This window comes from Manis pentadactyla, chromosome 16, assembly GCF_030020395.1.
Source record: "Manis pentadactyla isolate mManPen7 chromosome 16, mManPen7.hap1, whole genome shotgun sequence".
Lineage (NCBI taxonomy): Eukaryota > Metazoa > Chordata > Mammalia > Pholidota > Manidae > Manis > Manis pentadactyla.
This window is the reverse complement of record NC_080034.1, coordinates 60,922,910-61,067,088: the sequence shown is the minus strand read 5'-3', so window position 1 is coordinate 61,067,088 and position 144,179 is coordinate 60,922,910. Positions and strand designations below refer to the sequence as shown.

The 144,179-nt window shown below is 38.1% G+C and overlaps 2 protein-coding genes across 5 annotated transcripts; both read right to left on the bottom strand.

Annotated features, from left to right (window-relative positions):
• Positions 1–36,691: 36,691 nt before the first annotated feature.
• BLOC1S5 (biogenesis of lysosomal organelles complex 1 subunit 5) lies at positions 36,692–99,621 on the bottom strand. Of its 2 annotated transcripts, XM_057494035.1 has the most exons (5): positions 99,442–99,619; positions 92,980–93,062; positions 81,717–81,846; positions 53,782–53,840; positions 36,692–41,202 (listed from the first exon to the last, which is right to left on the bottom strand). In XM_057494035.1, exons 1-5 carry the CDS (start codon positions 99,554–99,556, stop codon positions 41,023–41,025), a joined length of 567 nt encoding a protein of 188 aa, XP_057350018.1. In that variant the 5' UTR covers positions 99,557–99,619; the 3' UTR covers positions 36,692–41,022. The 2 variants fall into 2 exon arrangements, with proteins under 2 accessions (XP_057350018.1, XP_057350019.1); XM_057494036.1 differs by lacking the exon at positions 92,980–93,062 and having other exon boundaries at positions 99,442–99,621.
• Positions 99,622–107,564: 7,943 nt separating this feature from the next.
• Positions 107,565–129,904, bottom strand: EEF1E1 (eukaryotic translation elongation factor 1 epsilon 1). 3 transcript variants are annotated; one of them, XR_005023041.2, is made up of 6 exons: positions 129,754–129,904; positions 121,946–122,146; positions 116,897–116,992; positions 111,506–111,721; positions 108,954–109,192; positions 107,565–108,608 (listed from the first exon to the last, which is right to left on the bottom strand). XR_005023041.2 is itself a non-coding variant. In XM_036877009.2 (4 exons), exons 1-4 carry the CDS (start codon positions 129,838–129,840, stop codon positions 111,581–111,583), a joined length of 525 nt encoding a protein of 174 aa, XP_036732904.1. In that variant the 5' UTR covers positions 129,841–129,904; the 3' UTR covers positions 111,084–111,580. The 3 variants fall into 3 exon arrangements, 1 of the variants encoding a protein (XP_036732904.1); XR_005023040.2 differs by lacking the exon at positions 108,954–109,192; XM_036877009.2 differs by lacking the exons at positions 107,565–108,608; positions 108,954–109,192 and having other exon boundaries at positions 111,084–111,721.
• Positions 129,905–144,179: the final 14,275 nt, after the last annotated feature.

The following is a 144,179-nucleotide window of genomic DNA, read 5'->3' as shown; positions in this document are numbered from 1 at the left end:
GATTAGAGGGAGGGAACTCTGTTCCCACCCAACCTCCAAGGAGGGGAAGGGACTGGAGACAGTTCATTCATGTCTGTGACGAATGATTTAATCAACCATCCTACTTAGTGAAACCTCAGTAAGAACTCTGGATACAGAGTCTCAGTGGAGCTTTATGGTTGTTCTAAGAGGGTAACGTGGCCAGATTCCACAGGGACCGGCATGGAGGTGCTGTGTCCAGGGCCCTCCCTGACCTTGCCCTGGGTGTCTCTTCTATTTGGCTGGTTGTGATTTATAGCCATTATAATAACACTGTAATTGTAAGAATAGTGCATTACTAAGTTCTATGAGTTATTCTAATGAGTGATCAAACCTGTGGGGGTCAAGGGAACCCTTAAATTTTAGCCAGTCAGCAAGAAGTGCTGGTGGCCCTAAGACTTTTGGCTGATGTCTGGATTGAGGGCAGCCCTGCAGGAGAGCCCTTGAACCTGTGAAGTGTGATGCTAACGCCAGGGGGTTGGTGGTAGAACTGTGTTGGAGAACACCCTCTTGGGGTGGAAATGGGGAATTTACACATTGCCTGCAGAAGGCACGCATGTATTACACAACAGTTGCTAAGGTATACAGTGACTTTTAGAGACCTAGCTCTAAACGGAAACATTACTGAATTTTATATTTTATTTTATTTCTCACTATTCTGAGTCACTAACCAGCAATAATTAAGGAATTCCAAATGTCCTAATGGGTGATGATTTTGTTGACACTTTATCCAAGGAACACGCAGGATGGTCACCCTTGCACTGGACACTCTTTTAAGGACAAGCATTTACTCCAAGAGGAAAACAGTCTTTAAGTTGAATATGCAAAATTATAGGCTGTGAGGAATATGGGAAAATTTATCACTGATGCCATTGATTTTTAAGACGGTGAGTGAATAGACTTCTGGGGAGGTGGGTAGGAAAGTAACACTACCACATTAAATACACACATCCAGTGTAAGACTCTCTCCATTTCAGAAATGGTAACATGAAAAAAAGGTCGTCTTTGCTTCTCTGTAACTTTCTGATGGTTTTCCCTAAATATGTTCATTGTAATCACTCTTTCCTTAGTGAATTCTCTGTTCTAAAATATTACTGTCTCAAAAATGTGTTTATAATAAAATATCCGGATTGGGGGTAAAATGGCCGAAATAAGACAAGGGCCTATTTCATTCTGTAATAAGCATTCTGAAAATCAAAAAACACTTAACTTTCCACATTAACTGAATTTTGGAAAACAATTCTTCAGTACTCACACATTAATTCATACCAGACTGACAGAAACCAGCTTCGTCTTATATAGGCATATAAACTGCAAGCTTTCTGTGGAGGGAGTGGGCATCATTTCCCCACTAGATACTGTTTTTCTATACAGAGAAGATGACTCAGGAGTCAACGCTGGGATCTAGATTGCTATGTCAGTTCCCACCTGCCTTCCAGATGGCCCACCCAAGGAAGGCAGGTTCACAAAATTCAGAATTCTAATTTTAGGGCTCTGTACATTAAAATCCCCTCATCACAAGTAAGTCAATTTTATGTCTTTCTGACCTTGAAAAATTTTTTGAGTTGTCTATATTAAATTAGTGAACTGCCCAGTATGAGAAACTGGCTATTATTGAGATCACATAGCTAATCACAATCTTCATTAGACCAAGAAACTAATGACAAAAATGCTACAGCCAAAGTGTGTGGTCCTCATTCAAGACCAAGGAACTAATAGCTGAGCCTCACCTTCCCTTGCCAAAATCTTACTGAGAATGTTGCATAATAGCCAGTAAACATGTTTTTTGTTGAGGTCAGATTCACACTCTGATGAGATCCCCCTCTTCAGGGGATTTAAATGACCAGCATATAAAACAAACTTATGTGCATATTAAAAAAAAAGTGCTATAAAACCTGGAGGGTTTTTTTTTTAGGTGACCTAGCATGATACACTGACAGATGCCTGATAAATATTTCTGGAGATCATGCTGATTAATTTCTAATAACTGTCAGGATGGAAGTGTTAGGTGAAGGGATAGAATATACTGCATTCACACACAGTGCAATTATGTTACTTAACATTGACATAGGAGCTTTCATGATGGAATCTTAAATTGATTATCTATCAGTATCAGTTATGTATCAGAATTCCAATAACTCAGCAGGCTATGACATTCGCTTGCAGTCACTGTGAAAGAACAAGTTCTCTGACTTTGAAAACTGAAGAAACAGAATTCAGATTCTTGGCTCTCCCCTGCCCTCAAATTAACAATGCTTTAGCACTAACTGATATAGGACTTCTGTAGCACTTTTTGTTTAAGTATGTATAGTACAGCATTGAACTTATGACAGAAGCAATGATTTGTTTATCTCTGTTTTCGTTATTACTTTAAAAAGTCCTATGAGACAATGAAGGGAATTTTCATCACAGATTTACTGCAGAAACTGTCAAGGGTGATGCCGACCTCATGCATCTGATGCCTTGAGTACAAGAGGTTTGCAAAGCAATGTGTAGCACCCTTATGTCGAAGGGCAAGTTTGGTGAGTAGAACAGTTAAAACTGTTTCATATGCTCTTGTGGCAGCTCAGAATAAGCAGTTCCAATCTTGGAGATCTATAGGTTATCAAAGCCATCTTTTGAGAAAGAAGGATGTATCAACCAGTGGGTGGCTGATTTACACAACAATCAAGCCCTCCCCTCACCTTGGAATTTACCCAAAGAATACAACTTCTCAGTTCAAAAAGACATATGCACCCTTATGTTTATTGCAGCACTTTTTACAATAGCCAAGATATGGGAGCAACCTAAGTGTCCATCAGTAGATGAATGGATGAAGAAAATGTGGTACATATACACAATGGAATACTATTCGGCCATAAGAAGGAAACAAATCCTACCATTTGCTACAACATGGTTGGAGCTGGAGGACATTATGCTTAGTGAAATAAGCCAGGCGGAGAAAGACAAATGCCAAATGATTTCCCTCATTTGTGGAGTATAACAATGAAGCAAAACTGAAGGAACAAAATGGCAGCAGACTCAGAGACTCCAAGAGTGAACTAGTGGTTACCAAAGGGGAGGGGTGTGGGAGGGCGGGTGGGGAGGCAGGGAGAAGGGGACTGAGGGGTATGATGTTTAGTACACATGGTGTGGGGGATCATGGGGAGAACAGTGTAGCACAGAGAAGGCACACAGTGACTCTGTGGCATCTTACTACACTGATGGACAGTGACTGCATTGGGGTATGGGTGGGGACTTGATAATATGGGTAAATGTAGTAACCACATTGCTTTTTCATGTGAAACCTTCATAAGAGTGTATATCAATCATACCTTAATAAAAGAAAAATTTTTTTAAATCACACGTGTGGCAATTCTTCCCTGCAGCATAAACCGTTAAGTGTTCTTTACACAACTCCGGAATAAACTCAGTCCTTTCGTCTAACTGGAGAGCATTTGCTTGTGTTGACAGCAGGGACGGGGCAACCAGGAAACCATGTGCTAATTGGCTGCTTCATCCCTTTTTCCTTTTCAGCGTCTGCCAGGTGCAGCCCTGCCTTCCAGAGGGAGTCTGGCTCTCTGTCGCATCCTGCCTGCTATCTCCGTCTGGCAAGCGACCACTCTCTGCTTCAGGGCACTGATGATAAGTTATTCTCAGCCCACTGTGCCAGAAGTTTTTTTGGCCGACAGACTGAGGAAGACTATTGTTGTCGCTGGCTGTTATCTCTCGCTTTGACTCCACTTGGCAGACGTGCAAGTCCATCTCTCAGTGTGGAAACAAGGGGCTTGATTCTAGATGAGTCAACACGTTAATAAACAAGAGTCACAGAGGAAATAGCAACCAGTCTTGAAAACAAAAAAGGAAACATTCTGAGGTTTATTGGATGCCGAGATGTTTGTCCTCCATAGTGTGCCCCTGCTTTATCTCACTTCACAGCCTTCCTATCAAAGAAATGGGGAAGTTAATAGTTTATCCAATGTTAATCGGCTGCAATGTTTATGTATTACTTACATAGCATGGAAAGTATTTTTTGGTGCTGGGAGTGCTGTTTTCTTTCACTGCAAATTTTTATTTTCATCATTCATCTTCCCGTTTGTCAGACTCCATATTCTAGGAAGTCCCCAGTCTACCAAGACATTTATTGTCTCTTGAACTTACCAAATGCCATCAGGGACGTCATCCCGACTGTGGATTTGGAAGTGCCTGAAGTGAGATAAAATCGGGGAGCTTTTCCCTGAAGTAGAGAAGCAGCACAGAACCCTTGCTCCGGGGAAGGTGGTCTGTGGCAGCAGCCAGGACAGAGTAAGAGCGTGTTGCACCTTGCACATCGTGTGTTCCCGGCAAACACAGCATGATGCTGAGAACTCAACAGTGGCCACAGGAACCAAGTAGCTCACAGCATGTGCCTGGGTCACATGTGGGCCACCAACAGGTTTCAGTGAGTCAGCAGGAACCCAGAGGGCCCACAAGGCAAGAGCTCAACCTTGAAAATGTGGGGTGTCATAACTGGGGTTCTCGAGGAGATGCAGGGGAGGAAGCCTCACCTAGTCCCAGGACCTTCTCCTCCCACAGATCTAGGGGGGGCAAGAGTGGTGTTGGGTAGACCAGACTCTCCAAGATCACGTGGAATTGGGACCGCAGGACACATGGGACTTCCTAGGGTGATTGGGGACAACTTGTAATAGTCCTCTGGTGACAGTCCTAAGAGGTTGACCACATCTCTGTTTCCTTCAGAAAATCTTAGGTTTACCGTGGCATATGTATTAATAACATCTTTTCACCCTCAAAAATGTTTCATTTGGATGATAAATGGTCTCCTTGTCAGTGCACACCCTAATGGGGCTAAAGATAAGCTCTCCTGATGCCATTATTAGGGCCATTTCCCACTTGGACTTTCATTTAATGTGGTTTCAGCAAACATTTATTCAGCACCCATGGGGTGCCAGGCACTGTGCTAGGCAGAGTGGACAACAACATGAGTATGAAAGACAGACTCATCAGCAGATGACTATAGTGCCCTGTGTTAAAAGAACAGCAGAGGCATGTACAAAATAGGACCTCAGTGCTTCTTCAAAACGCCAGTTTGGTGAAGAGCTGCCTTCCCAGTTGGAGAATCACCTACGGTAAGTGCTGGCTTGCAAGTGGGGATAGTAGTGGTGGCATGAGCAGTGTGAGTAGGCAGTAAACCATAAACAATCGAGGATGTGTTTCCTGCTGTGCTTCAGGTATCATTATCAAGATCTGGAGAGCAGAGTGTGAACAGGAGCACAGTAGCACTCCCATTTTCCCCCAAAGATACGCACACTTTTTAATTTCAGTATTTCCTTTTATTGGTGCTTGGCTTCTACCAAATATATAAAATAAATCCCCTCTAAAGAAGCTAAAATACAGGCATAAAGTTTAAGACTAACAAGGACAACTCCCCCAATTCTATTTTAACTCATACCTACTGGCTACAGACCATTCTCCTGGAAGTCTTAGTCTCAGTTTTCAGCACTAATGAAAAATTTAGTAAGTATTGGTTTTTCTCATTATGTTTTTACTGGTGGAGCAAATATGCCTGTACTTTTAAACTTTGCTACCTGGAACATTCTTAGCTGTCTGTTTCATTTGATGAAAGGCTGATCATACTTTGACCCAATTCACATGTCAGTACCTTAAGAAAAACCAATACTGATCCTATGAGGCATGAATAGTCCTAATCTTATTCTGTATATTGATCCTTGATAGCACTTGGCACATTATTATGTCATAGCAATTTCTGTTTAAGTCATCATTCTACAGCAAGGCTCCAAATTCTTGAAAGCCAGACCCTGTCTGATTCAACTTTCCAATTCTAGCATTCAGCCCAGAGTTCAGTGAGTGATTAAAAAAAAAACTATGCAGAAGGATTAAACAGGATGGTGGCATGAGAAGTGAGGCAGAAAACTCCTCCCCAAAACACATATAACACAAAACTACAGAAAATATAACTAATCCTGAAAGAGCAAAAGAAAAGAAGACTACAGTAGAAGGCCTACATTTGGGAGAGAAGACTTCAAGGAAAAGGGTAAAGGAGCAAAGCTGCAATCTGGAGGGACACAAGCCCTCCCCAAACTCCAGCTCACCAGTGGGAGGAAGAGAAATGGAGTGGGAAAGAGCAGAGGCCCAGGACTGATAAATATCCACCCTGAAGATCTACTCCACATTACATGGTGCTCTGGAGATTACAGGGGTTGGAAAGCAGAGACAGGTGGAATAGTTGGAGAGACTGAGATTCCAGCTGCTTGTGGAGAAGAGGTCCCACAACTGGCAACTCCAGGACAAAAGAAAAGGGGGGCACTTTGAAAGACTTACCAACAGTGAGAGGGCTGCTAAAGGGACAAGGGATACACAGAGCTCACTGCTCAGGAGAAAGGACAAGTGGACAAAATTGTCCCAGTGCACTCATCCCAGCAGGTTGGGAACTCCCAGGACCTTCAGATGCTCCATCCCCCTGTCTGGCAGCACAGCACTGAGGCCCCCCACTGCAACAAGGAGCCTGCCACTCCTTCCTCCCAATGGCACCGGTTTACAAACCTGTTGCCCCCACCATTGCGCCAGACCAGCTGGAGGGCAGCCCCACCTATGAGAGCTACAGGGGTGTAGCACAGAGGCTCCATCCTGCATGCTCGGCCCACTGGCCCTGGCAGGGGAGGCACGCACTGCATCCAGGAAGCAGGAAAGAGCACTTTCCTCCTACCAGGCACTGGTACTGCATGCTTGTGAAACCCACCATCACTGCAGGGCCTGGGCAGCTCCAGAGAGTAGAGCTTCTCATCACTAGAGGGTGTCACCTACACAAAGTTATTATTCCATAGTAATCATTACAAATATGAAATGGCAAAAGAACCTGGTACAAACCAAAATATGTCAAATACCACAAAGAGGGCTAAATGAAACTAAAATTACCAATCATCTTGATAAATATTCCAAAATAAAAATCATAACATACAAAGCTACAGAAAAATATTCAGGACCTCAGGGAGGAATTCAAGAAGGAGATGGAAACTTTGAAAAATACAGTATCTAAAATGAAACATACAATGCAGGGATTGAAAAGGAGATTAGATGAGGTAAAGGGAGATTGTAAATGAAACAGAAATGAGAGAACAGGAATACAAAGAGGCTGAGGCAGACAGAAAGAAGGATCTCTAGGAATGAAAGAGTATTGAGAGAACTGTCTGAAAAATCCAAATGAAAAAACATTCTTATTATAGAGGTACCAGAAGAAAAACAGAGAGAAAAAGGGCTAGAAAGTCTCTTTGAGGAAATAACTGCTGAAAAGTTTCCCAGTACGGGGAAGGAAATAGTCTCTCAGGTAACGGAAGTGCACAGATCTCTCAACACAAGGGACCCTAGGAAGACAACACCAGACATATAATAATGAAAATGGCAAAGATCAAGAATAAGGACAGAGTATTAAAAGCAGCCAGAGAGGGAAAAAGATCACATACAAAGGAAAGCCCATCAAGCTACCATCAGACTTCTCAGCAGAAACCTTACAGGCCAGAAAGGAGTGGCATGATATATTTAATGCAATGAAAAAGAAGGGCCTTGAACCAAGAATAATCTTCCTGGAAAGATTATCATTTAAATTTGAAACAGGGATTAAACAATTCCCAGATAAGCAGAAGTTGAGGGAATTTACCTCCCACAAACCATCGCTACAGTGTATTTTGGAGGGACTGCTACAGATAGAAGTGCTCATAAGGCTAAATAGCTGTCACCAGAGAAAATAAAACCACAGTAAAGGAAGTAGACCATTCAATTACTAAACAAATGCTAAATTAAACCAGCTACACACAAAGTCAGTCAAGGGATATACAAAGAACACAGAATAAGACACCTAATATATAAAGAGTGGAGGAGGAAGAAAAAGAAGGGAGAAAAAAACAAAGAAAACTTTAGATTTGGAATAGTATACTAAGCAAGTTAAGTTATACTGTTAGATAGTAAAGAAGCTGCCCTTGAACCTTTGGTAGCCTGCAATGGCAATAAGTACATATCTATCGATAATCATCCTAAATGTATATGGACTGAATGAACCATTCAAAAGACATAGAGTTACAGAATGGATAAAAAAGCAAGAACTATCTATATGTTCCCCACAAGAGACTCACTTCAAACCCAAACACACAGACAAAAAGTAAAGAGATGAAAAAGATATTTCATGCAAATAATAGGGAGAAAAAGCCAGAGTTGCAGTACTTGTATCAGATAAAATAGACTTCAAAACAAAGAAGATAACAAAAGACAAAAAAGGACACTATGTAATAATAAAGGGACCAGTCCAACAAAAGGATATAACTATTATAAATATTTATGCAGACAACAGAGGACCACCCATATAAGTGAAACAAATACTAACAGAATTAAAGGGGGAAATAGAATACAATGCATTCATTTTAGGAGACTTCAACACACCACTCACTCCAAAGGACAGATCAACCAGACAGAAAATAAATAAAGAAACAGAGTCACTGAACACCACATTAGAACAGATGGACCTAACAGACACCTACAGAACACTCCACCCAAAAGCAGCAGGATACACATTCTTCTCAAGTGCCCATGGAACATTCAAGAATAGATCATATACTAGGCCACAAAAAGAGCCTCAGTAAATTCAGAAGGATTGAAATTGTACCAACCAGCTTCTCAGACCAAAAAGGTATAAAAATAGAAATAAATTATGCAATGAATGTGAAAAAGCCCACAAACACATGGAGGCTTAATAACATGCTCCTAAATAATCAATGGATCAACGGCCAAATAAAAACAGAAATTAAGCAAGATATGGAGACAAATGTAAACAACAACTCAACACCCCAAAATCTATGGGATGTAGAGAAGGCAGTTAAAAGAGGAAAGTATATAGCAATACAGGCTTATCTCAAGAAAGAAGAGCAATCCCAAATGACAGTCTAAACTCACAATTAATGAAACTAGAAAAAGAAGAACAAATGAGGCCTAAAGTCAGTAGAAGGAGGGACATAATAAAGATCAGCACAGAAATAAATAAAATTGAGAAGAATAAAACAATAGAAAGAATCAGGTTCTTCATGAAAATAAACAAAATAGATAAACCCCCAGCCAGACTTATCAAGAAAAAAAGAATGTATGCTCATAAACAGAATCAGAAATGAGAAAGGAAAAGTCATGATGGACACCACAGAAATACAAAATATTATTAGAGAATACTATGAAAAATCATATGCTAACAAAATAGATAACCTAGAAGAAATGGACAACTTTCTGGAAAAATACAACCTTCCAAGACTGACCTGGGAAGAAACAGAAAATCTGGACAGACCAATTACCAGCAATGAAATCAAATTGGTAACAAAAAACTATGTAAGAACAAAAGAACTGGCCCAGATGCCTTCACCACTGAATTATATCAAGCATTTAGAGAAGACCTAATACCCATCCTCCTTAAAGTTTTTCAAAAAGAAGAGGGAATACTTTCAAACTTATTCTATGAGGCCAGCATCACTCTAATACCAAAACCAGACAAAGACACCACTAAAAAAGAAAATTACAGACCAAAATTCCTGATGAACATAGATGCAAAAATATTCAATAAAATATTAGCAAACAGAATTCAAATATATGTCAAAAAGATCATCCATCTTGATCATGTAGGATTTATTCCAGGGATGCAAAGATTGCACAATATTTGAAAATCCATCAACATCACACACCACATCAACAAAAAGGAGAAAAATCACACAATCATCTCAATAGATGTTGAGTTTGACAAAATACCACATCCATTCATGATAAAAACTCTCAACAAAATGGGTATACAGGGCAAGTACCTCAACAAAATGGGTATACAAGGCCATATATGACAAACCCACAGCCAAAATCTTTCTTAACAGTGAAAACCTGAAAACTTTTCCTCTGAGATTGGGAACAAGACAGGGATGTCCACTCTCCTCACTTTTATTCAACATAGTACTGGAGGTCCTAGCCATGGCAATCAGACAACATAAAGAAATAAAAGGCATCCAGACTGGTAGGGAGAAAGTCAAACTGTCACTGTATGAAGATGACATGATATTGTACATAAAAAACCCTAAAGAATCCACCCCAAAACTACTAGAACTAATAAGTGAATTCAGTAAAGTTTCAGGACACAAAATTAAGACACAGGATTCTGTGGCATTCTTATATACTAATGATGAACTAGCAGAAAGAGAAATCAGGAAAACAATTCCATTTAATCAAAAAGAACAAAAAACCTAGGAATAAACCTAACCAAGGAGGTGAAAGACCTATACCCTGAAAACTACAAGACACTCATGAGAGAAATTAAAGACATCAATAAATGGATAAACAACCCATGCTTATGCATAGGAAGAATTAATATTGTCAAAATGGTCGTCTTGCCTAAAGCAATCTACAGATTCAATGCAATCCCTATCAAGATACCAACAGCATTCTTCAACGAATTAGAACAAATAGTTCTAAAATTCATATAGAATGACAAAAGACCCCAAATAGCCAAAGCAATCTTGAGAAGGAAGAATAAAACTGAGGGATTACACTCCCCAACTTCAAGCTCTACTACAAAGCCACAGTAATCAAAATAATTTTGTACTGGCACAAGAACAGACCCATAGATCAATGGAACAGAACAGAGAGCCCAGATATAAACCCACATGTACATGGTCAATTAATATACATTAAAGAAGCCATGGATATACAATGGGGAAATTAGAGCCTCTTCAATAACTAGTGTTGACAAAACTGGAAAGCTACATGTATGAGAATGAAACTGGATTATTGTCTAACTCCATACACAAAAGTAAACTCAAAATGGATCAAAGATCTGAATGTAAGTCATGAAACCATAAAACTCTTAGAAGAAAACATAGGCAAAAATTTCTTGAATATAAACATGAGCACTTTATTCCTGAACACATCTCCTCGGGCAAGGGAAACAAACACAAAAATGAACAAACTATATCAGATGGGACCACATCAAACTAAAAAGCTTCTGTAGAGCAAAGGACACCATCAGTAGAACAAAAAGGCATCCTACAGTATGGGAGAATATATTTGTAAATGACATATCCAATAAGGGGTTAACATCCAAAATATATAAAGAACTCACACACCTCAATACCCAAAAAGCAAATAACCCAATTAAAAAATGGGCAGAGGATCCTCACAGACATTTCTCCAAAGAAGAAATTCAGATGGCCAACAGGCACATGAAAAGATGCTCCACATCACTAATCATCAGGGAAATGCAAATTAAAACCACAATGAGATATCACCTCACACCACTTAGGATGGCCAACATCCAAAAGACAAGGAACAACAAATGCTGGTGATGATGCAGAGAAAGGGGAACCATCCTACACTGTTGGTGGGAATGTAAATAAGTTCAACCATTGTGTAAAGCAGTATGGAGGTTCCCCAAAAAACTAAAAATAGAAATACCATTTGACCCAGGAATTCCACTCCTAAGAATTAAACTGAAGAAAACAAGATTCCAGATTCAAAAAGACATATGCACCCCTTTATCGCAGCACTATTTACAATAGTCAAGATATGGAAGTAATCTAAGTGTCCATCAGTAGATGGATGGATAAAGAAGATGTGGTACATATACACAATGGAATATTGTTCAGCCATAAGAAGAAAACAAATTGTACCATTTGCAACAACATGGATGGAGCTAGAGGGTATTATGCTCAGGGAAATAAGCCACCTGGAGAAAGACAAGCACCAAATGATTTCACTCATTTGTGGGGTATAACAACAAAGCTAAAATGGAAGGAACAAAACAGCAACAGACTCACAGAATCCAAGAATGGACTAGCGGTTCTAGCAGTATATAGCACAGAGAAGACATGTAGTGACTCTATAGCATCTTACCATGCTGACGGACAGTGACTGCAATGGAGTGTGGCAGAGGAACCTGATAATATGGATGAATGTAATAACCACAATGTTGTTCATGTGTAACCTTTATAAGATTGTATATCAATGATACCTTAATAAAAAATTTTTAAGAAATAACAGTATAAAAAATGGAAAAAACTGTACAACTCAATGAACCATCCAGAGAGAACATATAACTATCACCTTGGTCAATAATTAAATAATTACCAGCATACCAGAAGCCCACCTTAAGTCCCTTCCCCAATCCTACGTTCTCTGACTTCCCCTTGTTTCTCCTCCAAATATTAGTTTTACTGTTTTGAACATTATATAAATGGAATCATATAGTATATATAATTTTATATTTGGCTTGTTTCATTCAACATTGAATTTGTGAGATTCATCCATATTAGTGTGTGTAGCTGAGTCAGTTCATTTTGGAGGGCTAAGTAGCATTCCATTGTATGAACATACCACAATTTACTTATCCATTGTGCTACTGATGGGTATTTGGGTTCTTTCCAATTTGGGGTTCTTACAAATCATGCTCTTATAAATAGTCATATATATGACTTAGGGTATACATGGGCACCCATTTCTGATGGGAACTGACTTGCTACATCTTTGAGGAAACCTATGTTCAGCTTTAGTTGAGAATGACCAGTTTTTTTCAAAATGCGTAATTTATACTGCCACCTGCACTGTACCGATTTCCATTGCTTCACATCTTGACTAACACTTAGTGTTGTCAATCTTTTAAATTATAGCCATTCTGGTGTGTGTAATAGTAATCCATTGTGGTTTAATCTGCATTTCCCCATGAATAATGTGATTCAGCATCTTTTCGTATATCTACTGGCCATTTGGATATTCTCCTTTACGAGTTCTCATAAGATATTCTCCGTATGAGTTCAAATTTGTTGCCCATCTTTTCTGTTGGGCTTTATGACTTTTCTTACTAATTTGTTTGACTACAAGTCCTATATTATAGATATTATAAATACAGTTTTGCACTCTGTGGCTTGGCTTTTCACTTTCTTAATGTTATCACTGTTTGATAACAAATACTTCCAAACTTTAAGGAAGACCAAGATAGTTAAAGCTTTTTAGTGTCCTTAGCAAGCAATCCTTCCCTTTCCAAGCTCATGAAGTTATGCTAAATTGTCTTCTGAGAAGTTTATAATTTCACCTTTCATATTTAAATCTGCAGCCCACCTGGAATTTTTTTCCACGGTATGGAGGTAGGGGCTAAATTTTTTTTTCCATGTGGATATTCAACACACAGAACCAGTAACTGAAAAGACTACTTTCCCCACAGCTCTTTGATATCACCCTGGTCATAACCACTTGTCCATATACACATGTGCCTATTTCTATAATCTCTACCCTGTTACAATGATCTAATTGATTTTCAAATGCTAATCCAGCCTTGAATTCCTAGGATAAACTCAACTTGATTGTGATTATTCACTTAATATACTGCTCCATTCAATTTGTCAAAATTTGGTCAGATTTTGCATCTATGTTTACAATGAATGCCTATAATTCTCCTTCCAAGTAATCCTTGTCAGAATTTGGTGACAGACTTATGCTGGTCCTTAAAATACATTGGGATATGTTCCCTCTTTTGTTGACCTCTGGGAGAGTTCGTGCAAGGTCACTGTGGTAGGCAGCCTAGATTCTAAGATGGTTCCCAAAGGTTTTGGAATCCTGGCATCTCTGTTGTTGTGTAATTCCCTCCCCTTTAGTGTGGGCCAAACTTTACAACTCCTAAGAACAGAAGACAGCAGAGGTGATGCGATGTCACTTCTAAGATTAGGTAACAGAAAGACTATGGCTGTAGTCTTGGGTGCTAACTCTGAAGGAAGCCAGTCGCCATGCTGTGATGTCCTATGGAGAGGCCCACAGGGTGAAGAACTGAGTGAGGCTCTGACCAACAGCCACTGAGGAACCAAGGCCCTCAGCCAACAGCCCAGGAGGAACATTGTGTTTTGTCCTGATCAGTCTCACCAAGGGTTTATTAATTTATAAATTTTAATAGCCTTTTCAAATAAACAACTTTTGGCCTTAAAGGCCCTCTTGATCTATATTTTTCTACTTTATTAGTTCCTCTCATCTATTTATTCATTCTTTCTACTTTTTTTAGGTTTAATTTGCTGCTATATTTGAGCTATTTCTAGGAATATTTTTGTTATTAATTTTAAGCTCAATTCTAAGTTGTCAGAACATAGTCTGTATGATCTTAATATATTGAAATTTGTTGAAACTTGCTTTATGACCCAGCATGTGGTCACTTTTCATAAATATTTCTCTGTACTTAAAAATAATATGTATTCTGCATATTGTGTAACACTAAGTGCCCTGTCCTATTTATGCCAATTTGATCAAGTTTGTTAATTGTCTTGTTTAAATCTTCTATAATTTTATTGATTTTTAGTGTTTTTTCTATCAATTACTGAGGACACTGCTATTTATTGCAAATTTAAATTCCTATACTTTATTGGTAAATTAAATGTTTTATCATTGTGAATCATCTCTCTTTATCTCTTGGAATATCTTTTGCTAGGTGTGTTCTCTCTGTGGTATTAGTTTAGTTACTAGGTTTCTTTTGGTGGGTGTTTCTACAACATATCTTTTCCATTCATTTGCTTTCACTCTGTGTTCTCATAATCTAATGCATTTCTTATAAAAGCATAAGGCTTTTAAAATAAACTCAGCTATCAATATTTATATTTGAGTCAAAGAATTTTACTATACATTTAATGTATTTCTTAATATAATTTGTTTGAAAACCTACCATCTTCATATCAGCTTTATGCTCTCTTACCTGTTCTGGGTCTTTTTTCCCCTCATCTTTTTTGCCTTCTTTGAAAAAGACTCAGTATTTTAAAATAATTTTTTCCCATTCATTTGTCAGTTTCCAATCTTCTACTATTCTTTTAGTAGCACAGATTATTCTTTGAATATCATGTATTGTTGAATATCAAAAGCCAATATCATTAGCACTTTTACTTCTAAATGCAAGGGACCTTGGAACAATTTCATTAATACCCCACCTGACTGTTGCAGAGATTTTTAAAAACCTATATATTTTTAAATCCCCAAATATAGCATTAATATCACTCTATACAGAATAACATGTATTTGGATTTACTCATTTATTACCCATTTCTTTGCTCTTCTTCCTCCCTGTCTAAGCAATTAGGGTCATTTTTCTTTCGCCTAAAAAACGCTCCTTGGTGTTCTTTATTTCAGGTCTGCTTGTGATGAATTCTTTCAGTTATTTTTCACCTGGAACTTTCTTCATATTCTTATCATTTTTGAAAGTTATTTTTTGAGGTTTAGAATTACAAACTCCAAGGTTTTATTCTTCTGTCTTTTATTATTTTTGTGAAGAAGTTAGCTGTCAATCTTATTGTGGGTGCTTTGAGAATCATCTGTTTCCTTTGCTTTTAGTTGCCTTAAAGATTTTTTCTTTGTCTCTGCTTTTCAGTAAGATTTTACTATATTGTTTTCTTTATATTTATCTTGTTTGAAGTGCATATAATGATTTTGTAATCTATGGCTTTATGTCTTTCTTCAATTTTGAAAAATTCTCAGCCATCATCTCTTCAAATATTGCCTCTGTCTCCTTTTCTCTCTCCTTTCCTTCTGGGGCTCCCAGTACACATGCTATATTTTTCATTATATCGCCCTTTTTGCTCTTTTCTGTATTTTCTAAACTTTTATTTTCCATACTTCATCCTGGATATTTTCTTAAGACTTTTCTTTCACCCCCCTGGTTCTTGCTTCAGCTGTATCTAATCTGCTATAAATCCTATCTTATTTTCTTAAACATATTACTCGGTTATTTTAAAGTCTATATAATTATCTAGATCCCCTATGGGTCCATCTCTATCATTCATTGTTTCTCTTGGTATTTCATCACACTGTCGTAACTCCCATGTGCATGATTGTTTTTGAGTTATGGACATTATATATGAGAAATTATAGAGAGAATTTAAGTGTGATATTATGTTCCTAGGATGATGTTATAGTCCTCCAAAGAAGAATATAAGATTGTTCTCAGCAGGTACTTAGGGACACTAGCAACTTCAATCACATTAATTCAAACGGGGATTGAGGTGGTACATAGGTGAGGTGCAGTGTCTACGTGGATTGGTCTGTTTCCATCCACCCTTATTGCTATGGGGTAGCCATTCCAATCCTGAGTTTTTGTGGTATATCAGCCTGCTGCCATGACAGACCCCAAACTCAGTCTTTGGTTTTCTATGAGTTTGCCACAAACTCTGCTCAGCTTTGTAGTCTCTCAGTTACCACTTAAGGAACAGGCAGAGGTCTTTAAGGAAATGCTGGGCCCAGACACTCACTTCTCTGTAATTCTTCCTTTTCCTAGATCGTGGCACTATAATTATTCACAACCTGTTAGCACTCTATGTATTCAACCAGTTTTTTAAAAATAATTTGTTCAGGAGAGTTTATCTAAATTGACTACTCTGCCATCCACACTACATTTCCAGAAGTAAATTTCTACTATAAATGTTTTTATTACCATCACATATTAAACAATCATCCATTCTTGGTAGTGTGCTGACAGCATAGTAGTGCACATAATTCAGTTCATATAAATTAAGTATAAAATTATATCTAATCCATTACAGAATATATGTGCAGCACTATTTGACAGAGAATGTATCATTATCACGGGCTTTGACAGTATGGTAGGGAGCAAATGGCATGCCTCAATCCTTCACATTTTAGTGTGGAGGGATTGTTTGGGCCCCCTAGACTCCTCCCTTCCCATTTTACAGAAGCAGTAAACGACCCCAGGCAAGTCAAGTAATTTATCCAAGGGCATAAAGCCAACTAGTGGCTCAAGTAAAATTTTAAAATCAGTTATCACACTTCCTGGACCTCTGAGTTATTTCTTCGACAACACACTGGTTTTGCTATTTGAAAAAGCTTCTACATATGAGTTGGGATTTCAAGTCTGTTTTGATACTAAGGAGGAAATGAGGTTAGAGTTCTTGACATACTCGGACACTCAAGTCATTAGGTACAACTTGCAAGAGAGGCTTACTGGCAGGAATGGGCTGATCAGGTGAAAATACTGATGGGTCACTTTAATGAGAAAAACGAAGAAAGCAGGTGATCTAGGAAAAGCTGAGGTTATCCTGTGAAAGCATCTTCCAGCAGAAGAGTGAGGCTCTTGTTTTGTTATCTGCAAAAGGAATGGGCCTGTGCTTTAGTGTCAAAGTAATTTCATACATTTGACTATGATAATGGTAAAACTGGGCAGGAGTAGTGGAAGGGAGGCCGCTGCCCATGCCATGCCTCTCAACACAGAGAGGGAAGCAGATGAAGGTGAAAAGGAAAGGCCAGGAAAGGATGAAAACAACATTGTAAGAAAAACCAAATTCAAAGAAAAGTAAAAATGTGGAAAATGGAAATTTGTTTCTAGACTCGTAAATTTTATAAATGTAGGATACCATCTATTCTGTACAGTACTCAAACTAGTCATAGATGAGTTTGTAATTTTGAGTTTTTATATCAGTTGTTCCCTAAGCCCAAAACATTACTACTTGCATGTGCATTTCCATAACATCTGCCAGTAGAGACCTGCTGGTGCTTTAAAGAAGATCTCTTCAATGTTAGGTTGCTAGCATCAATTCTGAGCCGTATTAATTTGTCCACTCACACACTAACTCATCGTTTGAGAAGCACTAGTTATTCTGGGAACTAAACTAAGGAAACAGGGAAAAGACATGGCCCCTGCTGCCAAGAAGTTGCTTGGCTTAGTGATAGAATCTCTCAGAACCCCATGGTGCTCTTGGTTATGCAAACATTAGATTTTTACTATTTAGAAAAAGAGGCCTCACTACTGTTGTTCATGGAAGTCACCATTCAGGTACGAGAGCAGGTCCCATGACAGGATCTGAGGGGCAAGTGCAGCCTTTGCAGAGACAGGACTGCATGATCTTTCCTAAAACTGTGGGAACACAGCAAAATGACATTTTAGTATTGCTTTTTAGTCTTAATGACAAAAAAGAGAGCCAGTGCTCTACCCAGGAAAGAAGAAAATGGCTATGTCACTTTTATATAATTGCTGGGATGCTAATGTTTAATGGGCTGGGAATGTAAAGAATGTGCTAAAGCTCAGGTGGCATTGCTGTTTACAAGTTAGTTAACCTCCAATCACATTAAACATTCAGTTCCTCAGTCACACTGGCCACATTCTAGGTGCTCAGTAGTTACATGTGGCTATGGTTCCCTGACTGGACAGCACAGATACAGAACATCGCCGTCGCCACAGAAAGTTCTATTGAATGAGGCTGGAAATGGAATGGGTCCCCTAGAAAGGTTGAAGGTACCAGTAGGTTTGGATAGCAAAAAAAGAAATTATAATCAAATTTAATGAGAGACTTTTCTAGAAGTTCAGTTGGAATTTTCTAGCATGTAATTAAATCAATAACAATGGAAACAAACTTGCTCTTGGCTTTGGGTGTTTGGATGACCAACTGTTTTGAATCTTGTCTGTGGGATATGCAAGATGCTGTGCCCCTCCGTCCAGCCACCAAATGGGCAGGAATCACTAACTGCTGTCTCCATGTCATCCAGCTGTCTGCCAAGAGAAAAGGCCCCACAAAGCAAAACACTGGAAAAGGGAAGCACATTTATCCTGCACACATGACAAATACCCTGTCTACCTGCTACTGGAGCCCATAATATGGGAGAGAGAGAGATCCCTTTTAAAAAGAGGGTCCTCTTAGTCATGTAATTAGGCACTTATAGGTTTGCCTTGACCTGATCACACGGATGAGACAGAATGGTCATTCTGTGGTAAACTTTGTTAAATGCAACTTCTCTTGCTCACATTGACATATTATGCTATTCTACACTCCATTTACTTGCTCAATTCAATACATTCTACTCTTGATCTTAAAACACAAGACAGCGGCAAATGGGTGCACAATTTCTAGTCCTGTGGATAAATGAGACCAGTAACAAGGTCAAACCCGCAACAGCTTAGGTCTTCTGTCTACTCCCTTGTGGAGGGATTCATTACTAGGTGGGGCCCAAGAAGGAAAGAGAAAGAGAAAGAAGCATGAATTATTTCCTGAATATCTGTTCTGTCCCTCCCTTCATAATCTAGGGTTTGTTGTTTATACGAGATCGCCAGCTCTGCAGGAGAAGAACTGAAACCCATTATTTCCCTTTGAATTTGCTCTTTCTGAGAATGGCAGGAGTGCGCAGCAGCAGGAGGGTTGTCCTGCCAAAGCGCTTAACTCTGAACTGAGGGGGCCATCGCTCTGGGTGCAAAAAGAGTTATGAGCTTTGCGGCCCTGGCCGGTCTGGAATCCTTCCCTTGGCCGTGGATAATACCTAATGATTCAGAGGAAGTCCCGTCAATTCTTCACAGTGGACCCAGCTAATTGTGTAATGTTATTCTGAGGCACGGGAAGAAGCCAAAAAAGTAGGGAGGCTGGGGAGAAATTCCTTCCTTTGTAATGATCAGCTTACATCCTGCACCATCACATTTGATTATTCTTATCTTAACTTGCATAACTACAAATGTTATGACTGGACATAAGTGACCAGACTTCCACATAAAAAAATCCAGCCACAATATTTGACTCTATGACTGCCTGTGGTGGTAAATTCCTTAGACCTGCCACATGCTGGGTGAAAAGTTATTTCCTTTGAATTATTGATTTACCAGTTCTCAATTCCATCGGGTGTCCGCTTGTTCTCACTTTAGAGAACAAGGCAAAAGGAAAAGACCTCATTTTGCATTATCCCCTTCCATTTAGGCAATTTAATCTAAATATCCTCTAACCTCTTTTTCTCATATTGCATACTAATTTAAAAATTCTTTTTTTGAACTAGCTTTTTAAAAAATTAAGTAATACAAGGACCTAATTCAAAATACTTAGGGACTATAATAAATAGAAAAAGTAAGTATCTCTCCCCTGTAGGCCTTTGGCTCCCAGTCCCCACCTCCAAGGCACTCATCATTACCAGCTGCTGGTGTATACTCCAGAAATAGCTAAACCCACTGTGTATTTCCTCCTTTAAAGATGCATTTTCATACAGCAATATTTCATACAGAATGACTATTGAAGGTCATTCCATTTTGTCATAAATAGTGCTACTTCATCCTTTTTCATGGCTCCCTAGTATCCTAATTTAAATGCACCATAATTTATCTGCCAGTTCCATGCTGACCTACATTTGTTTCCATTAGTTTGCTCATATATGAAAAGCTCCAACAAACATCTTTGTGAACATATCTTAATATACAAATACAAGTGCATTTTAAATGTTGATAGATATTTCCTGATTGCCCTCCAACATCAATTTATACTTTCACCAGTTATATATGAGTCTTCGTTTCCTACTTCCTTGCCAACACAGTATATTCTAACATTTCACAATCTTCCATTACATGCCAGTTTTACCTGAAAAATCACACAAGGTGGAGGGACCTCCCAATAAACATTGAATCCTGACACTGAGTCCATACAGTCTCATTTAAAACCAATCTCACCTGTATAAGACTTACTTAACAGAGCAACAAGATGAAAAAAAAACAAACCCAAAATGGGTTACATGAGCAAACCAACCAGCGCCACCTAGAGGTTCCTCGGCTTCAGAGCCACCAAGTTTGTAAACTGTTCAATTTGTACCAACCAGTATTTGAGTTTTTAGGGGTGGAGGTGGTGAGAGGAATCGCAGTTTCCATCGGATTCTCAAAATAATCTGTGACTTCTGTAAAATAAAAGCTAAGAATCAGTGACATGGATAATAAAAAAGGAAAGAGATAAAACTAAAATTGTATAAAAATCCAAGTGCCTGATTTTACAGCTTAATGTAGATAAACTAAGTAGCACTGTAAACTTAAACTATTAATGTATAAAATAATGAAATCATGCTAGTACAGCGATTCTCAATTTTTGTACTGGAAAACTTCCTAAAACAAAATTTGTGGCCCAATGTGATTTTGTGGCCCAAAGTTACATCAAATAGAGATGTTATTTTAAAAAAAACTTACTATGTTCTGTCATCATTTTATAAGAATATCTAAACATCAAAAAGTAGGAAAGATACAACCTTAGAGGAAAAGGCAGTCTTTTAAGCTGAATAAATCTAACTCTATTTAAAACTCACTACACTGACCTTCATCTTCTCATTTCACCATCTAGCTAGAGAATCTGAATACAGGAGACAGGAAAACTCTCTCATGTATTATCACTGTCTGGACAGGCACTTGGAAACTACTGCTGTCAGGGACCTACTCTTAAATTCAAGAAAGTCAGGGCTCCTTTGTTTCTGATATGTGCAACTGTAAGATGTAGAGGAAAGAGCACCAGATTTCGAGTCCTGGATTTGCCACTAATTACCTTCTGTTGAGTGACTTAATCTCTCTTTGAAATTCAGTTCTATCATCAGTGAGGAGAGTAACACCTCTACTACCTATTTTATAGGACTGACATGTTCAAATAAATATGTGAGCAAGATTTTATTTTTGGTAAACTATAATACATGACCAACTTTAGGTACTAACATTTACAGAGCATTTTAAAAGTCCAGATACTGTTATGCACAGGCATTATCCCATATGGCCCTCACAGCAGCCAAACAGGGAAGCTGAGGACAGTGAGAGGAGAGTAAGTTTATTACGCTGTTTGCTCAGCTAGTGAGAGTATGGTCAGGACTTGCCCCCCTGTCTGGCTCTAATTCCATGTTCTTGATCATTGTGATATACTCTCCTAATTAATGATATGATTATTACTATGATTATTACAATGCTTGTATGTTTTAATTCCAGCTACTTGCTATACATCCAATAATTATTAATAATTTGCTAGACTCAGGCTTCTTTGATAGGGTAGCAATACCTGTAAGATGAGAGCTTTTAGTTTAATAAACAAAGGATTTGATCAGGAACCATTCAGCTAATACATGTCACTTGTTTTTTTGTTTTTTTTTGTTTTATCTTCAGATATTAACCTGTGTAGTAATAAGACCTAGGGACATAACTCCTGGTCTATATGGCTAAGAAAGCAGATGGGGCATTACTGTTTTCAAACCAGACATATGTCACTGAGTGAAAATATATAAAACAGGATATAAATTAGAAATGAGAAGCTGATTTGAGACATGTAGTTAATTTACTAAATTGTTAATAGATTATAGGTAGGCATCAAAACAGCATGTGAAACTTGCTGAACTGAATAATTGGACCTTGAGAGAATCTCCAATACACTTGTTTTTCTCATTCAATTTACTTGGTGATTTATCTAAAATAAAAAGTATTGACTTTTTCTTTTAATCAGGACAGAATCATTTTTAGTTAATTTAAAGCTGACTGCAGCCTGGGTAGCTTAGGGCCCGTGGTGGAGAAACTGCGGCAGCGGTGATCAGTAACAGGGCAGGGTCTACTGGGCGCCACTGCCGAACCGAGAGCCGGTAGTGCGGTCGGCTCCGCGAGGTGGCGCCGCCAGCACGGGCATCCTCCCACACGTGTCCTTCCTGTGGACTTCCCGCCATCCCGCCAGTGCAGGACCACATCACCTCCCGCTTTACTTGGCAGCTTCCCAAGTAGACTTCCAGCACCCCGACCCTGTCCACATGCACCGCTTACAGCAACGTGCTCATCGTGCCGTTCTCGGTCCAGGATCCCGCTGGCTTCCTGGACCCTATGGTGTGTAGTCTCAGGCCCTCTGCCTGGCTACTCATTAATTAGCTTGCATCTGATTTATACGATCACTTTTTCATTATTTCATCAATCCAACCCTACTTCAGGCATGAAGGGGGCTTCATTTTTTTTTTTTTTTTAGCAGATAAAATGTTTGTTCTTACTCTCTTGTATGGAATTTTCTACCTGCAGTGTAATATAATACAAATAGTGTAGACTTCAGAGTCAGACAAGATGTAGGTATGAATCTCAATCAAACTATATTTTTAAAACATTTATTGACTGGTTCTAGTACATTAGGAACAGTGTTAAATTCTTTGTCTCATTAAATAGTTTATCCATCATATTAAGCCTATGAGGTAGCTTTTATTATTTTCACCAATTCATAGGTGAAAAAAACTGAAACACAAATTAAGCATAGCTAGTCAGTAGAGGAGCTGAGATTCAGATCCAAAACTGCCTGGAATTCAGAGCCAATAATCTTAACCATCACTTATTAGTAACTCACTATTTGTATAAGCTTGAGCAAGCACTTAATCTCTCCATTCCTTAATATTCTCATGTGTAAACAGGGATATAAATGTCTACTCGACTGGATTAATGAGATTATGTATATGAAGCTACCAGCAAAGAGTCTGGCATTCAAAAAAAGTCTCCATAAATGGTTCTGCTTCTTTTCTTTTCTGTCCAATGACATTCCCCTCGTCTTTTGAATCCTGCCTCTTCCATGAAGCCTCCTTGGGAGACAAAACAAACAATTTCAGCCTACAGTGATTTCTTCCTCCTGCACAATCCAAGAATTCTAAAATTTAGTTTCACGTTGTACTCCAGCTCTTTCATTTAAGTTTCCAATGCGTCTTCACCTAAAGTCTTTTTATAGGCAATAACCATGTACGAAACTTCATTTACCTCCCCTGCACTTTGCAAAGTACATCATAAGAACTAGATAAATGCTGACTGGGTTAGTAAGGCACACATGGCTGCAATCTAAGATAGATCTTGCTTTAGAAAAATGTCATTCTATATTTAAAATGCTTATTAAAAGTTATTACGGTAAATGCAGCATCATAATCTATCATTTATGCAGCATGGGTAACAATGAACAGAAAACAGGGATCTCTAGTTTAACTTTCCTACTTTGTTTACAACCTGTGATGTGCCCAGTGTTGAAGGCTAACAAACTCTTGGTATTTAAAAAGCTATACTCTATTTTACTGAACTGTTGTATTACCAGGGAAATAATGTTGACACTAGAAAATGCATCTTTAAATATAGATGGCAGTCATTAGGATGCAAGCCCTTCATAGATGTGTTGATTTTTCATAGCTGGTGATTTCCCTCTGAGGTACTTATAAAGACTATTAAGGTAACTGGAATTTATAGAATTGGCTGGCTATTGTGTTAAGCCAATTCTGGGAGTGAGCCAAGACAAGAAGCCAAAAATGGTTCCACAGATATAAACTAGAGCCCAAACAACAAAGACAAGTCATTTAAGGCCCCAGACAGTTCATTCTCTGTACGTTCTTAACCTACACCTCAGACCACTGACACCCAGCCCCGGCACAGTCCACAGAAGGAACAAAGTGCCAAGACCTATGTCTGGCCCTCTTCTAGCCAGAAAGACCACCTTACCCACAACCTCCAGAACCACACATGGTCTACTGTCTACTCACAACTTCATGGTGGCACAAGCCCTACTTTTGCTTTTAGCTTTTGTCATGAAGTCTTTAGATGTTCTTAATTTTACCTTTTTAAGGAACAAACTGACCCATTTCCATCTACAGTTTTCAATTTGGGTGTCTTGGCTGGAAAAGAGTCAGTGGGAATCAAAGGAGACAATGCCAAGTGGTAAGGAATCCCTTACTGTGTTCACGTGGCTGTCAGGCGCCGGAAGAAGGCTGCCATCCACACCTGCCGTTCAGCCCAGTAAGTAAGGGCCCAGGGAAATGGAAAGACATCTTAAAGGAAGAATATCCCAATACAGCTATTTCCACTATTTCCAAAAAAATTCATCAATTTCCCATATAATCAGAACTAAACAATTTTAAACACAAATTTCACATTACACTTCTGAAAGTTATGTATTTCACTACAGAAGATGTCAAACAATTTGATTCTGCTACATCAGAGTGAAGAGACACTATATCACTACCTACATTTTCAGACAGGGAGAAGATTTATGAATACCCAAGCAAGTCGGACTGGAAATAGTCTACCCTTCTGTGAAAAACATCCAGAGACAGCTTATACAACCTCCCGAAATAATGTTACAGCATCTCGAGTTTCTCTTCATTCTGCTAAATGTCACTCCCTGTGACACACACAATATTTTATAACTTTTATTTAGTAGGGAAGATATGTCAACACAAAGTCAAATACTCAGATGAAATCTGAAACAATCTTCTGGAAATTTCCAAATAGGTCTACAGTTAGCATAGTACAGGCTCAACATCCAGATGACTGTCCCCAGTTTTTTCTTAGGACATGAAGAAGAAAACCTTTGTGTGCATTGCTGAAGAAATAATTTATTGTGCCACTTCTCCTTCAGATGAGAATTCCAGAAGGCAATGTCTAAATATTAGAAATCTTCCTAATTTCTATTTTTTGCCAATATCATTACTAAACTACCTTGGTGATGCCCAGTTTGTTAAGGATCACAGAGAAGACAGCTCTTATTATGAATACCAACCCACACTCAAATTAAAGGAGCCAGGGGTTAAGGCTCTCAAACTACTCAAAAACATGTTTTGATGAAAATGGATATTCATTCTTTCTAGAAAGTCTACATTCCTTATCTGGAAATTCTGAAACAGAAGTCCCAAATTCTCTTCAGGAGTAAAAGGAAAACAATGCCATAAAATAAGTATAGCTCCAGAAGCTGCAGGTAATCTCTGGGATGGTTCCCAAAAGCAAACAGAAAGGAAACCAAGGCCATCGTCCCACAGGAAGCTATAAGGCAGTACAGTGTTCCCAAAACAAACAACTCACCCAGCCAGGGCCTCCCTGGGTAGAAATTCATTATTGCTGGTCACTGGATTCCAGTGAAGGAAGCTGGAATGTCACACCTTCATTCACAACGCTGTCTCATGGAATTATTTTTTCCGGATTCCTTGGGAAGTTAAAGTATTTGAGAAGAATATCAGGAACTGTTGTTTCAGCCTGTTTTGTGAGTAGATAATTGCCTTCCAACTCTATTATTTCAGGAAATGATGTGTGCGGCATTGTTCCTAGATGGGGGTAGCACTGTTTCAGCAAGACTTGTACATGCTTATGAAACAAAACAAAAGTATGCCGTCTAAGTCACTTCACTGAACTCAGACGTTCTGAATCTGGTCTCTAGATAAGAGGCTGGCCCCAGACAACCTACCACATACCAATAAAATTCTTTTGAAAGGATGTAAGCAAAACTTGTTTTGAGAAATGAGAAATTTCACCAAAATTACTAAATGTGGTAATACACAACTTCAGTAAATTAAGTACTGTCAAAATGGATTCAGCAGAGACCTATTTGAAAGGCTAGATTTTTCTTTAATTTGGGGCTGAATCAAAGACCAGCCTGAGTACTAGAAGTAAAACACGTTTCATCCTGAGAAGTACCTTTGATTCCATGGAATATATTAGCTGATCTTCCTGAAATGTGACATCATTTGTGGTACCAGCTGTATGGGTGTGCCATCTAAGGACTTACAAAAGTAGTATTTCTTTGGCTTTAATATGTACTTCAAGATCATAGAAAGTAGCCTAACCCAGCTAAGTGCTCCAAGGGGAACTTAAACTACTTATGATCCTAACCTATCAACCTTTTTATGGATGGATTACAAAGAGCAAATTCCCAAATGGACATCTAGAATCGATGATGATGATGATGATGATGATGATAAAATTGTTATAAAAGCAAATCTTAATATAGCACTTAAATGTCAGGCTAAGTTTTAAATATATTACTTAGTTAACTCAATTAATCCTCAAAACAAAGTTACGAGGTAAGTTTTGATAGTTTTACCACCCCTATTTTAGAGATGAGGAAACCCAGGCACAGAGGGGTTAGGCAACCTGCCCATGATCACTCAGTTAATAAGCAGCAGAGGTGAATTTGAACTCATAGTGAACCCTTAATCCCTCGGCTCTCTCATCTCTCATGGTTCTCAGGCACTTCTGTCTGATTCAGTTATGATCAGTTATGACAATGGTCATATCCCTCTTTATAGAGGTTATTTGGGTGGTTTGTTAATGAACTGAGAAGTACTGAAGATTTTTTGTTAGATCTTTTATGATTCAATATTAGTTGCCAATAGTTGCTGCAGAGAGGATTAATTTTTCCCTTGAATAGTATGTCATATTGCTATATGATAGGATACTCCAATAAAGAAGGAACTGTTACTATGAAATAGCTATGCTTAGCACTGTCATTCAAAAGTTTAAGGATGTATTTATTATCTTTAAATGCTTTTAAAAAATCCATTATGAGTAAAGAATTAAGATATTAAGAAGTACCTGTTCTTTCATATTAAACTCAAAAACATCAATGTAAAGTAATACAGGTGAAAAGAGTGCCATACTACAGCATATCCATCCATCCACCCATCCGTCCATCCGTCCATCCATCCATCCACCCATCCGTCCATCCGTCCATCCATCCACCCACCCACCCACCCATCCATCCATCCATCTACCCACCCACTCACCCACCCATCCATCCAATCAACAAGTCCCATATGCCAGGCACTGGGAATACAGATGGATAAGATGGACAGGGTTCCTGCCCTCATGGAGCGTATATTATAGTAGGGGAGACATTAAATATAAATGTGAGGGTGCTGTTTTAGACTGAGTGGTCAGCGAAGGTCTTTCTGAGAATGTAACCTTTGAACAGAGAGCTAGAGGAAGTGAGAGAGCCAACAGGCTCTAGGGGAATAGCATGTCAGGCAGGACTCCCGAGTGGAAATGAGCTCAGGTGTGTCTGAAGATCAGCAAGCCAGCCAGCATGGTTAGATAAAATTAAGCAAGTTACAGAGGGGTGGGAGATGAAATGTGACATAGACAGGACCTCTTGGGCTATGCCAAGGAGGGTGGATTTTACTGAGTGGGAGAGGACAGTGTCAGGCTAGTGCCGCAGCAGCGGAGCTGGTAAGAACTGGCAGTCAGATCTGGGATGTTTATGAAGGGAGAGCCAACCTGGCTGACTGACGGATTGATGTGGGGTGTGAGGGAAGGATCAAGCCCAATGTCTAGCTTTTGTTCCAAGCAGTTGGATAAACAGTGATGCTGTATACTGGGATGGGGAAAACCTCCTGGGGGCTGCAGATTTGGGAGGAAGGGGCACCAAGGGTTCTGTTTAGACACTGCAGTTTGATACCTTTTAGGTATCTAAATGGAGATGCTCATCTGACAAATTCTCGGGTGTGTGAGGGTAAAAGTCAGGGTTGGAGATATAAACTGGGGAGTTGATAAAGTCATGGGACTGGCTGTAGGGAAGGTAACAGGTTGCAAGTCTGACTCTGACACATTGTCAACAATTGGTGGCTGGAAAGCAGAGGAATACCCAGAAAGACAGAAAGCAAACCAGGATATAGGACCATCAGAAAGCCAAGTGAGGAAAGCATTTCTAGGAGAAGGGAGTCATCATCTGTGTCAACTGCTGACGTAGAAAAATATGAACTCAGGACCAGTCACTGGGTTTGGCTTGGGGGAGGCTGCTGGAACCTTGACATGATGGGTTTCAGGGGAGGAGTGTTACTGAAAGTCAGGCTGGAAAGGGCTCAAAGCAGAATAACAAGGTAAGGCAAGTAGAGCAGCGGCAAACATCTGCCGCTCTTTCCAGACATTTTGCTACAAAGGTGAGCAGATAAACAGAGCAGTAACTAAAGGGTAAAAGTGAAGCCCAAAGAGGGAGACTTGGGTTTAGGTGACAGTCACAACACATCTGAAATATGTTAAATTAATTCTTTTGCATAATCTCTGAATTTTTATTTCATCTTCTCTAAAACTGAAAAAAGAAATTAACTGCTTATAAGTATATAATCATGCATTTGAAACATGCATTTCTCTTCAGGACACATTTAATTAACGTTGGCTTTGTTTAGGACATGAGGGGGCATAGAAATGGGCATCCAGACTTGGCTTGGCCAGTCTGTTGGCTACAGCAACTACAGTATTGCCTCTGACTTCTGCCACAGTCCTGAGATTTCCTTTCTCCAACAAACACCTGAAAGGGAACTTGCCTTTTTCTTTACTGAAATCAAATCTACAAGCTCCTAGGGGGATATTTAAGATGAAAACTCCGCCTGCATAGAATAAGACATCACAGGCACAATTCACACATTTTCCTGGGTGATCACTCCCTATCACCACCACATATTGGATGCAACAGACAACAGTTCCTTCCTTAATTCCCTCACACAGCCAAGGTCATGCTGGAACATTTAAACAAGATTTCACCAAGGATTTGCGAGTCACAAAATGCAAACAGCCACAAAGTAAAATATAACTAGATAATCTGGTTACAAAATGTAACTCATTCACTCCTGGCTCTGACACTCCACAAAGATTACTCCCTGACTGCCTCCATGTGGCAGAAGTTACCTGTGACCCATTCCAACTAGGAGTGCTGTCAAGTGTGCCTAGACTTCTGAAAGCCCAGATGTGATGGGAGGGGAAAAAGGGAGATGAGAGGATTTCACATGTAACCGAATCACCACTTTCTCAGGTTATTAACATTGGTAATGCCCATGCATCCCAGAACTCAAGTAGTTTTATTATGTCCTTGGTAAGACACCTACATGAGATTGTAAAACAATTAACCTGAGATCGATACAGGAGATATGCACGTATATATACAGAAGATAGGATAAGTGTTTTGTGTTTATTATTTTAAATAATTATTGTAGACACCATGGGACCTCCACACCCTGTAACTCACTTCATGGTAACCCAGGTCGGTCATGGCAGCACTAGTTTGGGTAAGAAAGGCCGAAAATAAACCCCTGGGGGCTGCTCCCTATAGCCACTTGTCATTCCCCCAGCAGAAGCCTGCAGGCGGCGACCTCACAGAACAGCCCACACTTGGAGAAGCAAGGACAAAATGTATGGAAGCTCACGGAATATGGAAACGGAGTCATCTTTATCCAGAGGTGGGTTTAAAGAACTACCATGGTCGCCTAACTATGTTCTAAAATGTGAGAGGTGGGGCGGGGCAAAGGTGCTTTTCTTCTCTCATCTACTTCATTCTCAACAAGTCATTAAAAACTTCAAGATCTCTTCATCACCAGACAAGAGAAACTGTGAAACTTAGAAGTGAGATGGAGAATTTTCTGCTTTGAGACAGTGTAACAACAGAAAAGGAAGTAGACCAGGAGGTGGGCCTGGGGACAAAGAAGGATTTGGCCTCAACTGTAGACACCTCCCTTTAGGACTGAGGGATCCGCTGCCCTGTTCCTACCGGGCACCAACGTTACTCTCAGAGTCACAGCAAGAAGGTGACATGCCATGTCTCACTAACTGAAACTCTGGATACATTTCTCCAAACAAACAAACAAACAAAGGATTAAATATAGTGGCTGATGACTAGCTTAACAGCAATACAAAATATTACCACAGTCCTGTAATATTTTCAGACATATGAGTCTGTGTGGGTTACCTAAGAGACCACTTACTATTTACATCATTGTTCCTATTTGGAGACTCATTCCAAGTTCCAAACAGATGACCTCAATTTTTAGGAAAAAAAAAATGTTAATTGGGAGTAATTGTGTATGTGTGTGTTTTTTCAACAAGGTTAAGATTCAGGTTTCTACTTATGCAGTATGTAGTTATTCTTAAAAAGCTTTCCTGAGGGAAACAGCAAATATGTTAGGTGATGATAGACTAAAAAACATATCATTAGGTGTCCTTATGTATTTCTTCATATTCAGTCCCTGTAAAACACAAATGCAAAGTAAATAGCAAGAATTAAAAGTCTTCCTTAACCAAACTCATGACTAGCCCTACAAGATGGGGAGAATTTTCCTTTTTTAATATATAGCACATGTTCCAAGCATGGGATATAAAATAGTATAAAACACATTCTTTGTCCTGAACCATTTAGTCTTCTGGAAAAGAAAACTGCATAATAAAACCCAAGAGCATTTTCTCAGTAAATTGCATAAAAGCATTAGTTCTAAAAGGTGAGGAGAAGAACCCTTAATGTATTTTACTCCCCTAATTTGTAGTGATGGTGTTCTCAAAGCAAACACTTCATTAACTTGGGCTATCAAAATCTGAAGCTGAGCTAGCAGTTGTCCTAAGTAATACAAACAGTACATATGACATATCTATATATGGCTATTAACTCCCACTATCTGAAATTCCAAACCACAATCTTCATCTTTACCCCTGCCCTGTCTAGACTAGGAATTGCTATTTTCAGCTACATTCTCAAAAAGCCATGGACAGGATAGTAATTTCCTCTATCAGTCATGTATCTGCATCCACAGAATAACCTTCCTGTAACTTTCATCATGCCACTTACTCTAATGGTTTCATTACCTAAAGAATAAGCACAAATTATTAAAGTTGCAAATGATGTGAAAATTTTCTAAGTGAAGTGATTAAGTTCCTGTATAAATTCAGTGACAGAAGCAAGACTAAAATCTAGGTCTTTCGACTCTCAAACTGGTGCAGTTTTCAACTTTGTATTATCTACTACTGTTCTAAACATCAGGGAGTCCACAAATAATCATTTGAATTGTGTTCTTGATAAACAAGGGCAGAAACCACGTTTTATTCACTTATTATCTCTAGTATTATCTAGGAATACAAATGGCCAGAACATACGTGCTCATTAATGCTTACTTGAAGTAAAATGAACCAGAAATAATTTTGTCATCCTTTTCATTCTCTAAATCCCACTGAAATTTTATGTTTATTAAGAACAATTCTGATTACAAGTCACAAAGATAGTTTCAACGTGGAATTTTATTTTAATCATAAACTGCTTGCCTGGTATGTAATGGTCTTTGATATCATATTACATAATATGGTCTTAGTTTTCCTATTTTATTATTAACATGTGCACAACTTGATTATAAATTCCTTTAAAACAGATTTAACTAACTGTATTCATCTCGGAACAGAATCTAGACACAGCATGATATTTAATGAATAAATGATTATTAAATTCTACTTTGGTTTCCACTCTAGGTGGAAAAAAAAAAACCCCGACAACGAGCTCTTTAAGTCCTATTATTTTCCACCAGTTACCATGTTTTTGTCTCTAGAAATTTAGAAATTATAATCGCTTTAATTTGGAGAAAAGGACCAAAACTTAAAAAATTCATTTAAAAACATTACTAAGATTGCTCTGTTTCTTGATTTGATTTTGGGGACATAAGCTGCAACCTAATGATTTGTACACTATTCTATACTTCAGTATAAAGTCCAAACCATCACCAGATTTTACTGCTAATAAAACCCTCACATCAAATATATAATGAAAGAATATGTTTTGAGACATGAAAAAAGTTAGGAAGAAATACAATTCTCAAAATACTAACAACTCTCCAGGGATGTTGCACATACTTTTCTACATTTTGGTATTTTTGTTCGGCGATATGACTTAAATTCATCATCTTACACATCTTTGTTCATACATGGGAGGTACCTGTCTACACATATCTGCTTAGAAAGAGGGGGGGAAAAAAATCTGTTACCACAGTGACACCTGCTGGTTTTACCTACAAATTTTAGATTCCAAGTAAAAGATTTCTTCAGCATCGAAATTATTCTTAGTAAAATTAAGTATTGCTGCCATTTAAATAGATGTATAGTTAAGTTTTAAAACAAATTTATGTATTATACAACTGACCACATAGGATTTTTCTTTATTTTGGGACAATGACCTCACTGTAACTTTATGAATTGTTTCCTTTAAAAAGGTGATACATTTCCAAAAAAACCTGCTTAAGCATTTCAAAGCACAACTGACCCTTGAACAACACAGGTTGGAACTTCACAGGGTCACTTATGCACAGACTTTTTGCAGTAAGTATACTGGAAAAGTTTTTGAAGATTTGTGACAATTTGAAAAAACATTTTATTTTCTCTGGCTTCCTTTACTGTCAGACTACAGTATACAGTACATATAACATACAAATATGAGCTAATTGACTGTTTATATTATTGGTGAGACTTCCGGTCAAGAGTAGGCTAATTTAGGAGTTAAGTTTTTAGTGAGTGAAAAGCTAAACACAGAGTTTCTACCGCAGGGGTCGGGGGGTTGGTTTCCCTAATCCCCATGTTGTACAAGGACCAACTGTGCATAAAGTTTTAAAAAGTGATTTAACGGAGGCTTTCTTTTCAGATTATCTACAAATTCTATTTTAAGGGAAAGCAGCATTATATTAAACCTTAAAAACATCTACAGAATATTTTCTTTGAAGAACTGAAATTTCAGTAATCTGGGTAATTCATAAAAGTCAAGAATTAAGTTTTACATTTGTGTGTTCAACTTTTAAATACAACTAGCTAACCTCATACTCTCTTAGCAATTTTCAAATATCTTTTTCTCCCAGTTTTGAGGTATAATTGGCATATAACGTTGTATTAGTTTAAGGTATACATTTTTTTTCTTCTTACATTCCATGCTGTCCATTACATCCCAGAACGTATTAATCTTATAACTGGAAGTTTGTACCTTCTGACCACTGTCACCCATTTCCCCCACTCTCCACCCCCTACCTCTGGCCACCAGTGTTCTCTTTTTCTGTGAGTTTAGTTTTTTTGTAGATTCTACATGTGCGATCATACAGTATTTTGTCTTTCTCTAATTTGTCACTTATAATACTCCCTAGATCCATCCATGTCCCAAATGACACATTTTCGTTCTCATGACTAATACTATATTGTACATTTATATATGTACTGTGTGTGTGTGTGTGTGTGTGTATATATATATATATATATATATATTTTTTTTTTTTTTTACATTTTATTTATTCAATTGTTGATGCAAACTTGTTTCCATAGCTTGGCTTTTGTAAGTAATGGTGTGATGAATATGGGGGTGGAGATCTCTCTTCTGGATAGTGCTATCGGTTACTTTGGATATATACACAAAGGCAGAATTGCTGGATCATATGGTAGCTTTGTTTTTAATTTTTTGAGGAACCTCCATACTGTTTTCCATGGTGGCCGCACCAGTTTACATTCCCAACAGCGTACAAGGGTTCCCTTTCCTCCACATTCCTTGCCAATATTTCTTGTCTTTCTTTAATGGTAGCCATTCTAACAGGTGTGAGGTGATACCTCTTTGTGGTTTTGATTTGCATTTCCTTGATGATTAGTAATGTATCTTTTCATGTACCTGCGGGACATCTGTACAACTTCTTTAGAAAAATGTCTATTCAAGTTCTCTGCATTTTTTAATAGATCTTGTTTTTATGCTATTGAGTCATATGAGCTCTTCACATTCGTTGGATATTAAATCCTTTTCAGATATATGATTTACTTTCTCCCACTCCATAGATTTCCCTTCATTTTGTTGATTTGCAGAAGCTTTTGCATTTGATATAGTCCCACTTTTGCTTTTGGTGTCAAATCCAAAAAATCATCACCAAAACCAATGTCAAGGAGCTTACTGACTATGTTTTCTCCTAGGAGCTTTGTGGTTTTAGGTCTTACATTCTTTAGCTCATTTTGAGTAAATTTTTGTGTATGGTGTAAGACAGTACTCCAGTTTCATTCTCTTGCATGCAACTGTCATTTTCCCAGCACCACCAATTAAAGAGACTGTAATTTCCCCACTGTATATTGGTGGCACCCTGATATAAATTGACAATGTATGTGTGTATTTATTTCTGGACTCTATGTTTTACACCAATACCATACTGTTTTTCATTACTATAGCTTTGTAATATACTTTGAAATCAGGAAGTGTGATGCCTCTAGCCTTGTTCTTCATGACGATTGCTGTGGTTATTTGGGATCTGTTGTGGTTCCATACTAATTTTAGGATTGTTTCATTTCTGTGAAAATGGCCATTGTAATTTTGATAGATATTGCACTGAATCTGTGAATCACTTTGGATAGTATGGATACAAAAAATAGTAATTCTTCCAATTCTCGAACATGGAATATCTTCCATTTATTTGTGTCTTCAAGTTCTTTCACCAATATCACATGGTTTTCAGTGCAGAAATCTTTCACCTTTTTGGTTAAACTTATTCCTAGCCATTTTATTCCTTTTGATGCATTTCTAAATGGGATTGTTTCTTAATTTCTTCCTTAACTTTTGTTATTAGTGTATAAAAACAACTGATTTTTGTATATTGATTTTGTATCATAGAAATGAAACTGTCTCTATTTGCAGATGACATTGACTTCTCTTATGGTCACATTTTTCACTCAGAAATGGTGATATCTGCTGTGGAGGTTAACTTTTCCATGCCCACCTGGACTCAACCAAACTTGATTTTCTTTTTTAAGTTTAAGGAGGGGAAACAATTACTTCTAAGGAATAATGGAAATCACATATCCTGCATTTAGTTCAATTTTTAGGTATAGTACTGACTATGTTGGCTGGAGACTGGATCCACTGGCCGTGAGGGCAGATGCACTGCAAGGGGCTGGGTCTTGTGCCCGTCTCTCCCCCTTGAGCCTGGTGTGCATGTTGACTGTTCTCAGCAACCTCAAATCATGCATTGGTCTCTTCGTGGGCGGCACTTAATCTACCTTTTAACCTTGGCTGCACTCATGTCATATTCTATCCTGTGGTACAGCCTGACCATTCAGTGAATTGTGACACAGTACTAAATACTTCTAAGAATTCAGAACATTTTAGAACACTGAAATCTCACAGAGTCCTGTATTAATGGTTGTAGTACATGAAGTGTTCTTTTCAAAAGACTCTCTAATGGTAAAGAAAAACTTGGGGATATATCCTTAGTAAGGATTTTCATGGTATCATTTAAGGACTTAAAAAAAAGTAAAAGTATTGTTTATCTATCTCACCATGGCTGATACATTAGGTAAGTAAACATTGCATTCCCTGAATTTCTACTGTTTACTCTTTCTCTAAAAGAACAGAGTACATCTTGGTTATAAGGATGAAGCAAGATAAAATTACATATAAGGCACTTAAAAGTACAATATAAACTGTAAACTATAAGCTGCATCATACAAATGTAAGCATTATGTTTACTTACCTTAAATAAGTTTTGACTATTTCTTCAGAGATAATCTGAATCTTGAATTTTTGTGAGGACCAAATGTTTGTGTACTTTTTAATTTATTGCTGTGTAGTACATCACATTTGAAAATCTGTTTCTTTTCTCCTTTATGGAACATAAATATGAAAATATCCAGAGGAAATACTACTTTAATGTTCCCAAACCAGTCACAAGAATGCACCTTTAAGTAGTTAAAATTTTAAACTGAAAATATTAAAGAAGAGCAGTAAGTGATATGAGTGATTTCAACCCTCCATTCACTGTATGACCCTGAGTTTCACTAAGTCAGTAAAATGTTAATATTCATGCTTATTGGAGTTGAAAACTAATGATGTAATTACAAAACTTTCCTGAAGGACTATAAACATACACCTGAAAACATATTTTATATAATGGTAGCTTCAAATATTTTGACTGAATTAATATTTAAAATATTTTCCTGTTATTTTTCATCTTGAGATTATGGACTCATAGCCCCAAATGGAGAAAAAAAAGAGCCTCTAGGGTATAGTTTCAGGAAATGCAGTCATTATGCTAAATCCAAAGTAATAAAACCCTCTATCTTTTAATTTGCAATGGCAACCAGAACGCAATACATCAAAATACATGTACATTAGAAAATAGTTCAGTAAGTAAACGGCACTGTTCAAATAGAAAGCCTGTGTGTTACAGGGACAGAGAAGAGAATTCACAACGTATCTTGGAGGCATTTGTGACTCCTCCGGATTTTCATGGCACTTTGGGTTTAATACCACACATCTAGTACCTCTATCCACACATCCATAATAGGGACCTGGGACCTTTTCACAAACCACAGTTGTGTCAGAAAAAGGTAATCCAAAATGAAGTATTCAGATAAAAGCTACACAGGTTCAAAACAGACTACAGTTCTTTTATTTGCTTTCATTAGCTCCTGAATAGTAAAAACAAAGAATTCAATAGAAACAATCAAATTAGTTCCGATAGTAAAAGGTAATCAAATAGAAAGTATTTGACACAACAGTCAAAAGAAAAGGCATCATCTTTTATATCAGAATACGGACATGTTCTTTTTGGGGGAAACTTTAACATAATAAAATAAACATATACTTATCTAACATGCCATTTCTGTATAGAAAAACCTCAGTAGGTACTGAACAACAAAAGTGCTAGAAAAAAATTTAACAATATATTTCACTTATGGCTGGGTTCATGGCAAATTAATGAAAATAACTCAAGAGAGATTAGGAAGTGACATTTACGTCTTACACTGGTAATTTGCCTAAAGGCATCTCCTCATCCCTTTGTCCTAGAAGGATCTCAGTATTAAATAGCTATGACTACACGAGGGACAGGAATCACATGGTCTGGGGCTCTATTAATTTGCTTTGGCTGCCATAACAAAATACCACAGACAGCGTAGCTTAAGCAAAAGAAACTTATTTTCTCACAATTGTAGAAAACTAAAAGAAGTCCAACGATCAAGGTGCTAGAGAATTCCATTTCTGGTGGGGCCTCTCCTCCTGGCTTACAGATGGCTGCCTTTTAGTTGTGTCCTCATATGACCTTTTCCTGTGCACAGGTGGAGAGAGAGAGCTCTGTCTTCTCTTCCTCTTCCTATAAGGACACTACTACGGGATTAGGGCCCCACCCTTATGCTCTCATTTAACTTTAATTACCTCCCTAAAGGCTCCATCTCCAAATACAGGCACACTGGGGGTTAGGGCTTCATCATATGAATTTGCGGGGGAACACAATTCAGTTCATAATAGGGGCTGAGCTGGATGAAAAATAGGGTTGTTGCACCCCCAGAGGGAAGCACTCTTAGCAAGTGAACTAGAAAACATGTACATCTTCCTTTCTTCTAAACTCTGAGGAGAGCTGTGAAGGTGGCAGATCTCCTCTGGGAATGCCTTTTCACAGTCCAACACTCACATGTTTAAGGATGAAATTCACACTACGTGTGCATAAATGTGTGTGCACATGTGCATGCATGCCCTGAAGGACAGGGGAGGGAGAGGCAGGAAGGCCAAGGTGAAATTGACTTTCAAGTGGTAGAGGGCCAGTAATGACACAAGAAATAGACCAGTGTGCTAGAAAAAGAAAAACCCTATTTCTCTGCAGGTATATATTTTCACACACACACACACAAAAAAAAATTCCCCAAAATAAAGTTTAGAGGAGTATGAACTCACAATTAAAAAATCACTGATCATATAGAAAACAAGTCACCATAAACTTATTGTTTCAGACAAAACAACAAACTGTAGGTTCAGATCCATAAAAAAAAAATTGCGATTACCATATTCAGAGCATAAAATAAGCACATTTAATACATTTACAGAAAAGAAAAAGAGTGAATAATGGAATTATCTAGTTACAATTTTCTTTCAAGAGGCATATCTAAAATATACCAGAAAAGTACAAAAGAAGGATAAATATATACATTCAACACTAGCCAGCTAGGGCAGCCTATTAATTTTTAAAACTATGTAAATTAAAAAAAAAACCCACAAAACTAAATTTTAAATCAAAATGACATAAAAGCATTTATTAGAAATAGAGACTATGACTATAAATAAAAGATTAAATTCTTAATTTGGAAGATTAAAATGCCTAAACTTAGATGTAACTAACAACAAAGGTTCAAAATGTATAAAACAAAATTGACAGAAATACAGGGAGAATTAGAAAATCCACTAGTATAGGAAATTTCAACACATCTCAGAATCTGAGATATCAAGTAGAAGGAAAACAACATTAAAACTGACAATTTGAACAACACAAGTGAACAAGTTTGTCCTAATGGACAGCCAACAACTGGAAAATACGCATACTTTCAAGTACTAATGAAATACTTAAAAAAACAGACACTACTTTATACTTCAGCTCATAAAGCAATCTCAACAAATTTCACCTTATCAGTCTTATATAACCTATTCTCTGACCACAATCCAATTAAAGCAGAAGTTAACAGTAAGAACAGAATTTGAAAATTACGTTAAGAAATGAAAAAAAAGTCATAAAATCATAAAAATAGAAAATACTCAGAACTTGAAAATATTGTGCTACCATGTTTTATATGACAGAATGTTATTTAATTTGGCCATTAAAAAATAATCCTATGAGCCACACAGAACCCATTTATCTCTGCTCAACAACATAAACAGCAAAAAATTTATAAATTATGTAATTACTAAAGTCAATATTTATATGTAAATTGTAAATAATTACCTATCAAAACTGATTTGTAAACTGGGAAACCTAAGTGACAGTGTTCTAAAGTGTACTAAAAATACTAAGAGGAAAGCTTAACAAAGTTATAAAGAAAATTTAGTATCTTAATGTTTAAAGCCCAAAAGCACATCAATTCATTTTGGCTTAAGAAGCCTCTCAGATCCTTATATAATATATACAAATTTATATGGTAACATATTATTCATACAAGATGAACAAACACTATCTGAAACCTTTGCTGCACAAGCTGAGTAACCACGCTTCAAAGTACATTATCTCTCAAAGACTCAGTCCTGATTTCTTGGCGACTGCATTTGTTCAATGGTGCATTGGCAATTAATAGCATTCCAAAAACTGCCTGCAGTACAAAGGGAATTTTCATTTACGGTTCTCCTCCCTTCTCATGTGTGGGCTATTTTTGGAAGTATTTTTTTTTTCCATCCACTGAAAGAGAATTAAGAAAATTCCAACATGCCTTAGTGTCAGCAAGTGCTCTTTTTAGCCAGGTACCAGAGGATGATTGATGAACCTGTCAAGCCTACAGTAGCAGACAGAGAAAGTTGGCAGAAGTTCAATGTTATTGAAAGAAATCTCAAATACTTATTTCATCTCCTCTATTAATTTTAATCACATTTTCAACATACAGCCAAGAATGCAGCTTTGACAGTAAGCCATAAATTTGCACAAGCAAGCATTGTTGCTTGTCTGCAGTAGCAACACTGAGATAACACGAGGGAGTTGGGAATTTTCTTCCTTGTGCCCTTCTTTACTGAAGAGCAATAAAAATATTTGAAAGATTTATCCATACCTCAAATTCATTTGCCATAAAAAAAAATTCATTTGCCATAAATCTCTTGAAATCACTGCATTTAATTTTGCTTGGTTTATGGCAAATAAAAAGTCAACTTAGTTCCTCAATAAGACTGTTAAACACAGATTTTTAAAGATCACAGCGATGACAGAATTGGTACATATTTCATCATAATACACCTGCTTATGAGAACAGACATTAAACACTAAAAAGGATTTACATTTAACATGGATAACTTGCCATGTGGGCTAACACTTCTGGTTTATTCAGAGCCAAAATCTTTATATGGTTCCAGAGGGACTCCTTGGCAGATTTTGCTGATTACTCATTGAACAGGTTGAAACATGTATAGACATCATTTATCTTACAAAGTTTACCCACAGCAAAACAGACACAAAAATGAGGTAAATATTATGGATAAGATTATGGTTCTTGGAAAGGTTAAATGTCAAATATATTTTTGGTGAGCTTTTCCTCCTAAACATGTTTTAAAAGCTGAAAATACTAAGTGCTGGAAGGCCACAAAACTTAACAAGTGTGTCTTGTCATTCAGTGGAACACATGGCATTATGCTGCACTGAAAACGCTGCAACCTCTCCCAACAGGCAGCCCAGAGACCAACACAGCCATCTTGGCTGCTGTAGAGATGAAGTTCTGAAACTCCTGCCTCTCTTAAATGCGATCGCTGCTCCAGGTCAGTTGTTTTTTTGTCTACATCACTCGTGGAATAATACTTTTTATATTCTTCCAATAGCCAAGGAGGTTATGACAGGCAGCCATTGTGTCTGCCTTCTCAGCCACAATAACAAACTAATACTAACCCTGTATAAGAATGAATAAAATTATTTTTCTAAGTCTATGCTTACAGCTCTCTGAGATTATCAATAAAAAAGATGAGTGATTCTGATTAACAAAGAGTAAATTTATCCCACTTTTCCTCTTACTCCTTCCTATTCAAATAATCACATATAGGCACTTAAAACTGGAAAGATGTAGCACTCTTCTTCTATTAAACATTTAAGTAAGACTCCAGTGCAAGTGTCTTTCTTCTGATGTAAGGGTGCCACTGAATATACTGCTAAGTGTGAACCAGAGGTTAAATGGTTTGGTGGGAAGTTTTTCAGAGGGGAAGTCAATGTTTTCTTATTATTTTATCATTACTGTGGATCAAGTTCTTAAAAGGTTGAAAATTTTGCTAGGTCCTTCTCCATCTCGGCATATTGTTCTTTAAGCCTCTCCATGGCTTTTCTGTGTTCTTCATCCACTTCAGCCTGTTTGTTGTGTTGTTCTTTCATGAAATCCTCCCACTGGAGTTTATGCTGCTTTTCACTAGCTATTAAATGGTCATTATGAATCTGAGAAAAGAAAATTTGAAAGTTATGTGATATTTTTCAGACAAGTACTTTTTATGCAGAAAAGACAAACATACCTTTACCTGTTGTATTTGGTTCTGATAGCAATCAATTGACAGCACAATGACAAACTGCATTCTAGTTTTAATGAACATGACCTATGAGAAACATCAAAGCTTCTCTTACTATGACTGAAGATAGGTGATCATGTTCCTGAAATTTCAAAAACATCTACTATCTTTAAATGACAAAATCAAACGCAATCTGGTAAATTTTCTTATCTCTATTTCTCTTCAAATTCCATTTAACTTTATAAAAATTTTAAATCAAGTTTAAAGAACACATGTCAAAAGAACCATTATGATAAGAAACTAAAACCATGACTTGTAGAAAATATTTTTTAGATACATTAAAAAGAATCATAGATATTTATCACTGGAAGAGAGGCTCCATAAATCTCTTCAGTTCAGTTCCATTCCTTAAAGCAAATAGACACAAAAGTATCTGTGCCGAATATCTAAGTTCCTCTTTAAATGCTTCTTAATATTTCTATGAGGATGAAAAAGTTTTTTTTGAGTACCTCAACAATAAAGATGAAACAACGTATAAATAAAAAGCATAAATTTGGTATAATTTCAATTAGCTTTGAGGATGTACAAAAAGCTGAATAGAAAAAGAGTATGAAAAATAACTTGACATCCCTGCCTCAAATACTCTACACACGTCTTTAGAAATTAAGTTTTGATACAGACTAAGTCCTGTTAAAAACTGTGGCAGATAAAAACCATGAAAACCTACAAAGCACTTAAAGTCATCACTAATTCCAGTGCGCTAATGAAAACAGGACACCTGGTGTTCTCAAACACTGGTAACCCAGATGCTGGCCAGCAGCAAGACAGCTCAGCAGGAAGCAGACGCAAACTGTTTTCGTGCCGCCCTTGGGGTCCTCGCTGCTCTTATTTTCTCTCCCATCGGGGTCATGATGAGAAGTAGGATGGAGAGCTACATAAGCCATCACAGTCTAAGTATCTATGAAATGCATATTTGTGCTGCCTGTTTTGCACATTATCTACTTCTAAAATTCCCTATTATAAGACTACAGTATTCTCATTTTACAGATGAAGAAATTAATGCTTAAGGACACTAAATTTACTTCTCCAGAGTATTCAGGTATTAAGTTGCAGATTCAAATGTAGGTCTTTCTGACTCTGAATCTATGACTTTTCTGTCACGAAGCACAAATCAGATCTTCCCAGAGGAAGTTTTCCACAGGTAGCTAAAAGTCTCTTTCATGAGACAAAAAACAAAACAAAACTACTTCAAGAAGTCTTGCTTCCAATCTGATCTGAAGCTCCTCAGCACCAGGCTTTTCAAAAGAGGCTGACGTGAGTCTGAAATTTAAGTTATAGTCAAGCATTCCTTCAAGTATGTCCCACAGACCCTCGAGATCTGAATAGGCATTACAGTGGCAGGGAGAGAGGGACAGGGAGGGTTTGCTGGTCCAATAAATTTGGGAAACAGGTTAAACAAACTCAAAAACATTACTTTCCAAAGCCTTATAGGTTTTAATTCTCCAAAAGATGAATTAAACATTAAGAGTTCATTAAACTCTTTCCATGGAACTTTTACAAAAACTATTACAGTCTAGGAGAAAAGCCATAGTCAGATTAAAAAGAGAAAAAAATGCAAATAAATTTTCTCAAGATGGTGTCTTGCTTTAGATGTAATTACTTTTTATTAAGTACAGAGAACACTAAACATGCATGCTCAGATGTTGTTTAACAGATTATTCTTTGTATTCTTTTAAAACATACCCCACAAGGCAGCAGCCCCAGGTCCGCGGCCCGCCTATGTGCGGGGCAGCTCAGTGGAGGAAAATGAAGATCTGGGAGGCATATGAACCTCACTTCAAATTCCGATTCACTTGTTAGCAGATGTGTGATTCTGAGCAAGTTAAAGTTTCTTTAACTTTAAAATGAGGAAAATAATACTTGACATTCATAAATAATATTTAAGAGGACCAGAGGTAATACATGTCAAGTTCTTAGCTCAGTGCCTGTGGTGCTTAATAAAATACAATAATAATATTTACTACTATACAAATCATAAGCAATGTTTCTAGAAGGCAGACCAAACCACTTTATATCCTCCCCAATTTGTTTTCTGTTCTTTAATTTTAATATTTTTAATAATAGATTCTTGAAACAATTCAAACAATACAGGAAACTCAAATAAAAGTAACAGCTTCCCTTCCCTTTCCCATATTCAATTCAATCCTCCTTGATAATTCCACCAATTACCACTCAGCTATGAGAAAAGACTTTAAGATGTTGCCAGACATAGTATCTCAAATCTGTAGTTTTGGAATATTATGGCTGAAGATACATACAACCAAGTAGCTTTTTTACATAAGACACATCACTTCTTGGCCTCATAGTCCAGGTGAAAATTTGAATGCTGACTACTCCTTGACCCAACTAAAAATATACCCTTGCTTTCTTATCATGAAGTTCTTGAAGTTACTCTACCTTATCTATCGTTTCTTTGTCTCCCCCTTTTAATAACAATAAGTGCTATGCAATCTTGCATTCTTCACAATTAATAAAGTAAGAAAGGAGGATCAGCTTATACATTCATGTACTGACAATGATAAAAATAAACTCAGCTACCTGGACATAACATCTACCTAAAACTTAGTTGAGAACTATATGGTAAGACATATAAACTATTAGAAGAAAAAAAGATATCATAAAATCCATTTACAAATATTGCAGTATTCATGAAAAGCCCTTCTGACTTTGAATCTATCTTACTCTACACATAATTCTAATCACGTTATTAGTTAACTGGTTTCTAAAACTGTGTCATATTAAAAATTACAAATTAGAAAAAAAAGATGAGATAGTAAAAAATGACAGGCACCAGCCCTCAAGTAAAGGAGAAGACAGATACAAAAACTGAAAACCAGTATGTGAAGAAGGTACTTGGAATAGAGAAACACGCCTTCTTTCTAATTCTCTAAAAACATCACCATATTCACCATAATGTAAAATTAAATATTCTCAGTAATTCCTAACACATGAAGAAAACCATCCTGTAATACTTCATAAATTTTTGAAAAAGCCAGAAAAGTCTGGAATATGTTTTTAAAGATTTCCATTCAAAATTTTTTAAGTTATAAAAGTACTGTGCTTAGATAAGATAAAAATATCGGCTTTGTGGTAAACCTAGCTGGCTAGGTGGAACAATTCATTTTCTAAGATGACTAGATGAGGTTTTATTGTATATGTCAGAAAAATCCCAAATTAACTGTATCTTGCATATCACCTAGGAGAAAGTTAAAAAGTATTCTAAGCCAACGGGAGTAAAGGTTATCTTAGGGTGTATCTGTATCTTAGGGTATATTAAAAATGTAAGGAAATAAGAGTTTAGCCAGCTACAACTTTCACTAGAACAGAATGCCAAGGGGCCGAACTGTTGCTTAATCTGAAGCAGCAAAGATTCCACCTCTTAATGGAGGGTCACAATACTTCAGTTCCACTGAAGCCATTCTAACATTAGCAGGCATCCTAGTTCATACATGAGGAAGTTATAAAATCCAAAGATTTAGCCTAACATATTAATGAATCTGTTTACAACTAAATAAGGAAAAATATAAATACTGAGCTAACCATCATCACCCATGCATATCACTGCTTCCAACTCAGTAATTCCGCTTTCATGTTCAATAAATGGGGTTCTGTGTAAGATTTAGTCTGAAATAAGGGTTCCTCTAATTAAAATACATTTATAAAACAATGATATAGCTCACTATAGTTATATTCAAACCGATTCATACAAGTATAAGGGGAAGTTAAAGTTTCCCCCACATACATATCAAATAGTTTCCCTGGTATTCTTTTACCTAGTATTATTAATAGTTTGAATGGGTTCCCATACGTATTTTTTTCCTATGTTTATACAAACATATTTCTTTAATAACAACAAATGAAGTCATATTACATATGATCTGCAGATTTCTTTTTTTTAATAAAGATACAATATGTACCAGTGACATAACCTGGTGCAAACAATAAAGGGGTAAACTAACTGCACAGAATTTAAATCAGTACTAACAACTGAAAGAGCTAACAACTCAAAGACTGTTTCCATCACCAGGAACTGGCCATATAGAACACTGTCTGTGATCAAGTACTCTTAAACCAAAAATCCTTCTTTAGTCTAAGTGCTAAACAATTGCTGAAGTTACTACTGAATTTTAATAATATATGTTTCAAATTAATACATTTTTATTATTGTATCTTTCAGCAAACTATGTATTCTAGATTTAAGTTAGTTTAGAGGACTCCCAGTTATAAAGGTGATCAGCTACAAGTGTTCATTTCAAAAGCAAATTCCTAATAGTTCAGAATCACTGTAGCTTTCTTTTGAAGTTTAGCCCTTCCAAATGTTGGGTAATTAAATATCCTTGCATTTAAACAATGATAGTAGAGCAACTGCAGAAATACAGCCTGAATTAGTTCAAATCTATCAGTGTACATTAGAATTTTTGGTACTTAAATTTGTATATGTTTTTATTTGTACTTAAAATTTTTATACTTTAAGGCATTGTGAGCCACTAGAATAGTTTCCAAAGATAAGAGCATTTCAATTTCTGGGATTTATTGTTAAATTTGATTTTTATGAATTTCTTCTAAATTTATGCTTATGTTTGAAATTTCACCGAACTGTATTTCTGTTGCTTCATGTGGGATAAATTTCTCAAAATTATAATAAAAATTATATTTAGTCAACTATGAGTCAAGATAAATTGATAAATCTGTCTATACTATTTATTTAATTTTAATAGGCAAAGATCAAATTTGATGATGTCATTAACAAATGTGCATAAGGATCAAAAACAAACCATATTATTATTGTTACTATGAAAGACCAATATGTAGATATAAGGCTTTTCTTTTTTTTAAAAAAAGTACTTCAAATTATTAATCTTTTTTTCCTCTTTGGTTACAGTACTTTTCTTAAAGTTTTTAATTTTATGGTTATGTACATGAAGTTAAAGAAAAACACTATTTTTTCCCCTTCATCATTACTCCTTAACATCAGAATTATTATTAAAAATGATTCTAGGGTAGTGTTAAAAACTGATCTATTCTAGGTGTCAAATATGGTAAGTACACTACCCCAATCCACACCCTTCCAAGGTCACGCAGCAAGAATGGGGTAGAATTGAGTAAAAACCCAGTTTTTTGCTCATTTTTACTATATAATGTTGTTTAAGCCAAATATGTTACATTATCATCTCTCAGGATTGGCAATGTTTTAAAAGATGACAAAAACAAGAATTTTACATTCCAATTTCAAAAGTAATAGGAGCTTTAGGAAAACTGACTGAATATGCTTGTATATGCAGAAAAGAGTCTAGAAGCACACATTGTGGTTACTTAGGAATTTGTATGTGGGTCTCATACTAACTTTAAAAACAAAAATATAATTAACTTAGGGCTAGTTTTTGTTTTTCCTACTAAGACATCATATGAAAACATGTAGTATTAAAAATCACAAAAGGACCAGGTGACTTTACTGGTGAATTCTACCAAACATTTAGAAAAGAATTAACACTAATCCTTCTCAACTCTCCCAAAAAATTGAAGAGGAGGGAAGACATCCCAGCTCATTCTATGAGGCGAGCACTGTGTTGATACCAAAGCCAAAGACACTAAAAGATGAGAAATGCAGACTAATACACGTGATGAATACTGATAAAAAAATCTTCAACCAAATACTAGCAAACTGAATTCAACAGCATATTAAAAGGAACATTTGCCATAATCAAGTGGAATTTGTTCCTGGAATATAAGGATAGTTCAAAAACATGAAAATTAAATACACCACATCAACAGAATGAAGGGAAAAAGCACATTATCATCTCAATTGGTAGAGAAAACATATTTGACAAAATTCAACACCCTTACATGATAAAAACACTCCACAAACTAGTAATAGAAGGAAACTACCTCAACATAATAAAGACTGTATGTGAAAACTCACATCTAATATCACACCCAATGATGAAAAACTCCAACAGGAACAAGACAAAGATCATGCTTTTGTCACGTCTACTCAACATAATATTGGAAATCCAGCCAGCGCGATTAGGCAAGAAAATAAAAGGCATCCGAATTGAAAACGAAGAAACAAAATGATCTATGGTCACAAATGATCTTATAAGTAGAAACCCTAAGACTCCACACAAAAAAAGTCTAGAACTAATAAATTCAGTAAATTTGCAGGATACAAAATGAACACTCAAAAACCAGTTATGTTTCTATACACTAGAAATGAACAATCCAAAAAGGAAATTAAGACAACAATTACATTTGCAATAGCATCAAAAAGAATAAAATACTTAGTAATAAATTTAACCGAGTTGGCAAAAAACTTGTAAACTGAAAATTAAAAAACAATGATGAAAGAAATTAACGATACAAATCAAAGGAAAGACATCGCATGTTCATGGGTTAGAAGCCTTAATATTAATATGTCAGTACTATCCAAAGTGATCTACAGATTCTATGAAATCTCTTAAAATCCCAATGATGCTTTCTGCAGAATTAGGAGAATCCATCCTAAAATCCATATGAAATCTCAAGTGACACCAAACAGCCAAAACCAACCTTGAAAAAGAACAAAGTTGGGGGGCTCACACTCTATAACCATGTGTTTCTGATGCTTTGAAATCTGGGGCCTTGCTGACTCTGGAAAGATTGTCCTTCCCACGGCTCGCCTATTCCTAGACATAGTAAATGACCCTCCTGTGAGTGTACCTTTTATATACAATCCAGAGCCCAAATGCCAAACAACTTTCTTCACTGGTCTCTCATATTATGGGCTACTGCCCACCTGCCTTAATTACCCCGGGCCAGGTACCAGACAACTAGAGACAGCTGCTAGGCCCCAAGAGCCTGCTGAAATTATTCCAACTAGTCCATCCTAAGCCTGCTTATTACCCTGCCTCGCATGTTCCTTCCTGAGGCAACTACAACAAAAACTCCTGTCCATGTTTTCCCCTCTGACTCTGCCTCCTGACTAATCCTGATGCTTCCCCATATGGTCCTGAGTGGAATGGCATGTCCCCTCCTCTTGGAAACTGTGAGGAACAAACTATCTTTCCATGAATCATTCCCTGATCTGCTGCCCTCACCCTATCTGAATAATAAAAAAACCCACATTTAAAAAAACACATTATCTGATTTCATAACTTACCACAAGCTATTGTAATCAAAACTCCGTAGTGCTGGCATATAGACAGATATATAGACCAACAGCATGGAACAGAGAACTCAGAAATAAACCTTTGTATATACGGTCAAATGATATTTGATAAGGGTGCGACCATTCAAAAGCGAAATGACAATCTTTTCAACAAATAATGCTGGAAAAACTGGATATCCATATGCAAAAAAATGAAATTGGATCCTCACCTTGCATCATATACAAAAACTAACTCTAAATAGATCAAAGACCTAAACGTAAAACCTAAAACTATAAAATTCTTTGACGAAAACAGGAGAGAAGCTTTATGACATTGGATTTGGCAAGGATTTCTTGGATATGACACCAAAAGCACAGGCAACAAAAGTGAATTATATCAACTGGTCTTCATCAAAATTAAAAATTTCTGTGTATCAAAGGACACTATCAATAGTGAAAAGGCAATCCACAGAATGGGAGAAAATATTTGCAAATCATGTATATGGTAAGGGGTTAATACCTAAAATATATAAAGAACTCCTACAACTCAACAGTAACAATAACAAAAAAAACCCAACCTGATTAAAAAAGTGGGCAAAGGGCTTAAACAAACATTTCTGCAAAGAAGATATATGTAAGGCCAATATGCATGTGAAAAGATGCTCAACATCACTAACCATTAAGGAAATGCACATTAAAAACAAAATGAGATACCATCGCACACCTTATTAGGATGGCTACTATCAAAGAAACAGAACATAACAATTGTTAGCAAGAAGTGGAGAAAATAGAACCCTTGTGCACTGCTGGTGGGAATATAAAATGGTACAACTACTGTGGAAAACAGTATGGCTCTTCCTCACAAAATTGACAAAAGAATTACAATATGAATCAGTAATTCCACTTCTGAGTATATACCCCAAAAAAACTGATTTTAGTAAGTATTTGTACACCCAAGTTAATAGCAGTGTTATTCACAACAGCCAAAAGATGGAAGCAACCCAAGTATCCACCCAGAGATGAAGGGACATACCAGATGCAGAGTATACATACAGTGGAGTATTAGTCAACCTTAAAAAGGAATAAAATTCTGATAAATATTACAACACAGATGAACCTTACAGACAGCACATTAAAGAAATAAACTAATCACAAAAAGACAAATATTGTATGATTCCATTTAGAATATGTACCTAGAGTAGTCAAATTCTAAAGACAGAAAGCAGAATGGTGGCTGCTGGGGTGAAGGGAGGGGGGATTGGGGTGTTAGTATTTATTGGGTACAGAGTTTCAGTTGGAGAAGATGAAAAAGTTCTAGAAATGGATGGTGGAGATTGCAGAACACATTGCTGCAGAACAATGTGAACTTAATTAATACCACAGAATTGCACACTTAGGAATGATTAAAATGGTAGCTTTTATGTGTACTTTACCATGATTTTAAAAAATTTCAGAGGTTTCTAAATGAAATCAATTGCATTCTTAAATGGATACATTTGTTTTGCTAAGATCAGAAAACATGAACTTGAAAAAAAAATGAAGAGAAAATTTCTTGCTGAGCTACAACTGTGTACCAAAAATAATTAGTTATAACTAATTTTGTCTCTTTCCACAACAGAGAAAGAAATAATAATAAACTGGTTCACATATATCCCATCACAGATAAATGTAAATAAAGAGCAGTTAATCCTGAAGCCAAACTATGTCTACAACCAGGTCTATAAATGAACTCTGGATGCATAATAAAAACACACATTTTTGCATGTACTAGTATATGTCCGTGATTCTCAACTGGGAGGCAATTTTGATGCTCTTGTCCCCCAGAAATTTGTCACAGCACAGGGGAGAGATGCTACTGGTATCTGGTGGGCAGAGGCCAACAATGCTACTAACGTCCTACAAAGCACACAGCGAAGAACTACCTGGGTCCAAAATGTCAATACTACAGAGGTCGAGAAATCTTGGTCTACGGGAAAACTCTGAATAAGCCAACAATGGTTTAAAAAGGCCCTTTGGAACATCTGTTAGTAATACACATGCCATTAATTTTTGCATACACCTCACTGGACAAATGAGAAAGTATTAACTTCCATAACAAATGTCAGAATAACAACTGTCAGTAATGATTTTAAATAGTGACCTATTATTCTGCATTTTCCAATTCAATCAAGAACAAAGTGTAAGCCACGCTACCTCACTGACCTCATGAAAAAAATCATATGGGGTGTAACTAAATCTAATAAATATCTGTAGACAAGATGAATCCAAGGACATGTTTACTTATCATTATCTCTAGTCTGGTTGAATATGGCTTCAGAAGTTGATGAGCTTTTATATATGGACCTAAGTTTAAACTACTGACAGTTATTAACCAGCTCATCTCCCTTGATGGCATATTTTTAAGAGTCAGTGAATTTTATAAGCTAGTTGTACTTTCATTTCACTATGCTAACTCCCAAAATGTACCTTTGTACTAGTGGGCAGTTTTTAAGACATATGTCAAATAACTGGGGAATGTGCATTTATTGTTCTTGTGAATGTACTTTTAGATATCAATTGTGGGAAATGTGATTTGGATGAATGACGTTTATCACTATTTACTTCCCACAGAATTCCACAAATTGTCTTAACATAAAAGAAGTAATGATTAATGACAATAGTCTGTTTTATTCCATTACTACTCCCATCCTTCTTTGTTCTTAGAGCCATTAAAAAATGTAGCCAATAGTATGCCCAAGAGCAACAATTAATGTTAGACTATAACATGCAGCTAGAGGTCAATTTTGCTTTGTAAATATTTGCTAAATGAGAAATTAAACTTAATCTCTATATCTCATATATATATACACACACATATATATATGTAGCCTGAAATCTCTGACACATTGAAGTTCTGGCAAAAGCCAGATACAGCAGTTAAAAAAAAGTCGTTAAAGATACATATTTCAAATATCTGCTAACTAGAGTAGCACTAAAAGAGAAAGACTGAAGGTTAATCTCCTGAAAGAATATGAAGAATTTTTACTTTTCTCTGAGTTCTGTATGAAAAATGTATCTTTGTGTGACTCTAAGCTGGTTAATTTTTTTTTTGAATATTCATTTGATTTTTATACTTGATTTATATGTGAATCCCACATTTCTCCCTTATTATTATTATTATTATTTTTTTAATAAAATGCTGAAGTGGTAGGTAGATGCAAGATAAAGGTAGAAAACATAGTTTAGTGCTGTAAGAGGGAAAATGTAGATGATCAGGTGTGTGCCTATAGACTAAATATTAATCCAAGCTAGACAAGGGCAACAAAACATCCATGGATGCAGAAGATTTCTCTCAAAACAGGGGGGGAGAGGTTCTAAGCCTCACCTCTGTTGATCCCCAATTTCTCACCCGATGGCCCCCCTGCGACTGTGCCTGTCTTAGGTTGTTCCTCCCTTGAGGAACCTTACCCGTCTCTGGCTAACCAGTCATCTTCCGGGGCCATACAGGGAAATGTAAAGTTGGTAAGTGAGAGAGAAGCAACATTGTTTGAAAAGGTTAGCTTTTTACTTCTTTGCATATTTATGCCCTGTAGCTTCTATGCCCAGCATTTGTCTTGAGGTATCTTTACCACTTGGGAGAATTATGATACTCGGTAAATTTGATATGAGGCACGAATTCTATTTAAGGGTTGTAATTAGGAAGGAAGAAGAAAAGCTATAGAAGTAGCAGATGGAAGAAAACATGGGAAGATTAATTATTTCTTTGACATATCTTCTTGTAGAGTAATAACTTCAGCATGTATAGGCTTTAAACTACTAATTAAATTGCACACACACATTAACATAATAGGAATACAGCTAAGCTGGTTAATTTTATTAAATTATTTTGAAAAAAGAAAATCAGGGTGGCTGCTTATGAACAAAGGTTGCATAGACCCCCATACCAATTCTTAGTGAAACACATTTCAGTATTCTAAAATACTAATTTTTAATGAGTATTTCATTTAAAAAAATCGTTTAGTAACATTTTCTGACATGTTACCTATAAGACATGTATTTAAGACTAAAATATTCTAAAGGCTTTATTATTTCTCGATGCCTTTTTTGTTTTAAACAATGTGACAGTTATTTTTCTAATTCAGAAAATCATAAATGGGCAAGATTCTCAAGTACTCACCAACTCCCCGAGACCACAGCAGAGCTCTTCCCCACAGCGTGACTGACTCACGTTACCCCAGTGGTGGAGCTGGCAGGGGAAAAATGCTGCCTCCCGTTTGGAGTGATAGTTTGCAAAGCTGCTTCACATAAATTATATAATACTGTTCATCTGCCTTTACAGTGTTCTCTGGACACTGCAAGCGCCACACTGACACAAGATGTCCCTGCCTGTGGCTTTGCCTTGATGTTTTATCCATGAGCTCAATGGCCCTGCTTCCTGTCCCAGCCTGCTGGGGTCCTACTTCTCTTGAGCAGCCTTCCCACGTGGCTTAAATGTCAAGTCCTTTCATTAAGGCTTGATTCATCAAACTGTTGAATATTTAAACTTCATACTGACATTTAGGGTTGAGCAAAGGGTGTAGAAGCTTAAACTCTAGCAAGGCTCATTCCATTATATTCTTATACAGTGCAGATCTGAACTATTATTACGGATCAATACACTCCAGAGAAATGGAAAGAGTATCACTTACTGATACACATCCACGCAAAAAGACATTATATTCAGAATGACTTAGTATTATTGTTAACATTGCTTAATAAGCGTGTCCTTATTAGTTTAGAGCAACAATAAATTATAAAATACTTCTTGAAAATTCTAAGTGGAAACACCAAATTATCAAAGGAACTTAAATGCTTATATTTTCCCACATCTAAATTTAGTTAAGATATAATTCAAATAAACTACTACCCAGCAAATGAGTAACACACTCTTACAACTGCTTATTAAATAACCCATCCACAGGCATGAATGCTTCCTTTCCTTGAATATACACCATATACTAAACATTGCAGGCTCAAAGGAAAGATTTGTATTTCCAGTCTAGTGGGTATTTTTTGTTCCATGTAAAAGTCTTATTCTGTCTCCTCCATGAGACAAATACCACTTTTCAGGGAAAAGATGAAAACACTGAAAAGGAAAAAAAGATCTGCAATTTGAATTATAACAATTGGTACAACCATGTGCTTATACCCCCCAACACATATTCAGTAAATTAGCCATTTTTAAATCTTTTTAAATCACTGCATAAAAGGAAACATTTGGAGAATTTCTTTTATCAAAAACAACTGCTAATAATATGATAATAGAAGGTCTGCAGTTAAGGGCCCATTATCTAAATGATTTACTTTTACCTTTTTTCGTTCCTGCTCCCTCTGCTGGAGACTACAGACTGAGTCAGTAGCGGCTTGCACTGAAATAAAACAGACAACGGGTTTTCAATCAGCAGCCCTTGCTCAAGGAGAGACTCACCTAGAAAAAAAGTACTTGGATCATTCTAGATCTCAAGAAACTATGCAAAAAGCTGATATTATTTGGTCACGGTGTGGTGGCTGGAAGGGAAAAAGAAACTTTGCTAATGTATTCAGGATGTCATAATTAGAACCACCATCATTCTCAAGCTCTGGGTTGCAAGCAAAGGGTTTTTACATACAAATTCCAATGACAAGTTGTCAACAATGGCCTTAGAATTCTCTAAAAAGATATAAAGCACCTGATAAATTTATCATTATATTCTGGCTGATTACAGAATCACTTTCCAGGCTCTCTCTGATTCACTGGCTCCCTCTCCCTTCTCAGTCATACTACTCTCCTACAGGCAGTACTTGATGCCTAGAACTTTTCATTAACTTTCCATTTTCTTCTTGCCTCTCTTCTCTAGTTCTAATTTGGCTGCCACTGTCAGATTCAAATTTCTCAGGACTGTTTTCACTGAGTCATTTTCCTTACTAATGAATCAAAACTGCTAGTAATTATTATAGTTATTTATTGAGTATTACTATATGCCAAGACCTTTGCTAAGTACTCTCTATGTACTACTCCTACTAATCCCACTTTCCTATTAGGAGAGAACCACTATTCCATTTTACAGATTTTTGGCATGTGTAAAAAGCAGGCATAAACTGACAAGGGGTTAACTTCCAAAACATAAAGAACTCACATGCCTCAACACCCAAAAAGCAAACAACCCTATTAAAAAATGGGTGGAGGATATGAACAGATACTTCTCCAAAGAAGAAATTCAGATGGCCAACAGGCACATGAAAAGATGCTCCACATCTCTAATTGTCAGGGAAATGCAAACTAAAACCACAATGAGATATCTCACACCAGTTAGGATGGCCAACAAAGAAAAGACTAGGAACAACAAATGCTGGCGAGGATGTGGAGAAAGGGGAACCCTCGTACACTGCTGGTGGGAATGTATATTAGTTCAACCATTGTGGAAAGCAATATGGAGGTTCCTCAAAAAACTCAAAATAGAAATACCATTTGACCCAGAAACTCCACTCCTAGGAATTTACCCAAAGAATACAACTTCTCAGATTCAAAAAGACAGATGCACCCCTATGTTTATTGCAGCACTATTTACAATAGCCAAGACACGGAAGCAACCTAAGTATCCATCAGTAGATGAATGGATAAAGAAGAGGTGGTACATATACACAATGGAATATTATTCAGCCATTAGAAAACAAATCCTACGATTTGCAACAACATATGGAGGTAGAGGTTATTATGCTCAGTGAAATAAGTCAGACAGAGAAAGACAAATACCAAATGATTTCCCTCATTTGTGGAGTATAACAATGAAGCAAAACTGAAGGAACAAAATAGGAGCAGACTCACAGACTATAAGAAGGGAATAGTGGAAGGGGCGGAAGATGGCGGCGTGAGTAGAGCAGCGGGAATCTCCTCCCAAAACAACATATATCTATGAACATATAACAAAGACAACCCTTCCTAGAATAAAGACCAGAGGACACAGGACAATATCCAGACCACATCCGCACCTGAGAGAACCCAGCGCCTCGCGAAGGGGGTAAGATACAAGCCCCGGCCCGGCGGGAGCCGAGCGCCCATCCCCCCAGCTCCCAGCAGGAGAAGAATAGGCAGAGCAGGAGGGAGACGGAGCCCAGGGCTGCCGAACACCCAGCCCCAGCCATCTGGGCCAGAGCGCAGGGCCCTCGATACTGGGAAAACAGGGCAGCAAGAACAGTGAGCAGGCACTGGAGGCTGGGCGACAGAGGACATAAGAAAAGCGCATGACCATTTTTTTTTTTTTTGCTTTTTTGCTGTTTTGTTTTGGCGAGCGCTTTTTGGAAGTCTTAAAGGGACAGGGACCCCAATACTAGGGAAACAGGGCAGCAAGACCGGTGAGCAGAGGCCTGAGGCTGGTGCCGGAGAATAAAGAAAAACGAGCGGCCACTTTTTTTTTTTTTCTGATTTAAATTGTTTTTCCTTTTTTTTTGTGGTCGTTGTTTTGTTTTGGCCGGTGCTTTTTGGAAGTCTTAAAGGGGCAGGGTGGGAAACTTTATCCAGAGGTAGGGAATCCGGGGATCTCTGGGCACACTAACCCCTGGGCTGCAGGGAGCAGGGAGGCCCCTTACGGAGATAAATAGCCTCCCAGCCGCTCCTGCTCCAACGCGACTCCACCATTTTGGAGCAGCTGCCCGAGCCAGGCCACGCCCACAGCAACAGCGGAGATTAACTCCATAGCAGCCGGGCAGGAAGCAGAAGCCCTGTCTGCGCTCAGCTGCGCAGCACAAGCTACTAGAGGTCGCTGTTCTCCCAGGAGAGGAAGGCCACAAACCAACAAGAAAGGAAGTCCTTCCAGCCATCACTCGTCCCAGCTCTGCAAACTATTCCTATCACCATGAAAAGGCAAAGCTACAGGCCGACAAAGATCACAGAGACAACACCAGAGAAGGAGACAGACCTAACCAGTCTTCCTGACAAAGAATTCAAAATAAGAATCATAAACATGCTGACAGAGATGCAGAGAAATACGCAAGAGAAATGGGATGAAGTCCGGAGGGAGATCACAGATGCCAGAAAGGAGATCGCAGAAATGAAACAAACTCTGGAAGGGTTTATAAGCAGAATGGATAGAATGCAAGAGGCCATTGATGGAATTGAAATCAGAGAACAGGAACGCATAGAAGCTGACATAGAGAGAGACAAAAGGATCTCCAGGAATGAAACAATATTAAGAGAACGGTGTAACCAATCCAAAAGGAACAATATCCATATTATAGGGGTCCCAGAAGAAGAAGAGAGAGGAAAAGAGATGGAAATATCTTAGAAGAAATAATTGCTGAAAACTTCCCCAAACTGGGGGAGGAAATAATCGAACAGACCACGGAAATACACAGAACCCCCAACAGAAAGGATCCAAGAAGAACAACACCAACACACATAATAATTAAAATGGCAAAGATCAAGGACAAGGAAAGAGTTTTAAAGGCAGTTAGAGGGAAAAAGGTCACCTATAAAGGGAAACCCATCAGGCTAACATCAGATTTCTCAACAGAAACCCTACAGGCCAGAAGAGAATGGCATGATATATTTAATACAATGAAACAGAAGGGCCTTGAACCAAGGATACTGTATCCAGCACGACTATCATTCAAATATGATACGGTGGGATTAAACAATTCCCAGACAAACAAAAGCTGAGGGAATTTGCTTTCCACAAACCACCTCTACAGAACATCTTACAGGGACTTCTCTAGAAGGGAGCAATCCTAGAAAGAGCAAAGCACAAAACACCCAACATATGAAGAATCGAGGAGGAGGAACAAGAAGGGAGAGAAGAAAAGAATCTCCAGATAGTGTATATAACAGCTCAATAAGCGAGCTAAGTTAGGCAGTAAGGTACTAAAGAGGCTAACCTTGAACCTTTGGCAACCATGAATTTAAAGCCTGCAATGGCAATAAGTACATATCTTTCAATAGTCACCCTAAATGTTAATGGGTTGAATGCACCAATCAAAAGACACAGAGTAACAGAATGGATAAAAAAGCAAGACCCATCTATATGCTGCTTACAAGAAACTCACCTCAAACCCAAAGACATGTACAGACTAAAACTCAAGGGATGGAACAACATATGTCAAGCAAACAACAGTGAGAAAAAAGCAGGGGTTGCAGTACTAATATCAGATAAAATAGACTTCAAAACAAAGAAAGTGACAAGAGATAAAGAAGGACACTACCTAATGATAAAGGGCTCAGTCAAAGAAGAGGATATAACCATTCAAAATATATATGCACCCAACCACAGGAGCACCAGCATATGTGAAACAAATACTAACAGAACTAAAGGGGGATATAGACTGCAATGCATTCATTCTAGGAGACTTCAACACACCACTCACCCCAAAGGATAGATCCACTGGGCAGAAAATGAGTAAGGACACGGAAGCACTGAACAACACAGTAGAGCAGATGGACCTAAGAGACATCTGTAGAACTCTACATCCAAAAGGAACAGGATATACATTCTTCTCAAGTGCACATGGAACATTCTCCAGAATAGACCACATAGTAGGCCACAAAAAGAGCCTCAGAAAATTCCAAAAGATTGAAATCCTACCAACCAACTTTTCAGACCACAAAGGCATAAAACTAGAAATAAACTGTACAAAGAAAGCAAAGAGGCTCAAAAACACATGGAGGCTTAACAACACGCTCCTAAATAATCAATGGATCAATGACCAAATCAAAATGGAGATCCAGCAATATATGGAAACAAATGACAACAACAACACTAAGCCCCAACTTCTGTGGGACGCAGCAAAAGCAGTCTTAAGAGGAAAGTATATAGCAATCCAAGCATATTTAAAAAAGGAAGAGCAATCCCAAATGAATGGTCTAAAGTCACAATTATCGAAATTGGAAAAAGAAGAACAGATGAGGCCTAAGGTCAGAAGGAGGGACATAATAAAGATCAGAGAAGAAATAAATAAAATTGAGAAGAATAAAACAATAGCAAAAATCAATGAAACCAAGAGCTGGTTCTTCGAGAAAATAAACAAAATAGATAAGCCTCTAGCCAGACTTATTAAGAAGAAAAGAGAGTCAACACAAATCAACAGTATCAGAAACGAGAAAGGAAAAATCATGACGGACCCCACAGAAATACAAAGAATTATTAGAGAATACTATGAAAACCTATATGCTAACAAGCTGGGAAACCTAGGAGAAATGGACAACTTCCTACAAAAATGCAACCTTCCAAGACTGACCCAGAAAGAAACAGAAAATCTAAACAGACCAATTACCAGCAACGAAATTGAAGCGGTAATCAAAAAACTACCCAAGAACAAAACCCCCGGGCCAGATGGATTTACCTCGGAATTTTATCAGACATACAGGGAAGACATAATACCCATTCTCCTTAGAGTTTTCCAAAAAATAGAGGAGGAGGGGATACTCCCAAACTCATTCTATGAAGCTAACATCACCCTAATACCAAAACCAGGCAAAGACCCCACCAAAAAACAAAACTACAGACCAATATCCCTGATGAATGTAGATGCAAAAATACTCAACAAAATATTAGCAAACCGAATTCAAAAATACATAAAAAAAATCATACACCATGACCAAGTGGGATTCATCCCAGGGATGCAAGGATGGCACAACATTCGAAAGTCCATCAATATCATCCACCACATCAACAAAAAGAAAGACAAAAACCACATGATCATCTCCATAGATGCTGAAAAAGCATTTGACAAAGTTCAACATCCATTCATGATAAAAACTCTCAGCAAAATGGGAATAGAGGGCAAGTACCTCAACATAATAAAGGCCATCTATGATAAACCCACAACCAACATTATATTGAACAGCGAGAAGCTGAAAGCATTTCCGCTGAGATCGGGAACTAGACAGGGATGCCCACTCTCTCCACTGTTATTTAACATAGTACTGGAGGTCCTAGCCACGGCAATCAGACAAAATAAAGAAATACAAGGAATCCAGATTGGTAAAGAAGAAGTTAAACTGTCACTATTTGCAGATGACATGATACTGTACATAAAAAACCCTAAAGACTCCACCCCAAAACTACTAGAACTGATATCGGAATACAGCAAAGTTGCAGGATACAAAATCAACACACAGAAATCTGTGGCTTTCCTATATACTAACAATGAACCAACAGAAAGAGAAATCAGGAAAACAACTCCATTCACAATTGCATCAAAAAAAATAAAATACCTAGGAATAAACCTAACCAAAGAAGTGAAAGACTTATACTCTGAAAACTACAAGTCACTCTTAAGAGAAATTAAAGGGGACACTAACAGATGGAAACTCATCCCATGCTCGTGGCTAGGAAGAATTAATATCATTAAAATGGCCATCCTGCCCAAAGCAATATACAGATTTGATGCAATCCCTATGAAACTACCAGCAACATTCTTCAATGAACTGGAACAAATAATTCAAAAATTCATATGGAAACACCAAAGACCCCGAATAGCCAAAGCAATCCTGAGAAAGAAGAATAAAGTACGAGGGATCTCACTCCCCAACTTCAAGCTCTACTATAAAGCCATAGTAATCAAGACAATTTGGTACTGGCACAAGAGCAGAGCCACAGACCAATGGAACAGACTAGAGAATCCAGACATTAACCCAGACATATATGGTCAATTAATATTTGATAAAGGAGCCATGGACATACAATGGCGAAATGACAGTCTCTTCAACAGGTGGTGCTGGCAAAACTGGACAGCTACATGTAGGAGAATGAAACTGGACCATTGTCTAACCCCATATACAAAAGTAAACTCAAAATGGATCAAAGACCTGAATGTAAGTCATGAAACCATTAAACTCTTGGAAGAAAACATAGGCACAAACCTCTTAGACATAAACATGAGTGACCTCTTCTTGAACATATCTCCCCGGGCAAGGAAAACAACAGCAAAAATGAACAAGTGGGACTATATTAAGCTGAAAAGCTTCTGTACAGCAAAAGACACCATCAATAGAACAAAAAGAAACCCTACAGTATGGGAGAATATCTTTGAAAATGACACATCCGATAAAGGCTTGACGTCCAGAATATATAAAGAGCTCACACGCCTCAACAAACAAAAAACAAATAACCCAATTAAAAAATGGGCAAAGGAACTGAACAGACGGTTCTCCAAAAAAGAAATACAGATGGCCAACAGACACATGAAAAGATGCTCCACATCGCTAATTATCAGAGAAATGCAAATTAAAACTACAATGAGGTATCACCTCACACCAGTAAGGATGGCTGCCATCCAAAAGACAAACAACAACAAATGTTGGCGAGGCTGTGGAGAAAGGGGAACCCTCCTACACTGCTGGTGGGAATGTAAACTTGTTCAACCATTGTGGAAAGCAGTATGGAGGTACATCAAAATGCTCAAAACAGACTTACCATTTGACCCAGGAATTGCACTCCTAGGAATTTACCCTAAGAATGCAGCAATCAAGTATGAGAAAGATCAGTGCACCCCTATGTTTATCGCAGCACTATTTACAATAGCCAAGAATTGGAAGCAACCTAAATGTCCATCGATAGATGAATGGATAAAGAAGATGTGGTACATATACACAATGGAATACTACTCAGCCATAAGAAAAGGGCAAATCCAACCATTTGCAGCAACATGGATGGAGCTGGAGGGTATTTTGCTCAGTGAAACAAGCCAAGCAGAGAAAGAGAAATACCAAATGATTTCACTCATCTGTGGAATATAAGAACAAAGGAAAAACTGAAGGAACAAAACAGCAGCAGAATCACAGAACTCAAGAATGGACTAACAGGTACCAAAGGGAAAGGGACTGGGGAGGATGGGTGGGTAGGGAGGGATAAGGGGGGGAGAAGTAGGGGGGTATTAAGATTAGCATCCATAGCGGGGTGGGAGAAAGGGGAGGGCTGTACAACACAGAGAAGACAAGTAGTGATTCTACAACAGGTTGCTACGCTGATGGACAGTGACTGTAAAGGAGTATATAGGGGGGACCTGGTATAGGGGAGAGCCTAGTAAACAAAGTATTCGTAAGTATTCGTCATGTAAGTGTAGATTAATGATTAAAAAAAAAAAAATGCAGTTCCTATGTGGTGACCTCTAATGAGTTCTACACAATAATATAAAGGACATATAAAAGTGTAGGCAAAGGGTCTGTTTGTGTTTATACAGAGGATCAAAGCCTAATTTGGCTACCCCGAAAATGAACTAAGAAACGATATGAAAGAGAACTTCCAACATCAGCACTCTCGGGAAGACTCATGCCAGAAGATGATCATCAAAAAACCCCAACAAAGATCCACGCACTGCTACAGCTGTAGATGCACTCATCCCACCAGCTCCTGGACTTGCCATGGGAATGAAGGAGATATCTAAGCTGGCCTGTGCATACAGTAAAACAGCAAATTTGACTGGATCTATACTGTTGGAACTCAACCAAGAATTAGGAGAAGTGCAAATTGTAGCGCTCCAAAATCTTACAACTACAGACTATTTACTGTTAAAAGAACATATGGGATGTGAACAGTGCCCAGGAATGGGTTGTTTTAATTTGTCTGATTTTTCTCAAACTATTCAAATTCAGTTAGATAATAACCATCATATCATTGATAAGTTTTCACAAATGCCTAGGGTGCCTAACTGGTTTTCTTGGTTTCACTGGAGATGGCTGGTAATTACAGGTATGCTTTGGTTATGTAACTATACTCCTATTATGTTAATGTGTGTGCGCAATTTAAGTAGTAGCTTAAAATATATACATGCTGAAGTTACTCTACAAGAAGATATGTCAAAGAAATAATCAATCTTCCCATGTTTTCTCCCGCCTGCTACTTCTATAGCTTTTCTTCTTCCTTCCTAATTACAACGAATTCTTAAATAGAATTCGTGCCTCATATCAAATTTACCGAGTATCATAACTCCTCCAAGTGGTAAAGATACCTCAAGACAAATGCTGGGCATAGAAGCCACAGGGCATAAATATGCAAAGAAATAAAAAGCTAACCATTTCAAACAATAAGGCTTCTCTCTCACTTACCAACTTAACATTTCCCTGTGTGGCCCCGGAAGATGACTGGTTAGCCAGAGACGGGTAAGATTCCTCAAGGGAGGAACAACCTAAGACAGGCACAGTCGCTGGGGGGTCATCAGGTGAGAAATTGGGGATCAACAGAGGTGAGGCTTAGAACCTCACCCCCCCTGTTCTGAGAGAAATCTTCTGCATATGTGGATGTTTTATTGCCCTTGTCTAGCTTGGATTAACACATAGTCTACAGGCACACACCTGATCATCTACATTTGCTCTCTTACAACACTAAACTCTGTTTTCTACCTTTATCTTGTATCTACCTACCACTTCAGCATCTTATTAAAAATAATAAAGAGAGAAATGTGGTATCCACATATAAATCAAGTATAAAAATCAAATGTGTATTCATATTTGAACTGACTGTTTATAGTTCATAATGCATGAGCAAAACCAAAAGTTTCTGTGATGACTGCCCTTGTACTGTTCACCATGTAACTTATTCACTATGTAAGAATTTGTTCTCCATGTAAGAACTTGTTCGTTATGCTTCAGAAGATTGGAGACTGACGAAAATTAGGCTTGGGGTAGATTAATGATTGTGCATTGAGCATTGACTCCCCTATACAGAATTTTATTGTTGTTAACAACCATTTGATCAATAAAAATGAGAGATGCCCTAACAACAACAACCAAGAAAAAGTACACACTTCCAATTGTAAAATAAATAAGCAACCGGGATGTAATGTATAGCATAAGGAATATAGTCAAAATATTGTAACAACTTGGTATGGTGATAGCTGGTACTTAGAATTATCATGTATATAAATGTTGAATCACTGTGTTGTACACCTGAAACTAATGTAATGTAATACTGTGTGTCAACTACCCTTCAATAAAAAATAATTATCTAAAAAAAAAAAAAAAAAAAAAAAAAATGAAGGGGAAAAAAAAAAAAAAAAAATGAACTAAATCGATGTGTCTTCATCAATAAATCTAAAAAAACTTAATTTCTGTAAAAATGCAAGGCACAAATGCATACTCAATTATTTAAACAAAGATTAAAAACTTAAAAAGCAGTAATATATGTTGTTTATGGATGCATATGTGTAGTATGTTTATAAAAGCATGCATTACAATGATAAACACTAAGATCAGGATGGTGTTCTTTGGGGAATACGGGAATGAGGTTCAGAAGAGATATAGAGGGAGCATCAACTATATGTATCTGCTATGTTTTAGTTTGTAAAAAAGAATTGACACAAATAGAGCAAAATGTTAACATTTGATTAAACTGCATGGTATGTAAACAGGTGTTTGTTAGTAAACAGGTGGCTGCTGCACAATTAAAAAAAAAAAAAAAAAAAAAAAAGAAATGTTATTGTTGCTATTATCTTATTTACTATACTATCCCTAATTCAAGTGCTTCCCTATCCCTTTCCTCTAATTGAAAGGTTGTTTCAAAAGCTCAGGTCAGGGTTTACTGCCTTCATAAAGCCTTCCCAGATTAAACCTTTCCCTACAAGGATTTTCTCTTATTTGAAACTACTTTATCAGATCTGTGTCTATCCTCCCATTTGATCTTGTGTTTGTGTAAAGAGATTCCCCTAACTGTTTTACAATTACCATCTTCCTATCCCACCCCACCCTAGTTCCAACTAGGTCACAAGTCCCATAACAGGGCAGGGACTGAAATTTCTCTTTCAGAAAAATGTTAAGCCTCTCCCTGTGAGAATATGGTAAAGAGGAGCATTCTGCTTTTAAAGAGTCACATTTTTATCAGGAACCATGCATTTTAGTTTTATCCGAGTATTTCAGTACTGAAAGTAGGTTTCCTCATTATTTGTTCTAACATAAAAGATGAAAACTAAACAAAATAGGAGTTGATTAGATCTGCCTTCTTTCTGTGGCATATTAACATTACATCATCTTTCCCAAGCAGTGGTTCCATCATTTCCTGTTTTTTTTTTTTCCTGGCTCTGAACATAACGTAAAAAAAAAAAAATTTTGCGGTCTTTGGGAACTTCATCATTTTCTGATCATTCTGGGTTTAATCTAAAAAAAGTTACAGGACTATGACATTTATTTTGTCATTTGTTATATCCTTTAAAAATTTAAACAAAAGGCACACTTTTGTTCTTTATCAGGATTGTCTTGGTTGTTAGAGTATCTATTTTTAGAAATTTCAGTCCCTTTGAGAAAATTTACTTTTGAAATTCTTTAGCCAAACAATAAAAAGTTTAGTTTTTGAATTTAAATCTGCTTTTCTAAAATTTAGAAAATCACCTAACTATACTGAAATTCTCTTTCCTCACAATTAGACTCCAAGAGAAGTCCCATTTATCCAAACTTTCCAATCACTTCCACATCACATTATCCCTAACTCAGTAGAAGCTATTTTTCTGTTATCTCAGTGCTTTAGGAGATCACACTGACTTTAAGAAGTTAAGAATTTAACAGATTATTTTCTCTGTTTGAGGAGATTAGCTCCACACGGAGGAGTAACTGTGCCACAGACAACAGTTAATAATGTCCCAACTGTCCTCACATAAGAGAAACAAATTCACTCTGCTATGGTGTGTATCTGTAAACCTCAAATACATACATAAGAAAATAATTTTGGTTGGTATTAGGAGCAGATGTTGGCTGAACTCTCATTCAATCATTTTAATTAACACATAATTACCTAGTGGATACAATGTGCCAGGTGCTGTTCTAGGGGCCAAGGATACTGCAGAGAGCAAAGTCCCTGAGCTCATGGAATTTATATTTCAGTTAAGGAGATAGACAACATACAAATATTTAATATATCAGGTGGTGATAGATGCTCTGGAGAAAAACAAAGCATGGTAGGGGCACTAGAAAATGCCATGATGGGGCGTGAATGTTACAGAGCAGCCAAGGGAAGTCTCACTGTTGACATGTGAGGAGAGACCTACAGGAAATAGGAACTGTACAGAAATCTAAGTAAAGAGTATTTCAGAGGGGGCAGCGAGTGCAAAGGCCCTAAGTGGGAGTGTGCCTGGCACATTACAGGAAGAATAAGGAGATAACTGTAGCTAGAAGGAAGCAAAGGAAAAGGAAAATGATAGGGAATAAAAGAGTGCATCATGGAGGGAGGCACAACATGGAGGTATGAGTAAGGCGGCGGAAATCTCCTCCCAAAACCATATATATTTTTGAAAATACAGCAAATACAACTATTCCTAAAAGAGAGACCAGAAGATACAGTACAACAGCCAGGCTACATCTTCATCTGCAAGAACTCAAAATCTCACAAAAAGGGTAAGATACAAAGCCATGACCCAGCGGGACCAGAGCGCCTCCCCCACCCCAGCTCACCAGCAGGAGGAAAAGAATCAGAGTGGGGAGGGAGCAGAAGCACAGGACTGCTAAATAACCAGCCCTAGTAATCTGCACTGGGAGCACAGACACACATGGCATGGGGTACTGGATATTAGAGAAACGGAAAAGTAAAATCCGAGATGGAGACTGTGAGCGGGTCCCCACAGCTGGCTCCCCTGGGACAAAAGAAAAGCAGTGCTTTTTGAAAGTCTTAAAGGGACAGGGGCTTAACAGCTGGATGGAATAGTCCTGGCACACTCGACCCAGCAGCCTGGGAATCTTAAGGAACTTCAGGTGCCCCAACACCCCTGGGAGGTAACCTAGCCCCGAAGCCCCTCATGGCGATAAGAAGCCTACAATTTGTTCCCCCAGGCCGGCGCTGCAAGCAAACCAGCTGACCTGCCACAGCAGTGGAGCAGCCGGAGAGCAACCCCACCCACAGCAACCACAGAGTATAGTCCCAGTGTGCAGCTGTCCGGCACAGAAAGAGGAAGCCGGAGCAAGGTCTGGAAGGCCGAAGGGGCACTGTTCTCATAGGAGAACACACCCTATGCATCTGCCACTCACTGTAGGACTCTTGGCTAACCGAGGGCTGTCCCACCCACAGCAGCTCAGGAAATTAACCCAGAGACTGCTCCCTGTGTGCAGGTAACCGACACAGGCAGTGGAGAAGGGCAAGGTGACAAGCAAGCAGGAAAGGACTTCATTCTCCCAGCTGACACATGCGCCACCTGCCTAGAACCACCTTCATCGCCATAAAAAGGCAGAAGAATCTGGTCCAGACAAGAATCGCTCAGACAAACCCAGAGAGAGGGCCTGGAGAGATAGATATAACAAATCTTCCTGAAAAAGAACTCAAAATAAAGGTCATAACCATGCTGATGGACTTGAAGAGAAATATGCAAGAGCTAAGGGATGAAGTCAGGAGAGAGATAACAGAAATGAAACAATCTCTGGAAGGACTTAAGAGCAGACTGGATGAGGTGCAAGAGACTGTTAATGGAATAGAAATCAGAGAACAGGAATACAGAGAAAGTGAGGCAGAGAGAGATAAAATGATCTCCAGGAATGAAAGAATATTGAGAACTATGCAACCAATCCAAACAGAACAATTGTATTATAGGGGTACCAGAAGAAGAAGAGAGAGAAAAATGGATAGAAAGTGTCTTTGGAGAATTAATTGCTGAAAACTTCCCCAAACTGGGGGAGGAAATAGTCGCTCAGACCATGGAAGCCCACAGATCTCCCAACAAAAGGGACCCAAGGAGGACAACACCAAAATATATAATAATAAAAATGGCAAAGATCAAAGACAAGGACAGAGTATTAAAGGCAGCCACAGAGAGAAAAAAGTTCACCTACAGGAAAACCCATCAGGCTATCATCAGACTTCTCAACAGAAACCTTACAGGCCAGAAGACAATGGCATGATATACTTAATGCAATGAAACAGAAGGGCCTTGAACCAAGAATACTGTATCCAGCATGACTATCATTTAAATATGAAGGAGGGATTAAACAATTCCCAGACAAGCAAAAGTTGAGGGAAGTTGCCTCTCACAAACCACCTCTACAGGATATTTTCAAAGGACTGCTCTAGATGGGAAGCACTTCTAAGGCTAAATAGATGTCACCAGAAAAAATAAAATCACAGCAAAGAAAGCAGACCAACCAAATACTAACTAAAGGCAGAAAAGAAAATCAACTATCCACAATAACAGTCAAAGGAAACACAAAAGAGTACAGAAAAAAACATCTAACATATAAAGAATGGAGGAGGAAGAATAAGAAGGGAGAGAAATAAAGAATCATTAGACTGTGTTTATAAGAGCTTAATAAGAGAGTTAAGTCAGATGGTCAATAGTAAAGAAGCTACTCTTGAACCTTTGGTAACCATGGACCCAAAGCCTGCAGTGGCAATAAGTACATATCTATCGATAATCACCCTAAATGTTAATGGACTGAATGTACCAATCAAAAGACACAGAGTAATAGAATGGATAAAAAAGCAAGATCCATCTATATGCTGCTTACAAAGGACTCAGCTCAAACCCAAAGATTTAGACAGACTAAAAGTGAAGGGATGGAAAAAGATATTTCATGCAAACAATAGGGAGAAAATAGCAGGTGTTGCAATACTAGTATCTATGCAACATAGACTTCAAAACAAAGTTACAATAGATAAAGAAGGACATTACATAATGATAAAGGCAGCAGTCCAACAAGACGATATAACCATTATAAACATATATGCATCCAATACAGGAGCACCAATATATGTGAAACAAATACTAACAGAATTAAAGGAGGAAATGGAATGCAATGCATTCATGTTAGACTTCAACACACCACTCACTCCAAAGAACAGATAAACCAGACAGAAAATAAGTAAGGACACAGAGGCACGGACCTAACAGACTCCTACAGAACTCTACACCCAAAAGCAGCAGGATACACATTCTTCTCAAGTGCACATGGAACATTTTCCAGAATAGACCACATACTACGCCACAAAAAGAACCTCAGTAATTCAAAAAGATTTAAATTGTATCAACCAGCTTCTCAGATCACAAAGGTATAAAACTAGAAATAAATTGTACAAAGAAAACAAAAAGGCTCACAAACACATGGAGGCTTAACAACATGCACCTAAATAATCAATGGATGGATCAATGACCCAAAAAAACAGAGATCAATTAATATATGGAGACAAATGACAACAACACCACAAAGCCCCAACTTCTGTTGGATGCAGCAAAGGCAGTTCTAAGAGGAAAGTATATAGCAATCCAGGCCTACTTAAAGAAGGAATAACAATCCCAAATAAATAGCCTAAAGGCACAATTATTAATGAAGAATAAATGAGCACCAAAGTCAGCAGAAGGAGAGACATAATAAAGATGAGAGAAAAAATAAATAAAATTGAGAAGAATAAAACAATAGAAAAAATTAATGAAACCAAGAGCTGCTTTTTTGAGAAATGAACAAAATAGATAAACCCCTAGCTAGACTTATTAAGAGAAAAAGAGAATCTACACACATAAACAGAATCAGAAATGAGAAAGGAAAAATCATGATGGACTCCACAGAAATACAAAGAATTATTAGAGAATACTATGAGAATCTATATGCTAACAAGCTGGAAAACCTAGAAGAAATGGACAACTTCCTAGAAAAATACAACCTTCCAAGACTGAACAAGGAAGAGACAGAAAATCTAAACAGACCAATAACCAGCAAAGAAATTGAATCGGTAATCAAAAAACTACCCAAGAGCAAAACTCCCAGACCAGATGGATTCACTGCTAAATTTTATAAGACATATAGAGAAGACATAATACCCATTCTCCTTAAAGTTTTTCAAAAAATAGAGGAGGAGGGAATACTCCCAAACTCATTCTATGAAGCCAGCATCACTCGAATACCAAAACCAGGCAAAGACCGCACCAAAAAAGACAATTACAGACCAATATACCTGATGAACATAGATACAAAAATGCTCAACAAAATATTAGCAAACCGAATTCAAAAATACATCAAGAGGATCAAACACAATGATCAAGTGGGATTTATCTCAGGGATACAAGGATGGTAAAACATTCGAAAATCCATCAACACCATCCACCACATCAACAAAAAGAAGGACAAAAACCACATGATCATCTCCATAGATGCTGAAAAAGCAGTCAACAAAATTCACATTCCATTCATGATAAAAACTCTCAACACAATGGGTATAGAGGGCAAGTACCTCAACATAATAAAGGCCATATATGACAAACCCACAGCCAACATAATACTTCACAGTGAGAATCTGAAAGCTTTTCACCTAAGATCAGGAACAAGACAGGGACACCCATACCGACTCTCCCTACTGTTATTCAACATAGTACTGGAGGTCTTAGCCACAGCAATCAGACAAAACAAAGAAATACAAGGCATCCAGATTGGTAAAGAAGAAGTCAAACTGTCACTGTTTGCAGATGACATAATAGTGTACATAAAAAAACCTAAAGACTCCACTCCAAAACTACTAGAACTAATATCTGAATTCAGCAAAGTTGCAGGATACAAAATTAATACACAGAACTCTGTCACTTTCTTATACACTAATGATGAGCTAACAAAAAGAGAAATCAGGGAAACAATTCTATTCACAATTGCATCAAAAAGAATAAAATACCTAGGAATAAACCTAACCAAGGAAGTGAAAGAATTTTACCCTGAAAACTATAAGACACTCTTAAGAGAAATTAAAGAGGTTACTAACAAATGGAAATTCATCCCATCCTCTTGGCTAGGAAAAATTAACATTGTCAAAATGGCCATCCTGCCTAAAGCAATCTACAGATTCAATGCAATCCCTATCAAAATACCAACAGCATTCTTCAATGAACTGGAACAAATAGTTCTAAAATTCATATGGAACCACAAAAGATCCCAAATAGCCAAAGCAATCCTGAGAAGGAAAATAAGGCAGGGGGATCTCACTTCCCAACTTCAAGCTCTACTACAAAGCCAGAGTAATCAAGACAATTTGGTACTGGCACAGGAACAGACCCACAGACCAGTGAAACAGAATAGAGTCCAGATATTAACCCAAATATATATGATCAATTAATATATGATAAAGGAGCCATGGGTATACAATGGGGAATGACAGCCTATTCAACACCTGATGTTGGCAAAACTGGACAGCTACATGTAAGAGAATGAAAACTGGATCATTGTCTAACCCCACACACAAAAGTAAATTCAAAATGGATCAAAGATCTGAATGTAAGTCATGAAACCATAAAACTCCAAGAAAAAAACATAGGCAAAAATATCTTGGGAGGGAGCCAGGACGACGGCGTGAGTAGAGCAGCGGAAATGTCCTCCCAAAACCACATATATCTATGAAAATATAACAAAGACAACTCTTCCTAAAATAAAGACCAGAGGACACAGGACAACATCCTGACCACATCGACACCTGCGAGAACCCAGTGCCTCGTAAAGGGGGTAAGATACAAGCCCCGGCCCTGCGGGACCGGAGCACCCCTCCCCCCAGCTCCCTGCGGGAGAAGAGCAGGCAGAGCGGGAGGGAGACAGAGCACAGGACTACCGAACACCCAGCCCCCGCCATCCGGGCCAGAGTGCAGACACAGTACGTGCCAAGGGGGCCCTGGATGCTAAGGAAACAGGGCAGAAAGAACAGTGAGCAGGCACCGGAGGCTGGGCACCGGAGGACATAAGAAAAGCCAGCGACCAATTTTTTTTTTTTTTTTTTTTTGCTGTTTTGTTTAGGCGAGCGCTTTTTGGAAGTCTTAAAGGCATAGGGACCCTGATACTAGGGAAACAGGGCAGCAAGACCGGTGAGCAGAGGCCTGAGGCTGGTGCTGGAGAATAAAGAAAAACGAGCGGCAATTTATTTTTTATTTTTTTAATTAAAAAAAAAAAATTTTTTTTTTGTGGTCGTTTTGTTTTGGCCAGTGCTTTTTGGAAGTCTTAAAGGGGCAGGGTGGGACACTTTATCCAGAGGTAGGGAAGCCAGTGATTTCTGGGCACCCTAACCCCTGGGATGCAGGGAGCAGGGAGGCCCCTTACGGAGATAAATAGCCTCCCAGCAGCTCCTGCTCCAACGCGACTCCACCATTTTGGAGCAGCCGCCCCAGCCAGGCCACGCCCACAGCAACAGCGGAGATTAACTCCATAGCAGCCGGGCAGGAAGCAGAAACACTGTCTGCGCGCAGCTGCCCAGCACAAGCCACTAGAGGCCGCTGTTCTCCCAGGAGAGGAGGGCCACAAACCAACAAGAAAGGAAGTCCTTCCAGCCGTCACTCGTCCCAGTTCTGCAGACTATTCCTATCACCATGAAAAGGCAAAGCTACAGGCAGACAAAGATCACAGAGACAACACCAGAGAAGGAGACAGACCTAACCAGTCTTCCTGACAAAGAATTCAAAATAAGAATCATAAACATGCTGACAGAGATGCAGAGAAATACGCAAGAGAAATGGGATGAAGTCCGGAGGGACATCACAGATGCCAGAAAGGAGATTGCAGAAATGAAACAAACTCTGGAAGGGTTTATAAGCAGAATGGATAGGATGCAAGAGGCCATTGATGGAATTGAAATCAGAGAACAGGAACGCATAGAAGCTGACATAGAGAGAGATAAAAGGATCTCCAGGAATGAAACAATATTAAGAGAACGGTGTAACCAATCCAAAAGGAACAATATCCGTATTATAGGGGTTCCAGAAGAAGAAGAGAGAGGAAAAGGGATGGAAAGTATCTTGGAAGAAATAATTGCTGAAAACTTCCCCAAACAGGGAGAGGAAATCATCGAACAGACCACGGAAATACACAGAACCCCCAACAGAAAGGATCCAAGGAGGACAACACCAAGACACATAATAATTAAAATGGCAAAGATCAAGGACAAGGAAAGAGTTTTAAAGGCAGCTAGAGAGAAAAAGGTCACCTATAAAGGAAAACCCATCAGGCTAACATCAGACTTCTCGACAGAAACCCTACAGGCCAGAAGAGAATGGCATGATATATTTAATGCAATGAAACAGAAGGGCCTTGATCCAAGGATACTGTATCCAGCACGACTATCACTCAAATATGACGGTGGGATTAAACAATTCCCAGACAAACAAAAGCTGAGGGAATTTGCTTCCCACAAACAACCTCTACAGGACATCTTACAGGGACTGCTCTAGATGGGAGCACTCCTAGAAAGAGCAACAGAACAAAACACCCAACATTTGAAGAATGGAGGAGGAGGAATAAGAAGGGAGAGAAGAAAAGAATCTCCAGACAGTATATATACCAGCACAATAAGCGAGCTAATTTAGGCAGTAAGATACTAAAGAGGCTAACCTTGAACCTTTGGTAACCACGAATTTTAAGTCTGCAATGGCAATAAGTACATATCTTTCAATAGACACCCTAAATGTTAATGGACTGAATGCACCAATCAAAAGACACAGAGTAACAGAATAGATAAAAAAGCAAGAAACATCTATATGCTTCTTAGAAGAAACTCACCTCAAACCCAAAGACATGTACAGACTAAAAGTAAAGGGATGGAAAAACATATTTCACGCAAACAACAGCGAGAAGAAAGCAGGGGTTGCAGTACTAATATCAGACAAAATAGACTTCAAAACAAAGAAAGTAACAAGAGATAAAGAAGGACACTACATAATGATAAACGGCTCAGTCCAACAATAGGATATAACCATTCTAAATATATATGCACCAAACACAGGAGCATCAGCATATGTGAAACAAATACTAACAGAACTAAAGGGGGAAATAGACTGCAATGCATTCATTCTAGGAGACTTCAACACACCACTCACCCCAAAGGATAGATCCACCGGGCAGAAAATAAGTAAGGACACGGAAGCACTGAACAACACAGTAGAGCAGATGGACCTAAGAGACATCTATAGAACTCTACATCCAAAAGCAACAGGATATACATTCTTCTCAAGTGCATATGGAACATTCTCCAGAATAGACCACATAGTAGGCCAGAAAAAGAGCCTCAGTAAATTCCAAAAGATTGAAATCCTACCAACCAACCTTTCAGACCACAAAGGCATAAGACTAGAAATAAACTGTACAAAGAAAGCAAAAAGGCTCACAAACACATGGAGGCTTAACAACACGCTCCTAAATAATCAATGGATCAATGACCAAATCAAAATGGAGATCCAGCAATATATGGAAACAAATGACAACAACAACACTAAGCCCCAACTTCTGTGGGACGCAGCAAAAGCAGTCTTAAGAGGAAAGTATATAGCACTCCAAGCATATTTAAAAAAGGAAGAGCAATCCCAAATGAACGGTCTAATGTCACAACTATCAAAATTGGAAAAAGAAGAACAAATGAGGCCTAAGGTCAGCAGAAGGAGGGACATAATAAAGATCAGAGAAGAAATAAATAAAATTGAGAAGAATAAAACAATAGCAAAAATCAATGAAACCAAGAGCTGGTTCTTCGAGAAAATAAACAAAATAGATAAGCCTCTAGCCAGACTTATTAAGAGGAAAAGAGAGTCAACACAAATTAACAGTATCAGAAACGATAAAGGAAAAATCACGACGGACCCCACAGAAATACAAAGAATTATTAGAGAATACTATGAAAACCTATATGCTAACAAGCTGGGAAACCTAGGAGAAATGGACAACTTCCTAGAAAAATACAACCTTCCAAGACTGACCTAGAAAGAAACAGAAGATCTAAACAGACCAATTACCAGCAACGAAATTAAAGCGGTAATCAAAAAACTACCAAAGGACAAAACCTGCGGGCCAGATGGATTTACCTCAGAATTTTATCAGACATACAGGGAAGACATAATACCCATTCTCCTTAAAGTTTTCCAAAAAATAGAGGAGGAGGGGATACTCCCAAACTCATTCTATGAAGCTAACAACACCCTAATACCAAAACCAGGCAAAGACCCCACCAAAAAAGAAAACTACAGACCAATATCCCTGATGAACGTAGATGCAAAAATACTCAACAAAATATTAGCAAACCGAATTCAAAAATACATCAAAAGGATCATACACCATGACCAAGTGGGATTCATCCCAGGGATGCAAGGATGGTACAACATTCGAAAGTCCATCAACATCATCCACCACATCAACAAAAAGAAAGACAAAAACCACATGATCATCTCCATAGATGCTGAAAAAGCATTTGACAAAGTTCAACATCCATTCATGATAAAAACTCTCAGCAAAATGGGACTAGAGGGCAAGTACCTCAACATAATAAAGCCATCTCTTATAAACCCACAGCCAACATTATATTGAACAGCGAGAAGCTGAAAGCATTTCCTCTAAGATCGGGAACCAGACAGGGATGCCCACTCTCCCCACCGTTATTTAACATAGTACTGGAGGTCCTAGCCAGGGCAATCAGACAAAACAAAAAAATACAAGGAATCCAGATTGGTAAAGAAGGAGTTAAACTGTCACTATTTGCAGATGACATGATACTGTACATAAAAAACCCTAAAGACTCCACCCCAAAACTACTAGAACTGATATCGGAATACAGCAAAGTTGCCGGATACAAAATCAACACACAGAAATCTGTGCCTTTCCTATATACTAACAATGAACCAACAGAAAGAGAAATTAGGAAAACAACTCCATTCACAATTGCATCAAAAAAAATAAAATAGCTAGGAATAAACCTAACCAAAGAAGTGAAAGACTTATACTCTGAAAACTACAAGTCACTCTTAAGAGAAATTAAAGGGGACGCTAACAGATGGAAACTCATCCCATGCTCGTGGCTAGGAAGAATTAATATCGTCAAAACGGCCACCCTGCCCAAAGCAATATACAGATTTGATGCAATCCCTATGAAACTACCAGCAACATTCTTCAATGAACTGGAACAAATAATTCAAAAGTTCATATGGAAACACCAAAGACCCCGAATAGCCAGAGCAATCCTGAGAAAGAAGAATAAAGTAGGGGGGATCTCACTCCCCAACTTCAAGCTCTACTATAAAGCCATAGTAATCAAGACAATTTGGTACTGGCACAAGAACAGAGCCACAGACCAATGGAACAGACTAGAGAATCCAGACATTAACCCAGACATATATGGTCAATTAATATTTGATAAAGGAGCCATGGACATACAATGGCGAAATGACAGTCTCTTCAACAGATGGTGCTGGCAAAACTGGAAGCTACATGTAGGAGAATGAAACTGGACCACTGTCTAACCCCATATACAAAAGTAAACTCAAAATGGATCAAAGACCTGAATGTAAGTCATAAAACCATTAAACTCTTGGAAGAAAACATAGGCAAAAACCTCTTAGACATAAACATGAGTGACCTCTTCTTGAACATATCTCCCCGGGCAAGGAGAACGACAGCAGAAATGAACAAGTGGGACTATATTAAGCTGAAAAGCTTCTGTACAGCAAAAGACACCATCAATAGAACAAAAAGGAACCCTACAGTATGGGAGAATATATTTGAAAATGACACATCCGATAAAGGCTTGACGTCCAGAATATACAAAGAGCTCATATGCCTCAACAAACAAAAAACAAATAACCCAATTAAATAATGGGCAGAGGAACTGGACAGTTCTCCAAAAAAGAAATACAGATAGCCAACAGACACATGAAAAGATGCTCCACATCGCTAATTATCAGAGAAATACAAATTAAAACTACAATGAGGTATCACCTCACACCAGTAAGGATGGCTGCCATCCAAAAGACAAACAACAACAAATGTTGGCGAGGCTGTGGAGAAAGGGGAACCCTCCTACACTGCTGGTGGGAATGTAAATTAGTTCAACCATTGTGGAAAGCAGTATGGAGGTACATCAAAATGCTCAAAACAGACTTACTATTTGACCCAGAAATTGCACTCCTAGGAATTTACCCTAAGAATACAGCAATCAAGTATGAGAAAGACCAATGCACCCCTATGTTTATCGCAGCACTATTCGCAATAGTCAAGAATTGGAAGCAACCTAAATGTTCATCGATAGATGAATGGATAAAGAAGATGTGGTACATATACACAATGGAATACTACTCAGCCATAAGAAAAGGGCAAATCCTACCATTTGCAGCAACATGGATGGAGCTGGAGAGTATTATGCTCAGTGAAACAAGCCAAGCAGAGAAAGAAATACCAAATGATTTCACTTATCTGTGGAATATAAGAACAAAGGAAAAACTGAAGGAACAAAACAGCACCAGAATCACAGAACTCAAGAATGGACTAACAGGTACCAAAGGGAAAGGGACTGGGGAGGATGGGTGTGTAGGGAGGGATAAGTGGGGGGAAGAAGAAGGGGGATATTAAGATTAGCATGCATGGGGGCGAGGGAGAAAGGGGAGGGCTGTACAACACAGAAAAGGCAAGTAGTGATTCTACAACATTTTGCTATGCTGATGGACAGTGACTGTAAAGGGGTTTATAGGGGGGACCTGGTATAGGGGAGAGCCTAGTAAACATAATATTCGTCATGTAAGTGTAGATTTATGATACCAAAAAAAAAAAAAAAGGCAGTTCCCGTGTGGTGACCTCCAATGAGTTCTACACAGGGGTATAAAGGGCATATAAAATTGTAGGCAAAGGGTCTGTTTGTGTTTATACAGAGGATCAAAGCCTAATTGGGCTACCCCGAAAATGAACTAAGATACGATATGAAAAAGAACTTCCAACATCTGCACTCTCTGGAAGACTCATGCCAGAAGATGATCATCAAAAAACCCCAACAAAGATCCACGCACTGCTACAGCTGTAGATGCACTCATCCCACCAGTTCCTGGACTTGCCATGGGAATGAAGAAGGAGATATCTAAGCTGGCCTGTGCATACAGTAAAACAACAAATTTGACTGGATCTATACTGTTGTAACTCAACCAAGAATTAGGAGAAGTGCAAATTGTAGTGCTCCAAAATCTTACAACTACAGACTATTTACTGTTAAAAGAACATATGGGATGTGAACAGTCCCCAGGAATGGGTTGTTTTAATTTGTCTGATTTCTCTCAGACTGTTCAAGTTCAGTTGGACAATATCCACAATATCATAGATAAGTTTTCACAAATGCCTAAGGTGCCTAACTGGTTTTCTTGTTTTCACTGGAGATGGATGGTAATTACAGGTATGTTTTGGTTATGTAACTATACTCCTATTATGTTAATGTGTGTGAGCAATTTAATTAGTAGTTTAAAGCCTATACATGCTGAAGTTATTACTCTACAAGAAGATATGTCAAAGAAATAATCAATCTTCCCACGTTTTCTTCCGTCTGCTACTTCTATAGCTTTTCTTCTTCCTTCCTAATTACAACCCTTAAATAGAATTCATGCCTCATATCAAATTTACCGAGTATCATAATTCTCCCAAGTGGTAAAGTTACCTCAAGACAAATGCTGGGCATAGAAGCCACAGGGCATAAATCTGCAAAGAAGTAAAAAGCTAACCTTTTCAAACAATGTTGCTTCTCTCTCACTTACCAACTTTACATTTCCCTGTATGGCCCCGGAAGATGACTGGTTAGCCAGAGACGGGTAAGGTTCCTCAAGGGAGGAACAACCTAAGACAGGCACAGTCACAGTGGGGCCACCAGGTGAGAAATTGGGGATCAACAGAGGTGAGGCTTAGAACCTCACCCCCCTTGTTCTGAGAGAAATCTTCTGCATACGTGGATGTTTTATTTCCCATGTCTAGCTTGGATTAACACATAGTCTACAGGCACACACCTGATCCTCTACATTTGCTCTCTTACAACACTAAACTATGTTTTCTACCTTTATCTTGTATCTACCTACCACTTCAGCATTTTATTAAAAATAATAATAATAAAGAGAGAAATGTGGTATCCACATATAAATCAAGTATAAAAATCAAATGAGTATTCATATTTGAACTGACAGTTTATAGTTCATAATGCATGAGCAAAACCAAAAGTTTCTGTGATGACTGCCCTTGTACTGTTCACCATGTAACTTATTCACTATGTAAGAATTTGTTCTCCATGTAAGAACTTGTTCGTTATGCTTCAGAAGATTGGAGACTGACGAAAATCAGGCTTGGCGTGGATTAATGATTGTGCATTGAGCATTGACTCCCCTATACAGAATTTTATTGTTGTTAACAACCATTTGATCAATAAATATGAGAGATGCCCTCACAACAACAAAAAAATAAAAGAAAAGAAAAAAAGTACACACTTCCAGTTGTAAAATAAATAAGTAACTGGGATGTAATGTATAGCATAAGGAATATAGTCAAAATATTGTAACAACTTGTATGGTGATAGCTGGTACCTAGAATTATCATGTATATAAATGTTGAATCACTGTGTTGTACACCTGAAACTAATGTAATGTAATACTGTGTGCCAACTACCCTTCAATAAGAAATAATCATCTACCAAAAAAAATAAATAAAGAATAATAAAAATGTAAAAAAAAAAAAAAAAAATCTTGGACATAAACATGAGCAACTTCTTCATGAATATATCTCCCCAGGCAAGGGAAACAAAAGCAAAAATGAACAAGTGGGACTATATCAAGCTGAAAAGCTTCTGTACAGCAAAGAACATCATCAATAGAACAACAAGACATCCTACAGTATGGGAGAATATATTCATAAATGACATAGCCAGCAAAGGATTGACATCCAAAATTATATATAAAGAGCTCATGCACCTCAACAAACAAAAAGCAAATAATCCAATTAAAAAATGGGCAGAGCATCCTCACAGACACTTCTCCAAAGAAGAAATCCAGATGGCCAACAGGCACATGAAAAGATGCTCCACATCGCTAATCATCAGAGAAATGCAAATTAAAACCACAATGAGATATCACCTCACACCAGTAAGGATTGCCACCATCCAAAAGACAAACAACAAGGAATGTTGGCGAGGATGTGGAGAAAGAGGAACCCTTCTACACTGTTGGTGGGAATGTAAATTAGTTCAGTCATTGTGGAAAGCAGTATGGAGGTTCCTCAAAAAGCACAAAATAGAAATACCATTTGACCCAGGAATCCCACTTCTAGGAATTTACCCTAAGAATGCAGGAGCCCAGTTTGAAAATGACATATGCACCCATATGTTTATTGTAGCACTATTTACAATAGCCAAGAAATTGAAGCAACCTAAGTGTCCATCAGTAGATGAATGGATAAAGAAGATGTGGTAAATATACACAATGGAATATTATTCAGCCATAAGAAGAAAACAAATCCTACCATTTGTATCAACATTGATGGAGCTAGAGGGTATTATGCTCAGTGAAATGAGCCAGATGGAAAAAGACAAGTATCAAATGATTTCACTTATATTTAGAGTATAAAAACAAAGAAAAAAAATTGAAGGAACAAAACAGCAGCAGACTCACAGAACCCAAGAACAGACTAACAGTTACCCAAGGGAAAGGGACTGTGGAGGATGGGTGGGAAGGGAGGGACATGGGGGGAAAGGGGCATTACAATTACCAGACATAATGTAGTGGGGGTGGCATGGGGAGGGCTGTACAACACAGAGAAGACAAGTAGTGATTCTATAGCATCTTACTATGCTGATGGACCGTGACTGTAATGAGGTATGGGGTGGGGACTTGATGGGGAGAGTCTAGTAACCATAATGTTGCTCACATAATTGTAAATTAATGATACCAAAATAAAATAATTAAATAAGAAAAAGAAAGAAGTGTGGCAGTTCAACTAATAGGCATAAAACAAAATTCAACTTGTCACTTGTCTTGTAAATTATTACTTAGATCAGAATATATTCCATATATAAACTAGCTTGCATTATTTTGCACAACAACCTGGTCAATTAGCAATGAGAATAAACAAGCCAGTGCTATGACTTAAAATATCAAGTTTTTAAATATGAAATTCCCCAGGAACAACAGCTAGGCCTAGGTGAATTTTTAAAACTCTATCAGCTTTAAAAGCAGATAGTTATCTCCATTCTACTGATGCTTGCGATAACTACAAGAAAATACTTACGTTGGAGTTCACTGAAGAATCCTTTCCTGCTTCTAGCAGGAGAATATCTCCCAAAGTCATTGCTTGGTTTTTAAAGCTAACAATAATACCCAAAGTAGTCCACAGATGTTAAAATCTTAATTTTAACTTCACATTGCTGGTGTTCTAAGTCTTCCTTTCTGGGGAATACATTTAGTCTGGATTCCATATTACCAGTAACCCTTTTTAGTTTCATTGTGGAGACTCTACTTTTAAGAGGCTAGTACTCCCATCAGAAATAAATTTAGCCCAAGAATGAAGTTAAAATAACCATCCATAGATTTATACCAAGTTTTACCCAACTTATTTTTATATACTCAAAGTGTAGAAAAGCAAAGTTATAGGCAAATCTCAAATACACAGATAAGCATTCCTATTAGTATTGTTTTACTTTTAGCATAATATATAATGTTATTTGTTCTATGTATGTCAAACCTTGAATGTTTATCAAGGTTAAAGAAGTGACAGTATGAACAAGCAAGTGCATGTGTATAGTAAAATGCAAAAACCTGAAATCAATTTTAGACTTTTTGCTGTTCCACTCAAAGAAACCAATCATGGGAGATTTTTCCTCTTCAAACTCTTTAGCATTAAGGTACACAAGACTAACTGGGACGTGCAAGTCAGCTCAATTATTAACCAAGTCTCTCTGCTGTTTTCCTTTTCAGGACACTATATTACCGGCCAGTAATTTTCCTCCTCCTCAGAAAGGTATTTTTTCATTGTGCACTTCAGTGATTCATCCTTATTTACCAGCATTATCTATCCTAAGTTGAATAGTGTCAATATAAATCCAAGGAGAAGTCTTGAGTTTCTGATATACTTCTAATTTTAAAATCAGTTATTAACAAAAGTTTTTATTCTGTTATGATTTGATTTGTTTAATAAATATTTTGATCAACTATCTCTCCATGTTAAAAAATATATTGCTTAATGAAAAAAAGTACTGAAATACAAATATTCACAACAGGATTCTTTTTTAAACAAAGTTAAAAAAGAAAAAGAAGTTTCATTTCCTATATGAATTCCTGGTCATCAAACGTTTTCATATGGGTAAGTTTTTTCAAGAAAGGTAAAAAATGTTTCCATTTTCTCACATCCTAAAAGGACTGTCTTGTGCACCCCAGGTGCACACGTCTCACTTTGGAGATTAATTCTCTCAACATCATTGGCAACACACATTAATCACTATATAACCACTTTCTCTGTGACAGCGCCTGCATCTATGTTTCACTTAAGAATTCTCTCACCACCTCTACCAAAATAATTAAGGAAATACACTTTGGCATAGCATTCATTTGAAATAAAGCAGTATAAAATAAAATCACTGGCTTACATCTCCGAAGAACTTGGCTTAAGTTGTCCTGCATTGTTTCTCTACATTTGGGAAGAGTGTGCTCATTTGCTTCATGGATCATATTCTTCAAATTTTCAATAACTCGCATTTCTCGAAGACCACGTTTTTCCTATTAAAAGAAAGTAAATTACTAGTGCATATTGTGTCTTAAGTCTTTATTTACTACCTAGGAGTTCCACCCAGATTTTGGTTATGTTATTACTTCCTACTGAATTTGACATAGCCTTCTTCCAATTATTTGGCAGGAAATGAGGTCACAACCTGGAGGCATTTTTTAAAATTATTATGAAGTGCTCTAAAAGTCGCAATTTGAATAAGATTTTTATAGCAATGCTTTAAAATTGGCATGAGAAATTCTAAAGGAAAAAGAAGCTTATACTGTCACATATTCATTCTGTACAGCAAAGAAAGTAGGTATCCTTGATCTGATTTAAATTTTGTCGTGCTGACATCACATAGTTTCTATTATTATATGTACTTTTTTTTTCTGATTCCATTTTTCTCTAATAAAGGTGTGTGAAAAAGGTAATAATAGAGAGATACTTTGCTCTGCAGAAAGGAGTTAACATTGACTGCTATACTTAGAAAGGCCTGCTTGCAAGGTGGGCCCTTGGCTGGGGGCTAGAAACTTGACAGTAAGCAGTTCCCTATACTGGTGTCAAACTCTCCGTAGATAATAAGATCTTCCTGTCTGGGAATCTGGAATTTTGATGCTTGATAAGCAAAGACAGCCTACTTAACCAGTCCCCAATAAAAATTCTGGACTCCTAGGCTCACTTGAGCTACCCAGGTAGACATTTCATATGTGTTGCTGGGTGAATGAAGCTCACTCTGTGTGACTTGACACAGATTTCTCTCCATGCACCAGTTCCCTTTACTCATTTTGTGCTTCATCCTTTTGCCATAATAAAGCCTAGCCACCGGTATGACCATATGCTGAGTCCTATTAGTGAATCACTGGGCGTGGTCTTGAGGACCCCCAACACATCCTCCACCCTGAGGGTCATCTAGACTTACAGCGACTTGCTTGGAAAAAACAGAGTAGGGAAAGGGACAAATATTAACTTCACAGTGGAAACAAATGAAGACTGACATCATCACTGATGTCATGGTGACAGCATGCGCCCCCTGATGTAGTGTGATGAGAAGGGTACTTTAACTCTGGGGTACTCTTCCCAAAAACTATGACCTCAGGTTATTCTCAAGAAAAACATCAGACAAAACCAGATTGGAGGACATTCTGTAGGACACTGGCCAGTACTCAAGACTGTCGAGATCATGAAACACCAGTAAAGACAGAGAAACTGTCACAGACCAAAGAAGTCTAGAAACATGACAATTAACTGCAACATGGCTGCATTTAGATTAGATCCTGGAATAGAAAGAGGGCTGTAAAGGAAAACTGGTGAAATCCAAGTCTGGTGTTTCATTAATAGTAATGTACCAATGTCAGTTTCTTAGTTCCTACCAATGTAGCACTTTAATGTAAGACATTAATAGAACTAAGTGATGCAAACTCTCTGTTCTGTTATAGCAACTTTACTGTAAATCTAAAATTAATACAAAACAAAGAGTTCACTAAATAAAGAATGGTGATAGACTTGAATGTAAGGAAGTAATAAGCTATGTTACCAGGATTTTGTTTTGTTTTGAGCCATTCTTATGAAGCCTCTGTGGTCAGATTTTTACTCTAATTTTTCCATAATAAAAAATGTACAACTTATATAATGGTTGAGAAAGAATAAATAATGAATCTTCATGTACTCATCACCAGACTTCAATAATCTCAACTCACAGCTGATTGTGTTCCCTCTGCAATCCTCCAAACATTCCCCTGCCCACAATCCCAGATTCTTTTGAAGCAAATCCCAGTAATTTCAACTGTAAATATTTCAACATCTATCTTTAAAACATAAAGACTCCTCTTCAGAAAGATACAAGACCACCTCTCTGCCCCCTCCTTTGTCTCACACACACACATACACACTCAACAATAATTCTTTAATATCATGGTAAATATTCATGTTCCCTCAAATGTCCCATAAATGTTTTTATTCCCTAGTTTAACTAAAATCTAAGTAAGATTAACAAATTGCAATTGGTTAATCAGTTTCTTAAATCTTTTTTAATCTATAGATTTCCCCTCCATCACTTTTTTTCTCTTGCAATGTGTTAAAAAAAAAAGTGATTCTTTTGTTCTGCGTATTTTCCCACAGTCTGTTTTCATTGAATTCCCATAGTGTAACATGGTCTCTTCATTTTCCTGTGAATTAGTTAGAACTAGAGGTTTGATCAGATGTAGGATTTTGTTGTTTTTTGTTTGCAAGAATATTTCATTTCAGAGATTGGTAGTATACTTTCAATGGGATGTTGGTAGCATTCCAGCTTCATTTGTTAGCAGAAATACCTCTACAAAAAGAAATTTCCCCTAATCAACTCTTTGGTTACTCTGAGGAGTATGTTCATATATGAAAGGCAAAATAAAACACGACTATTTCCCCATATTTACTAATTTTAAAAATTATGATTTGGTTCCCTAGTATCCTCTAAAGGCTATTGTTTGTTTTTATGCATTCATATGACTCATAGATTTAAACATATTTGAAGACTTTTAATCCATAATAGTATTTTTCTTTATTGGTGCTCAAATTGTACTATCTTTGTCCAGTAAGAGCGTATTCAAGTCAGCTCTGGAATGCTTTAGACAAAGCTCCAGTGTTCTTTGGTGTCGTCTTTGCTTCCTGATATGACCTGATGCTCCAGGCTTGTCTTGGACATTTCCCTCCCCAGACTTGGAATCAGCAGGTCCCTAAGTACTGCCGATATTTAGAAATGGTTTTTAGTGCTCAGTGCTACTGAGTTGGCCATTATTTCTAGACCTTTCAGTGGACAAGGCTAGGAAATGGGCATTGTTTTTAAAAGAAAAGATACATTTTAAATTAGTAACTCAGCCAATGTAAATTTAAAAAAAAACTTAAATTCAGACTAAAGTGTTTTTAAATACCCTCTATTTGTTTCTTTCCAGTTCTCAAAATGCCAACATATTTACTAATTAGCTTTATCAACAATTCAATCAAATAATAACAATACTAGCTTCAACAAAATGATTACTGAAAATAACTGAAGTTTTTTTTTTAACTTTTTGTTTTGAAGGGATATTTCACTAGGAATGTACAATCAAATTACTGTGTTTTAAAGTTACTCAGAACAATTTCTCTCAGTATGGTGATGCCACCACCTAGAAAATTTTTTAATTTTCACTTGGATTTTAGGGATTGCTCCTTAAAATTAAATTTTCTTTTAAATTATGTAAAATATTTACATGGCTCCAAAACTATATCTATAAGAATATATGTATACTCATTTACATGGCTCCAAAACTGTGTCTATAAGAATATATATACTCAAACTAGTCTAGCTTCTATTCTTTACATCCTATTCTCTCACCACTCTTTCTTTAGGTAATTATTTAAAATTTTTTATCTTGCCATTGTTTTAAGTTTAAGGATATACATCCGTATATGTGTATCTATACACACATGCATATATAAATGTATATATGTGTGTATATACACATGTATAAGTATTCATATATTTTTTCCAATTCTTTCCTTCTTAAACAGAAACATGAAATACAAACTTGTTTTTTTATTGGAAGTATCACTGAGATACAATATTATGAAGGTTTCACATGACCATTGTGGTTTCAACATTCACCCATATTATCGAGTCCTCACCACCCCTACAGCAGTCACTGTCTGTCAGTGTAGTAAAATGCTATAGTCATTACTGTCTTCATGTGAAATATTACAGACTGCTCTTAATGTGCTTTATGAGCCAAATTCATAGACACACACAATATATATACAATCTTTATGTGCTCATGTTGTCCATCTGTTCTGTTTGGTATATCAGTATTTAGAAAAGTTGGCGTTTGAGCTCTCGTGGTTTTTATACTAACACCCTTAGTCTCCTCTTTTTTGGTTGTCTGTTGGTTCCTTACAATAAGCAATATTAATAGCAGGTGCTCATCTCTTCTTTCTCTAGGCTTTCCCTCTCCCTCAGGATCCAATCTGAAACAGTATGCTTTTATTTCCAGTTAACATTCATCAGGCAACCAGTGAGGATATTCTACTTTTCACACACCCTCCTCTCCTTCCATTTTCTGACAGGCTGTACCTACACTGTCAAAGCAGAGCTACTGCATGTTATACTGTCTCCCTTATAACCATCATTTAGTCTTACTTAATATTTGCAAACTGCTGTCAGGTAGCAGTCTGTCCAGTCATTTTGGTTGTCTAAAATTCATTGTTTATTATGTAACAGATTCCTCAGGCATGATCATTTGAACAACATTCCCAGTCTCACATGACCCTAACAGTGTATTTGTGCTCCCTATACCTGGCAGTTTGGCTAGACAGAAAATCCTGTTACTCCACTGTCTTCTGGCATAAGACAGATAAATCTATTAACAACTGGGTTTTCTTCCCCTAAGAAAGGACTTAGTCATTTTGTCTGAGCATTATTTTTATTTCAGGAAAGTTTTCTTGAGTTCAAGTTCTTACATTTATCTATTACACTGCCTTGACTTTCATCTCTGAGGACTCATTATCACACATTGGATCTTCTGTTATTATCAGTACTTTCTTTTGAACTCTTTTTCTCTCTTTAGCCATCTTTAAAATTTTAAACATTCCTATTTGCAATTTCACTGAATGACTTTCCACTGTGTTTAATCACTATCAAGTTATTCCTAGTTTCATTTCTGAAGTAATTTAAGATTTTTTTTACTATTTCTATTTTATACAATCATTTCTGAGTTTTTGTAATTCTGATTTTACCATTCTTTTATAATTTTCTTACATTCCTTAAGTCATTTCAAATTAGGTTATAGTTTTTACCTTTTTTGTGGTCACACTTTCTTACACTCATTACATTAAAGGACATTATTTTGCTCTTCACCCTCTAATTTGTGTGGGTTTGACTCCCGCTGAATTATAATGGGGTTTCCTGTTTTTAGAAGGGAGGAGTGGTCGGACCAGTCTTTCTAATTTCAAAGTTCTAGAACTCTCTTTTTTTGCTGTTCACAAGTGTTCAATTTCCTACAGTTTCTCCACTGTGCAGGGCCTTATTCCAGAAGGGGAGTTTGTGTGTAGGTTTCAAACTCACATACTGCTTCACCACTGTTAGCCTTTCCTGTTACCACTAGCACTCACTCATGAACTGGAGCCTGTGAAGACCTCTCCCTGCATCCTGCTGCTGCTCTCAGAATGGTCCTTCAAGCTTTCCAAAAACACTTGATGGTAATTTGAGATTTTTCAAGCTCTTAAGGCTTCACAAGACCCTCTTCTTTCCCCCACTTCTCCCTGCAGTTTCTGATACCACAAAAGCCTTTCAGCTGTTGATAATGTGGTTATTTGGTATTGGAGCATACCTTGTCCCCTAGTTTTATTATGTATGTTGCTTGGTTTTGCTTTCCTAGTTGCTCTGGTTTAATAGACAAATTTAGGGAGAAAAATAAAAAACAAAAAAATTATGTCACAGCTGCCGCCATCTTTCCCAGATGGCATTAGAATTTGGAAGAATCAAGACTAGAGGAGATTATTTCATTTTTTATGGTAGATTAACTTCTTGAAGATGCAAAAGAATGGTCTCTCAATTCAAATACAAAGACAAGGAAGAGCAGAGGAGGGGTCCTGCAGCTCCACTCAGAGTACAGGTCTTACTCTGGGGTCCACAGGTGGGCTTTGGGGTTCCAGAATACCCTTTGAATTTGTACTCAAATTGAATATACATGTCCTCCATGCATTTTTCTGGGGGTGGGGGGCAGATTCTCTAACGAGTCCATGACCTACTAAAGTTAAAAAACCACTTATTTAAAGGATTACTTCTTTTAGCAGGCAATTGGTAGTCACAGGTTGCAGTAAGTGAATTTGTAGCCCCACCTCTCTAGGAGCTTATTCATAACAATAATTAACTTAAACAACAAACAGGCCCAGTGAGCATGTTACACAAGATAGAGTGTTAAAAACCATCTGGCATGTGCTTGTTTTAATGCTGGTATTTTTGACTAAGGCATACTGTTGACACAACACAAAAGGAAGACTATAAACTAACATGTTCATTTGTATAGTATTTCTGGAGTGAAAATTCTCAGAACACGGCTCAACACTAAAGAGGCTTGGTTTCTGATGTGTAACACCCCATAAAATTGCATATGCAGTTAATTTTTCTTAGGTTGAAATTATAGCAAGTGCTCAAGTAACATCCTTAAAACAGTGGCTGGCACTAAACACTTTAAAATGTTAACATTAATAATATTAGTACAGTTTCTATAATTTTACATTAGAGATGTAATCTGATACATTAGAAGGGGAACAAAAGACTGATATAATAATTTAAAATTTTCTTTCAATCACAAAACTGGAGAGTCTCACAAAATTTAAAACCATATTGTGTGTGTGTGTGTATATATATATATATATATATATATGGAGACTTTATCCTGACATTTAATAATCTGACAGTTACTCTAATAACCTAAGTAAAAATTTGGGAGCAGGATACCAAGTGACATTCTAGTCTCTCCTATATTTTACAGGATTTTTGTCTTAATCAATTCAATTCACATTCAAACTCATCAACACAATCCCTCCCAACTCCTGTAGTTACTATATACTTACTTGAATACATTTCTTTAACCTCTAATTTTAATCATCATTTCTTCAATTTTTTTCCTTCTGGCTAACATCTATTTTTATTTCTCAGCTCAAACTTCATTCCCTCTATGAACATGTTCTTCCAATCTCTGTTAGAGAGTTGTTTCTTCTTGAGATCTCAAGTACTTTGTGCTTACTTTATCATATAATTCTGTTATTAAAGTTATTCGTTTATATGTCTTTCTTCTCCTTACTAAATTTCTGGAGGCAGGACTGCTCCTTACTTATCTTATATACCCAGTGTGATAGGTCTGGATCTGTTCTCCTCTTCTTTCTTCCTACCAACACCCAAATATTATTTGGAGTGGTAAATGTGCCTGTAAGAGTGCTGCAGTTTCCTACCTGGCCTTCCTTTTTGCTACATGAAATGCAGATGTCCTGGTGGGAGTTCCCAAAGCCACCTTGTAAGCATAAGGACCTGAGCAACACATCAGGGTGGTGAAAGGAAATGTTGGAAGAAAAAGCTGACATCATAGAGCCATCATATCAGCAGCTAGGCAGGCTCTGGGTATTGTAAGAGAAAAATAAGCATTTGTTAAAGCCACTATTTTTAAGTTACGTGTTACTAGTAACTAAACACATTCTTTACTGACATACCTAGATACTCAATAACTACTTACTAAAGCACTCAAAGAATAAAGTCTGCTACAAATGAAATAAGCAATTGGTACAGGACCCCGTACCCCATCAGCACTTCATAACTGCTGCATGCATGGGTCTCTCCTCTGTTCCACACGAGAGAGGCCATGACACCTGCTCTCTGGCTAGAAAGATACTGGTGCAGAAGACAACGGCTCTACCCACTGACACGACCAGACTGATGCTCACTGAGAGGGCTCCACTGGGATCTCTGTGAATGATATTCAGTGGAATCAAGGCAGTAAAAGACTTGCATAAAATTGGGAGAAAGGTAGTCAACTGTCTGGAAATACTAACAAACACCAAAGGAGAGCATAAAATAGAACTTCAATAATTTAAGTAATGCTGCCACCATGTGGCACTTATTCCCTTCTCTGAGAAATAAAACTGTAAAAGGAAAAAATGATCACTGCCATGTGCATTAACTTTTTTAGATATGTAAGTTATTAACAACTTTAATTTTAAATACCAGCCAGTTTTTCTTCAAGTGAACTACATCTGAATTGTGTAGAGAAGCTGAAGCGTCTAGGAAGTACTGCTAGCTCTGCTTCGCCATTCCTCTCGGTCCAACCAGCAATTTGGGGCAAAGACTACCTTTGCTATTAAGAGGATGTTACTGTTTGGACCAAGAGAGAAAAGAATTGTAAATAATGCAGATACCTATCCAAATCTAAAGTCTCTAAAATGCTTTCAGCTTTTCTCTTCTAATTGGAGGGTGAATGTTAGAATATAATATATAGAAAAGGAGGTGAACCTGATGCATACGAAAGTTTCTGCGTTCCACTAAACCCTCAGGAAATGCAGCTGGGGAGGTTACTGTGCAAAGACTGGATCAAGCACTTTCCAGGAAAAGGAGTAATATTACATTTAGTCAAAGGTAACAACTTAACTTAGCTGACAAAATATTTTTGAGCCCTTCAGAGACCATTCTTCAATGATGATATGGGAAGGCTTGCTTCACGAAGAGTGGATCTGTGTCTGTCTTATTCTGTTTTATTCACCAATATTCCATTAGTTCCTGACGTTATGTCTCACAGAAAGTAAATGCTCAAGACAAATACAAAATAAGCCTTACCTGTCATACTCAGTGAAAATTTTATTCTTTAGTAAACATTTTCCTAACACTCATACAACTTGCTAAGCAAATCCTTATTTTCCCTAAAGATATTAAAAATTGAAACCCAAACTTACTCAAAATATTGCAAATTCTGAATTAATACATTTTCATTTGATTGTAGTGCTACTACCTTCCTGTGAATAACAGTTAGCAATATTTGTCTGACACCTAAATACTAGGGATTTTTTAAATGATGTTATCATTTATTCCTCACAAAAACTCTACAGTATGTATTAATGCTCCCATTTTTAAAATGAAGAAACTAAGCCTTAGTAAAACAAGTAATCATAGCTAGTAACCAGAGTTTGATCCCAGACATGTCCAAGGTCTCTCTTCTTTTTAGTCTTCAACACAAGCCTCCTCTCCACAAGGACTGCGGAAGCTCTAACAATGTGGACTGCAGGCAGTTCCTCTCCCCTCAACTATATGCCCATCTTGTCCAGGCAAATGTACCCCAGTTAAAAGCTGTGCTGGCTCCAACAGGAAGTCAGATCCTGAACGGAACACACTCAACAGCATTAACGTAACTCTTCTTTCACCTTCCATTCAAGACTTAGTTTCCCTTGGATGGCACTTTCACAGCAATCACCTACATTACTTAAAGAATGCTGAGGTAAGTATGATGACACTTGTGTTCTAAAGATAATTCAGACACTAATTAGCAGTATGACTTTTCACACATTGCTTTCCATTTCTGGGCTCAGTTTCCACAAAGTTAGGGGGGTATATTAGAGAATCCATCTTAATTCCATAAGTTTATGCTTCTTTTAATATAAAGTAGGTCTTCAAAGAAGTAGTTACAATTTTTAAAAATAAAAACTAGTTAGTAATTCAAACTAAGCATACAGGCAGAAAAGATGACTTCTGAAAAAGATGATATCACTGGGTGTCAGAAAACCCAAGGTTTAGTTAAGCTCTGCTACATGTTCTTTTGAATCAAAGTAAGCATCTACAATGCATGACACATTGGTTTAGGCATTTTTAATACAACAGAGAGTAAGAAAGATAAGTCCCTACTCTCATGGTGCCTATATTCTAATGAAGGAAGACAGGCAATAAGCAAGTAAATACCAAGAAAAATACCAGGTAGTTTTAAGAGCTTTTGGTAGACAGAATTCTCAGATGGTTCCTGGCACCCCTATCCCTAGTGTACACACACCTTCTCTCAGTTACTCAATCAAACTCTAACCTAGGTGTAAATATATTAAGGTCCTATCAGTTGACTTTAAGAAAGGGAGGCTATCCTGAGTGGGCCTGACTTGATAATCAAGTGAGTCCTGAACAGGGAGCGTGCTCTTCTTGGCAAGCATGGGAGAGATTCCACATGAGGGAGACTCCATGCAGGGCTCTGAGATGGAAGAGGCCACCAAGCAAGACATGCGAGCGGCCTGGAGGAGCTGAGAGGAGCCCCGGCCGCAGCAGACAAGGAACAGGTACCTCTTTCTACCGCAGCAAGGAACTGCGCCCCGCCACATGGTGAATTAGGAAAAGGACTCCAAGCCCCAAATCAGAACAAAATCTGGCTAACACTGTGATTTTAGCCTTGAGAGACTGAGCAGAGAATCGAGCTATGCCACGCCCAGACTATTCTCACTGAGGAATTGGGAAGAGTCTCTGGATAACTTCTGTGTGTCCGATATTATTCTTACTCCACAACAATTACAATGATGAAGACAGTTAACAGTTAGTTATTCCGAGGGACCAGATAACATTCTAAGACACACACATACAGATAAATGCATGTTTGTGCATGCACACACACCTTTAACCTTTACAACTCTGTGAAGTAGGTATTATGCAGATTTTGAGTCTGTTGAAACCAGAAATGGTATCTAATGCTGCAGCTCTGTCCCTGTTTTGAGTACTCTATGACACAGGCTTTCTGTAGCTTTAAAAGGCTTATGAAATGATTCTCTCCTTTCGGCAAGTTCACACTTCCTGAATGGTTGGAGTCTCATTTGATAATAGGACCCCAGCTTACAGAGAACCACAAAATTGTCCAACACCATTTGCCACCTATACAACAATAGCTTGGAATGTTACTGTTTAATGCACAATGAACCAATAAGCATCTGCAGAACAACAGTGATATGCAAGAGGATGCAGGCTGGTGCATCATCATTGCTGGAACACAGCATACAAAGTGGGGTGGTAGATGGCAAAGTTAGAAAGGTAAGGGCCAGACTGTAAAGGCTGCTTAGACTTCATCTGTAGACAGCAAATATTATCAAAGGGTTTTAAAAGTGAAATAATGCCAGAGCTCTCTGGCAGCAGGTTTGACTGGGTTGATAAAGCAGGCACAAAAACCAGAAGGGATAGAGATTTCTGAGTAACATCTAGAAGAACTGCTCATGGAATGTGGAACCTAAAGGGGAGAAAATAGCCAAGGATGATTCTCATGCTTCACTTTGACTGTTTTGGGTGGGTGCTGATGCCCCAGCTGAGAAAAAAGATACAGAAAATAGGCCCATCACTCTTTAAAATCTTTTTTTTTTACCTTATCTCATTTTATAAATGAAAGCAAAAAACAAAAAACCGAGATCGACAGACACTGAACAGCCCAGAGTAGGCACCTGCAGTTGAGCCCAAGTCTCCCACGGCCTTGTCCTGGCCTCCTTCCATTAATGGCAATGCCTCTTAATAAGTTTTAATTTGTGTATTCCACACCAATGGAAATCAGAAATTTTAAAACTACAGATTTTCCCTTCCATATATTAACACTAACAATTAGGGCAGAGTTTTTACAAAATAAGTTTTAAATACTCACTTCAAATTCTTTCACAAAATAACGCGTTTCACCTTGAATAACTGGTCTGTGATCTAAAAGCCTTGAATGAATTTCTCCAAGGTCTATAAAGACAAAATGAAATTCAAGGTTAATCCACACTAAGTGGCACAATCTCTAGCTTACTGCACTCTTCCTGTTTCCCATGAACATATGAAGGTTAAAACCTATTTTAGACTACAAGTTAACAGGAAATCTCATCCACTGCTAGTAAATTAGTACAAGTACTTTTGAAAGTAATTTGGCAATGTCTAATGAAGTTGAAGACATGTATACCTAGCAACTTGATGCTTAGGTAAGAGCCCTAGAAAAACTTCTTAACACAGATAAAGAGTCATTTATAAATGTTTACTACAGCGTGAGTGTGATGTCAAAAGAAAACAAACTGAACATACGTCATGGACTACTATAAATCTGCAAGTAAAAATAAACACACTAGAGTTCCATTTACTAACATGGATAAATCCTACAAAAAAGCAAGTTTCAGAAGTATAAAGCCACTTATGCAAACTTAGAAAATATGTTAAAAAACACTTGTTTTGGGGACACATACAGGAGCAATAACACTATAAAGAAATGCATGGATAACAAATTTAAGACAGCAGTTAACTTTGGAGATGAGGGAGAACAATACAATTAGAGCAGGGTACACAGCAGGCTTTTAATATTTATTAATGTGGATGGTGAGTGTTCATTATAAGTCTCTATACTTTTGATAGGTCAGGGAAAGTCACAGTTAAGGGAAATAGTTCTTAATTTTAATCATTTTTGTAGAGTCATTCTATTTATTTACTTAGAAACAATTATAAATTCCTGGAGGAATTAAATCTCCAAATAAGCACATTACTATTCATGTTCATTTATTGGTATGATCTGTTCCTGAAATTTTTTACTTTTGTAGACATACATAAAATGGGGCAAATTTCAATTCTCTATTTTAATGAGTTTTATTAGGATGCATCTTGGAAGTATGTTAAGTAAAAAAATATAAGTAGAAGCTTAAATCCTTCAATGGTTCATTACCCAGAACATTTCTATAAGAAAATAATAGGAGTTCATTAAAAAAAAAAAAGCTCTATGCTTAAACTTGAGAAACATTGGCTAAAATCCTATTACACAGGTTTTGTTACCTCAGACTTCCAGGAGCCTGCAGTATATTCACATGAATCATGGATGCCCAAGTGATGGCGAGCTACAGTATACAGAAATGTATGGACCTATTTGACAAGTAAACCTACTTTGCAAAGAGTATCCATTCACATCTCAACAAACAGCAGTGTCTCTGAAACACAACTTTGTAACAGGCTAACGTCCAAGCCTCCTAGAAGCAGCGTAAGGTCCTCCGTGGTCTGGCTCCAGCCTCCTCTCACCATCTCAGCAATACTGAAATACTTGCAGTTTTCCAAACACATCATGCTGCCTCATGCATCCTTGCCATAGTTCATGCTATTGTCACCACCTGGTACCCTCCCCCAAATACCTAATCCCTGCTCTTCCTTCAAAATTGCTCAGACATCACACCTTGAAATTTTCATTCATTCTCTCCAGCGTCCTCCTAGTTTGAGAGTGCCCCTACTTTCTGCTCCCAAAGCATCTAGATGTATACTTCTATCATATCCCTTACTATGTTATCTTGAAATTATATCTCTCTTCCAGTAAGTATCTCAGAGGCCAAATTACTATTATTTATATTATCCACAGAGGCTATATGGGTTAACATGTATTTTTTTTTTCTATGAGAAACCATTAAGCTTTCCTGCTTCTGTGGTCTGATATCATGGGAATTTACTTAGCTTTTGCAGAGAGAGTTCAACTCTGTTTAGAAATGGATAGTGATCACTTCTAAAATCCCAACTGTGCTCCAAAATTTAAGATAGTGAAGATTTGGGAGAAAAAAAATACATATTATCATAGAAATTAAGGTACTAATTAGTTTTGTTATAACATTTTAACAAAACAAGCACACTATCATGGTTCAGAGCTTTTAGTAAGAGTCCCAGGGATCACAAAGTCTCTAAGTTTAATAATGTGAATGTAAGTGACAGAATTTCACATAAGTCAAACCCTCGCCCTACTAGATGCAAAGCATTCTTTTGTTGTTTGATATACAAGACAAAAATGTAATCTTTTGTTCTCCGAAAATTCATACTCTAAAGTGAGGGTCAGACAAATATCCAGTCACATAAAAGACAGAGATAAGCACTTTAATGCATGATCAATACTCTATGTGACTACAGAACAAGGACAAACACAGTAAACTGCAGATGTCTCATGATCTAGTAAAAGAAGTTTTTTTCTGGTCCTGAATTTGGAGGCCTTTAATGTTATATCATAAGGTACAGCATACTGCACGGAAATTTTTCCTGGTAATACCTAGAGCGTCGCCATACAGATGTTACTCTTCCTCACTGCTTCTCAAATCCATCCCCTCTTGACTCACTTGCACTATCTCAACAGACTGAGTCACACCTCTTTGTAATGCACTCCAGAGTCAACTCTTGTTATTTGCAGTACTTAAGTTTATAAAGTTGCTTAGAACACGAAATTAGAAAATACTGAACTATTGTTCCTACAAGAAATACAAGGTTAGGTTCCTGCAAGCAACTGGTCACATTTTTGTCAACCAAAACACCAGGGTTGCATACCAACATCCTTGTAAAATGAGCCAGTCTTAGTGTAGAAATCTGCTCTTCCAATAACACTTCTTCTTGTACAACACTTAGCAGGTATTTTTTAAAGTTCTTCCACAGTCTCCTTATTTGCATAACCTATTTTGCCTGCAAACTGAACATTTTTTACACTGCACCACCTTTGAAAGCACTAGCCAGCACTGCCCCAGAAGGGTTAACATTTTCCTGACCCTGGACAATTGAACTTTTTAAAAAAATTTTCTTTGGCTTTCAGCTTCACAACAATGCTGTCCACTGAACTTCCTTTATTAGTTGTCACCTCAAGAAACACAAACTTAAGTGCTTTTCCATCACTCACTTCATCACACACTATAAATGTTACCTGGGCACTTTCTGGAGTGACCTCACATACAGATGAGTAAACTTCCCTTCTTTTTCTGGACTGCTGATTGATTACCATTAAACTCACAGCAAACAGCACTTGACTCTTCCCTGAAAGAAACTTCTCTAATACAGATATTTTCTCTGTAAGGCATATCACAGCCTTCTTGGACTTGGGGACACTTCAGTACTACACCTGGGGACCATTTTAAACAGCAAAATCACCAACAAAAAAAACACAAAAATGCAAAAAACATGGCACTAAATATAAAACAAGATTGACACTTGTTTACAGTATGAGAGCTGAAACAAAAAAGAGTGTTGCCTTGTCTAATATGAGTGTAGAGAGACTCAAAATTTTCTCTGCTTTGCATGGGGGAATATGATTTTGGAGTTACAAATTCACTTTAGGAAGTAGGCAAATTCAAAATTCAAAATTACATGATCTGCAAGATGAGGATGGACTGTTAGCTACATGAGTTCTCTATTTAAAATACAAATCTAACCACCTGACCTCAGACTGGTTGTTGCTGGATCGTTTCCTGCCATTCAAGAAAAAAGTCCAATCTCCTTAAGAATCCAAGAAGTCCTCTATGGTTAGATTTCCACCAAACTCCCCCTCTCAGAGCCACATATGTGTACTTTCCCCAACATGCCATGCCCTTTCAGGTCTCCATACCTTTGCTCATGCTGTGCCAAACAGTCAAAATACCTTTGCCCTCTTCCTTAACTGCTGATACTTTATTCTTCAAGACTCAGATCAGACACTCCAATCTCTGCGAAGCCCTTCCTGTTTCTGAGTCCTCACCTCCTGACACCTACTCATAGACCAGAAACCCTAAAAGACACAGGGCAGAAGTAAGAAGTCATTTGTTTATATGTTTCCTTCTTATGAGACTCTGGCAATAAAATTCAACAAGTATCTATTCACAAATGATGGTCATCAAGATGAACAGATAATAGGTTTTCAGAATGAAGAGTGAATGGCTTCATAAAAAAGTCCAAGTAAGTTCTAGACATATTTTCAATTACAACTCAAATTTGGATTAACTTCAAGAACTCCCCGGAATTATCTTTTTTTAAAAAAGTAATACATTAAAATCTACAACTTCTCAACAGAGTGAAAATATATATATCTCCCATGTAATGGAAGAAAGTACATGCAAATCATGAAATCTGAAAAGGAGTAAAGAACTACTACAACTCAACAACAAAGAGCAAATTACCTGATTTAAAAGAGGACAAAGGACTTGAATAAACATTTCTCCAAAGATTTTCAAATGGCCAATAAGCACAGAAAAAGATGCTTGACATCAATAATCAAGAAGGAAATGCAAATCAAAACTAAAAAATACTACCTCATACCCATTAGAAGGGCCAAAGGGCCACCACCAAAAAAAAACAGAGAAAAAGAACTGTTGGAGAGGATGTGGAGAAGTCAGAACCCTCATGCACTGTAAGAATATAAAATAGTGCAGCCACTATGGAAAACAGTACAGTGATGCTCAAAAACTTCAAAATATATTATTATTAGAACCAGCAATTCCAGTTCTGGATATATACTCAAAAGAATGGAAAGCGGGGACTCAAACATATTTGGATACCCATATTCATAACAGCATTATTCACAATATCCAAAAGGTGCAAGCAACCTGAGTGACCATCCAGAGATGAATTCAGATACACACAATGTGGTGTATATATATACAACAGAATGTCATTTATGAGGAATGCTTTAATGAGGAAGGAAATCCTAACACATGCTACAACATGGATGCACATTGAGGACACTATGCCAAGTGACACAAGCAAGTCACAAAAGGTCAAATGACTGCACGATTTCACTTACATGAAGAACCTAGAGTAGTTATAGTCAGAGACAAAAGTAGAATGGAGATCGCTAGGGGCTGGGAAAAGGGAAGGAAGGTAAATTAGGGTAGAGTTTCAGTTTGGGAAGCTAAGAAAGTTCTAGAAATGGGTGGTGGTAATGGTGCACAATGTGAATGTACTTCATGCCCCTGAACTGTACCTTAAAAAATGGTTAAGAACCTTCTTGCACTGTTGGTGGAATGTAAATTGGTCCAGCCACTATGCAATGTAGTATGGAGGGTCCTCAAAAAATAAAAATAGGAACACCAATAACTGGGTTATTTCACTTCTAGGAATTTACCTGAAAAATACAAAATCACTGATTCGAAAAGATATATGGGCCCCTATGTTTATTGCCACATTATTTACAGTAGCCAAGATATGGAAGCAGCTAAAGTGTAGGTCAACAGATGAATGGATTCTATAACATCTTTCTATGTTGACAGATAGTAACTACACAAATTGGGGTGGGCATTTAATAGAATACATTATTTACATAATTTATATTAAACTACAGCATTTAATAATGTCGAATCACTATGTTATATACTTGAAACCAATATTACATATCAAATATACTTCAAAAAAATCACTCTAAAGACTGGTTAAGATGGTGAATTTTGTTAAATGTATTCTTACAATTTAAAAAAATGTTAGTAGTTCACTAAGATTCCATGTATACCCAATTATAATTTAGTCCTAACACCCATGCAACACTCCTGCACTCCTAATTTATTTAAGACAATCTGAAGTCTAGAAATAAATTGCCACAGCCTGCTGTGTTAGGGCAGCCCAGAATCCTGACAGATAAGATAAAATGAAATACGCGGCAACCCAAAAATGCCATTTTCAGGGTAGTTCTGAAGGACTCGAGAATCCTACAAGGGCTTCAACACTACGGCATTGTGGGGCTCACAAGAGTAAGCACTGGGTTACTGTGGATGGCAATGAGAAAGTGCAGTATCTGTCAAAGATCTGCGGGAAACAGGGTTGTTGTGAGCTTTGGTAATCAAACTTAATTCTGGTTCTGTGAGAATCCAGGTTGTAAGCAGGTTGCACCCTTCTCCCAGCACAAAGCAGACAGGACAAATGGACATCTGTACGTGTGTATGGCGTTTTAGTGTTTTCAAACGCTTCCATATCTCGTTTACTCCTTGCAGACCCAGAGTGGGTAAAGCAATGGAGCCAACGTCGCGCAACTCATGAGTGACTTAAACGCGGAAGCAGGCTCTTCCTGACTCCCAAGCTCGGTGACAGGTCGGTAGGGCGGAGAGTCCAAAGCAGCTCTGGGCCCCGGGTCCCGGGCATGAGGAGGAGAGGAGGCGAGCCCCAGGGCTCCCTTCGGATTTTTGGAGGAAGTAGAGGGATAGGGTTGGCTTGCTATTGGGAAGCATCTAGCGCAGAGAAACGGGCGGGAACCGGCCGCGATTCCTGCACCCCCGCAAACGCGAGGTCGCCAGGCAGCTGCGGGGCGACCTGGAGTGCGGCGTCGGGTCAGAGGGCGCCGTCTGGGAGGTGGGGCTACGCTGGGTTCCACCAGAGGGAGAGCCCTACCACTCCGTACCCTTGATAATGAGGTGCGCTGGCGAGCCCGCAGTCCCAAGCGAGTCCCTTTTCTTGTCGCCGCCGCCCGAGGAGGTCTCATAACTCACAGGGGCCTCTGTCCCTCCACCATTCATCCCGACCAACTCCGCCCACCCGCGGCTGCGTCGCGCAGGTTGCGCCTGCGCAAACCGGCTCTGACCAGTTTCCAGGCGCGCGTTCAACGTCATCAAAAGGTGTCCTGGAAGCTGAGCCTACCCAGCGGGCGGTTCTGGTAAGGTTCCTGTAGCGCAGCCAGGAATGTAAACTTGCAGAAGCCGATGCCGCCATGCTGGATTAGGGCAAATGCTGCCGGAACAGTAAGGTGCTTGGAAATTGGAGTTGAACTCTATTATTCCTCCCTAAACCAGCTGGAATTTATTGTGCTTTAGAGACGTTGGGCTAGAGGGGGTACCGTCATGGAATAATACTGGTAATGCTAACATATTATCTATATTAACTGTTGTCTACATTACCGGCCATAAATGTTCTATAAAGCGTTTTGACGTGCATTACCGCATTTCGTCATCATGGCCACTCCGGGAACGGTTTTACCATTTCTAACAAGTGAAGAAACAGAGTTTAAGGAACTTGACCAAATCACCTTTCAGTCATCCTTTCCCATGTGAGGAAAAAAATGTATCTGTTCTTGGTATTTTTACAAAATTTCATTAAGTTGTTATATGGACTAAGATAAGATAGACCTAATTATGGAAGGGACAGGTTTGCTAGACTGTTTTCAATTGCTGTATTCATGAAGAGGCAGCTACGGAGTTGCCATGTATCTAACTGCTGCTGTTTGGTAAAATCCATAAAGTTCATCATTGGCAAACGACATGAAGTTCATCTTTGTATTATCAACGAGTCTTCATACCTGTTAAAAAGTCCAGACAATGCAATTTTGCAGTGGCCCCTTCACTTCCTGCGTTCATCCAGTGAGTCTAAGAATATCTCAATCTTTCCCTTTCTCCCTTCTCTGTTTCTGCACAGTCCTTACCCTCAAGGGACCGGCAGTGTAGTGCTAAAGTAGGAACATAAACCAGCATTTACAATAACAGCGTCTATAAATGATAGGATGGAGAAAAGTGTCGCACACATTTCAAACACTTGGAGATGGGAAGAGGCCAGGAAAGATTTCTCAGAGGGGGCACGTATTTGTCCTCAGACCTGAAATGATGGTAGCCAGTTGGGTGAGGTGAACATGGACTTGGGGTTTTCTAGCAGAGAATAAATAAAATGTAACTTGGCAAGTTGTTGAGTCTGGCTTCAAATCTTTCTAGTCTTACTTTGATTTCTGTAGCTTTAGAATCAACCTCTAGAAAATTTAATTATTTTAAATTATTTTTGAAGTCCTTTATTATTCTCCCCACTTCTAGGCAGTTTTGTTATTCCAGTTTTCTTCTGCACCTGCAAGCCAAAATTTCCTCTAATATTGCCTTCTTAGTGTCTTTGACTTACTAAAAAACCTGGGAAGACTCATTATAGTTCAGTGAGGGTGAATGCTTCTCCCACATTAATGTGGTTATTAAACATGCAGATTCTAGGTTCCACCTCCAAACATTATGTTTTAGGAGTTCTGGGGTAGCTGCTTTCTCTCCTACCCAACTTCCAATTGATTGTAAGTGATAAAAGAACGTGGTGCAGTATGGAACCAGACAAAACTGGGTTTAATCCTGGCTCTGCCAATTTTCCTGCAATTCCTTTTCTGTAAAATGGCAATAAAATATCCATTTTATAAGTTGTGATGATTACAGAAGATACCTGTAAAGCACTTAGTACAGTGCCTGGCACAGAGGAAATGCTCAATAAACTGTATTATTATTACAATAACCTCCTGTATCTCCTTTTAAAGCCCTGTACAATCTGCTCTCATCACCCACCACTGTAATATTTTGTACTTTTTGGCACTTCACAACTTATAAAATGCTATCATATACCATATAGCATATGTCTCTTAATCTTCTCATTAATATAGTTGATGTAGACATTAGAATACCCATTCTCGGGTGAATAAACTGAGAGTCAGGGAATATGGTAGTCTCCAGAGATGGCTGCTGTGGTTCCTCCCCTTCTTGTACACACATGTAACATGCTGCTCCTCCCATCAAGAGATGGAGTTTGTTTCCCATTCCTTTGACTGGCCCTATGACTTGCTTTGACCAATGAAAAATGCTGTGTCAGCTCTAGACCTTAAGACACCTGCTAGTCTCTGCTTTTGCTCTCTTGCCAGGATGTTCAGGCTCTCCTGCTGTAGAAAAGCCATTGTGCGGAGAAGCCCTGGAAGATGAAGGATTATTAGAGAGGCTGTGTGGGTGAGTACTGAGCCACCCTAGCAGTTTGGCACCAGGTCCGCTGTGTGGGGGGGGCTTCCTTGGGTCTTCTGGTCCGGCTATCAGCAAGCTGCAGGCATTCCCATGGACTGCAGGGGAGCCCATACCAACACCTGGATCCTAGTCAACCCACAATTTGTGAAACGTAGTAAATTTTTGTTCTTTTAATCCACTAAGTTGTGTATATATGTGTGTTTATATTATGCCCACCTTTCACATAAAGGATTTAAGAGGCTTACAGTGATCCTTACACAACCACTAGGCAGCACCACTGTTACCAGATAGGAGAACCATGGTCAGAGCCCTGGTCTTTCAATGTCAAGGCTGGTGCATTCTAAAATGGCAAAGCCCGATCAGCTAGGGGGCTTTCTACTGTGCTATGACTGTGCCAGATAATATTTCTGCCTCTTTATTTTTAGACATTCCTTTCCTGGAATGCTTTCTTTACCTTCTCTGCCTGTTCAATTCAGTAAAGTTTTATTTATGTTGTGTAATAAAGAATTTGACTAACTTTGTCCCTGGTTCCTGAAAGATAACCTCTAAATCCTTGGAATTTCCTAAATGATAGGTATGTCTTTGTTATTCATGGTGGCCTCAGTTGATGCTAACAGGATGACTATACGGGCCCCTAGATGGTTTCAAGATGGGGGCTGGCCATGCCTGAAAACCTCCATGTGATTGAGAGTTGGGGCTTTAAGCCATGTAACATGAGCCCGCCCTCTGGGGAGGAGAGGGGTTGGACAGAGTTCAGTCACATGGACAATCGTCTTTGCCTATGTAATGAACCCCAACAAGAACCTACTGAACACCAATGCTCCAGTGAGTTTCCTGGTTGGTAATCATACATCGATGTACCCAGAGGGTGACGCATACTGAGTACACATTAACTTCTAGTTTGGGACCCTCCCCAACCTCACCCCATGAATCTGTTTATTTGGCTGGTCCTGATTTGTATCCTTTACAAGAAAACTATAATCCTAAATACAGCAGTTCCTGGACTTTGTGAGTCATTCTAGCGAATTACCAAACACAAAGAGGTAAACTGTTGAGCCCCCCAAATTTGGGGACAGCTGGTCAGAAGTGCAGGTGGCCTCATGGTTGGTGTCTGAAATGAGGGGTCGTGTGAAGTATGGTGCCCTCACCTGTGAGGTCTTAGCTAACTCTGGTAATCAGTGTCAGAATTGTGATGCAACTGAACACACACTTAAGACAAGTCACATAATGTTGCAGGTGCTCTACACATATTAACTCATTTAATCCTCACGGCAGCCCTTTGAAGTTGTTATTACCTCATTTTACAAAAGAGAAGGCTGAGGCACAGAGAGCTTAAAAGGCTGCCCAACTTGGATGTGGCAGAAACAGCCTTGGTCCCTGTGTATATTTAAGTGCAGGTGGTGGGTGAGGACAGATCAGGGAAGGGAGATTTGGAGGGAACAGAGAAGCCATACTAGCTCAGCAAGGCTCTTCATTTTTTCATTCAAATGCATCTTACACTTTGTGTGCCAAGTGTGGGGCTAGGGGCTCAGATGTAGCAGTGAACTAGACTGCCCAGCCTTTTCCTTCCCTCACTGAAGGTAGTGTCTACCAGAGGGTACAATATTAAATCACTGTACAATTACCTTCCTGCAGTTCTGTTGCTTTTAGCCTGTAGATATGTGTTCTAGCTGTTCATGTTATTCTGCCCACTCATGTTCTCTGGTGTGGGCAGGTCCAGTGCATGACTCTGTTTTTCTCCCCTTTTCCAGAAATCTTTAAACTACAGCTCAGACAATGAGGAGAGAATCAGAGAGGAGCTGTGTTGGTTGCTTTGTTCTGCCCTGCACCTGTACCTTCAGCTGGGGTTGGGGCTGCTGTGTCCTTGGTCTTTGGCCTGTGGAATCTCAGTTTTGAGGCTAAAGAGGACTCGGTGTCATCTCCCTGATGGTCTTGTGTTAGCTCTTGTTGTCTCTGGATTGATGAGATATTTTTTTAAAGTGAAACTTTTATTGAGATAATTGTGGATTCTCATATAATTGTAAGAAATACAGAGCAATTCCTTGTAGGCTTTACCATTTCCTTCCAGTGGTAACATTTTGCAAATATTAATAATACCACCAGGATATTGATATTGATACAATCCACCAATCTTATTCAGATAGTCCCTTTTACTTGTGTGTTTTGCTCTCTACAATTTTATCATGTGTAAGTGCATGCAGCCATCATCACAGTCAGGGTATTAAACAGTTCCAAAGCCATAAGGATTCCCCAGTGTAACCACACCTACCTTGCTCTCTGTCCCTGCCCTGGCCCCCAACCCCAACGTATAAATAATGTATCCTCCATTTCTAAAATGTTGTCATTTCAAAAATATTACATAAGTGCAATCACGCCCTAAGTGCTTCTCTTGTGTTTTTAAGAATAGCCCTTTTTTTAAATTTTTACCTGCATAGCACTTTGTATAAGACCATTTTTCAGAGACTCAATATCAGACACTTGAAAAAAAAAATCAGGCACTTGAAGCCATGGAATTACAAAGGGATTTTTCCAATTATTATGCTTTTTGAGAGTTAAGGTATCTAAATCATGGAAATAATGTTAATTTAGTAGAAGTAAAGTTCTGATTTGGGGTAAATAATCTGCTACCTCCATATTCAATCTTATGAAAATTAGAAAATAAAAACAAGTTTTTAATTACATGTATATTGAGAAAAAAATTGAAATTCATTCCCTAGTGTAAGCCCATCAAGGATAGGCATACTGGGGAGGGGGGACTACTAAATTTATTTTGCTTTTTACCAATCCACTTTATGAGGTTTATTCTGGAACATTTCCTGTTGGCATTACTTTTATCCCCTTTTGTCTAACTATTTTTGAAGGTTAAGAAAATTAAAAATGGAAGAAACTGAGGAGGGGACAAGCTTAAGGGGGTGTTTTGGGGTAAGATAGTAAATATTATTGCACATTCATCTCATGAAGACCTAGAGCTGCATCTGGCCCACGAGGCCTGAAAGTGAAAGGTGCCGAGTAGCAGGCTGTGCAGCGGCATTAGCCGTCTTCCGGATGGCAGCAACTTTCTAGCCCTGTACCGAACCTTCTTGTACCGAATCCTGCTTATTCCCCCAGACAGGCTTCTAGTGTAGCTGTGTCACTTGGAGATCACTCCGCACTTTTCTGAAGGCTGCTATGGGAAGAAAGTGTGCTCCTGCGATAGGGCCAACCAATAGGAATGCAGAGGTCCACATCACCGCACTGGCCACACCTGGAAGTTTGACTCAAAAAAGAAAAGCATGAGTGTTTGGATGAATTCAGCAGCACTATACCTGGCTGTCATCTAAGCTCCAGACGGACGTAGTATAGTGGCCCTCATCGTGTGGGTACATCAGACCTCTGGAATCAGAAACTCAAATGGGGGCCCAGCAGTCTGTGGTTTGAGAAGCCTCAGGGGATTAGCATGCATGCTAACTCCTGACAACCACCGTTTGAGTGAAGTGTCTGTGACCCATTCCCCAAACTTCTGACAATGTATCCAACTCTAGAGTTCTTTTATCCAAATGACACGGTTTAAGGCAAATGCTGGAAACAGTAAGGAACTGCAAAGCTATGAAGGTTAAAAATATCTTAAGGGCTTTTAAGATAAGGATGTGTGTGCTTGTGTGTGTGTTGCAGAAGGTCAGGGAAAGGTCGGGCAGTGGAGGAAGGATAACCTGCACTACATGAATAGACTAACTCATGGACTGCACCACAGGAACTTTGGAATTGGTAATCAGATGGCTGGAAGTTTGTGGTCTTGGTCAAAGCAAGTGTGTGGCCTTATTGTTTAGCACTATGCCTTGTCAAATTAATTGTGTGGCTACTGTATTTCAAGCTTAACTGTGATAGACAGACCTGTGAGGCACAAATTCTTCAAGCAGATGATGTTAGGTAGGACAAAAATCATCCACTGCAAGACTGCAAGGACAGATGACACTCAGCAGAAACGGCAAGCCCAGTTTGTGAGGATCTGCAGGATCCATAATACGGTTGGCTAGCCCGAGGGACCCAGCCCCTGAAGTGGAAGACAGCACGAATGAGACCCTGGAGTAACTCACCTGGCTGGAAATGATGCAAAAGCTCTCACTCTCCCCACAAAGAAATGAAAGTTTAAAAGATGTAAACATTTCTAAAAGAATTAAGATAACGGGAAGAGAAATCCTTGAGACATAATAGCAAAAATGGTCAACATCTGAGATTCTCCTGACTTCCTACCGTCTTCTGGCCTCTCTTGTAAGTGAAAGACAAGTTTTGCTAAATTAGGGAGCAGTTGGAATTAGTTTTATTCACCAGCAGTATTGGGAATAAAGGCAGAGCCTGCAGGTATGGGAACTCCAGCAAATAGTCATTATTGCAAAATCAAATTCCCCATCTTATCTCTGATAGGCCTGTATGTAACCTTAGAGCCGGGCTTCACAGTGTTATAAACCCAGCATACAAGACATGAAGCAGTGGGATATAGAGCCCCTTGTGTACCTAAAAGCTCTGCCCAGAAAGAGAGATACATGATGGTAACTTCCTCCCCAATGCTTTTGCAATAAAATTCACCCAGAGCTCCAGGAAGTTAGGAACGTAATTCAGCTTCAATAAATCACGACTAAAATTAAGGTGGCCAGATATGTAGCGGCCTGATTAGGTGTATGGAGAATTTGAAATTTAGTGCCCTGGAAATGGGTGGGAGCAGATTATATAATTACGTAAAGAAAGAAGAAATATTGCTCTTCTCAGGGGTAAAAAGCTAATTGCTCTAATCCATCAAACCACCACATCTCCACCAAAGCTAGATTATTAAACTTCATGTAGCATTTTTTTTGAAGGAATGAAATGTTAGAAATGAAAACACTATACTTCACAAGAATTCTAATCTACTTGTCAAATAATTGTGTATTTTATCCTTGTGATGTACATGTACCTGATTATAATAGTTATATTCTTTCCTAACAATGTCTGCTTAAATTTTTATCAATACATCTTGAAGCTTTTCTGTAAGAACTTTCAGCAGGACTCGTATATTGCACTGGCAGTGGGCATCTTCCCCTTCCTGCCTTCATTCCTGCAGGACACCAAATGTGCCTATTACTGGCTGGTTAACTGTAGCTTCATGCTCAAGTGGGTGGAGCCAACAGAGGATCTATATTTTAACAGGGAGTAAAAATGAGAATACCCACATACTTGTTAAAAACCTTAGGACAATAATCTTATTGTAACTCTGGATGGAGATGGGGTGTTTAACCAGTAAGCTGGGTCATGGAGAGATGATTATGTCATTCCTGAAGGTAAGCCTTTTTTTTTTTTCCCCCGAATGTAACAGCTGTTACTTGAGATTACAACCATAACACTCCACAAGCTTCATCACATGTTGGATGCTTTGGCTATAACTGTGCCTAAAGACAAATGGCTTTTTGATATTGTCTCCAATTTCATTATTCCTGTTTTAAAACCAGTGCTCAATTAGTGAAAATTCATGGATCCTTGACTAAATAATGATCCTTCTCTATTTGACATTTATGTCTTTAAAAGTTGCATGTGGAATGTGGAGACAGAGCCCTGTATCTAGCCATGACCCCACTGCATAATATGGTGACAGATTATGTCCTCTAACTCTGAAATTGTACAATACCCAATCATTCTGGCCATGGTCTAATTGAGGTGCCCATGGTCTAATGAGCATGTGGGTATCTGCCTCTCCCAGCTCCTAAATTAACGTGAGTTCACGTGAATGTTGTAAAGTGTCTGGTATAGTCTGGAACATAGTAGATGCTCGGTAAATGGTTATGATTACTTTTATTTACTTTCTAAGAGTGCTGAATGGCTGGCAGCCTCCCAAAGAATGTTTTACACAGTTTCAGGAATTAGTTCACAGACCACTGGACTGTACACTGTAAGAGCAAGGATGTAATTGTGTTATCTCTGGGGCTCAGCACAGTTTCTGATACACAGTAGGTGCTAAGTAGGTATTTGAAGGATTGTTAAATGATCAGTGCTTCTGGGAATTGCAGAAAGAAAATGGGTTGGAAGGGGAATTCACTCTTCAGAAGGAATAGCATGAACAAAGATGGCCCCACTTTCTTTTACAAAAGTCTCACTGATCTTTTAGAAGTACACAGCTTGAAAAAATGAGGACCAAACTGGTAATAAGACGAATTCTTGATTTACCAAAATCACAGAATGCTCTGCCAAGTTGTCTTCTCTCAGATGGGCTCATGTTGTGCAGGTGCAGGAACAGCAGGTGGGAAAAGGCAAGAATTAGTTCAAGAATTTGACTTTATAAACTCACAGGTTATGATTTTACAATCCTCTGCAGTGGTTTGTCCTTCGCTGATCACGTTCTGTGTATTTGGCACTACGCCAGTAAGTTTTATACAGTGATTACAAATCAATGAGCTCAGTAATCTTTACCTCTATTTCATAAAAGCAATTTCATGAGCAGTGACTTATCCAAAGCATCATAACAAATTTATGGTGAGATTGATGTATGTGACTCCTTTTTTTAAGTGCTTATTTGAGCTATAATTCATGTATCACAGAATTTATCTGTTTAGAGTTCAAGTTGGGGGTTTTAGTGTATACATAGTGTAACCATCTCATTTATTCTTGAAGTTATCTACACATTTATTTATCCACTGCCTAGCGCAGCTTTTCTCTAGGTAAAAATTAATTTCTCAAGTTGATTAAGCAGAGCTTTACTGGCACACCGGTAAAGTGGTTACAAGTTAAGTTTAAGCCAGACACTTGTCTGAATCCCAGCCTCTTGATACTGGTTGTGTGACCTTGTGCAAGTTCCTTAACCAATCTGTGCCTGTTTCCTTACCTGCAAGAAGAGAATAAAGGAGTGAATTCACTTGGAGCACTTAGAATGTAACCAGATACATACTACATGCCCACTAAATGTCAGCTATTTTTGTTGTTAGAAGTACATTAACAGATCTTCCTGGTAACTCTGAATAATGCAGGATCCTAAAATAACTTCTGAATCATGAAAATTGAGGTCAGTGAAAAGTATTTCTTTTATCGTATTCGAATTCTTTGCAAATCGATGATCCATGGAATGCCAACAATTCACTCATTTTTTTTTTTACAAGTCGATTATTTGGCATTCAAAAGATATTTTCTCAGTTAAATACTATTTAGTATGACAAGATACCTAGCTGCTGACCTAGTCTCCCTTTTTTCCTTCTTCCTCATTGAAAGAGCACAGATTTTGTCCTCCCTCCCAGTGGGATGGCCAAAGAGATGTAAATAGATAATGCTGAATAGGGCTTCCAGGAAAGGTTCTTCAAGTGGACTGATTCAGTTGGAAGATTCTTTTTGTCCTTCCTCTTTTGCTTGATTCTGGGCCTTGATCACAAACTTGGTATCTGTAACTCCCATAGCTGTCTTGCACCATAAGTTGAACTTGAAAAAGGAAACAATTTGTTCAGTATGGAGAAGCAGAAAGATGTGAGCTAGATGCCCAATACCAATTGTGGGCTGTCTATCTTTACATGAGAGAAAAACAACCCACTTTAATGTTATTTGTTTTTTCTGCTATATACAGTTATACTTAATTTAGTTCACACATTCTTCTTAGTCAACACAAAATAGACTTTAAAAAATTCTACATTTTTTCAACAATGTATCTGCTGCTGTGTGCCCGACTTTGTTTTGAGGGCTGGATATGCAAGGGAAAAGACAGTCTCTGTCTCAAAGAATTAACAGTCTGGTGGAAGAGACAAATAATCAAAAATAGTACAATGATGTCTGTGTCAGTTCAGGGGAATGGGAAGATGGGTTGGTCGTGACAGACTTGACTTTCAGAAAGACATCACAAAGTTGAATACTGAAGAGGTTATCAAGTGAGAAGGAAAGGGCATTTCAGGCAGAGAAGTAAGTGCCAGACAGAAATGACCCATGATGAACAGCAGCATTTGTATAAGGAAATGGACTGTTTTGACTTAATTATGAGAACATTACCTAACCTTTGCCTACAGGAGCCAGGTCTTTGTATTTCTGCCATCTCCTCACCCTTTAAGATCTAAGTTAGCAGCGCAAAGTCCAGGCACACTGTAGTAGGAGGTACTATCTGTTGGAGCAGTGTTGTGCACTTCTGTAAACTGACTAGCAGATAGGGGGATTCAGAGTGTTAAAACTCACAAGGCAGAAGTGGGGAGGGCGATAGTTGTCAAAGAGGTAAACAGGTGATCTCCTTTACTTACAGCCAACCTACACTGAAGGGAAGGAATGAAACGATTGGGATGGGAAGGCTGGGAAGTCTGTCCTGTCTGTCCTGCTTACCTCCCTCTGCAGTCCAGGGGGAGCAGGGAAGAGCATCAGGGGGAGTAATCTGCAGCAGTGAAACATGATGAGGAACACGCGCAGCACATCTAGTGGGGACAGTGTGTATTAAAAGTCACAGACTGGACCTGCCTCTGTGGCACACACACTGACTCCCAAGATTACCTGAGCCTGCCAGTCCCTGAACATGCAAATACAAGTCTACAGTTTCTACTAAAAGGCCATTTTATACAATTAAAAATGAATTGTGAAATCTAAACCTGTGAGAACTGTCTTGATATCTTATGATATACTCACACACTTGGCTATTAAATCTCTTGAATTGGAAATGAAGGGCAAAAATGGGCAGGGGCTCCTACAAACAAAAAGAGAAAACTTTACTGAAAGCCATAGGCTTTTCCACAGAGAGTGCCTTGGTTTACCCTCATAACTTAAGAGTTATCTTTATTTTTACTTTTACAAAATTAGAAAATACGGTTAACTGATTTGCTTAAGGCCATGCAGCTATTAAGTGATAAAAGCAGGACTCAACCAAAGGGCTGAATATATGTTCTGAGCCTGCTCTTTCCACTTGACTCACTTTTTAACTATATATATACTAGGTTCACATCAGCACCAAGAGTCAACACCATGAAACAGTAATGTGCTCAAGGACTCTAATTTTCTTGTTATTTGGAAATATAAGCTCTTTAGCTCTCAATAATTGATTACTTACTTAACTCAGCCAATAAGTGTTAGAAAATGTATAGATTTGTTAAGTGTCTTCATGTAGTGCTTAATAGCAACCTTTTATGAGTTGGCTTTTAGTTTAGCAAAATCCTAGTAGTCATCAAGTCCCAAATTAGCAGGATTATCCATTTTTTTGTTAGGCACTGCGTATTCCCATGAGCCCGACAGCAGCAGAACCATTAACCCAAGCGAATATATCTTATCCCACCTGCCGCTGGGGCAACTCGGCAGTTAATTTGACCTCAGTGAACACTGACTACAAGGAAAGAAAGAAAACAAAAAAGAGTTTTTCAACCACATTTACTGGCTCACATAAATATTTGAAAACAAACCCACCTGTCTTCCCTTTCTGGATCCTTGGCACAATTTATTATGTAGTTCTTAATAAACAAACTACTGTAAATATCCATAAATGGAAATGGATTTTAAAATACGAAAAACATCAAATAAATAGCCAAACAGATCAACCACTGAAAGGGCTCTATTTTTATGATCAAGCAATTGATTTGCAACTTCTATTAAAATAATTTCTTATCTAAACAAAGTAATTTATAACTTGATCTTACCTCATGTTTTGACAGCTGTTGAATTTTTACATAAGAAATTGCAAAACTTCAACTACAGAACAAATTAAACATTCAGACGTAAGTTTATAATTTAAAAATTCTATCCACTTCAACAAATAAAGAATGAATATCAATTTACGTTAGTCCTCTGGTCCAGAATACACTTTCCACTTAAAATATTTTTAATCACTCTTCTGTACAGCATGGATATCTTCTAGTGGAAATTAGTATATAGTCTGTTCTTGATGAAGACAACACTGGACAGATGTTGCCTGATGCCTGGATAATGCTGAATGTGACAAAACCAGCGAGACACATTAAGATATTTCTCCTTTTCTTGAAATGTCAGGTCAACCTAGAGATTAAAACACACACACAACACAGACAATACATAAGTACAGCTATTAATATCATCTGAACAGGAGATAGAAACTGGAAGAAAAAACAAGAACCACTACCACCCAGTTCTCAAAAGCCAACATATTCAGATAGGAGTAAAAGTCTGAGCCACTTGGAAGAGCTATCTGTTTGTCTAATGCCTTTTCTGTACAGTTCAAAACGAGATGTGCTTTCTAAGGAAGTCTCAAGTTTTCAACAAATGCAAAATTTACATTAATCCAGGATCTGTGGGCTCAAATAGTTTTTTACTTTATTGGAAGATAGAAGGAAAGAAGAGAATAGATTCCAAAAGGCTAAGATATGGCTCTTTGTCCAATATTTTTTTAGCACACATTAAAAAACAGTTTATTGGCATCTATTTACCTTTGTAAACTCAAATATATATGTATTTATAGAGAGCTGGCATATGTATACATGTAGGCTACTGCTTCCTTTCTACTAAACTGGGGAAAAACTTCACTCAAGAAAACTATGAGTCATTTAATTTCAAGTGATTATTGCTTAATACAAGGAGGAAGGGCTATTTCCAGTGGCATATAGCTCAGATGAACAAGAGACCTAAATTCTGTTTGCAGTAAAGCCAAACTATCTTCAGTGGATGTGGTAGTTCACAGAATTTTGTGAGATGTTATTTTTCAGAATGAGTTAAAATACATGGAGAAGAAAGCATTTCCAAAGAATAAAGTACTAATACTTATTTGATCTATGTTTAAGTTGTTCACTCAAAATTTTGAAACAGGGTAAACAGGGCAATTATGTTTACTGTTCATATTTCAGAACAGCATTTGCTATCATACTGGACCAGTATATGCTGCTATCAGGCCTATTATTTAAAACAGTAACAACAACAAAAAAATGCAACACACAGAAAATCAATATTCTCCAACTTAAAAATTTCACATTTAGAGTCTTTAAGGGTTATTGAGCAGACCCAGAATACCAAATAATTTTTATTCCAAGAGCTTCCCAAGCTTCTTCCAACACTTCCTAATTTATTCCATAATTTTTAACTAGATGCTCCATTTTAGATAATGTAAATTTTCCCTCAGAAAATTTAGAGAATGTTCATTTACCTTCAGAATATTTTGCCAGAAAGAAACAGAGAAACAGAACTTTTACAAAATGATCAGGTTACCACTTAACCTCCTTTAATTTAAACTTTGGAACTTGTCCCTTGACTGTGAGAAAATTATGACTGACCTTAATTTACTCTCTGCTACATTTTTTGTAGAATCTTATTTCTGAACTTATTGTACACAAATAAAAAAGATTTCCTCCCCATCAAACTTACAGTGTTTTAGAACTTTTCAGATGGGACCCCCTGAGCTATTTCACTTACAACATTGTACTTCCATCACCCCTTTCTAGTTGCCAAATTTTTTTCTTTTTGTACAGAAGGAAACACAATGCAACCACTCTAGTTACCGTTTCCTGCTTCTTACTGGCCTACATGCCAGTGTGCCTACAGTGATGCTGGGCTCTTTCTGCCTAGTCATTCCTTTTCATTTATACTGGCACTCTATACCTAGTTTGAACTTTAAAGCCAAACAGATAATATTCTCAAGTCACTAATTTTCCATGAAGACACATGAGAAACACTCTAAGCCACCCATTCCAGAAGCAGGGTGGAATGCGGGTTTGCTCCCTTCCCAAGTGGCACCACTCTGCCTTCAGGACATACTTTATGGCTAATGCTCCTGAACTGCTCTGTAGCTATTTCTTTTAGCTATTTAGGAAAACCTCTGTAAAAAACGGCATACTTCTACTGCTGTCCCAAACTGCAGAACAAATACATTTCAACTGATAGCAATCTTCTGGTCAAGCAGCACATGATGCTACAAAGGATTTTAATAATCTTGGGTAACAGTCTGTTCATAGGGACTGATATCTACTAGTGAAATCACTTTAAGAAAGCAATGAGTCACTGGTGTGTTAATGAAACAGCCACACTAGCTGGCAGTTTAACAAAGGAAGAACAACGTAATATTCCTCAAAGGGAATTAAGATAGACCAGATCTTAGAATAACTCAGCCACAATTAAACTTGAGCTCACACTGAACAAAATACAGTTGGATTATTTGATGACTTGAAGGTTCCCAACTGCCATTGCATATACTGCACTGATTACATATTATGTATTTAATAACATGAACAAACAAATGAGGGAGTGCATGAGGGCAAAACAATACATCCAGTCAAAGCAAACAAAATGTAAGAACTTGTCTGATGAATATGAGCAGGTAACTAATCTGAACTCTGCTTGAATTTAATACCTAGTAATTATTCTTTTCTCAATGGGGTGTATTTACACTTTACTCAGAGGGATGTCATTTGATGCCCCAGTGCAATTCTGTCAGAGTATAAGTTTTAGTCTGTGAAGACTGTTCTTTGAGGATATGTTTATTTCTCCAATGTACTTTGCCTACACTTGGACATGGGAGGAGAGATGCTTTGGTTATGGAATCATTTTATGAACCCAAAGCAATGCTTAACAGAATGATTTACATATTATTCCACTCAATTCTGTTTTGAAAAAGATAAGCGTAATATCCTTAATAAGCAGGCTTCATAATCATAAAGGCTGCATATGAAGTGGATCTACATTCCACTGAACTATAAGTAGGTATAGATCATTAAATACTGTTAACGTAACCCTAGTTTTAACATGCAGCACTGAGCGAAACACTTCTAACCTGCCTAAAAACCAAAGGCCTTTGAGGGCACCTAGCCTCGTAATTAAATAATTGCAGCCAGTGCTGTGACTATTTTTCATTATGGAATTAGGACCTTCTTTACTCTGTGGGCAAAGAAATTCCACACAAGTTCCCACTTTCTCAGAATATTTCCTCTCCCTACCACATGACCTCATAAACCAGAAAACAGAAAAATGTAAATGTACACTTGTTACACTTCATTGTTGCCATCTTTCTTTTTTTTTAAGTTAGATGGCAGAAATGTTCTCCTTCCTAATGACAGCTCAATGCTACACCAAGCCGGGAGGTCCTGACAGGCCTTCACTGGTCTGCTGACAGGCATCACATATACAGGATCACATATGTTTATGTAGGATGAGAGATATTTCTCTTAATACGAAGCTTTAAAATTAAGCAGTGTCACACTTAAATGCTTTAAAGACATCAGCAAGTGTGCTGTTGTTTTAGATATGAATTGCTCTTGCTCCTCTTTGTAAGGTAGCCCTGCTCTTCTTAGCAGCAGTCTTACTCAAACCAAATGCCGGATTCTTCCAGGTTGGACGACTGTAGGTTTGCCACCAGGAAAAAGATGCTTAGAGATCTTAATAGCAAATGCTCTTTACCTTGGAGGCTTCTGCATTTTAAAATGAGTTAATCTGTGCCATGTTACCATTCTCAATTCAAAAAGCTACTAAAATATTTGAACCTAGAATGGAATGATTTGAGGCTGCTGTGATCATAGTACTTCAGCTCTACTTAAACTATCTTCACATTTAAGTATGATTACTTTGGATTTTCTGATATTAAAGTAACTGAAGATTATACTTTCACTATAAAGATACACAACCCAAGAATGGACATATAAAGAGATGGAGAGTGCTAAATATTCTCAATCTCAATGAGCAGCTAGCTAAGCAAGGCATTGTGCTAAAAGCTGGAAGAGTTACAAAGAGAAATATGACATGATGCTCCTCAATTTCCATGTTGCTTAAAATTTGACTTACTCCCTCTAATTATGGGGAACATTAGTCACATTTTATTTCTGTTGTAACATGTAATTATTAGTAGCCTTCTTTTCATTGTCAGAAGTGTTTGGATGAGAAATCATCATTCTTCTTAAAAGCAAAATTTATAATCAAACTTACTATAAGCTTTCTAAAATAATGAAAATTCTCTTGGGTAGTAGCCTAAGCAATGTAATTTGACCTCTCTATACTTCAGTGACTTAATCTGTAAAATGTGGGTAATAGTACCTACCTCACAGGGCTGTTGTTAAGCATTCAATGAGTTAATATGTATAACGCATTTACAGTACCCATAGAACACCTGAGTGCCAGAGAATTGTAAACATATTTAAGATGGGAAACAATTTAAAGCAGAGATTGACCAGACAAAGTGAAAAATTAAAGACATATGAAAGGATATAAACTGGGAACAAGATCCAGAAAGGGGGCAGGAGGTACAGAGGGAGATGAAGTAAGAGGTCAGATGAAAGGATGAGCCAAGGGAAAAACCAAGACAGGCTTTCTCTGAGGAAAAAAGCAAGACATGCTTTCTGAGGCCAGAAAAAGGAGACAAGATGAATGAGGATGTATATGTAGGTAGGGCTGAAAGAGGAGGGGATTCAGCTCCATTTTCTAGCTGAATGAAGGAGGAAGGCTCTGTAATAATGACTGAAGATAAAAACAGAGGAAAAAGTGGTGGGGCTTGAGCAAATTGGTAAAGGTCTGGAAGTATGCCTGGGAGGAATGAAAGCTCAAAAGTATGAGAGTTCAGCTGAAAGTAGTTAAATTTATGGTGGTACCAATCTGTAGCCTTGTGATTTTCCAACAAACCTCTGCCTGGATATAGGACTGAAAGCATTTTTTGGATAGACCAAGAGCTGAGGACTTACAGGGAAAGGGTGGTGAATGTAGAGTGGAGCAAAGAAGCTGAAGATGCTAATAAGAGGACGCAGTTGAAGTTACACAAAAGGGAATCTAGGTTATATGGGGAAGTAAGTATACAGATTTTTAAAAAGGGAAGGAACCCAGTTACTTTAGATAATGATGGGATTAGGGAGAAAGAGATTGAGAGCTAAGGATAAGAGGTAGCACAGAAGATGGGTACTGGAATTAAGATGTAGAGAGGAAAGGTGGGTGATGACGGGGTTCAGGTGATGATGATGATGATGTCCAAACAGTGGCAAGAGAAGTAGTTGCAAAGAACAGAAACAAGAACAGGAATTAAGTAGATCAAAGAAAAGGAAACTATTATGTTTGATGGATACACGGACGGAATATTTGTGTAAAATACCCATACCTTCCATAAAAAAATACATTCTTTTCATTTTGATTTATTAAGTTGAAAATGCATATTTGATTTAAATTCAAGAAAACAACAAAAAATCATTCTGAACATTATAGAAAAAAATAGCCAATGACTAGTCAAATACTTACTATAAAGCGATGAAGTCCATAGTATAATAGGATATCTGCCAAGGTGAAGTTATATCCTGTAAGGTAGACTTTATCTTCAAGATATGAATTAAGATCCTAGAAAAAACAAATAAAATATTAATTTAAGAAACACTAATAATACAGTTAACTGCCATATCATTTGACTTAATTAAAACATTTGGAAGGCTATTAGAAAACAAAATACTGACATTTACAAAATTTAATCTTGGACATTTAGATTTACTCAAAATCACATTATATATCAATCACCTTATTTTAAAAATAGGGTAAACATTATTATTTTATTTTAAGTAAGAGAATACTAAAAAATGATACCAGAATGCCATCTCTGATCTTTTCAGACTCCAATTTTTATGTTTTTTGAGGAAAACATTTTGTAAATCATGCTTATGTTAGATTTACCTTGTCCATTAAAATGTAAAAAGCCCCTTAACAATTTCTATCTTGTAAAATAATTGTAATTTATTGGATTGTTGCATTTCTTACATATTTAAAAAGCTTAGTTGTGATAGACTACATGTAACATAAAATATACCATCTTAATAATTTTTAAGTGTATAATTCAGTGAGTGTCAAGAATAGTAACATTATTGTGTAACCAAACTTGAGAAGTTTTTCATCATGTAAAACCAAAACTCCTAATAACCTATTAAATAACTCCCTATTGCCCCCTCACCACAGGCCCTGGTAACCACCACTGTGCTTTCTCTTTCTATGAACTTGACAACTTTAGATACTATATTTACAAGTGGAATCAGAGAGTATTTGTCTTTTGTGACTAACTTATTTCACTTAGCATAAAACCCTCAAGGTTCATCCAGGCTGTAAATATGTATCAGAATTTTCTTCCTTTTAAAGGCTGAATAATATTCCATTGTTTGTATATACCATATTTTGTTTATGTATTCATCCAACAGTGGACACCCGGGTTGTTCACACCTCTTGGCTATTGTGAATAGTACAGTTATGAACCTGGGTATACAAATATCTCTTTGAGAACCAGTTTGAATCCTTTTGGCGATGTACCCCTAAATGGAGTTACTGGATAATTTGGTAATTCTATTTTTAATCTTTTGAGGAATCACGATAGGGTACTCCATAGCAATGGTACCATTTTACATTCCCACAAACAGTGCAGAAGGTTTCCGATTTCTGCACATCCTTGCCAACAGTAGCTATTTTGTAGTAACCAACTTAGTGGATGTGAGGTGGTATCTTGTGGTTTTGATTTACATTTCACTAACTGATAGTGATTTAGGGTTGCCTGTTCACTGTATTATGTCCATCGATGCACAGAAGTTTCAAATTTTGATGTAGCCCAATTTATGTATTTTACTTCTGTTGCCTGTGTTTTTGTTGGTGTCATGTCCAAGAAATCACTGCCAAATCAAATGACGATACTTTTTCCCTATGTTTGCTTCTAAGAGTTGCATAGTTTTAGGTCTTACATTTAGGACTTCTATCCATTCTGAACTAATTTTTTACATATCATGTAAGGTAAGGGCCCAACTTCATTCTTCTGCAATTGGATATCTAGTTTTCACAACACCTTAAAGATTCCAGTGTTAAACACCATTTAAAGCTACAGAAAGTTCTCCGTCATTTGTTCTCCAGACAATGACCATCAATTTTTAAAAGGTTATATTAATTTAAGTAAATACAAAGAAAGAATTCATTTAAAATCATTAAAAAAAAAAAAAAGAATAGCACCAAGTCCCCCAAATAGCCAATAGGCATCTTTTGAAGAAAAAAAAAATTTAAGTACATGTTAAAAACTGAAATAAAGACCTTAAGAGGTCCAAAACTAAATTATAAGTATTGTCTGTTAGACCAGCAGGAATACCAATTAGTTTCCAGAGAAAAAAAATCCAGATAAAAAAATATTATATGAGTACTTTTGGTCCCTCTCAAAATTAGCATATACTTTACTTTAAAAGCACAGAAATTGATGTTAATTACATTCAAATAAATGAGACAAAAGATTCACATAACCTTTAGAGAGAAGTTTTTAAGTAGGTTATGTGAACTACTATCAGATATTCTCATAGGCTCCCCTTAAGACTAATTATAAAACACTGCCCAGTGGTCAAAAGCATTTATTCTGTTAAAATTCTTTTACCTGTAGAGACAGCATTTTATTTTTTCAAATCACATCCCAAATGTCTGGCACATAGTGGTTCAGTAATCAGTAAATGTCTGCTGAACTGAATTAAATCTCTTTGAGTTTGTGTACATCTTCACTTAAAGACAGTAATTTTCAAAATGGTTTACGAACATGGGGCTTCTGGGGTGGTACAGATGATGGCATAAAGGAATGTGGTCATATGTAAACAGATAAATGCAAAAGAATCAAAATAAAATTTGGGTAGGAAGGGTAAAAAATATATTGCTATATTAGGAGTTACCACTTAAATTCTATAGTAATCTGTTGGAGATGGTTTCTCTCCAAAGGTCTTCAAATGAAACAACTTTGAAATATTTAATAGTAATATAAATATATCTTATATAAGAGTATGTGAAACAGTAACACTGCTTTGTACAGTGTATATATTCTTAAAATGGAATCCATACCTAAGTTTCAGTTAAAAAGACTCTTAAAGTTTTAATCTTCATAACTAAGGATTTAAAAAGTGATTAAAAATCTATGGTTAGGTCATATTTCTTTGATTAGTGATATAAGTCAAAATTTTTCCTACCAAAACACAGAATTTCACACACTCAAAATATTCATAGAACTAACATCTAATATTCATTTCTTTCTGTTTTTTACAAATCTTTCTGATGCCATTGTCAAACTTCAAAAAATATTCCCTACAGAGTTCCATTTGATTTTTTCTTCCTATTATTAAACTTTCTAACAATATTGAAGAAGCAATATAATAAACAATATCTTCCATATAGACTAAAAGAATATTAATGTTTTAGAATGTGTTTTTGAAATTACTTACTACCTTAATTATGAGCCATTTAGAATTATGGTTTTAGTATTAAAAAGGAACTTTAGAGAGTAAGAACTAAACTCTTTCATAACATCCAATGCAAGGATTTTAAAAATAAGTAAAACAAAGATAAATAGCCTAGTATAAAAATGGCAAAGAATATACATAAGTATTTAATTTTTAAAAAATAATTTAAACTCTGGTACAACTATAGATGGAATATTAACAGTTTATCAAAAAGATAGTATGAGTATATTTATGGACATGAAAAATGTTCATAACACATTGTCAGTAAACAACAAAAATTATAGTGCCCAATACCTGCCCAGTTTTGAGATCACACATGTACATATGAAAAGAAGGGGTTCAATTACTATTTCATGACTGAACATAAGTGTTATTAATAGTTCTCTCTTTATAGTGGGACTACAAATGTTTGAAATTTTTTATTTGCTTATTTGCATTTCTTAAATTTCCATAATATTTACTTCTGTTAAAATAAAAATTCTATCATGAAATAGCAAAAAGCAAAGCAAAACAGAAAACAACCCTATTCATCTGCTCATATAGCCAAAAACCACTCTGCAGTCCACTGTCCATACCTCTGTCTCCCGCACTGGTCTGAGCTCTGTAAGCGCAGGGCCTGTGTCTGCTGGGTCAGCTGTCTCACTAGCCCCTAGAACTGTACCAGGAACATCACTATAGATGCAGATGAGCAAACCATGTCAGAGCAAGGAAGGCAACTCAAATCATCCAGTTCCTTGTCCATTAAATATAAAATGGTACTATCTCCAGTCAGATTCTCCCAACTGGAATTTCAGATAACATTTATATATCCTAGATACAATGTTTTGGTGGAATTACTTCTATGTTCCAAATACCCAATCTATGAATGCAACTTTTGAACTTCACAAATCCAATTCACTGATATCCTGTTCGTTTATTTCAGAATTAAGTACTTTATTTTTATCTTTTTTTTTGGGAAACTATGAGATAGTTACATTTACTTTTTATTTGTCTGAAATCTCACATTTACTTAGCGGGAAGACATGCTTGCTTTTCTCTGGACATGCTGCTGAGCATGGCAGGGGCCAGAGGTTTGGGTCAGTAAGGATATTAAAAATGAATAGTTGATCATGACAGACCTATAAAGGAGTAAGACCTGAAATTTATGTTCTACCAGTTCTCTTGATGGTATCAAGAATATGGTTTAAATGATTTTCCCCAGAGTGACAGATGAACAACTTTCAAGTACTGTATCTTCTTGTACATCTTATACTCTCAATTTAAGTGATAATGGGAATAAAATTAGGAAACAGAAGGGATTATTTCAATGATATGTGGTTGTCTGGAAGATCTCTAAGGTTCCCTCAAATTATAAGCTTTTCTAAAAATATGAAAAAAATCTGCTTTTAAAAATATAAATAATTAACAAAAGTAATTTCATTTGAAATGTTTTTCATTCTTGGTGACTCCAGAGCCACAGTCGGTTTATATTTTACATCAGTAGATTATTTTATTCTAATTTGACTTCTTTGGAAAGAAAATACAAATCTTAAAGCATTATGTCTCAAGGGAGGGAAATGTAGACTTTCTCAGGTGAGTCTGACAGTTTTTTCAAATTACAACTCCCAAAGATTCTGATTCCCCCTGCCTTTGACAAAGTACTTTATTGCTTAGGGAATCAGGACTGCAAAATTGGGAAAATGAATATTAAGCCACTGCATTAAAAAAAGAGAAAATTCAAACAAAGTTATAATTATTGGCTATGACAAGTATTATGAAGGAAAAGCAGAGGGTGCTTTGGCGTGAAGGAAGAGCATATAGAACAGGGATCCACATCTGTTTGAGGGAGAGGCAGTCAAGGGCGTTTCTGAGGAATGGCTATCTGAGCTGAGATCTGAAGGGGGAGAGCTGGCAGAGAGGTCAGTCTGTCCCAGGCACAGATGGTAATAACAGGTATAAACTACCCTGCAGCAAAAGGAAACAGTGAAGAAGGCCTATAGCCTCAGCCACCAGATCTCAGGGGAGACAGATTCCAGCTATTAATAGTTTAAGCATTTCAACCTCTAAACAGAAGTCACCATACCTTCAACAGAGTGCGGATATCATCTTTACTGGCCTGTCCGTCTACCCGAGTTACCCTGTATTCTAGCCATTGTTGAACTATTGCTTTTTCTTCTGCGGTGCTCCCAAGCAAATACTCTTTGTTGGCTTGCTTGACTAGATGAGCGGCTATAGTAGTTAATCCTATTAGACTTGGACCATTGTTTGCTTGAAGAACTGGAATCTTAAAAAGAAAAAAAAGTTCTTCAGATACATTTAAAAAATAAATAACATCAGGACTTCAAGTTCTAAGTAATTGCTAAATCCCTCAACAGTTTTTCAGTTACTCTAGGATTTTACTCTAAGACACTAAATTACATACAAATGGAAGTCAGGAAAATAGCAGTTACATAATTTACAATTTGGTAACAGATGACATGAAACTGGAAATAACATCACAAGAATCAGTGTTTCTACATAATTTATAACTGTTCATGTACAAGAAGAAAAAATGGAAATCTTAATAACACTGCCTTAATTTTGACCAAATTTCTCCATAGCCTACTTTAGCAAGATGAATAGACTTAAACCTGACTTCTGGAATGACAAAAAAGAATTATAGTAACACTGAAAAATGTTGATGTAGTCAGAACTACAAAATGAGATGTAGGCTGGTTTCAGTGCTGTGCCCTAACATAATAAGCTATCTCACTAACTAGACCGGGCCTGTAATGGTGATTTGGTTGCCCTGGGTTGCATATCCACCAATTTTGGAGTCATTTAGAGTGATGTCACTGTTGGCCAATATTCCACATTTTAAAAAACATTCCAGAATATAATTGGGGTCACTGATAATAAAGTGTGGGCTTCAGATAATCATCTGAAAAGTATTGCTTTTTATGTCCCCCTATTATAACAGCAGTACAAAGGGCAAGATTATAGAAACTACTTGTAAGAAAATGCCAATTAATTTAAAAAGTCCTTGATGCACAACTAAGTGAAGCACTGTGAGAAATTTAAAAGAAATGGAAAATATCATCCACTGGGGAGACTAACCAGCTAGACATAACCAGTATACAACCTAAAAGATCTAACCAAACCATTGCAAAGATTATTTTCTTTGGGGAAGAAAGCTGTTCTTTTCAGCCATGCAGTAGTGTCTTGTACATGTAAAGTGATTTATATTTTGCAGGCACTTTCATACTCACATCTAGATCAACAGAACACTGTGACGTATATAGGGAGTTGAACATTTTACAGATACAGATTCAAAGGTTACCTCTAAAAAGTTAAGCTTAATGAATGATACTCTCCCACTGTCTATTTCCTCACCTACTTCCCATTCACATTAACTTGGCACCTTGAATTCTCACTTTTGCCTTCAAACTCAACTGAAGCCACTGTAAGATCACCAATAATTTCATTTAAAAAATACATTAAAAGCAAACAGTATGCAGTCCTCTGGCGTGCTGATAATGTTCCATTCCTTGACTGTGTGGTTACCTGGGTTTAGATGGCCAGAAGTGAGATCACTGGAAGTAAGAGCAACAGATGTGAGATCACAGGTAGTGAGATCATTGTGGGCAGCTCACAGAAGTGAGCCTTGTATACAAGCTGTGCTTTGAAATAAAACTTGTCACTTGTCCACCACCAGCAGCCAGTGGACCTTCTGACCCCAACTTTGGTTTCTGTGTCTTTCTTGCTATTTCTGCATTTTTCTTGCATCTCCCATCCACCCCTCTCAGGTGCAGCTGGTTTGTGGAGCTGGTCTCCGCAGGTGGCGCCCAAACAGAGACCTGAGAAGGGGGTGAAGAAAACTTAAGTGGGGAGACTCCCTGAGGCATGGCAATAGAGTCCAGAGTGAGGTATGGGAGCAATAAAAGTCAGGAGTAAAAAACATGGGACAATCAGGGTCTAAGGACCGAGAAATCTTTGTACATATGCTTGCTACACACCCGCGGCAGTACTGTGAGCAGTCAGCAGCTAGAATCTTTTCTCACTTTTGTGCAGCATAGCTGCCCCTGGTTCCCTGAAGAAGTAACCATAAATGAGCAGACGTGGCAAAAGGTGGGGCTGCAGCTTAAACAGCGTTTCACTTTTCATGGGCCTTGGGACTTTCCATAGAAGTATTTGCTTTATGGAATTTAGTGAAGGAAAGTTTGGACCCATCTCCCAAGGTTATCTGTTTGCCTGAGACTTCCGGAGGAAGGCTGCGAGGTCGAACAATCAAAGCAAACAGTCACTGCTTATGAGGCTTTGGCTAATGCCACAAGCCCTTGTGGACTGTGAGCCATTACCTCCTGAGTATGACCAAGACAATGAGCTATTATTGCCTCCCAAGTATGAGCAAGAGTTCATAGAAGAGGAACAGCAATGTGAAAAGGAGCCCCTTGGAAATGGGCAACATGGCGTCTATGGCGTCCAACATGGTGTCCAATACGGCAATCAGGAGAATATATATTGTGAGCAGGAGGAATCTACCTCCTCAGACTCTGAGATAGAGGAAGAGGGCGACACAGGGCTCTCTAAAATACCTTGAAACCTCCTACCAAAACTGGGCCTGTTTTGACCGCTTTTCAAAAATTTAAAGTGTTGTTTCCTAAACCCCTGCAGTTACCACTCTGTCCTGATAGGCCTCAGAGCCGTGGACTGCAAGCAGGGAACCTCTCTGCGGCTCCACACCCCCCAGTAGTCAGTCTAACCAGGGAAATTCCATTTCTGTTACCACCAAAGTACCTACCGGTCCCGCTTGCTGCTCCCCTTGCAGCGCAGCTTCCAGGAAGCCCAAAGGTGGAGTGAGGACACATCTGGTTTCCACTCCCTCTGCCTACCAGTCAGTGAAAGGCGGGAAGGGGATGGAAATCCTATCAGACAACATAATCCTATCCCATTCAAAACTCTGAAAGAGCTCAAAAATTCCTGCTCTCAATATGGCCCAACTGCTGCTCCTTTTACCCTTCCTCTCCAAGAGGAAAAGGTTAGGCACGTTGCACACTTAACTTTTGTACTATGCTCTGGCTCCTAATGACTGGAAGATGCTTGCTAAGACATGTCTCACTGGAGGTGATTATTTGCTATGGAACAGTGAATTTGTAGACTTGTGTGTACAACAGGCAGATAGAAATTGAATGTATAACATTCCCATCAGCCTGGATATGCTAACGGAGAAGGGCAGTATTCTGCTTTGATAGATCAGCTTCAGTTCACTTTGCAAGCATATCAGCAAATTAACATTTGTGGAAGCAAGGCTTGGAGGAGCCTGCCCACCGCAGGAGCTAAAACTGAGGAGCTCAGTAGCATTCAGCAAGGCCCAGATGAGCCATTTCAGGAATTTTTGTCTCATTTACTGCAGGCAATATCCAGAGTAGTTCCTGATTCAGAGGCTAGGAATATTCTCGCTGGACAGCTGGCCTATGAAAATGCAAACAGTACATGTCAGGGCCTCATTCAGCCTTATAAAAAGAAGGGAACTCCTTCTGACTTTATCAAACTCTACACAGATGTGGGTGGGATCTTCCAACATGCAGGGTGCAGTCTTAGCGGCTGCACTACAAAAAGCATTCAGGCCTACACAAAACCCATGTGCCCCAAAAGACTGCAACCTAACCATGTGTGTCCACCTGGAACAAAGGAAAGAACGTTTTAGTTCTTTCCCAACCACCGTATATTATTCTGGCCTCCAATCTATCTGAACCGTGGGACACAAACCATTATAGAAATGAAAAATGAGCTCTCCAGGAGCCAGAGAGCTACTGGACTCATAATTGCTGGATTCGTGGCTGCTATTTCTAGTCTCATCACCGCTGTTACTGCAGCTATGGCCCTTTCACAATCCATACACACTGCCCAATATGTCAATCAATTGGCCTATAACACCTCTCAAGCTCTAAAAACTCAAGAGACCATTGATGTAAAGACAGCCGACTTGCCGGCCTGGAAAGTACAGTGATAGCCACAGACAATGAGGTGGAAACCCTCCAATGGCAGTTACGGCTCCGATGTCATGCTGCATATAAAAGCGTCTGTGTTAACAATGCACCTCGTGACAGTTTCCAATGGGAATGGAACAAAATTTGCAGCCATCTCCTAGAAGTGTGGCAACACACAAACCTTAGTTTCAATCTACACAACTTTCATCAAGAGATATTAGACATCCAAAATGCGCGATTAGATATGATTGACCCCCGAGACCTGGCAAAACAAGTCCTGGAACATCTTTAACGGCTTTAAACCATTCAATATGCTGAAACACACCCTCTGGTATCTGCTTGCTTTGCTGTTTGCAATAATCATTTTGTTTTGCTCAATATTAGTCGGCTGGTGAGCCCTCAAGAAAAGATTCCACGCAGAACCTACATCACCTATGGCTTCAATTAAAGAGGGGGAATAGTTTCCATCTCCAGCTTTGCCCTGAGATCTTTCCAATCTTCACACCTTTCTTCCTGTTTGCTGGTTTTGTTACCTTTCTTCTTCCTTCCTAAACACAGCCCTTTCTAGAATCCCCATACATAGAGTCACCTTGTGCCAAAGGCCCTCCCTGAAAAAGACACCTGGGTTCCCCAAGACTTGTGACCAGAGCCGAGGCCCTGCCGGCTGGTGAGGGGACCTCAAGGCAAGTACTGGGTGTAGAAGCCATGGGGACATAAACAACCTAGGAGACAGAGAACCGTCCTTCTTGGGGGATGCTACTCCTCTCTGACGCACATGCCTCACATCATCCTGTTTTGCCCTGGAGAATGGTTGGTTAGCCAGCGACGGGCAAGATTCCTCAAGGGAGGAACAACCTAAGACAGGCACAGTTGCAGAGGGCCATCAGGAGAGGACTTGGGGGCCAATAGAGGTGGGGCACAGTTCCTTACACCCCCTGACCAACCTTGCAGAGGCCTGAATCTTCATCACTTCTGAGGAGGTCTCTTGCCCACATGGCTGCTTCGCTGCCCATGCCCAGCTCAGACTGGGACTCAGGTAGTGGACAGAGACCTGACAAACAGCAGCTGCCCCCTCATTCTCCTGTTTCTATCTTGTACCACCCAGTAAGGGCAGCTGAAGGGATGGGCTGTGTTTGGAGACCTTCTGCTTGTTATAATCTTTACTGTATTTATCTATCCACCTGAGGTTTTTAGAAAAGAAAAAAGGGGGAGATGTGGAGGGCTAGAAGTGAGATCCCCGGAAGTGAGATCATTGTGGGTGGCTCACGGAAGTGAGCCTATGTATATAATCTGTGCTTTGAAATAAAACTGCACCACTGGTCCACCATCAGCGATCAGTGGACCTCCTGTCGTCCTAACTTTGATTTCTGTGTTTTTCTTGCATCTCCCACCCACCCCTCTCAGGTTCAACGGGATTGCAGAGCTGGACTCTACACTTGGGTATGTTCACTTTGTGTCAATTCACTGAGATTTTTACACTTTTATGAATGTGTATCACACTTAAAAAAAAACAAAGACGAAAACAGAAAAGAACTTGCAATCTTTGAGTGGGGGTGGAAGGATGACATTTAATTCTAGAGAGATTTGTAAGATAAATTATCCACAACCTCACCATGCCAGCTCAAAAAAATTCCCAGTTACCTTCTCATTTAACCATTACATCTGATAAAGTAGGTTAAGTAATCTCACCATATATTATAAAGAACCAAGGTCACCCAGTTTGTAATGACAAAATCAGGGTTTAAATAAAGTACAACTGGCTTGAATGTCCATTCTCTTTCCATTGTATAGCCTGAAGTACACAGATCTCATACAGTTGCAGTTATGGAACACATATTTTCACATTCGTTTTAGGGTTCCATGGTCTTCAAAGGGATCACCTTCAACATTTCCAATGTGCTGATGCTCCATAATTTAATGCACCTTTCTCCTACTGCTGGACCTCTGGAATATTTTCCATTTTAAATTAGAGTAGCTCCTACTTACCCTTGGGGGAACATTCCAAGACCCTCCCAGTGGATGCCTGAAACTGTGGGCACCAAACCCCACATAAACTATAATTTTTCCTATACATACATACCTATGATAAGTTTAACTTATAAATTAGCATAGTAAGAGATTAACATAACAAATACAAAAGAGAACTACAACATCTTACAGTAAAATCTATGAAAATGTAGCATTGCTCTAAAAAAGTCTTATTGTACTATGCTGATCCTTCTTCTTGTGATGATGTGAGATGATAAAATACCTGCATGAGATGAAGTGAGGTGAATGATGTAGGCACTGTGACACAGTCCTAGACTACTATTGACCTTTCAATACCATGTCAGAAGGATGATCTGCTTCCCCATTAGTTAATGGCAGGTAACTTTAGAAAGTGAAACTGCTGATAAGGGGGTACCACTGTATTATTGGTAATATGACACAAAATACCTTGTTGCTGGCTTATGGCTGTCAGCTGTTTGCCAAAAGATGGCTGTCTTTTCATTATGTCCCCACCCCTTTTCCCAAACACATAAACAGAAATTTTCAATAGCTGCTCTCCACTAAGAAAAATTAATTAAAATAAAAACCACACTGAGCCCTAAAGCCCTCACAATTGCCCTCAAACTGTAACTTGGGGTTTACTTTGCACCGCATCACTCCTCATATTGGTTTCTTGTTTCCCTAAACTTAATCTTTCATAATTTATTGGTTTTATACACTTTCAATACTAGCTTTTCTGTGAAGTTTACAAACCCATTCTTATTCTCAGAATTACCTTTCTCCTCCACACTCCTTAACAATGTTTTCCTCCGTTAATTACTTTTTCTGTTCTGCTTTAAATTAAATGCCAATGACTGTTTCTCATATTAGATAAGCTTCCTGAAGACAAGACTCATGTCTTGGCAATGTTCCCTAAAAAACAGGGAGTAGGGGCTGACGGTAAGGAATCAACATGAAGCCAGACATAAAAACAACAACAGGCCTCTGGCTCCAATGCCTATTCGTATTCTGCCACCAATCAGTGGACTCATCTTAGGCAAGCTGCTATCCCTGGGCTTCAGTTTGGCTTTCCTGTGGAAAAAAAACCAACAGGACTGCGTTTGAGATAGTATTTTAACATGGACCAGATCAATAACATAAAAAGTAAGAACAAAAAATTAACGTCATCTGGAAAAAAAATCTCAAAGGTTAAAAAAAATGTATACGGCAACGTCATACAACGATCCTTATGAAACACAAGTGTTCTGAGAAATCTGGATCCTTGTACCTCACCAATTCTCATACCGCCTAATTTCCCCTTCTCTGCACGTTGCACACTTAACTTTAAAAAGACCTCAGAAAAGCATTCCCTGAGTCTCCCAGTTTGGGCCAAGATCCATTATGTGCTCTCAGCCATCTACACTGCCACGTAGCAATTTTCACTATTGTAATTAAAACAGCAGCAATGTTTGTCCATCAACTAAAAAATCACGCTTCCTGAGGGGAGGGAGCGCATCCTTCTTACCCACAGCTGTATTCCTCAGTCCCAGCACAGTGCTAACTGGCGGCCTGGCAGTTTCTTGTAGTCCTCGCACAACACCGCGTGAAAGGTACTGTTGCAGTAACTGCTGTCACTGAGCGCAAAGGCGGGGCCTCCAGGTCTGTCTAGGGGCTCTCTGAGGGCCCTCCTCGCTTTCCCAGAATGGGCTAATGACAGTTTCCCAAGAGGAAAGGGTTAGGCCGAGCCCAACCGCGGCAGGGTCCCCTCCTCCACCTGCGAGCTAGGGCCGCAGGGGGAGACCGAGGGGCCTCCCCACGCGGCGGGGCGGACACGTGGGCAGGAGAGGAGCCGCATCCTCCCTCCGTCCGCCTCTGGCAGCCAGCCGTCCTGCCTGGGCTGAGCAGGCCCCGCGCCCGTCCACCTCTTCCCCTCCGCGCCGCCTCGGCTCCTCACCTGGCGCTCGCCCTGAGCGCTGTATTTGTTCCCTTTACTCAGCCCTAGGGACTTCTCCAGCAGCATCAACTCTGCGGTCGCCGCCATCTTCCTGCCCGAGCTCCAGGCGGAGAGACGGGAACTGCAAGGATCTCCTGCATTGGCCGCGAGGGAACGCCAACTCCCACAAACGTCTCCGGTTATTGGCTGAACGGAAGGCGCGCCGGCGTGCAGGAGGCGGGGCCAAGGTAAGGGGCGGGGCGGAGGAGAGGCTTGGGACAGGTGGAGAGGAGGGCGCACACCAGCGCTCCACGGGCTTGATGCTCTGGAAGTACTGGCAGGAGGTAGGCTTGGTTGCTGCAGTGGACTGCATGTTTTAACTTCTAAACAGCAAGCTGTTAGCCCGGCTAATTTATTTGGCATGCTGAGAAACTTGATACATAACTGGAACCAAAATTTACCTTAGTTTGCCTCATGAATCTGTGAATTTGGGCAATCGAATCGAATAGCAGAGTTCGAAATCTATTAGGAGTTTCTAACGGAGAGCGTTATTCATGAGGATTTTAATTGTGTTGTAATGGTGAGTTGAAAAAAATTATTTTCTTCTGTCAAGCTACAACTCATTATAGCAGAATTATAAATGATTATAGAGCAGTATGTTAGATAGTATCGAGTAACTCCTATAACCCAAGAAAATAAGGCTTTAATAGTTTTAATGATCTTTGTTTGCAACACCAGAAAGTTAAAAGTATTAATATAATTTATAAAGTTTTTAGTATGTAAATCAACACTGCAAAATATTTTTCCCCCAAGTTGTTACAGTCTTACATCTTCAAAGTAGAACATGGGTAGAATATGTTGAAGCCTTGAATATTTCCAAATGATTCCTGAAGAAAAAAAATTCCATATTGAAGAATGAATGAACAAAATGTGTATTAGTCTGAGAAAAGAAATACTACAAGGTAGTTAATCACTAAATCAGAAATACGTAAGTTTTGGGAGAAATGATGTCAGGGTGTGACACCTTCTTTACCCCAAAGTACATAATGACATTGCAGCAGAAGTAAATGTAAGGAAAAGAGAATTTGGCCAAATCAACATAAACAAAATTCAAAGGAAATTCCAGTGTAAGTATATTGTTGTGTATTGATTATCTGTTTTATTTTCCATATATGGAGAATTGAATGACTATCTCACTACTTATAAAAAGGCTAGTCCTCTGAGAAAATTCATATATCTAGTTTCAGTGTTTAGGTATACTTTTTGCTTGTAATAAAATGTTTAAAAAATTCAGTTATCTAATCAGTGGGTGTAATAGTTAAAAGAAGACTTTACCTAGATTACTTAAACTGAGATTTGTGTTCCAGTATAAAATGCCAGAATAGATAACCACCCAAATGATAAAAGTGATAACTTTTGGGGAGTAAGATTGGATAAATGAGTGGTATGTCACTTTTTAATTCATGCACTTTGATTTGAATTACAGATAGATTTTATAATTAAAAAGAAAGTTTGTTTTAATGTAGTTATAAGCCTCTTTCTTCCCTTCAATTCCTGAATTTCCTTTCTGGTATTCTTATTTTGTCGTGGATGATCCTGACTGGGGAGGAAAATTGATTGACTGCTGCAGCTCTTCTGAGATGAAAAGGAAAGAAGGTGGTGCCACATTTTAAAAAGGCATATTTAAACTGGATTTCAGGAACCAGAGGTTCTAGTCTTTTTGTCAGCACTAACTAGCTGTGTGACCCTAGGCAGGTGGTTAACCCCACTGGCACTCAGTTTTCCCAAGTAAAACCTAATGGGATAGGATTACATATTCTCTCTGGTTCCTTTTGGCATTGACTTTCTGTCTTTCGGTATTTAAAGTGAACATGCATTTTTCTATATTCTTGCCTTAAAGTGAACATGTATTTTTGTACTGCTAATGTAATTTTATAATTATAAATTTGTAATGTAGCTGCACTACTAATGCAATTTTGTATTGCTGGCTGGAAGGACCTTTTGCTGTGGCCAACTGTGGTATATAAGTATAGTGGCTTGTTTTTTTGACCAGTGTCTTGTTTTTAGGGGTGGCATGGAGAGAGGAATCAAGGTAGCCCTGTTGTAGTCTACTCTTCATGCCAACAGATGAGAAGGAGGATCGGAGGTACTGAGGCACTTTGTGTAGACAGGGCTGGCTTCGTGGGCGCACTTAGAAGGGCCCGATGCGTGGTTTAATGCTCTGCTTTTACCACCTTGAAATTCTTAGCAGATGTTTTTTTAAAGGGCCCTGCATTTTCCTTTTGCATTAGGTCCCATGACTTATATAGCCCGTCCTGTACATTAAGCTTATTACCTTTGCTCTCTGAGTTTAATAACTAAAAAGATTCCAAGAAGCATTTGGGGTTTCGAAATCAAGTGCCCAGACAAAAGGAATGGAATGTATCTTTAATGAAGCAGATCTATTTCAGGAACTTCAACATAATCTAGCATGGCTGCCCCTGTACTCATTTGCTTCCTCAGGGAACCCAGAAGGAAACTAATACTTGCTAAGCACTATTATATAGTAAGTGCTTTAGTATAAGTTTTATCATTCAGTCTTCACAACAATAATGGGAGATGCGCAGTCTCTAGGATTTTAGGAAGGCTGGAGACGTGATCTCAAAGCTAGGATTCCAGACCTGTTATAGCAGGCAAATAGCCAGACGGGAGCAGGGGAGGAGGAGGAGGACTTCACCCAGTGGGAATATTCAGCTAGATGCTTGCTTATATTCTGCAAATTTCATGTAAGCTGTTCTCCTGAGATATGGAGTGAGACTATAGATAACAGACTGGCCAAAACCAGCTAGTTTGAACATAGGGGTGAAATTGACCCAAAATTCATTACCATAGTAAAACTCACACCCCTCCATCATTAGTATAGTAAAAATCACACCTGCCTGCCACAGTAGTTCCAGTGGGGACCAAATATAGTAAAAAATCCCTCTGCCTGCCATGAGGGACAGAAATTCTAAATTAACTAATTACTATAGAAGAAATAGAGGAGGTAGTAATAGAGCCCCCTCACAAAAAGGATGTTTTCTCAGAGGACATCTGTCACACTTAAAGATCGAATGGTCTCAATGCTGGCAGAACGACTATCAAGGATAAGAAGAGGAGGAAAAACTTGGAAATTTGTTTTACAAAGAGAGTAAAACTTTGATCCCCAAATCTGTCAAATGTTTCTCCAAACTCTTAAGAAAACTACAGAATGACCTGTTCCAATAGAAATGTAAAAATTATAAATAAAATACTATCAAACAGAATCCAATTGCATGTTAAAAAATAAATTATGTCCAATTAAAAAATGGGCAGAGGAGCTGAATAGACAGCTCTCTAAAGAAGAAATTCAGATGGCCAACAGACACATGAAAAGATGCTCCACATTGCTTGTTATCAGAGAAATGCAAATTAAAGCCACAATGAGATATCACCTCACACCAGTAAGGATCGCCACCATCCAAAAGACAAACAACAACAAATGTTGGCGAGGTTGTGGAGAAAGGGGAACCCTCCTACACTGCTGGTGGGAATGTAAATTAGTTCAACCATTGTGGAAAGTAGTATGGAGATTCCTCAAAATGCTCAAAATAGAAATACCATTTGACCCAGGAATTCCACTTCTGGGAATTTACCCTAAGAATTAAGCATTCCAGTTTGAAAAAGACAGATGCACCCTTATGTTTATCGCTGCACTATTTACAATAGCCAAGATATGGAAGCAACCTAAATGTCCATCAGTAGATGAATGGATAAAGAAGAGGTGGTACATATACACAATGGAATATTACTCAGCCATAAGAAAAAAACAGATCCTACCATTTGCAACAACATGGATGGAGCTAGAGGGTATTATGCTCAGTGAAATAAGCCAGGCAGAGAAAGACAGGTACCAAATGATTTCACTCATATGTGGAGTATAAGAACAAAGGAAAACTGAAGGAACAAAACAGTAGCAGAATCACAGATCCCAAGAATGGACTAACAGCTACCAAAGGGAAAGGGACTGGGGAGGATGGGTGGGAAGGGAGGGATAAGGGCGGGGGAAAAAGAAAGAAAAAAATAATAATAATAATAAATTAAGAATGAGTGGAATTTAGTCCAAGAATGCTAAGGTGGTACAGCATTAGGCAATCTATTAATATAATCCATTGCATTCATATGTCTAAGGAGAAAAATCATTTAATCATCTCCACAGGCTCAGAAAAGTCATTGGACATTTTTAATACTCATTCACATTAAGAACGTTCAATAAAACAGCAATTAATATATACATGTATGTATATGAGAGAGAGGGTGTGTGTGTGTGTGTCCCAAAGTTTGAAATGCAGCAGTTTATTTTTTATTTAATAGGGAAACATTAGAGGCTTTGCTGTTAAAGTCCAGAATAAGGCAAGACTGTTCACCATTTCCACTATTCTATAACATTGTGTTAGAGGGTTTTAGCCAAGGCACTTAGACAAGAGAGTAATTTCATGCCTTGTGTAGAGGCATACAAATGGAAATGAGAGGTAAAATATCTCTGTTTGTAGATAATGTGATTTTACATCTTGAAAACTCAATAGAATCAATGGCGAAACTTCAAACAATATAAGAATTTATCAAAGTAGCAGATTATGATATTAACATTCAAAAATCAATAGAGATTATAATTACAGAGAAGACCCCATTTACATACTTAAAAGTTTAGATGTAAATATAATAAGTGTCAGCTATATGAATAACAACATAAAAACACAAGGGTGGAGAAGATCAGATCAGATCAGTTCAGGACATGCTGAGTTTGAGGTACTTATTAGACATTGGAAGTATAAATTTGGAGTTCAAAGGAATGGTCTAATCTAGAAACACAAATTTGAAAGTCACAAGCACAAAAATAGTCTTCATAGAGGATATTTAAATCTGTCAGGAGCCATGAGACTGGATGAAATCACCCAAGGACAGATAAAAAAATGAAAAGCCTCAGGGATTGAGCCATGGACACTGCAGTGGAAGAAGATGGGGACGAGAGGAGTAACCAGCAGGCAAGCAGAGAGGGAGGCTGAGGGAACAAGAGAGGCTCCGTCTCCTGAACTGTTGTAACTCGGGGGGAAAATCCAGGGGCAAAATACCTTTGAAACCGAAATCAGTCAAAGGGAGAAATAAAGTGGGAGAAACCTGTTTATTTCTTACAAAGAGTCATCCCCTGTCTCTCTCTACCACTGCAGCAGAAGAGAGGGCTCCACCCCACCTCTCTGGTCCAGATAAGCCCTTGCTTGCCCAGGTAATCATCTATTGATATGGAGATGAACTACTTCCCTCCACTCCTTGGAAACATCTATTGATACGGAGATGCACTAAAGCCAGGCAAGAGATTCTGGAAATAATTCAAATTTTACCCACAACTATACATTCACAGATAATCTCTCAGGGTAGGTCACTCTTGTATGTTTCTTCACCTAACAATGGGCTACCATCTTCTCTGTGTTTGGTGACATTATCAAAGCCCAGCTCAGAGGTGGATCCTGTTAAGGTCAGAAGTCCCTAGGACTTAAGTGTGAGTGATTGACAGGCTTATTCTTCCCAGGAGATAAACAGTGAGAGAAAAGTGAGTTGAGTAAAACAAACCTTTCTTTAAGGGGTTGTTGTAAGGAGAGAGGTCACATTATACCAGAGAACTTTCTGTGTCCCTGGCATGCTGTAGCTCACTAGAATGATGATGGTACCAACCTCATCAGCAGCAACCACAGGGAAGCCCCTGGGAAGAACAAACAAGTTCTTACGGAAGCATTAATGCTCTTTTGGGCTGTAAGGTCCTAGAGACCAGGGAGAGTGCCTGGGTCCCAAACACAGCTCCCAACACCAGAGCAGATGCATACTGCCTTCCCTGAGGCAGGGCTGGGGCAAGGAGTGTGCTGTGCACTTCCTGACACTGCCTCTAAGCTCAGCTTCTGCCGCACCACACTCCTGGTTCCCCATTTACCCAAACCCTCCTTCTGTGTGTCTGTTACCATTTCCTCTTCTTTCTCTCAAGCTCCAGCCTAGTGTCCCAGCCTCCTTTCCACAAAAAGTGTGAGGTCAGGAGCAGGGCAGAAATGGAGAGTTTAGTTCCTTCCACTCAGGCCTTCATGGTTCCACGGGAAGCCTGGTGTCTCCGCCTGTTTTCCTTTCACTGCTAGTGAGCACCAAGTTCCCCCTAAACCCCTGCCACAGTCAGCGAACCAGACAGCACAGCGACGGGCTTGTCACACTGGGCTGCTTCCGCTCCAGTCTGTATACCCACAGTTGCCTCCTCCACCAAGAAAGGCGATGGGAAAAGGGCCATGACACGCATAGGACAATGGGACAGGATTGTGGACAGAAAATTCATGAAGAAGAAACATGGATAGCTACCACACACAAGAAAATAATAACCCTACAACAAAGTGCAATTTAAAGCAATGAGATACCGTTTCACCCATCAAAGTGGTGAGGATTCTAATTCCCAGGGTCGTGAGATGAAGGGCACACACAAACTCCACTGCCAGGAGTGTAAGGCCCTGCTCTGCTATCTGGAGAGTGACTTCGCAACACATGGGTTCCAAAGGCTTTAAAAATAAGTCTACCCTTGACCCTTGACTCTGTGATTTCACTTATAGGAATTTAGCCTAAGGAAATAATTAGACAATCATGCAAATATGTATGTTCTAGAATATTTATTGTGGCATGGTTTAATAAAGTTTTAAAGACTGAGACCCACCTAAATGCTTTTCAATAGGAAATTGGTTTCAATGAACTAGGGTTCACCAAACAGTGGAACTAAATGGTTCCACTAAACCATTAAGAAATCTGTTGACTCCTGTGTCTCCTGGCATCATGAATTGAGAAGGACACAGTAGCACTTCTGTGCTATTCCTGGCCAAAATGCAGCAACTGAAGAGACATCAGGCACACCTAAGTTCAGGGACAATCTACAAGATAACTGAGCTGTGTTCTTAAAAAATGCCAATATAATGAAAGACAAGGTAAGTCTAAGGAACTGTGTCCATATTAAAGTAAACTGAAAAGACATGACAACTAAATGCAACGCATGATCCTGGATTAGATCCTGGACCAAGACAAAAAAATCATTATAAAGAACATTATGGGGACAATTGGCAAATTTTGTATAGGGACCATAGATTAACTAACAATATCATATCAATCTAAGTTTCTTGATATTGATCATTGCACTGTGGTTATGTACAAGAATGTTCTTGCTCCTAACAAATTCACACTGATGCATTACACGTAAGGGGATACCTTGTGTGCAATTAGCTCTCAAATCGTTCAGAAAAAAATGTGCATTTAGAGAAGTAATGATAAAGCAATGTGGTCAAATGTTATTGGTGAATCTAAGAGAAAAACATCCTGAAATTATTTTTAGTATTTTTGCCCCTTTTCTGCGAGTTTTAAATTATTTCAAAATAAAGAGCTTAAGAAAAAGCTTAAGGCTACAAAAGTATATTTGAACAAATGGACAGACATACATATGGATGTCAATCCCCTCTAAATTAATTTATAAATTAGTAAATGCCAATTAAAAAAACTGGTAGCATTTTTGTTTTTAATCTAGAGCTGGATATGGTAAAAAGTTCATTTGGAAGAGCAGACAAGTAAGAAAAGCCATAAATACTCTGTGGATTAAAAAAAGTGATGGAGGATGGGGGCTGGGACAGCTCTGTAAGAAATTAAAACATTAGTATAAATCCCCTATAATCAAAACAGGCTGGTATTGACATACTGATGGGCAGATCAATGGAACAGAACAGAACATCCAGGTACAGGTATAATTGCATTTGTTAATATGTAATCAAGACAACATATCAAATAAGTGGGGGAAAAGATGGACTTTTTAATAAATGGTGTTCAAAGGACCAATGGACATGAAAAAATGCTTATTCCCACTAAAAAAAAAATCAGCTAATGAAAATATGCACAATGATAATACATGTTTTCTTTCTAGGCTACAATCCTTACTTCTCTGCATATTGTTTTCCTTGTTGAGTAAATTGAAAATGCAATAACACTTACTGTGATGAATTTATTTCAAGGATGCAGTGAGATAATGCATAAGAACTCTAAACTCTAATAAGACTACAAAGGAATGAAAGATAAGAAGGCTGTCTTCATGTTGCAGCCCTCAGCTCTGGCTAATTTTCGCATTGACAGACATTCTTTTATTTAAGCAGATAACTCCAATTTCAAAGATATTCCCCCATGTGTTTCAATAGGAGTATAAGTGAAAGGAAATTTTCATGTTTCCTGATTTGGCCCTGCACAAAAAAATGTTTACTCTCCATTAATCTACCTAATTACGCTGGTGGAAAGGGGACTGAAAAATGAACATGTAATAAACATGTTAGATTCTTGTTATAAGATGTTTGAAAGCTGGTAGGTCATGTTTAGGGCAACCATACATCCTGGTTTGTCTGAAACAGTCCCAGTTTATGGCTGTTTTCTGGGAATAATTGTTAACAGCACCTATTTTTGTTCTCAAAGTATTTATTTGGATGATAAATTATATGGTTACCCTAGCCATAGTTCCCTAGAGTGCAGGTATTAATTTATACATACATAAATTAATTATATTAATTTAATATACTAAAAATACAAGACAAAATGCTTTAGATGCTACATGGGAAGAGAGTCAGTCTGGTACAGTATATGTATTTTAAGAGAATGAATTATATTCTTGATGACATGAAAGACTTTATTATGTGTGTGGCTGATCAGTTAGAATGAGGTTTTTTTCTCTCTCTCAATCGATAATGTGCATCTGCTCAGTTATACAAGTTCTTCATTGTGATCCTATATCCTGCAGCATATTGACAGGGAATAAACAGTTTTGTGCCGGAAATTGTTAATTAAATGTTGTAACTCACAGATACAGAGAAGTGACTGGTGGTTGCCATGGGGTGAGGGAGGGATGGGTGAAATAGGTGAAGGTGATAAAGAGACACAAAATTCCAATTATAATATAAATTAGTCACAGGGTATAGTCAATAATATTGTAATATCTTTGTGTGAGGACAGATGGTAACTACACTTTTGGGGTGAGCATTTAATACTGTAGATAACTGCCAAATCACTATATTATACACTTGAAACCAATGTAATATTGTATATCAACCATACTCCAATTAAAAAAAAAGGGACTTTAACTCTGAGCTAATAATGGGCAGAGGAGGATTTTTAAAAACTCATTTGTGGCGTTCTAACACTGGCTTTATTTGTTAATGTCATAGCTACAGGAAATGGAATGTCCAGTGCTGCTAGAACTCCAGTCAGGCACTAAATAAACCATATAAGCCTAGAGATAAAAAAGAAAAGTTAAATGTTATAAAGAAACCTTGATTATAAAGGAATGCCAGTATAGTTCCACAGAACTTGTTATTTTCAGCAGAACTTTTTCTTGTTGGAGTCACCTGACTTCCTGCAGAGCATACCACTCTCTATCATTGATCTTTGTAATGGCGATCCTAAGGATCCACACTCTAAATTTTTTTTCTACAGCATCAAGGAAAACTTAAATTATGTTTATTATGATTTCTACCTCCTCTATCAATCAAAATTTCTTGGAAAGGCTTTAAAAAAGTATACTTGGATAACCTATTAATGCAGTGGAAAATGAGAAAGTGTGCTAGCATCAGTAAGCTAAAACTGTGAAATTCTTGAAAGAGGGAAAACAGACAGGGTCACATTTATAGAGAGACAAGTCTAGAGGGAACCTTCTCCAAAACAGGGGCAAGAGAGAACTTCTATAAAAGTGTAGGGCACCTCCTGGAGGAATAAAGTTACAAGGAGAGGCCCTGGGGACAATCAGGTGATTCAGGAGCAAGGATGCTTGGAGCAAATGGACAAGTTTCTGCTTGGATTGAGCAACAGACAACAGTGACTTTTGCTGTAAGGAAGGATAAAGCAAACACTGTCGGTTCTGGGGATCAAGAGACAGGGAAGTTCCCCCAAAGCTAATGAACTTACCTGTAAACTACCAAAATAGTTTTTCTAATACTATTGGAGTAGTATCACCTTCTCCCCCATAGTCCTTATCAGCAAGCTTGTATCCACAAACAAACAAAGATCCTCAAAAGCACAGAGAGACAAAACATAAAATCACTACACATTTGAGGAAACACACCATGAAAGAAGAAAGAAATGTAATAAAAAGAGCTAACACTTGAGGAAGCAGTTAACAGAGCAAGCAGGAAAGCCCCAAAAATGAGTATAATGGTATCTTTAAAAAGATTCAAAAGGCCGTTTGTGTTCATTAGAAAGAAGTAACACAAGTTCTGGGAAATGAAAAGCAGTTCGCCTTCCTCCGCTACAGCCTCCTGCTGCCGCCCCGTGCTTGCTGGGGTTGTTTGTTGCACATCATCTACTCTCTTAATGGAGCAGCTGAGGAGGGCCTGATGCACACCCAGGCCCACAAAAAGCCCCAGGAACCAGTTAAAAGGCAGAGCGATATTTTCAAAATAACATCTGATAGCATTAACCCTGTTTGTGTAAAACTATTTAATGATTTACAGATACTCTGAAGAGAACACAAAGTTGTTGGCACAGGCCTGAAGCTGCCGCCTGAGCCAGCTGCTCTCCTCCTCCGTCCGAGCTTGCCGCAGGCTCCTCTCATCCCCTCTGCCCCTCTGCCCCTCTGCCCCTCACACTCTCTGCTGGGCCTCCCTGTATTGCATCTTCTACCTGCAAAATATTTCTCCTCTTCAGTGAAGTGAGCTTCTACTCTCAGACCTCAAATCAGTCATACTTAAGAAAAACAGTTCCCTGAGATTCGTATTTGGGTCACACCTTCCTGTTATTTATTCCTGTGTACCTATTTTGGGAATATTTATTAAAGTTTTGCTTTTAAATATCTACATGACTATAAACTTCAGAGGCTGGCTGTTTATCAGGTCTGTTTGTATTCATCATTATATCCAAGCATTCACTAGAATACCTCGGTTTTTGTTGGATGAAGTAAAGAAATAACATTCCAAAATCCCTGTACATTCTCAGAGTTAAAACATCCCAGGACTCGAAATGTTCCATAATTTTAAAAAGTAGCTTTATATATTGAGATATTAAACAGTTTCAAAATCATATATAATACATGTTTGATAAATGATGGTTGCAAAACAACTTTTCCTGATCTCTACTGAAAAACTTGGATGGGAAACCCTTGTTAAATTAATTAAACAAGAAGATCATTAGACTGAAGTGGCTTTAACGTATTAGTAGCTCATGTAAGCAAACCAAAACCCAAGCTTCAAGGTTAAGAAATGAAATTCTAAGGATAAGCAGTCACAAACATCCAAGTGGGCTTTCCCAAATAACACAACCACTTCAGTTATAACCAAAGCATTTCCTTGATTACTTTCTGCCTCCTCTATAAGTCTTTCCAACAGCTCATTTTAGTGGGGTGCTCCCAGCCACTTCTAGTTTGTGCTGCCTAATTTGAATCCATTTTTGCTCAGATAAATTCTACCTTCTGTTCATGTCTATCTTTGTTTCTAAATTACCCCTTTTTATAAGAACACCAGCCGTTTTGGACTAGGGCCCACCAAAAGACCTCATTTTAACTTGACTACTTGACTACTTCTGTAAGCAGTTTTAACTTGATCCTACTTTCATAAGGGTTACATTCTGAGCTCCTAAGGGCTAGGATTTCAGCATATCTGTTTTGGGGAGACACAGATCACCTAAGACTGAACTTCTAAGAATAGTGTTTTACTAGATCAATATTTCAGTGTAAAAACTTAGAGTTATTTTAGTTTTTTTGTTGTTGTTTCTACTGACCTTAAAACAGCTGGGCAGTTCTTGATTATTTCCCTGGTGCAGACCTATTCTTGAAAGTGATGATAGCTATTGAGGGCAGATACAGCCATCACCATTGCTGTGTGGGTCACTTATCTTTTTTCCTTTTTCCTTTTGTCTTATATTCATTCATTCATTCACTTGCTTATTTATTAAAAAATAGTTATTAGCTACCTGTGTGTCAGACATTGCACTGTGCATTGGATTATGCTGCTGATAGAAGATGTACAAACCCTGAGCATTAGAACACTATTCAATAAATTTTGTCACTTAGCTTGCTAAATTGTATTCTTAGTATAATAAACATTTTTACTATGGTTTTCTGAGTTTTCTGACCCAGAAGTATGGAGGGATGGTTCCCTTCCAATGCGGAACCATATTTTCCCCAGTGATTTTTGTTCAACTTTTTATCATTTAGGTACTTTCTTCAACTCTTCAAAAGTCAACAAAAGAAAATCTACAGAACTCTGCACAGGATAAATTCTACCTTCTGATCTATGAGCCCATATGTAAACTCATACAGTAATGTAAAATATGTTATACTCTATGATCAATTCTAAGATTGAGAACAAAAAATAAATTTAATAGTAATTCTTAGCACTTAAGGAATGGAGTAGGCACTCCTGACCTTCTGCTAAAAAAGATTTCACTCAGTGTTTCAGCTCCCAGGCTACAACTTGGTGCTCAAGCTCCAGTTTAGTTCTCTTTCTGCAAGCAGCAAAGGGACCACTGCTTTTGAAAAGTAGCAAGTAAACCACCAAGAGTCAGAGAAAAGTCAGCAAGGAATTGCACCACCAGGACATGAAATGAAAAGAGTCAATAAGAAGCTATTACTTATAGGAAAGGTTTCCTTGTTCTTCAGCTAATATTGATTTCTACTTATAAAATCTAGAGGAAAAGTTTTGAATATTGACTTTCTTTTGAGAAGTTGGGAATATATTTTGTCAGGGGTGGTAAGCGAGGATTCCCACTGTAGGACACTGGGGAGTGGCCTCTGATGCATGTGTACATCCGCAGCCTCACCGAGCTGCTGTGTCCATGCCTGTCATGCCCGCCAGCGCTCGATACTTCCGACGCGTCTGTCTGTCTCTCTCCCTTCGGCCTCCCATGGGGGGATGCGACTTCTTCCTGGCTGTCAAAACCAAGTCAGCTGTGGTAGTAAGCCACTTTCTTGCCCTTTCCTCTGATCTTTCTTTCCCTATTTCCATAAAATAATATTTTGGAGAACTAGAAAGAAAACAGAAAAGTAAAGGATTAATTTGACAAATGCCCTTACTCAACACCATTCAGAATTAGCAACCGTTAACATTCAGTCATGTTTGTTTCTAGTCTAATTTATTATTATTTAAGAAATAAATCTCAGATTGATAATATATTTTAGTTATTACCATCATCAGTCCCAATTACTCCTCTCTGCAAATATATCATTTCAAGAGTTTAGTGAATGTTCCTATATTGAAGATTTAATGCTTACCTATATCTATATATAACTGTTTTCTGTGCAGTCTCAAAAATGTATTTAAATACTTAAATATTTTCATATACTTAACATTCAGCATCTGCTCTATTCCATGTTTACATTTATAATTTACACTATATTTACAATGTACCCTGTTTAAAATTATTGTGACTACTCAAGTTAAGACCTATCTTGCCATCTCATTTTAGTCTTTTTATTTACAGTACTTTCCCTTTATTTTAAAAAACTTTTTATTAAGGTATGATTGATATACACTCTTACAAAGGTTTCACATGAAAAAACAATGTGGTTACTACATTTACCCATATTATCAAGTCCCCACCCATACCCCAATGCAGTCACTGCCCATCAGTGCAGCAAGTTGCCACAGATCCACTATGTGCCTTCTCTGTGCTACACTGTTCTCGCTGTGATCCCCCACACCATGTGTACTAAACATAATACCCCTCAGTCCCCTTCTCCCTCCCTCCCCACCCACCCTCCCACACCCCTCCCCTTTGGTAACCACTAGTTCATTCTTGGAGTCTATAAGTCTGCTGCATTTTGTTTCTTCAGTCATGCTTCATTGTTATACTCCAAAAATGAGGGAAATCATCTAGCATTTGTCTTTCTCCACCTGGCTTATTTCACTGAGCATAATGTCCTCCAGCTCCATTCATGTTGTTGCAAATGGTAGGATTTGTTTCTTTCTTATGGCTGAATAGTATTCCATTGTATATATGTACCACCTCTTCTTTATCCATTCATCTACAGATGGACACTTAGGTTGCTTCCATAGCTTGGCTATTGCAAAAAGGGCTACTATAAACATAGGGGTGCATATGTCTTTTTTAATCTGAGAAGTTGTATTCTTTGGTATATTCCAAGGAGTGGGATTCCAAGGTCAAATGGTATTTCTATTTTTAGTTTTTGAGGAACCTCCACATTGCTTTCCACAATGGTTGAACTAGCATACATTCCCACCAGCAGTGTAGGAGGGTTCCCCTTTCTCCGCATCCTTGCTAGCATTTGTTGTTCTTAGTCTTTTTGATGCTGGCCATCCTTACTGGTGTGAGGTGATATCTCATTGTGGTTTTAATTTGCACTTCCCTGATGATTAGTTATGTGGAGCATCTTCTCATCTGTCTGTTGGCCATCTGAATTT

Bases quoted from the DNA above. Each gene is read 5' to 3' on its own strand.
- EEF1E1 (XM_036877009.2), bottom strand. From the start codon at position 129,840: ATGGCGGCGACCGCAGAGTTGATGCTGCTGGAGAAGTCCCTAGGGCTG. The intron at 122,147-129,753 runs GTGAGGAGCCGA...TTTCTTTTTAAG, and splicing joins GCGCTCAGGGCGAGCGCCAG to ATTCCAGTTCTTCAAGCAAA. The intron at 116,993-121,945 runs GTATGGTGACTT...TGTTTTTTCTAG, and splicing joins ATATCCGCACTCTGTTGAAG to GATCTTAATTCATATCTTGA.
- BLOC1S5 (XM_057494035.1), bottom strand. From the start codon at position 99,556: ATGAATGGTGGAGGGACAGAGGCCCCTGTGAGTTATGAGACCTCCTCG. The intron at 81,847-92,979 runs GTGAGTATTTAA...TTCTTTTAATAG, and splicing joins ATTTTGTGAAAGAATTTGAA to GAAAAACGTGGTCTTCGAGA. The intron at 53,841-81,716 runs GTAAGCCAGTGA...GTTTTATTTCAG, and splicing joins AAGCCAAGTTCTTCGGAGAT to TGCAAGCCGCTACTGACTCA.